Source organism: Sylvia atricapilla, chromosome 1, assembly GCF_009819655.1.
Source record: "Sylvia atricapilla isolate bSylAtr1 chromosome 1, bSylAtr1.pri, whole genome shotgun sequence".
NCBI lineage: Eukaryota > Metazoa > Chordata > Aves > Passeriformes > Sylviidae > Sylvia > Sylvia atricapilla.
This window is the reverse complement of record NC_089140.1, coordinates 103699805-103827045: the sequence shown is the minus strand read 5'-3', so window position 1 is coordinate 103827045 and position 127241 is coordinate 103699805. Positions and strand designations below refer to the sequence as shown.

Genomic DNA, 127241 nt, shown 5'->3' with positions numbered 1-127241 from the left:
ATACAGGAAAAAAAATCCATCCACCAAGAACAAGATCACCGTAGTAGGAGTGCAGCATTAGAGTAAGGTGGACACAGGAGAAACAATGCCAGCTCAGAAAAGTTATTGCAACAGATCCAATCCTTTGGCAACATAGGGCACACCACCCTTCTGTTGCTTGCACTGGCAGAGTCACTCACTGCAGAACCAAGGACGCAGTGGGACCCAGGTGTGAAAGATTGGCAGTGAGCAGACTGTGGTGTGAAGAATGAGTGCAGCATGTCAGCAGAGGCATGGGGGAAACCTGGCAGGAACACAGGAGGTGACAAAACACCAGCTGTAACCCCAGTGACACCACAGAAGGACCAAAAGGCATGGCATCACTGACCTTTTCATGCAGATCCATCATGATGTGATTGAACAGTCAGGTTTTCTATGTAGGCTGCTAGTTGGTTGTATGTACCAAGAGCAGCAAGAGACCAGGAAAATCAATTTCTACTGAAAGCTTGAGGCCCCTTTTCCAAGACAGTTTCACAATGTTTGCTTCAAACCATTTAACAACTGCTGTGGAAGACAATAGTCTTTGCCTTGAAAGGCAAAAGCTAACTTTGATGGAAATAGGATAAAACTCCAAATTAGGGCATATTTACAAGAGCTCAAACTGCAGTTACAGTATTTTCTTCATGGCAGCTTGTACATTCCCAAGTCACACCTCTGTTACCTGATATATTCCCAAGTGCATGTTTGCTTTTCATTACAGTTGTAACTTCATATTGGTACTGGCACAGAAGTTTGATGACAGCAATTTTTTATCAGCTGTATAAATACTCTGAAAAAAAGTAAATCAAGCCTGAAAGAAAGCAAATGTACTATAGTCCTGAGAAGACCAACTTGCATTCTATGTTAAACATAAATACAATTTTAATAGCCCCACGTTTAGTCATTCAGCAGTACAATAAAGGAATTACTAAACACAAAGTAAAGAGAAATTTCACTTTATGTCTGTTTTTATTGTGATAACATTGTTCTGAACACCAATAAACATTGCACTGAAGTGTGGGTTGCTGTACCCAAGACAGTCCAGTCTTAATAAAAACCACTGTATTGGTATGATCACAGATTTGACATTTTAAACACACTACCTTATTAGTGATTGGGTTGCTTAACAATCAAGTATTCCACATCTTCAAGATAAAAATGAAACAAATGACTGAAGAGAGTTTTCCCACCCTCAAAATAATCCAACATTTTAACTTTCATCTGGAAGTAATTAACACTGTAAAGAAGTTCCAAACAATTCCTTTCTATTTAGCAAATTTTAACTCTGGAAACTAAAATTTCTTCAGGCAAAAGTGACACTTTACAGGCATCTCAAATTCTCTATCTGTGATGTTCCATTAGGAATTTGCATTACAGTCATTTAAACAACTCATTCATATGACATCATTTTCTAGAAGACTTGCATGAAATATTAACATGAAATCTCATCTCTTTTGCATTTACCATAAATGGATTCAGAGTTTGCTTCAGAAGTTCCATAAAGGAGTTGACACAAGTGTTAAAACTTTTCCAGTTGAAAAGAAAAAAGAAGGGTTTTGGAAGGCATATACTGATGACAGAAAGTTAAGATGACATGAACCAGGATTGCACATGCACTTGTATACTGTTGGGAATGAAAGCCCAATCTTTTGAAGTACAAACATGCTTGGTACAGTAAATAATAATAATAAAAAAATTAATCCAGAAATGCATACCCTTTAAACTGGTGATCTTTAAATCATTATAGAAATGGGTAATGTCTAAGTCACTAACAAGTTTTGAATTGCAATGTTCCTTATTTACTCCCAGACAGGTGTCATTGACTCAGCCTTTGAGGGGTTCCAACGCTAAGAGGATCTGCATCTTCAACAACACAGTCTTAACAGGGGTGTGCGTGTGCCCACAGCCCGGCACACTTAGAAGTTCCTCTTTCACAGAAAGAATGATGTAGCTTGCGCTAATTTTACATCAGTATAGCACAACTTGTTCTCAAACATTAGTTTCAGGCCACTTCTCTCCACTAAGGTAACAAAGGACAGGCTAATGCATAATTATTTACCCCCCCTGCACATTAATATTGCGGCACAAGCCCACAGTTTGATAGCAAAGAGATGTCTGCTCTCGAGTCAGTAAAGTGCCCAGCAGCCCCAAGAACACAGGTACACAATGACAGGCCCCATATTCTGTCCCTAAGCGGGGTTCACAAACAATCTGAAGAGCTTCAAATACAAGCCAGAGCTAGAAAAACCAAGCCCCCTGCCCTACTCAGATCAGAAAGACTCAACATTTACATTTTATCAAAAAGAAATATCAAACTGTAGCTGTTACAGAGAAAAAAAAATCAGCTTTTTAAATTAAGCAACCTTTTGGACACTCCTGCAATGCAAAGTGACATGTTAGCAGAACGAGGAGATCTCAACACAACCCCCATTTTCATACCAGCTGGAAGTACATGTATTTGGAGATAAACCTGATACTATTTTTCCATGTTTCTCATTTACTCAAGTCCCCACCTTGAAATCCACAGCTTATCTTTATGACACTCTGAAAAGTTGAAGGGAATTGAAGAAAAAAAACCCCAAAAAACCAAAAAAAAAAAAACAAAACCAAGAGAAAAAAGAATATTAACCAAAGGTTTTAACACAGCCAAACCATGGTAATGATCTGTCCTGTTTGGAAACTCACCATGGTTTAATGAAGTGCTTTTATTTTTAGAAAAGCTGTGTAATACCAGGGCTACCAAGAGTAGACTTAAACATGGTAGAGCAAATTTTGACATCCACAAAAAGATTGTTTTAGGAAAGGCTGCTTCATTCCCTTTATGCAAAATAGAATCTTTAGATAGAATATTTAATCTTGTAAGTAAAATATGTTATTACGCTGGATTCGTATTTATTCATTTTAAAATATTTGCGTGACTTAAAAGCTCAAATCACATTGATATTCAAAGCACTTGGTGATCATGAAAATTTTAGTTTCTAATGAGATCTATGGGATAAAAGGTAAGAAAAGGGGAAAAAAATACATGGAATGATGTTTGCAAGCTTTTGACATTGAACAAATACAAGAAAAAAGCAATAAAATATCCTTTGAGTTGAATCCTGTGAAATCCACTTAAACACTGAGTAGACTGGTGACCAAGAACCACAGAAATTATTGTTCTCACAGTACAAAAATGAGGATGCCTTTCAATTCATTGACATGTACAACACACCATTACAGGTAAGTATGTTTTTATCCCACGCTCCTTCTCCTGCTCTGAAAGAGATTCCAGGTTGATTTTGCTTGCCTCCACTCTTGATCCAGTGTTTTATAAATACAGGAATACACAATTTTATAATGGGGGAAAAAAGTAATTTCATTTATATAGTGATTCCAAAATGCTCCCCCCTGAGCAGTTCACCAGCTGTCCAGAGTTACCTGGTGTTACATCAGAACTATGGGTTAAGACAGCCAGACAATGGAGAAAAAAAAAACTCCTGGAGGGGCATAAAATCCTCTAAATGTATGCTTTTGCAGGTAGTAAAACCGAGTGATCTAGTGTGTACATGATGTTTAAATGACTATAGTCCTTAAGCTCTTCGGGCTGGTGGAATGATACATTCTCACCATAGTTCTGTCGGAAAGAAGTTAACTGCACTAATTCAACTTAAAAGCAGCCACATTTGCCTTTAAGTACTTTAGGAGAAAGAACAATTAGCTGCTTTTATAGTTAATAAACACCAAAACTGGAATGTAATTTGTTCACAGGCTCTGACTGGAACCTGAGGAATGACCAGCATGATGTTTGTGAATAATCCAAAACTCAAAAAAAAAAAAAAAAAAAAAAAAAGGTTTTATTCTGCTCTGCAGCATTTAACCATTCTCACAGCTGGAATCTCACTACTGAGTTACATTTTCTTCCAGCTACAGAAAACCTGCAATACAGAACTCTGGAAAGACCTGCAGTAGACAATTAAAAAATTAAATACATAATTTTTTTTAGTATTACAATTCCCTGAATATAATCTATACATATATTTTACTGGCCTACACAGCATACACACACACACACGCATTATCTCTGTGCTGAAAAAGGAAATAAAAATGCCAGTTCCCCAGCTCTTACAGAAATGTTCCAAGATTTTTCTTGATGAAAATTTAACATGACACAGCAAAGCCTGAAAACAACAGAAGCCACACAAGTGTCTGAAGACAACTTTCATTTTAACAAGCTCATGAAATAAACATTGTGTGTAAAAAAAAAGTAATAAGCAGAGTTAGTCCGAGTGTGATTTGTACAAGCCCAGTCTTGTACGTGTAACAAAAGGCGTATTTACATTTAAAGAGGAGTTTTATGTCTTCAGAATCTGTCAGGCTAGTAAGGTCTGTACATTTTCTGTATTCTAGCTGAGAAAGAGCACAGTGGTCTTAGGCTCTGGCTGCTTTCAAAAATGGCCTAAATGCCCACCTTTAACCACGTTTTTCATTAATAGGTCTGACATTCTGTTTGGCAGTTTCCATACATTTTTTGGCTTCGTTTTAGAAAATATACTTAAGACAACTTAAAAAGAATAATCTATGTTTACAATAAGGTCTGTTTTGATGAAAATGCAAAGTCATAGTTCACCTCAGCATTTAGTTGCCCTGAAGCACTTGGGTACCATGACCATCAGTGACAGGCCAATCTCAAGTGCCTTAGAACAGGTATATAATAAGCAATAAACAGACAAACACAAAAATCCACACACCCTCCCACAAAAAATAGACAGTAGCTTTGCATTTTCTTTGTTTCAAACCAATGGAATTAAAGTGATTTCTTTAGTAAGACTTACGGTACCAATATATAAATTAGCATCCTCATTAAGAAAGTTCTTCACATTTAAACTGAAGCTGAGTAGCTCAATATGAAATCCCATCTCCTGCTGAGAAGTACTTTTCAGGCCAGGTCATCCATGTTAAGGTCAGGAAGAGGGTCTCTCCAGTAGCAAAAAGAGCTGAATTCTGGGCATGGAAATGCAGAACTCTGTTCTTTATTAATCAGTGGGAACACATACTCCACAAGCTCACTTAGTCTGTAATACCTGTATGAAATAAGAAGAAAGACCATTATTTAATAGTCCAACTACTGTTCAGCTGTAGCCAAAAGCAGCTTTAGAAATTTAGACCAGTAAGTTCTAGTCAAATAAGGCCCCACTACCACAAAAGTGATTTTCAACTTTATTTAGCCAATTTTCATTTTGAAAAGTTCTAGTCAAGTACTGAAAGCTTTAAGTCACTGGCAAATAAGGTTTTGCACATCATATGTAAAAGGAGATCACAGTCATAAATGCAATTATTTTATAATCCCACTTCTAAACACTTTCTTTAGCTGAAATAACAAAAATGGTCTTACGAAGATTTGTTTCCCTTAGTCTGTTCTTGGATCAGTTCACCCTTTGGATTCACAGTAAATATTCTGCACTCTGGAACTCCCACTTGCATGTAGGCATATACATCCTGCAAAAGCACCAACATAAGTACATGCTTCAACATTTCCTTATTGAATGTGGTAACAAGCAGTTTGTTAAAGGAATGAGAAAAGCTGATCCAAAAAGGCTACAATAAAAATGCCCCTTAAAAAAAAAATCCTCAAACAACAGTTAAAAAAAAACACCCCACCCCCTAAAGATACACATGTACACTATAACAAAATATTCCCCCTGTCCCTAAACACTTGATTCCTAAGCCCAAGCCTAGGACCACAAACATGCATGAAGTCTACACCACACAACATCACTCCCTGTGACAATATTCTTTTTACAATACCCCTTTTTCTCTCACTGAGCTGCAGAGAAAATGTACAACTGTACAGAGGAATTGTACAACTGGAAAAGCGATTCAAGTCTATAAAGCACTGAATTAATGCCCTTAGGTCACAAAGCAGACTAAAAGAATTTGGAAAGGTGGGCACATATTTAATAAAATTCTGAGAACAGTAATGCATCTTTGCACTTTTCTCAAATAAGCAGTTGTAGCAACTGTTATTTAAGGTATCTGCGTGTGTCTTTTCCCAATCAAACCCATAAAAGCAGCAGTGTCCTATTTCCATATTCAAATTTTCATAAACACAAAAAGAAAAGCCTGTTTGTTTTGCTTCTCAAGTACATGCATTTTAACCCTTCAGTTAGAATGGGGCACTTACATTGGGTCTGTTTCCAAAAGCAGCATAGAAAGGCTGTTTACTGGGAGCAAACAAATTCTTGATATCATTCAAACATTCGATTTTGAACTTTTCAGGCTTCTTTTCTATCACTTCCCTAAAATAAAATTTCAACAGACAAACTCTAAATCATGATTTAATAGAAGGTATCCTCCTCCTCCCATTTATCTGATATTTATATCCTCATTGCTTCCTGTTGCTAACACAGGTAGCTATATATACAGTGCTACATAGTTCTGCAGGAACAAGACAAGAAATAATCAAATATTCCCTCCTTTCCAACACAGTAAAAAAACCAGGTGAATACGGTGCATAGGCTAAGTATAAATGGGAATGGAATTCCCAGTTGTGAATTCAGCTGTGAGCTGCTTTTTTGTAGCTGAGTATCTCAATCAGAAGATCTAATCAAGTACACATAAGTGTACTTGTTACAACTCCTGTCTCTGACAAAAGTGCATAAGGCCCTTGGCATTAATGGAAGTTGCTGTCATTGTATCTGTGAAAAATAAAATCAAATGAACAAAAACACCAACAAAATCCCCTCCACAACCAACCAACCCCAAACACTTCTCCATTATTAGCTCCTCCCATCAAAAACAGGTAGACTGTGGCTGGTCCAAAAGACCAGCTGAGCTGAACCATACCTAACTCCATACTTTTTTTTAAAGTAGCTGTATATGGAGCAATCCCAGCATCACAAGATCATTTCACATGACAGTCTATACTCCCCAGATTTTTTTTTTCTTTTCTCTCTACCTTGTGTAGTAGCACTACACTGCAAACCTTGAAGATATGCTTGAAAAAGACAAAAATGTACTGATATAAACAGAACCTAAGAGTAACTGGTCATGGACTAGATGAATAAAAGGAGGGAAAATGAGTTCCTCTTGGACTGATACGTTGTGCTTTTTAGCCATTTCTAACATGCCCACAGGAACAGTAGTATATGAGTGAAATTCAGACAAAATAGAGTTTTTAAATGGTCACTAGAGGGACATCAAGTCTCAGTAGCACACAGTCCAGAGTGGAACAGCGTTTTGTTACAGCTGTAATGACAATTACTTTAATCTACTCTTTCTCTGAAATAGGAAGGAAACTGATACAAGAAATTCCACATGCTTACCTATGAAAGGCAGAAAACAAACTGCTGGGGGACAACATGAGAGGGCCCCTGGGGAGAATTGTTCCTTTATCGTTCACCCAGTGCAGGTATCCTCTGGTGATATCTGCCATCCCAATGGCACGGGCAGAACAGTACAGGAACTTGTAGCCATTTCTAGAAAATTAATTACGAACTTAGTTCATATTCCTGCTGAAGTTTCTTTGCAAAGATAAGTACACAATTACAGCAATGTCCAGATGCACCATTCTAGGTACTGAATTGCTGCAGAGCTCTGCATACACACAAGGAAAAGACTTTTCCATTGTTATAAAAATCTGCAAGGCATGCAGTAGTTTAAATACACAACTTAATCAAAACTGAGAAACAGGAAGTGCAAACAGAAAAGGGATGGTAAAACTCAGAGGACACAATTAGATGGACTAGATTGTGTGTAAGTATGTGCCACACTAGTTTTATTCAGCTTCTTTCAGGCCAGTTATAGGATGACAGCAATTATTTAAATTATCTGCATCACAAAATAATGGGTGCCAGACCTCCTGTCTTTTTCAGGTTGTTGGCAGAATTTGCAGTGCAGAGTGAACTATGGATAACAACAAGCATTCATTAAGCCCTTAAATTCTTCCTGCAGACTTTGTATGTTCATCTGTTACACAGATTTGTATACAGTTACTGCATGGACAAAAGCCTTGAGTGTTTATGTGCATTTTCAAAGACTTGATTCAAATAGCTTGGCAAATAACTCCAAAACTCCTCTTCTGTTATGCACTGAATAAACAAAAACCCACCCCAAGCCACCCAAACAAAACCCAACAAAACAGTAACACTCATGTTATCTCCCATGAATCAAAAGGGCCACCAACAGATTATAAGACCCCAAATATTTTTGTGCAAAGAAAGACTACCAAAAAGCAAAGATAAAAGTTGATTGTTTTAATTTAATTCTGAAGTTTCCAACAGTTGGTCATCCTCAGTTAGCAAGTATTATTTCTAGCAACACTATGTTTTTGAAAAAAGTTGGTCCAGAACATGAAATCTAACCTATGGAGCACTGACCTGGCTTTGGAAGCAAACCCATTAAACCAGAAAACACTTATGCACTGGAAGGACACTAGTTTTATATTCATGCCATATGGTATTTCTGAAAGGCTTAGTGACCAACCAGAGTTGGTGGAAAACAGACATGTTGAGTAATGATTTCTATTATGGTTCTCTTTTGTATTCATGAAAATATCACACAGTTTTTAAAAGCTAAAATGCTGAACAAAATGTCTGTGAAGGGAGCTAGTAAAAGTGGTAGCTTGCATTCCTGTAAAAGTATGTATCTGTGCAGAGAACTTAGTTTCATTTGTATATGACAAAAGTTGCTCACTTCCCAGCATTTCAACCAGTACATTTTAATAGACTGGGTAATTTTTTAACTTTCCAATTACCTATACATTAATTCCCATATTCCAGAAAATCCTAATTGTTTCATAGATTGTATACTCACTCATTTATGGAATGATAGAGTTTTGCAATGCCCTGATGAGTCCAGTCCTTGCCAAACTGAGGCAGTATATGTCCCAAAGCATCAGACCTAGGAGGAGAATCAAAGGTACCTAACACATGGTGTATGAGTTCTGTTGAAGACAACTACTAATGAACGTACGATTTAGAAAGAATATTTACAGAAATATTTCTGAAGAAGGTTCTAACTATTTACAAAGAGAATTAATAAATAGTCCAGACAGAGCAATTAGTGGGGTCATTCAATACAAGTCAGTTTCCAAGTTAACCTGTGACTGCTAAACCTGGAGAAGTCTAACCGAGAGAACAATCACATGGTAAATGTTATTATCTTGGCATTATTCTTTTAAAGAACATTTTCTAGTTTGCTTTAAAGGAAAGTACAAATTAAAACCAAAGCAACATTATTAATGAACATCCTTTAATAGTTGTCTTAAATAAAGTTTCTCTACCTTGTTTTGAAAAGCAGGATAGGATTAATAAAGCAAGATTAAAAAAAAAAAAAAAAAGAAGAAGAAGAAGAAAGAAAAACCCCTAAGAGACTTACTTGGTTATTGTTCCATCAATGTCTGATATTATGATTTTATCATTCCAGTTCCAGAGGTATATTGTTCCCGCACAACGACAAGTCCCTTGATACTGGGTTGTAATACTAAATACAACATCATTAGGGCCATCTCTGAGCTTCAACTTTGCCTGTAGAATAAAAATGATTGAAAATGTAAGTTACCCTCCCTCTAAATATTTTTATTATTTTAGAATCATTTATAAATGAGCTACACAAAATGGCTCATATACTCTTCCTTGTCTATTTTGATTAACTCATCAAAAAGTGAACCATGGTTTAACACTGGCACCATGGTTTTGCTGTCCAAGTCTGTTGCACCCTGGGTACACGTGTACATGCACAGTTCTTGTACTGACTACAGCCACAGATATTTCATTCTGCACCACTTTAATTCCTGCTACTATGGCAGACTTGCAGCACTACCAAACTGAACTCACAGTCTGCCATAGGATACAACTGTATTTTCTACTTAGTGGACGCTTTCCTCCAAATTCTTCCCTGATGAATATCATACATTTGGACAGTAGCAGAATTAACTTGTAAATTAGACCACAGTGAATAAATTGCACAGCAATTTAAATGTATGCTATAACAAAGATGCGCAGATGCCAGGATATCCAAACTGCAGAAGCAAACAATGCCACTTTTCTGGAAACATCTTAATACATAAGTTTGATTATGGAACTTCATAAAAAATTACTATTTTTTTTTAATCCAAATAGATTCTTAAAAAAACACAACAGAAAAAAAATTATCAGAAATTCCCTGCAGTTGCCTACCCTTGCACAGGAATACACTTTAAATTTCTTTTTAAAGTATTTTTATTAAGATTACGAAGCATCCTATGCACAAGACAGGCATGTCACTTACTATTTGGTCTGAAGACAGTCTAAGTGACTTCTTATAAGATGTAACATTCCCATGGGGTGGATGCTCTGCTGGGGCAGAATCCATTTTCAGGGATTCCTTCAACTCCTGGGATGCTTCATCACTAGAAGAATCATCCTCTGGAGGCCTAACGTGACATCAACCAGAATAAACGTAAGCAACACAAAATCCTCCTTTAGTGGAGTAAAATGCTTATGCCAGAGAAATTTCTGCTTATGCTGAGGATTTGCTGCTACCTGATAGCACACACTAAGGAAGTCCACAGTCTAGTGAATGCCCAGATAAAGCCAGTACATGCCAGTAAGCAAGACAGACTTGGAATGCCAACACTGGTGGAACTCTATAAACATGACTATTCCAGCTAGCTCCACATACAATGAGTTTAGTAAAGACACAGTGTCAGGTGGTCACTAATACTGTGTTGACAAATTAGGGAAACTGCAGATGAAAAGGGATACTGAATGGGTAACAGTGCTTTGTTTTTAAAAAAAGCTGCCTCAGTAACTATGGCATTTAAACTGTGGGTGTTAGTGGAGTAGCTCACCTTTTAAGGTTATTCACAGACTTATTTTCCTGCTCATTAGAGATTTCAAGATTAAAAGCAGCATTTAGTTTCTCTGAAGTATTAAATCACCAACAGTTACAAGTACCTTTGCAAAATCATGCAAGAATATGCATATGCATAATAAATACACTAGAATGGAAGAGTTTTGTGCTAAGCACTGATAGCTGTCTATCACAACTTGGGCAACATGTGCATTGTGATTAATACTATTTTATTGTTTCAATTATTTAATGTTACAAAGAAATCCATATGGTTTAAATTATTAATACAATATTAGGCCTTCACAAAAGAAAAAAGTATTACAAAGTGTATCCGAAACAATATCACTGTATTTACAGAGCAGTGGCCTATTGATAAAGGTTACCATGTATGTATTTGTTCTGTCAGTTCTGTTATTAATTAAGAAATAAACACAACAGCACTTAGGAAATAACTGTAGTGTATTTGTAGCTCCTACAATGTTTGCTGTCGCATTATTTTGCTGAATTGTTTGCTATACACATCTGGTTCCTCTTCAGTAGCTTGCAGGAAAATGTTTCTTCCCACAGTACATTACTACTAAACTCTCCATTCATAAAAAGAAAAATAAAAAGGAAAATAGGCACTATTCAGTCCACAGGTAAGTCTTCAGACAGGAACACACCTACTATTAACTTGCTCTTTTATAGTTGCTGGCAGTTCATTTGCTCTTTGCGTCTCAGTTTTCCCCTCTTTTGCCTCTGGTATCTAAAGCAACAAGATAATAAACAATATATTGATATTTTAAGCATTTTAAACAAATCCAAGTTAAAAACAGCTACCAAAATAGTGCATAAACTATATTAAGTCTCAGAATCACCATTCTACATAATAATTTCTAAAAAATTATTTGACAAAAGGATGCTTATGAAGGAATTCTCTATTAAAGCTTTTTCTTATTTCAGGAAACAAAACTCTGTGCCAGAAATTGGGAACTGCTAGTTTAACATGATGAGTTTAGCATTAAAAGGAGCTTTCAACCTTTAAGGTTATATATTGCTTTTTCGTGGGGAAGTAAGTTTAGGCCCCATACTCAAGGTTTAGAAAGCTTCATTTAGTCTTAGAGCATCTCAGTTTAACTATGATGCAGTACAGCATCTACTCATTTATTTGTGTGAACATTGCTAAAACATACTGCAGTGACTGAAGAGCAGCTCTGATAACTGCTTATGGCTTAGAAGAAAGAATGTTATAATGTGCAACAGGTGGGTACAGTAAGTTTTGTTGAAGCAACTAATAAAACCGGACAAGGATGCAGTATTTGAGGCTCAATACATTGATGCCGCTACAGCGACTGCAACATCAGCTAGCTGCCAGTGACACTGAACTATATAAGCAGTACTTTCTCTTTTAACAGCTGGGGGAGGAATCACAATAGGTCTCAGTCACCTGCTTAGTCATGCTTTCTTTCTTGCGCCAGAACCACCACCTTCCAGACTTCTTTGGCATCTTTTCTTTGACCCAAGACTCAACAGTAGCCTGAAATTAGATGTGGTTTTAATTAGTATAGAAAAACAAAGAGATAAAATCAGGCGTTACTACATACAAAATTTTCCAAGAAAGTATGCATTTATCTATTTACCTTAGGCAAACTCTTCTGAAACACCTGCAAACTCAGAATCATCGGTGCAGCCAATGCCCAGTTATAATACCTGTTTCAAAACATGTTATTGGTAAGATATTACAAAATCTGTCTGCAGATTGATAAATATCAGCAGGAAATCTTGCCCTTGTGTTGATGAAAATACATATTTGCTGCCAACCACTAACACTAACATTTTCTGCAAGCAATCATTTTAATATATAAAATTCGCCATCAGTGGGAATTACAGAAAATAAATCTCAATTAAGCTGAAGCTAAATTTAATGCAAATCTTTGGTTCAAACAGATTCACACACAAACTGCAATGGAAGCTCAGAAACGTGCTCACTGCAAAGACCAGATTTGAAATGGGATTTTCTATGACCTAATTTACATGACACAGAGAACTTACCTGTTATAAATCCGTATCACCAAATTAGGATTGTCTATGAGTCCAGGGTTTTCAGCAAATTCATGATAAGTAATAATATGCTCCATGAATTTTTCTGCAACAGAAAGAGACCTTAATTAAAAAGTAATAATATAAAATAAAAGTAATACCCCAAGATGTCTGATTAGTTTACATCTAGGAAAACCCTTTCTGTCATTTCAGAGTCTCTCCTGATCTTGCAGAATCACTTAAATTGTACTAATTGAGGCCCACCTGTCAAGGGTCATGTGACTGCCTCCTCCCTACAGAAAAAGCCTTGGACCACTTCAACAGTCACAGTAAAGAGCCTTCACAACTTAGAAGAGGAAGGATAAGAAGGAACTAATTCAGTTCAAAGGCTGGAAAAAGAAAGCCATGCTTGTCTAGACAAGTTTTTTCAAAAATTATGGCAGCAGGTAAGAGGCCTACATACTACACTAGAAGAAGAGGGGGAAGGGTGATGTCAGCTTTTCAGGTTTGAAATACTACTTACTATCTAAACTGAGAGTTATATATATATATAGTGAATATATATATACACATATATTTTATACATATATATATAGAAACTAATACTATCACTTACTAGCATTTTCACAACTAGTTTCTATATATGTTTGCAGAAATCCATGATTTAGTGGAAGACTCCTGCAATCAAGACATCCTCTTTTCCAATCAAATCCAGTATTACTACCATGTTGCCACAAGAACAGTCCTGAGTCTTTATTAATAAGCACCTAAATTTCACTTAATGTGTTAGAGACTGGATGACCATTTAAAAAGTAATATTAAAACTCTGCAGTACATGTCCATGGAGATTTTATGCTGCTAAAAGCTCCCTCAAAAATACATACAACTTAACAGTAAACAGACTAAAGCATTAAGAGAGAAAAATCAGATAGTAAAAATCTAGTGGTTAACAATCATTTAAGATAGAAGTAGAGCACAAAACATAGTCCAACACAAAGAGGGTTTTTTATCACTCGAAAAAAATGAAAAAGAAAAATTATCAGGCAATTGGAAAGAATATTAATTGTTAAGATTTACATAGGACTAAGCAAGGCCTGGCAACCAGAAATTGATGTAGTTGGTCAGACAAATATATAGTACAAAAAACAAAGACAGAAAGCTTCTCAAGACCTCAAGTGTTCTTGATTAATATGAAGTTCAATTCTGCTATTTCAGCTTGGCAAATGCTTGAGAATTTTAGAAAAATGAAAGATTTTCTATCCCCTTTTCTCAATGTGAGCATAGTAATTAACCAAAGTTTTGGAAGGAGGAAATCAGAGCATTCAAGCCACTTCATTTGTTTAGCCGCCTGAGCTCTATTCTTCTTTATGCTTTAGTCTTTCACATACCTTTAGAAATCTCTCCATTTTCATTGAGACCTCCACAAAGTGAAAGAGTAACATCAGGCAAATCCATAGCAGAATCAGACATGCACTCTGTACCACTATCAGCAGCAGCACTTCCCACTGACTGGGGTGACTGGGAACCAGAAAGGGTATCTGACTCTGCCCAGTGCCTGAAGCCAGGATCAGAATCACTAAAGAAAAGTGAAAAGCATGTTATTTGCAAAAAAATGCACAGATCTTAGGTTACTGAACACACTATACGATTAATCCCCCCCAAAAAATCTTGCTTTTGCATTTTTACATCATTTCACAATAAAAATTTAAAATGAACCTAACAAAAAACCCAGACATACACACCCACACCAACCTTTCATAATATTTGCAGACAGTTTCCAAATCTCCTAACACTTCCCTAAACTGGGCAATAATTACATTTCTTGCCTAAATTGGATTTAAATGAAGGAAACATCCCCTACATTCTACTGCAGAATAACACTGTGCTCCTCAATCTTTCCCAGAAAGTTGTAAAATGAGAAAAAGGAAATAAGGGGCACTGCTTTTAGTGTTTTTAGAACACTGTCTGTTGCAAGTAGTACAATAGAAAGGAAAACTGCCATTAAAAAAATCACATTGTGATTTAAGGCTGGAGTCAGTAGTCTGATGCACTGAAAAACTTACAACATAGCTGAACAAGCTGGTACAAAAGCAGTTTAAATGTACTCCCCTCTGTGTCTGCAGAACATACAGGCTCCACAAAAAAGAACACTCTCAGTTCTCAGCAGTTACCTCCTATGTGATCTTTCAACGTGTTACATGGCAAATTAGACTTTTCACAATTAGATAAGTACTAAATACTTCACAAAAGCCTAAAAACTTGAAATCCAATTCTTTTTATCGGAACTGAGACATAAATAATACATGTAATGACTTGGGTAATGCAACTGCAGAATTACCCCAGATTTACAGCATTTTACTTCAAAATTACCTTTTGGGAAAGTAAAGTGCTGCAACTTCAGGTTCCAAAGCCTTTAGGTCATCCAAGTAAATATCATCAGGACCTTGATGATGACTTCGCTTGTGCACCCCTGTTAATTTTAACAACTAAGATTACTAAGAAGTTACCCAGAGATTTTAAATACAAACATAGTCATGGAATATTCAGATTTATTTGTATGATTTTTAAGTTCCAGAGCTTCATTATAATTTTAGTCAGATAAAATTTTAAATAGGAAAAACTGAAAAAGCACATTTATACTTTTTCCACTATGACCTCAAATTGGTAGATCACACTGAGGGCAAGAATCAAGAGCTTTATTCCACACCTTTCTTTTTTGAAGGAGAGTCAGTTTTTGCTGTTGGTTTTGTTTCTGGTAAAGGATCCATCAATATTCTGGAATGATGATCACCATCCAGTGCCAACGGAACTTGCGGTTCTACGATTGCAGAAGCAAGAGAGTCTTTAACATCCATCTGCTTAAGGAGAGGATGAGTTCTTGGCTCAGGTTTCAGTACTGTACAGACAGAATCTTTCACATCATCATCATCTTCAACTTCATCAGAGCTGAGGATGACCCTAAAATGAGTCTTCTCTGATGGAGTAATGGTAGCTGTTCTGCAGTGTTCCAGTTTTTCTTTCTTACTTATCTGAAAAACAAAAGTCTAGTCAATATTTTCACTTCACCTGTTTGTTTTCTTCCATTCTAAACATTAAATTTGTACTCATGGTTCAAGTCCTCACCACACGAGGAAACCAAGACATGTATTGTAAACATATATTGTATAATATGTATTGTAGCAACATAAAACATGTCTCACCATATTAGCAAAGTTCTCTGCAAAAGAATTTTCACAGGAGCTTATTTACAAGTTTAGTAAAGAAACTGGCATAGAAGAAGTGCTGACTTGACCAAACCACAGCAAGGAAAAAGCATAAGTGTGGATTTATCAGGGCCTCTTCTATTCTTATCAAGACTACAGTTCCTCTGGAATGAAATAGAACTTACTCTACAATAAAGAAAATCAATTTCTTAAGTTAAAAGAAAAAACTAAAGAAAAAAAAAATTCTGAGGTTGTTTCCTTCAGGTTTTAACAAAAAAATTTAAAAATTTCAGACTTTCACTGCTAGGTTTCCTGGGATTATTACTTTGCTGAGAAGCTTTTGAACTCAAAAAAGCTGACTCTCTGCCTCCACAAGGGGTTGCTACTTCCCCATTTCAGCTCTATCTGACCAACAGCAGCAGATTTCCAGTCCTCTCCTAGGACAATCTTAAATATGCCAAAACTCTGTTACAAAGTTAGAAACAATAAAGATGTTTACCTTGGTTGACTCTGGGAATCCTCCCCATGTCCATTCCATGTGAGATTCAGATCTGAGCAAGCTCTCAGCAGGCTTAACTTCGAGTTCTGAATCACTTTTGGGGCAGACTTGCTCAGAGAAAGGGCTACCAAATCAGTAAGAAAAAAAAAAAAAAAGAAGAAAAAAAAAAAAAAAAAAAAAAAGAAAGAAAAGAAGAAAGCCAGTGTTTAAAATGCATTAATGCATTTTTGTGCAGCTACTGTTGGTAGAGTTTTCAACAGCTTAACAGAGCTTCAATTATTTGGCAACATGGCAAGAAGCCCAGCAGGGTTTTCAAACGGTGAGAAATTAGGTTAAAACCAAAATCACATTAAAGACATTAAAGGACTTACATAGTGATCACACTAAATAGATTCCTCCACTGCATCTGCAGTGCAGGAATAGCTCTCCCTTCAGCCCATGTTCCATTTTTCAAACAAAATGAGAACAAAACTAAAAAGTTTATAGAAAAGTAAGACAGAAAATAGTTTTAAGTTCCTTACCTCTGAAAAATACCACATTTCAGCATGCTATGCAGAGATTTGAGTAATAGAAGTCTTGCAAATGTAACTCACAAAACAACAACAATTCCCAGTGCAGGGAAAAAAAACATTCAGAAGATAACTTAGGAGGGAAAGGAGATTACTTGAAAACTTCCTTCAGATGTGTTTGAACTACATGACCTTTAAAATCTATCCTGTTTTTCTTACAGTGGTCATAATCCATAAATCAGAAATAGACTTCAGAAATTTACTTCAGTCAAGGTTACTTTTAAGCCAGAAGAACACCCTACAAAATGCTAGAAAGGATTTCAAAATCATTTTGCACTTTAAGATCTCAGAAATTTTAAAAGAAACACAAGATTTTGTCAATCCTTTCTTGAATAGGGCAATTATACTGCATATTATAGGAATGCTGCTCTTTTTATACTTTGACATTCATAACGTATTATGGTTTGAGTTTATATAAACAAACCTCAGTGTTTGAATTTAAATTGTAGGGATCAGAATTGGACACAGCCCTCCATGTGCGGCCTGATCAGACCTAAGAGGAGAGGGATAATCACATCTCTCTATCTGCCACTAATGCCCCGTGGATGGAGCCCAGGATCCAGCTTGCCTTTGTTGCTGCAGCCTCAGTTTCTGCTGCCTCAGACTCAGCTTGTTGTCCCCCCAGTGAGCAAGGCTGCTCCCAGCCACACAGATCCCAGCTTGTACTGGGCTCTTTTAGTTGTGTAATCTCAGTACAGGATTTCACACCTGCCTCTGCAATTGTTGCACTTGTAATTTCTGATGGGTCCAGGTGCTAGACAATGTCTTTGAGGCTCCTTCTCCCATGGAGGGTTCGGCCAAATGAACTTTTGAAGTCACTTCCAATTTAGGTTTTGATTTAATGATTTAATACTGAAAATTTTAAAGCAACTCCCTACAGGTATTTAATCTATGGATTTCCCCCCCCCATACAAAATTCCTGTAAGGATTAGTTACCTAATTTAGTATCATATGTCAAACTTTCTGAAGGTTTGAGGAACTCAGGTTTTGTAGTATCATACAGGAGTGAATTGTGATCATAATTCAGACTGCAAAAATAGACTTTACACAGATCACAAGCCAGACAGTAAGAACGCCTCATACTGCTCCAAGAGGACACCTCAAAAATCCAAGATCTCAGGACATTTAAACATCTCTACAATGGTGAGTTGTCATCTCAATTGACTTCCAGCCTTCATCACCCATAGACACAAAAAGAAAACCAGTGTTCTCCTCCTCAGCTCACCACTAACAATGTCATACAGGAATCACATTTTCTGTATTGTGAGAAGGGCTTGATTAAAGGAACACACTCATAAAAATACACGTACACCTTTGTTTTCAGGAAGAATAGGAACTAACTTTCCCTGAATGTCAAACAATTTATTCCATCCACACCACAGGTCAACTGGAAGCCATGCACAATATTAACCTGTTTCTCAGTCTAATTCTTAATATTCAGCTGTTCCTGCAAAAGATTTAATATTTCAGGGTTTTTGGACTAAGTCTATTCTATTACCCTCAAGGTATGCTTTTCACTGTCACTCTCAGGCATAAGTGTTTAGCCAAAAGGCCCATGCATGTAATAGTGACTTAGTTGTGCCAACATGGCCTGTTACAACAGGACGAATACTGATGGCATCAGGTATCAAATAGTTAATGGTTATGCTTTCCAGCTTATTATACTGAGTAGGACAAACAGAAGTGTCCTCATGGAAAGGACTTGTGCTATTTTCTTCCTTGAGCTCTCTGCAAGGGCTCTGAAGAACAAGACAATCAACTGAATTACAAGTTAGTTAGCTTTTTCAGATCTCAAAAAATGCGGTTATTAAACCCCCCCCCCTTTCTCTTCCTCTGTACAACAACTACGTGATAAAATCGCTATTTGATGGCTTAGGAGAAGCAATTTAAAGCAAAATTTCTCTTCTCCTAGATGGCACGCATCAGAGAATCCCTGACTCAATGTCCTCTCCAAAGACAAAAAAAGAAAATTGCTAATTTCTCTGCTGAACTGCAATCTGAACTGGGTAGCTTTTTGTTAAAAAAAAAAAAAAAAAAACCAAAAAAAAACAAAACAACAAACCAACCCAAAGCTCTGAAATGCCTAGATACCTCACACAAGGCACAAACAAGTTATTACAGTGGACTGGCTCCATAATACATAAATGAGAAGAGATGCAGGAATTATCTCTCCCAGATATAACCTGCTAGTCTGTGTTACCTCAGTTTTATAAACTGAAAATGAGTATCAGCCTCCATACCACTGTCATCTAGGTGATATAATCCATACAGCAACATGTCAGTCCTTAGGGTCAAACACTGTGACTGCATTTCAGTCACAAACCACAAATCTTTGGGGAACATTTGAAGTCTACATCTCATTAAGTGTAATTGAGGATGTGGTTGTCAGCCCAAAACATAAGAAGGAATGATGATGGGATTTCCTGTCCAACAGCTTCTGTTCATTTACAAGCTATGCACTGGGGGAATTAGCAGGCACCAAGCATGGTGTGGTACATTCTGACTCCACTGAGGCCACAGCTCTGCAAACACCTGAAGCAGAGAGATCACACAGACTTCAAAAAGTATTGGCTGAAGGTTGAACTGTTCCATTCTGCACCACCTATTGATGCAGAAGAACAGGTACCTGTGCAGTGAGCAGGTAACAAGCAACAACAGCCAGCATGGAAGGCTGACCAGTAATCCTCACTGACCTTGTCAGTATATCTGCTATGAGGCAGATTCCTCTATCAAACTGAAAAGCAGTAGAACTAGACACTTGCCATAGGGTTCAGATGAATCAAGGTACTACTTAGCATGCTGTGTGAGATATGTATGTCCTCTCCTGTATGTCCAAGGTTCAGGGAAAGTACAAAATTTACCTCAAATACTACACGTATGCACAAAATGCTTTCTTATGCATATAGAGATTGAGGTTAGAGTGGTGAAATCCAAAGTGTGAGCCTTGAAAAATCTACAAACCGAATGCAAGAGGAATAGCATGAACATCAGAAACTGAAGAACGTACTTGAACGTGCATACGGAAATGCCCTGGTCACTGAAAATTGGCTGGCAAACTGCATTTATGCCATTTTTAAGAATCCACAGTCAACTGATGATGATTTCAGTATCTCTGGACAAAGAAAGATACCAGAACTCCAGCAAATCCCCTGTTCTAAAGTGGAATATGATTCAGCTTTAGGATCTAGCTTTACCTTGAGCAATTTGGATTACTTCACACAGTAAAATGTACCTTAACATACTCATCACTTTTGCATTCTGGCAGATCAAGTATTGCTTATGCTAGGGTGAATCACAGGGAACATACTAGTTTTCCACACTCTTCTCAGCTTGAGGGAATCTTACTAACTGTATTTCCTCTCTTTAACAGTGAAATAATACATTTTGTAAAGTTCCCAACATTTCAAATTACTATCAAGTGTTGCATTCAATATCACAGAAGTTGGGCAAGTTTGATAGTTTTACAGAGCAGTGGGAAAACGAATAAAAAGGCACAGTAATTTTTGTTTTATAATTACTCATTATTATAGAAACGATGGCATTACAAAATTACTTACTTCTCCAGAGGGGACCAGTCTCCATCAGATAAGGGGTAATGGTCCTTCGAATGATAAATCAAAGATTCTTTTTGTTCTTCACCCTTTGGTGATGAATTTGAGGATCCTCTGTGGAGACACATAAGACATTAAGTCAGCAACAAGAAATCTGTGTTACTAATTCAGTAAAAAAAAAATTACATGGATGTTATTAAAAAAAAAATCTAAGAGCAAAAGCAAGGAGTGTATAGTTTAAAGCATTTGTTGTTTGCAAGACACCTTTATGTAACCTAAAAAGGATTTTAAAAGTATTATTAATACTTGAAAATATTGCAAATTTAAAAATCTACTGCTCTTGGAAGTTAATGCTGAAGAAATCACAATAGCATAAATGATACTACTCTCCATAAGTAACCCTTAGCCATTTTACTCTACACAGGCAGGTAATATTAACAAAACACAAAGATGAACATGAATTTTTACACAGTAAACTTTACTATGTGAATTTTACAATCATTGGAAAAGTTGAACTATAGTAAGGTTAGTTTTGACAATGTATATTCGACAAATTAAAACAGTAAAAAACCAGAGTTAGGTATTAGCATCACAATTTACCCAAGTGCTTACAGATTTACATCAACATTACAACAAGGAGATCAAATAATGCACTTTTCTGAACAGTGAGATTTGTTTTGCACTGGGAAGTCTACTCAACATCTACATCAAAGACCCAAACCCAACCAACGGTAAGACCCACTGAACAGGCATACACCCTATTTTACACAGAAGCCCCCTTGAAATATTACCATAAAGCCCTTCAAATCCTTCTACAGATTTCTGAACTTAACTGAATAAAATATCTATTTTCAGGATACAACTAAGTTGTTTGAGGTTAGATCACGGGCTTCATGGGTGTACAGTAGATAAGAACACAAGGAAGACATGCCTGGAATTTGAGAGCAAAATGCAACAGAAATTCTTTTAAGCCATTATTATGAGAGTAAAAAAGCTATTTTTATTCCAGTGCACAGTTGCACTGGATTTGTTTTGGAATCCTAATGCTCATTTCTCTTACAGATGGAGGAAAGAAATATTTTGCTATTATCAAATGTGCAAATATTTAGAATTTGCATGCCTACTCAATTAGACACTAAGTAGTTACAGTGATCTACCTCATTTACACAAGTCTCTCATTTGGAAGACAGGCTAGGTTATGGTAAATAACTTGAACTCTAAAAATGTCTTTTTAGCTCCACTTCTTATTCTGCAGTACCATTCTTATGAAACCTGATGATGCTGCCTGACTTAAAATGAGAACTGCAAAGACTGTACATCCTTTGTATTCATAAACTAAGTGTGACAAAAATATGTTTCATACTATTGTGGTTGGCAGTACTTAGTATCTCCAAAGGAGGAAAAAAGTACAATTGAACAACTAAGTAAACACACAAAAAAAAATATTAAAGAGGTCCTCAACATCTTTACTTCAGTGGGGAGGGAGGCAAGATGACACATGGGTGGTATTGAACAGATTTTATTTACTGGAGATTAGCAACAAAAAGGGTTCATATGAAGGATGCAAAAAATCAAATTTAACTAGTAAGTGGATAAGTTAAAAGTCCAAATGCAGTTGAAGACTATCGAAAATACAAGGGGAAATCAGTATGCATCAACTTGTAACTTTAAGGTGCACTACCAACTCTAAGCTATTTATTTTGCAATGCTTATAAACAGTACTGCCACTTCTCATTGTTGTCTACTTTACACATAGACTAAATAAATATGTAAGATTTCAGAGACAGATAATCACTTTAACCCTTTAACACCCTTAGCACTGGAGAAATAATGCCCTCTATTTGAGTTGTGCATACTGTAATCTCAGTCTTTCTGATATTATTTTATGTAAATCTAGCATTGCTAACATATCTAAATCATAGCTGGAAAAGACAAAGCACGTAATTTGAAAAAAGCTGATAAACACTTGGTAATATATTTTCCCAAGAAACAGGAAACAGATTGTTTTTCTGCTTTATAAAAAACCAAAGAGATAAGACATTACATACTGGCACCTGTGACTGAATTTTTGACCTTCCTGTTATAACATCAGCCTCCCTTTTCCGCTCCTAGTTTCACTTTGAAATCTGAAGCTATGCCTGAGAACAGTCAAGTTTCTAATTTCTTATCTTACTTCTTCCTTTTCAGAGACACACATTTATAACTAAAAAAAAAAACCAAACCCAAAACCAACCAACCAAAACACCACAATCTCAAACAAATGTACTGATTCCACCTTACATCCCCACAGGGTTTGAAAAGAAAACTTATGAACACTTTTTCACAACCCTATTTTTAGCTGGAAGAAAACAAGTGCATGCCTATTGCAAGGCACTTTATTTCTTGCCCTGATAGCCCACTGAAATGAGCGTATATAAACTCCACTAACTGATATAGAGCCACAAACCTAATGTATTTGGGACTTTACCATTACAATGGTTTTTTGTTTCAGTCCTGCATTTGCTTGCTGTTCACAAGAAAACACAGTTCTTTTACAAAATCAATCTTTTCACTTTATAACACCCTGTATGATAATGTATTTATACTGCTGTTTCTGCTTATACATGTTAAAAAAAAGTTTAGAAATAAAAAGCCTTGCCAAACTTTCATTCTAAGGAGTACAAAAAAAAAGGTAAACTTTATGAAAAAAACCATGGTCTGTTCAGCTATGAGTAAACATTCAACATTCTGATCAAACACACCATTTTTTATTCACCTCTAGTCAAAGTAAGATAATTGCTAGAACAGCCATTTGAATCCTAAACACTGCATGAAAGCAGCCATTATTAACATGACATGCCTAAATACTTCATACATTTGTAATGACATGTTAAATAAAGACTAAACCATTATTGGCTTATATTTTCTCTCTTCCTGTACCTAACAGTTGTTCTTATTTTTTGTTTTACTATGACAAGTTTATTGTTGTCTTAATAACTGCATGCTAAAGACTGAGCAAAGGTCTTCCTTTTCTTGAACTGAAAATAAGATAAAAATTTCAGGGAAAAAAAAAAAAAGCGCCTAGACTTGAACAGAGCAGGGAATACCTAAATGACAATTCATTGACATAAATACGATACTAATAAAATAAGGCAAATTAAATAAGAAAGCCACAGACACTAAAAAACACTTAAAAATCCAGATTTTGTTTGTTATATTTTACTAGTCATAGGTATAATAACAGATTCATGTTTTTCGGTTGCACTAACCATTTTGTCTGGTACTTACTAAATTTGAGACTCCTTTGAAGACCCATACTGAAGCAGTTTTTTCAGTTACATTTTATTCTCTTACACCAAAACACTTTTGTTCCCAGACCTGATCTTGAATTTATTCAGCCAGTATTGTATTTAACAACAACACTGTCCAGTGAAACATCTAGCTTTCTTTGAAAACCAAGTCCTGATGAGTAGGCTTTTCCTGGATTTGAGGCATATATATGCTTGATAGCTTTCATCTATAACCTGAATCTTTCCTGTTACCCTATAGACCTCTTCAGCTTATTAGTATGTGCTACCACTGTAGCACAAACTCCACTTTTTAGTAAAGAGTTTATCCACTTCAAAATACAGGATTGATTTTTTTCCTCCTTTTTTTTCCCCCCTCTCTTCTTCACACATGTATAAAGAATTCTCTTTACTAACATGAAGAGACATCAATTTATATAATTTTCAGTTGCTGAAGTAAACTTCAGGTTACAGAGAAGACAAATTCAGGTGTGCTACAGGCATTTCATGCTGCAGTCTATCTAGAGGTTATCAACCACCAGAAGATCACTGCCTCACCAGAGAAATTACACTGACACTTTCTCAGTCACACAACAGATCACAACACTTCATCACCAGAATGGGCTTAGCTGCATTCATGCTCATAAAAAAGTGGCCCAACTTTAAGGTGAATCAGTGAAGATTTGGAAGACACTTGTTTGGAGTTTTGTTTGTTTGCTTGAGGAAAGGCCTAGGCAGAGCCTACCAAAACTTGTGCAATACTTGCATGGAGGAAATGAACATGTCACCTTTTAAATGTTCAGTGATAACAGTGAAAACAGCAACTATGTAAGAGCTTACCTTAGGGGCTGTACAGTTTTCTCATCATCTGAGCTTATTTCCATTTCAAAAATCTCTTCAGTCCCAGCAGAAGAGATCTGATCTTCTTTCCTGCTATCTTGTTTGTATTTCTTCCTTCTTCTTTTTTTCTTTTTCACAGAACCTGGGGTGAATACAGTCTCTGTTTCTCCAGAGTGTGGAATTTCTGAGTTTGCACATGTCCTCTCATTTTCACCTGATTTCAAATGATTGTCAGTGTCTTTAAAAAACTGATCTTCAGTGGGTATTGGAGATGTTGCCAAATAAGCAGGAACTTTTTCCTAGGGGGAAAAAATTTTTAAAAAGAAAAAGCTATTTTTTTCTACTTTTTTTGTGCACACAGGGTAGTTGTCAGCTACAGATTAATCCTTGTACCTATATTTAGACACAAAGCCATAAAGATGGCCAGTGGTATGAAGCTGATATAGAAAGGAACCAAGTTCACCAACAATGATTACAAAAAAGTTCAGAAAAAATGCATGTCAGTATTCTTATGGTTTTCAGACACAAACAACTGATTTTGCCAGCAAAGCAAACACCCAGTCAGTGGAATGCTTTTGAAGTTATCTGCCCTGAGCACGCCAGTTCCATGCTTATTAAATGTGTTAATAAAAAAAGGCTAATTAAATCCACTGCTGTTTATTTTGAAACAGATTCATTGGAAGGTATAGGTTGAAAGGGACATCTGGATACCATCTGGTCCAATCTTCAGTCAAAAGCAGGGCCTTGGGTCAGGTTATCCAGGGCCTGGTCAAGCCAAAGGTTGAGTATTTCCATGAGGGAGTTTATCAGTTCTCTAGGCAACCTATTCCTGTGTTATACTGCTTTTGTACAGAAGGATTTTCTTTATATCCAGCTGAGATTTTCCCCATGCCCTTTGCCCCATCTTAAGACTAGACAGCCTTGTGAAGAGAGTGTCTCTGTCTGTTCTGTAACTACCCTGTAGGTACCCACAGGACTGTGGTTAGATTCCCCAGAATCCTCTCTAGGCTCAACAGAACAAGTTCCAGCAACTCTTTTTCCCATTTCAATTTCTCCAGCCCTCCACCGGGCTGTCTCAAATTTTCCATGTTTCTCCTGAACTGGGAAGGCTATAGCTGTGTTCCAGATTTCATCTAACACACACCAGGCTGAGCAGGACAGCCCCACACCCCTTCACCTGCTGGCTATGCTATTGCTGATGCTACCTGGGGCACATCTGCCATCACTGCAGCCAGGGCACGCTGCTGACTAGGTGATGCAGTTTCATCCAGTCACATCCCAGCTGCACTTCCAACCCTTATGTGAGACTGCACGTGCATCTTGGTTAAACCTTGGTGTGAATCTTGCTGGTCCAGTCTCCCAGCCTGCCAAGCTGGCTCTCTGTGGTGGCTCTTTTTCTGACCTGTCTACCTCTCAGTTCATGTTACCCACAAAATTGGTGAAGGTGCCTTCAGTCATGTCAGACATTATTTAGGTAAAGTATCTTTCAAAAAGAAGAAGTCAAGTCTAATTTACTCACCTTAAAACCAACATACAGACAATCAACTCTCAACTAATTACAACCCACTGCTCTTCGAAGGAAAAGGTTTAGCTATTTAGCCTGAGGTTTATTTACATTGTAACAAGAAATTGAAAAGACATTGACACCTAGTCTGAAAGAAACACACTGTGAAGAGACAAGGACAAGGTGGAACAAAAGCAGAAGAGAATAGAATAGTGAACAGAAAAAGTTATGGAACCCAGCTTCATGGTAGAGAATAGAAGCAATTACAAGATGTCTGTTGTTTTACTGGACTCTTGTGCAGACTGTTAGTCAGGAACACAGATGAGACACAGCCAGAGCACTGATACTACTTTTGATATGCTCAAAGCCTTAGCTCCTATTTAACAGTATATTCAAATTTTCATTGAATTAAGAGCTACAGAACGAATGGCTGTAAAGTAGAGTGAAGCAGAAAAAGGAGAACAACATACAGCCTTATACAACATCAATGACACACATTTTGCATTGTGAAAAACCTTGAAATTAAATGCTAGCACCTAAACTAAAGTTAATATTCTACACAATTAGTGACAAGTGAGAACAACGAAATAAATAAATAAATAAAGCACTCAGGAAAAGTTAAAAGAAAAATAGCTGGAAAATTGTCCTGATTTACATGGATTGAGGGGAGTGGTATTACTTCTGAATGTCAAGATGTGAAAAATGCAAAGACTGAGCCCTTAAAGAACCTTTCTGAATCCTCCCAAAATGGGGCAAGAAAATCACTGAGAGGTTTATGATTTATCCCTTAAGGACAGCTACAAGAGGCAAACAAAGATGTTGATCAGTTGCAGGGAAAAAAATGCTTAAAAGCAGTTTTAATAACTCAGTTTTGCTTTGTAGCAAACTTGATCTATATTTTCAGCGTGAATTACCAGCTTTCAAGAACACATTATACACAGATAGGACACTCTTGTTATAAATCAAAAGGTACAAGTGCAATATCTCCTTTAAAACACTGTACTGGGGACAAAGGTAGTGGTTATCACCCTTGCTTTCCAGAACTCATGAGACTGATCAGTCCCCATCAGTGTCTGACACAGCCTAGATCTGTAAAAAACTGCTTTCAGTTTTTATTTTAATCACGGTGTGTGCTGACACAGAACCCAACCTTCCTTCTGCTTAAGCGTTACGAATCCCAAGTTATCATTTGAGGTCTTAAAGTTTGTTTTCTCCTTACACTTGAAATTGTATTTAACTCCTTTCTGTATGAGAACTTCCTCTGCTCCCTCACAGTAAACAAGTAGCACCCTAAACTAAAAACTGGATCAGTCTCATTTCCTTGAAAGATTGATTTATAATAACTGAAGGAAATTAACACTTTACCATTTAATTCTCTGAGACAAATTTTTTTCCTCTCTCTTCTGACTATTTTTCATTAAACCTTTTGGACCCTTGTATTTAGAACTTCTTTCCTTCAGACCTGCTGAGCAATGCCAACAGACTCAAAAGCAATTAAAAGCCATGGTCAGGACTGACCAACACCACGATTACATAGCTCCCATATCCTTAGGAAACCAGAGTAAAAGTGAACCATTATTCCTGTTTTTCAGAGGCTCACTAGCTTCCAGTTGCAAAAGATTCTTTGGAAATAAATTCCCAAGTCAAAGAAGTTACTGTTACCTGGTGAAAGTTTCATAAATAAAATTGTGAAAAACTGGACTAAAATTTGTAAGGTAAATTAAAAACATGCCCAAAAAGTAGACTACCTTTATTAGTAAAGGCACAAGCTGTAATAACTTAAAGCAAAAATTATTGCAAGACACTGCAATTTAGTATAACTGCAGTCAACAAGAATGAATTAACTAAACCAACCAACCAAACAAAAATACTTCAGCACATCTTCCAAATAATGCTCTAATTAATGAAAATAATTAGTTACTTTATTATTACTGGCAGCAAAATGGTACAAAGTATCAAGCATCTTGGCAGCATACAAAAGAGACATTAAGATTCAGTTACAGAAAATGTAGCCTTCACAGAAGTGAAGATACTGACAACACTGTATGAAGCACTTTTAACCCATTATTGTGTTATTACTACACTGTAGCCACCAAGAAGCACAAAGTCCTTACATTTTCCTCCTCGGTTTCTTGCACAAAGAAAGCTTCTCCATTGTCACCCAATTTCATATGAAGATCAACAGCATCGCCATTAATTTCTATATCAATCTGTGGAAAGAGACAGTTTATTGTAAATAATTCATTGGGGTAAAGTGCTGATCTCATAGTTCACTTAGCTCTGAGAGTAAACTTTGTTTCACTGTATAATGGTGTCCCTTTCTCCTCTCTCTTTCTGACACAAGTCTGTCATAAAAGTCTTTCGTTTGTTCACCTGCAAAATACATCATGCTCCTGGCAGACAACCTAACACCCACAAGAAAAATAAGAAAAAAATAAACTTCATATTAAGACTGAATCTTGTTCAAACAATTACTGATATAGTTTATATTTTATGGAAGAATGGCTGAGACTGTTCAGATGTTTAAATCTCAATCTGAATTGGGGCCTGGTATGAATCTGAACTCTGAACACCAGAAGTTCCACCTGGAAGCCTCCTGGAGGCAGGCTTTGTCTGAAAGTGATGACACTTGCCACGATTATTTCTCAACTCAAGTTAGTGTTTCAGATTTTCCTGCTCATGAGTTTATGGGAGTATGACATGGGACCACAACCCTTCTGCAACCACAGTGTTTCTGTCAGAGAATAATGTTTTTATGGTGCTAAACAGGTACGTTTTAGCCAAGAAAACCCAGTTATAGGAAGTGATAAATTAGGTAAATAACCACACATGCATGGGGACTATACCCGGATCCTTAAGATAACCACTTTTCTTCTTCCCCACAACACCAGACTGATTTTGATCTGAAGATCATATATATTTCACTGCTGTTTATTTTTAAAATACTTTCTTGTATTTCCAATTGAGCAACATGAGTTTAAAAAAACTCAGCTTTGCTTTATGCTGGTTTAGACATACAAACATCTTTTTAGTGCCTACACCCCACACTGGTATGCCTGAAAACTTCAGTATATACCTGAATTTGAAGCACAGATAAGCATACTTCATGTTCCTACACCATCTTGGGACTACAAATTGATCTTGGCCTCATAACATGCCAGAGAAAAATGCATCCACAATGCAGCAACAACCACTCAAGTCATTATTGAGAGAACTGTGTGAACAGTAACTTCCAGGATGAAGGAAACAAGGAGCAGCAGTCTTCTACACAAGCAAAAGATGAGAATTACAGTAGCAGTCTAGTACAACAGGTACCAGGAGTAGTTCTTTCTACTATTTAACAGCTTTTTAGAGGCACCCAGAAGTTGAAAACCTCTCAAATTTGGTTCAGCTACTCAAAAGTGTATAAAGACATTTAACAAACTCCAATTTCAGACCACTCCTACTGTAGCATATCTTGCTTGCCTGGATGTCAGAAAAAAATACAGCTATTTACAGTAGAACACTCTTTTGTCTTCTGTTGAAAACCATATTGTAATCTGTTACAAAATTTTAAGGTAAATAAATTCTGTCATCAGCATGCTCGTTAAAATAAACACTAACAAGTGGGAAATCAAACAAAAATAAACACAAAACCTGCTACTCGCCTGTTACAATGACATACAACTTTAATGCATGTAACTCTAACTATTGACCTTTAACAAAGAAAATGCCCTGACCTAACTGCTCTTTCAGTTTCACTTTATTCTCTTTTTACAACCAAAATATAAAGATAGGGGTAGCTTCCTGCAATAACCATCTACTCCTTAAAAAAGCAGAATATAATCCTGAGGGTTTATGTCCTGTTTAAATCAATTTGTCTTTCAGTAGCACACCCACAATGCCATACACAGTATTCCTTACTAACAGCAAAGTCCCCCCACAACAGCTCCATTTTCCAGCCAGCCCAACTCACTCTCTTGGCATGACTAACAAAAGCCTATGGGAAGGAGATGGAAGGACAATCTGCTTGGGTAGCACCACTATCTCAGAATGGGTGGACTGGAAATTGTAACAGATTCTCTTTTTAACACGCCCACACAAGAATGAAGCTTCAGTCTCAGTTTTCACTTGCTCGTGGATGTCAGTAACTACATTTTCTACTGCAAATCAGCCTTGAACACAGCTAACAAAGCGCAATATTTATAATAGGTTACCAACACTTAACATACGCTCTGTTTGTCCTTCAGACATTCCAAAAAGAGTTGCTTACATCAGGAATCAGGTAAATAGCATTAAGCATTTTTTCCCAGCTTCCTTGGGTAAGTAAATAAATAACCAGATGTAAACATTTTAAAACTGTGAAGTCTATATATTGGTATTTGTCTTTTTGGATAGGATCAGCTCTGTCACAGTTTTTCTTTCACAGCATTTTTGTGGAGTCCTTAGATTACCACAAGAAGTCCTGTTTTGCATTCCAAAACTACTGTTGTACAGCATTTAGGAACAACTTTTCTGGACCAAACCGTCTTGCTAACTGGGAATGTGGGGAACTGGGGAAGGAAGGAAGGGGGGGAAAAAAGGAATGCACTGGCACTCAAAACCCTGTTTTGACTCACTTTCTGAACTTACCACTTTTTCTTTAGAGCGCAGTACACCAAGCTTCCCAAATCGGACATGGAAGGGAGAACACTGGAATGTCCCATCCTGCTGCCGGACCACAACGACATCGATGCACCCCGAAAGGGTTGCCTGATTAATGCCTTTGTACAGCTCCTTCACAGTAACCAGGACTTGTCCTGCAAGTTGCCCCACGTAGTTCATAGTCTGAGACTGCGGAAGTGAAAGAAAGACCAAAAAAAGTAAGTAAATTTAAAACACAATATGTTTTTTGAAACAAATTTTTTAAAAATATTTAAATAGACGTGCAATGTCATTTATCAATTACTCTATTGTAACAAGCTTTACACAAATGTTTCCAAGCATCAACAAACTTTGAGAAGATCCTTATATTACTAAAAGCATCCAGAGTTATAAAACCTATTCCTAATGCCTTATCAACATGAATCTATGACTAATTAAATACTTCAAAGGAAATTTTGAAGTATGTAATTTTTAGACCTCAAAGCCTAGATCTAAGTGATGCTTAATAACTCAGGGTAAGCTAAAAAGAAAAATTCACTCTGCAGAGGACTGCCTGTTTAATACAAGTGATCCTACATAAAAAATGGAGATAACTGTACATAAGGATGCAAAAAAACCAAAATCTTACAAGTCAGGAAAAGGTATGTAGAACATACTGCATGTAGCTCTTCCTTTACAGCCCTGTATTTCAAAAACAACTGAGTCATCTTAGAGAAATTATCAATGTATGTAACGGGAGAAAAAGAGATATACACATGAAGATTATGCTATAGTCAAACAGGATAAAGGGGAGAGAAACACTTACTGAAAATTCTGTGGAATTCATTAAAAATACTTAAACAAATGCATGAATTCTGAATGACTGCAAATCTTTCAGACTAAGAATGCAATCTGAACTATGACTGCTGATAAGAAATGGAAGTCCAAAGATTTCTCAGAACATCTGAGCGTTAACAGAAAGAGGAGGGAAAACTGTGAAACAGTTCTGATAGAAACCTAAGTGAACCCCTTCCTCATTCTACTGTCTCCTGCCTCCCACCCAAAAGTCTGCTACAAGCTCATTTCAAAAACATCCAAGCAACTGCAGCCTCTGAAGGTAAGGATATTTAGGAGAATGAAGAACCACTGCCAACAAGCAAAACTCACAACACTGAACACATGAAAGAGCCTAAATTATTAAAAAAAAAAAAAAAAAAAAAAAAAAAAAAAAAAAAAAAAAAAAAAAGAAAAAATCTGTTTTGGGATATTATTTCTGGAAAAAAATCTACTTTTTTTTTTCTATTTGCATTTTTTTTTATTATTTATTGAAAAGGTTTAGGATTTTTCTTAATACTTCTGAACAAAACTATACTGCTTTACAACAGTTCTTCCGACTGATACTGCTTTATTGTCTATATAATCAATCAGTTATTTCTCTTTTGAGCCTTCAAAGTCTTCCTTACAGCAAGACAGGTTATCTCAAGCTCACCCAAAAGTGACCACTTTTGTGGCATCTATATATTGATACAATTGTAAACAGGCAAGAAATCTAAAACTACTTTTATACTTATAGCAGCTATGGAAACATTTTCTGCATCTCAGGCTTCCCATACATTACTGAATCATATTAACTTTTTTATAAACTAATTCCTTCCTCTTCACAAGACTTACAAAGGAAGGTGGAAGGTTTCCAGTAGATTTTAAACTGTCTTGAAATTATCCACAGAATTACTATGCTAGGTAGCACACTAGAGATTTTTTTTTTTCTTTAGCCTGTTGATGATGACAGAAAGAACAGACTGTCATTGAGTGAATAACGAGATTAGAGGGATGGACTCCCTATCAACATTAGTCATTAATTCAATTTCATCTGTAAGTAGCTTCACACACAACTCTAAAACTGATTGCTCGATAGTGAAGTAACAGCTCACTCTTGCTAAAGACGGAAGGTCTCACTTCACCCTTTCCACATCTGACCCTCTTAATGAACTGATTTAGCTCCCTGGCACAGCTGGCAAAAGTCTACCCTTTGTTGTTGTTTGTTTCAGTGGGTTGTTAGTAAGTTAGATCAGCTCATTAAGCAGAACATGACAAACACCTGAGTCATGAGGTGCTGAGCAGCGCCAGAGAGCAGGGAAAAAAAAAAAAAAAAAAAAAAAAAAAAAAAAAAAAAAAAAAAAAAAAAAAAAAGGCAGGGAACCGAACATCTTTTTGACAAGTGAGACATTTGCTGCATCTCAAGGAACTAACTCAAGACAGAGAGGTGACAGTATCCCTGCTTTCCTATTGAAGCAATAGTCTTCACCTAATATGAAGGTCATGTTTAAACTCAATCTCACGAAAAAAAAAATCTTTAATGCATAATCATTATCATTCACGGCTCTACCTTGGCCACTTCCAAGAGCTGTCTACGGTATCAGCTTAGAAAGAAAAGTTAATTTTGTGTCACCAAGGAGACTGCATTTGTTAAAAGAAATGTTTGACACAACCAGGAATACAAATCTTTAATAGGGTCTCCATTCCACACATTTCATTTCAGTGAACAGGATTTGAGAAGTGGGCATTAGCAAGAAATTCTCTATGATTTAAGCAGTGACTTCTTAAAAGATCAAAATTTCACACCTTCTGCTAAGAATGGAGCTCAGATGATAAATAATCTAGCTCTTCTCACATGCTAACTTGACCATAGAAATTCACCACACAACCCACACAAGACCAAAGCACTCACCAATTTTACATACATTCTTGTTTTTCTGTAGCAAGAATATCCTGTAGCAGTTATCTCTTCTACAGGTATCAGTTTCACTTCTGTAGCTCACAGCACAGCCACTTTTATGAACATACATACACTGAATAACCTCTTACATTTGAAAGTTTATAGCTGGTTCACTCTTATATGTGAAAAAGTCATGAACTTTTGTACCTACTGAGTACTAAAAACATTGCTTACAAGGAAAGTAGCTTTTTATGATCCAAGTCTTAATGTAAACATTGTTTTGTACGTTGCAAGTAAACCAAACTAGATAAAGGTAATAAATTCAGGCACATTATTGCTTAACAGGCTGCAGTTCAGCTCTTAACATAATGGTTCACTTTGCAAGATAAACATGTTATATAAGAAGGTTCAAACTGTAGCAAGAAAATGATCAAATAGAAATGAAGTGTCCCTACATACCTGAGAAACACACCATTTTATCTCAAGTGCTCACAGAAGCCCAGATGGGAGATTTTAAAATTTGGGGGTTAGGATTTAGTTTAAGCTTTGCTTAGGTTTATTTGTTTTCCTTAAATGCTACTGTATATCGTTGGAAAACTTGTGGTGAACAGTACAGAATCAGACTACATTGAGAAAGGAACAGTGTAAAATGCTATCGTGTTAATTTTTGCAAATGCAATAGAAATATCCTGGTCAAAGCATAACCAGTAGGACAGAGTATTTCCTCGAGAACACTCTTTATTTCATGCTTAGTAAACACTTAAGAAATGTCACTGCCTTGAAAGCAGAGAGCAGTATGCCTTCCCAAGCTCCTATAAGAGCCTAAAAACCATGCTGATTTCCAGTTCTGAAATTCAGGAAAAAAGTCTGATGGAAAAGACAAACTAAGAAAGGTACAGCAGTAATACTTCACAATATAGTTTGGCTGTTAAGTTTTATTTCTTTTGATATCCAGAATGTATACACTGCCTGCTGCAGTGAAATTCCAGAACTCTGCATAAAAACTGGGGTTAATGCAGCTCACCACTACTTACTCTTCTCAGACAGCAAATTAAGAAGCTATGAGCACCTGAGGTACCAATGCAGAAATATTTTTTGAGACTTCTGAGGCTCCAGAGAGATGGATTTTTTAATATTTATACAATACTACCTAGTTTGCAAAAATTCTTACTGCTGAATATATCAACACCACTAAGCTAAGTGCAACTGTAATTGGAATGGGGGAAAGAATCTCTATGTAATATCATGAAAATATATTTTTTTCTGGCAAGAAGCCAGTGCACTGCCAAAAGCAGAAACTGAAACTGCTTTGGTTTTTTAACTTTCTTTCTCTGAGAGAGCACAAAAGTAAATACAAAATAAGAAAAAATAGCTACTTCAGAAGTTCAATAACTAAAATATTGTGCCTCCACTTATAAAATACTCAAATCAGTGCAACTAAAATTAACCCTGAATTTGTTGTTTGACTTCCTCATGTTAGAGCAATGGCTCTCAGAAATAATAATTAAACAGTTCTCCACCTCCGTTTCTGATATGCTCAATATGACAGACAAAACAAAATTTCAAAACTCATTACCAGGAAATGCTTACATTAGCATAACCTGAGTAGGAGGTTTTGTGGGTAGGAATTATATCTCTGTACCATTAACAAAGATGTTATTTTAGCTGCCACTAGACCAACATGTTTTCTTTAACAATTTTTAGTGCTGTTCAGTAATACCCATACAGAGGTGCAAGACATAATCAAAAGTCTGTCCACAAGTAGGTGCATTCTGTGCATGTGGAGAACCGCTTCAGTAATGATAAACTGATTTTTTTTTTGATTCTCAAAGCCATCACCTTTTACAGAAGTGCACCCATATGAACATGCAGACTTCAAGTGCCTAGTTCAAAAACTAGAGAAAAAGAAGAATGCAAGTTCCTCAAAGGCAAGATACCAGATTGCTCTAGAGAGCTACAACTTCAGAGGGCATGAATTTTAACTATCACTGTAAAAAAGTTACTTAGAAGCAGATCTTAGCTTCCAGGAGAGTAGGTATTCATACATTCCGTTTATTCTGAGATACATTTAGAGGGTTAAAATACATCTAATGCACATGATGTAAATAGCAGTTGTATTTGCTTTAAGAGATTTGGTAGAACTAAACAAAAAACATGCAGTGCAGTGGTTTTCCTCCATTAATCTTATTTTGCCTATATTTGCACACATATGAACTTATGAGGCAGAAGCTTTCCCTAAGCAGTGAAAATCCATAGCAAGTGTTTTACTAGTTTATATTTTGTACCTTAAAAAAACTGGGGGAAAAATGACCCTGTCAAACAGGACCACTGTAGCATGATATCTACTCAACAAAAACATCTTTGCTCCCAAGTAAAGATTTTAATTGGGGGTTTAGGATTGCTCCTAGAACTTCAGAGCAGTTCTGGAACAAAAACAGGAAACAAAGTAAGTCTGTTGAATGCCTAATAAAAGTTGTCCACATACTATTACATATAGGTGGTCAATTTTTATATATTTTAGCTGTGTTATAGGAAATTATATACCCATATGTAGCAATAAATCTGTCAAACTCACCAAGATTCCAGAAGGAACCTTTTCATGGGCAGCACCACCACTTCTATTTGAGTCATCTTCAAGAACATCCTTTTCTGAGTTACGCATCTCAGAAAACTAACTTTCCACAATACAGGTAAATGCAACAATTACAGCCATAAAAAAACGTTGTAGCAGCATTTCTTCCCTTCTCATAGAAGCAGAAGAAGTATGTAAACCTTCTGGTCTCTTAGAGGAAACTGTTTGGTGTACATTCCCACGCAGAATTACGAGTAAAAAGGAAGTGCTTCTTTAAGAAAGCTCACACAGAAACTCCCTCACCAATAGGCTTTGGCTGAAATGTCCCAGCCCCCTTGCGCTCTCTGAGATAAGTCACAACATGGGCTGACTTTGCCATATGTTTGCACTGATAGGTGATGATCTTGGTTTGCATCACGTCACGTGACACAGCTGAAGCTCCCACGAAAACAGGGATTTAGTTAATGATTCTTAAGCAAAGTCTACGTTAGCTGGCTCGGAGACTTTTCACCCACTGTTGCAACTCCAGCACTGGCAGCAACACCCAAAGTCCTGGTTCAGCAAAGCCAAGCCTGCCTGCTGACACTCCATGTGCTGCTCCCTCTGCTGATGGCGTCACTGGGGCAGCCAGCCGTGTGTGAGACAGCAAACTTCACTACATTTCAGGTCTGCTACTTGCACCTTTCTCCCTCCTTCCTGAAACTGAAATTACATAATAAGAGTAAAGAGACAACTGACCTGGTGTCAAGTTTACACTAAACCATGCAAAACTAATGCACACCAAGATGAACATTTGTTTTCCTGTGGAAATGTTCTTGCTTTCTTCAAACAGAATTGTAAAGCAGTATAATGTGAGTGTGTGGACAAAATATACAAGCTTTTTAAATAACTAGTTCCATGAGTCAGAATAAGAATTGATTTTTCATCTGAGGAATTCTGAAATGTCATTATTTATCTAAATAAAATATTGGATAGGTGAAATAACTTGAGGAAGAGAAGTAGTATAAGAAACCAATTCTGTCCCAGAATGCTAGAGACATTCTCTGAGGACCATCAATATTCCCTCAACACAGGCAAGTTCTCACCACCCTAAAACCCACACACCTCCTTCCCACCCTCATGGGGTTACTATGTGTCTGCCCAGAAGACTGTGGAGGATTGCTTCTTGAACTACAAGCTTAAAAAAAAAAAACAACAACAACAACACCACGATCATACTACTATTCCTCCTCTAAGTTTTGTAAACTCATGTAAAAGACTTGGATGCAAGGACAGTGAACCACATCATAGGATGCAGCCAAACAGCTTGTAAGTTTCCAAAATAATTCATGAACTACACTCAAGTCCAAAACTGCATCAGTGTTAATGACAAAATCCTAAATTGAGTGTTGGGATTGCTATGTCTGCAGTAAGGTTGTAATAAACTGCTACTATCTCTGAGCCCTTGCCTTCACACTGAATAAGTTCATATTTCATCTGGCTCTTACAGGAAAAACTAATGGGTTTTTTAGCAAACATGACAGGAATTTTCATAGAATATCACGAATTACTAGACACACTCAGTTTCTCCTTCCTGTTCATCATTCTTTATCCTATATGTTCCATTAAAATACAGACTAAAACACAGAGTTATGAGCAAAATGGAAGCCAAATTCATAAGCCAGTGCTTCTTTTCAAACACTATTGACTTCATTTTATGTTGGGGATTTTTTTCTGTGATATCTGTACTATTTCAATATCGTTCAGTATTTCAGATGGACATTATTTTCTTCAATGCTCATAAAAGCATTTAATGCAACAGCTTTTCTAGAATACAGGTAAAATTGTGTCACTGCAGTAAGGTAAGATTTAGACAGGTCATAAGCTTTGCACATTTTTAGCCCTCTTATCTTTTATTTCTCAACATTAATAAGACAAGTAAAACATAATCCCTGCTGAGTAAGTCTAAGCACTATGTTATGTACTTACAAATTGCACAGGAAAATTAGCTTTCATCCTGAAAAGCAAATGCCTCAAATTTGGAAGTCTTAGAAGCAATATTTTCCGTGCAACCTTAATGAAGCTCTTTGGTGTAGGTAGGTTTTCCTGTGCTGTAGTCTCAGAAAGCATTTATGAGCTTTTTCACTGGACTCACACAATTAATAATGCTGACAAAGATCATTCACCATCCTGTGTTCCTTCTTTGATCTGCTCTTTGTGGATCTACACATTTTATCCTGTTACTCATTAGTCAAAATCCCTGATGGGAAGTATGATTTCATCTTTAAAACATAGTTTTCTGCAGCAATCATCATAATACATTCAATTGCATTTCATTTAGTTTCACAGCATCTCAGAGATACAGTATTTTTTTCACCTATGCAATGAAAAATTCAGGACAGATTAGGAATTAAACATGCACAGGGGTTTAGCACATACAGAATTCAATTTTTCAGATTCTCCCGCTTTCTTTTACCTCTTTGCACATTGCCTCAATAAGCTACATTTGCAGTTGCAAATCAGATTTCTTTTTAATGACTATCTGGGATATGTAAAAGTCTGAATGACTGTGAAAATGACATTTAAGTGATTATTGGATTGTACTATACAGGAACTGTAGAACAAACTCCACCAGAAAAGAGCTACAGGACATTTCCCCAACTTTCATCAGCGCACACCATTCTGAGTTCTGGAAAGAAGGAAGCACAAATCCTAGACACAGCTTCTACCCGCACACTATCCCAATTCACTCAGATCAGAATAAACACACCAAGCCAAATGAATGGACCAAACCCTTCTCTAATTAATATACCCTAATAGACATGGCAAGTACAGGACAACCTTTGTTCATATTCTAATTGTATCCTTCACCCCACCTTGTCACACACAATTTTACTATCAACCAAGAATGAAACACCACAGTGCTCAGCGTCAGGATGTGTTGTGACAAATTCTTAGTCTCCCAGCCCCATTCTGACACTGGAAAAGGTCCTTTCTCCGCAAGGGTCGACTCCAGTTCCAAAATTCCAACACTTCTCTATTTTCACGCACTTTTACACTTTGCTTTTTAGGTGCAAAAAAAGGTAGAGGAGTTGCCAATTCTCCTACACAGATTACAAAAATCAGACTGGTGCTGAAAACACTCTTCTGTGCCCAAGTTTTTGCTTCCAGCCCTGGTCTAAAGCATCTGAGACTGGAAATAAAGCTCTGCTCATTCCAGCTTGTGCTAAAACACATTCAGCACAACATCAACATCTCTGATACTCTTAAGTATAAAAGTCTACCCATTCTCTATAATAATGTTTAAACTTAATTCAAAGGCAATTAACTTCACTAAAATAAAATAAACCGTAACATGGCTAACAGAAAACATACTGAATGAAGATTATCTGCTTCAAGGGCCTCCTGAAAGGGACACACAAATTTTTCTGAAAGAAAACAGCTGGAGTTTTTCCTCTAACAGTATGCAAAAATACCATCAAGTGCCACTTCTTATTAAAACGCATAATACACTTGCTAAGATTTTCCATACAAAAGCTTAAGGTACCTAAAATATAACATGTAATTTTTTTTTCATTTTAGCAAATTACATGTAACAAAAAAGAAATTCTGTTCAACAATGTTGAAAAATACTACTTGACAGTACTACCTGCTTTCACCTGCAATTCCCAGCTTTCCAAAGAGTAATTAAAAAAAAAAAAAAAAAAAAAAAAGAAAAAGCTCTAGCAGAAGTAATAACAGCATGTACAAGAATTCAAGCAATTAATAGATGTTAGAAAAACGCTGGTAATACAAAAGTAATGTACTGTTCACTGAACTGGTGCTTAAAAAATAAAATCAAATTAGTTTTGCACCTATGATGCAACATGGTAAATTCCATGCCTTCAAGATTTCCTGTCAGGTGGAATCAAGAGCCATTCAAGTCAAAACATTTTGCAGTGCAACTTAACTACTTTTTAATCACCTGAGGAAAAAAAATAGCAAGAAAGGAAATCCACAGTTTATCTTGAGTTAGTGTTTTTGTAATTGTGTCAACAGTTTTATCTGTATGATCTGCTATGAATCATCTGATTTCAGTGTTACAGTATCTGTCCTTATATAACTTTGAGTATTTTCTTTTTTAAAAAAACTTACCCTTTTTTTCTGTTTACAAAGAAATACCAGTGAGGACAGAGAACACTTTCAGAGTTCATAAATTGAGTTTCACTGGCAAAATGATCTGTCCAATCAAAAACTTACATTACACATAGACAAAATGCTCCTATGCACATGGAGACCTTACTTTTTCCAGTACCTTGAAAGAAGTTAAGTGGCTAACCCAATAGTGCAGCCCTCTGGGACCTGCATGGGCATGTCCCACACCAACCAGCCCCTGCCACATTCGACTTATTTCCAGTAACACAGACTCTTGTAAGGCCACATCATCCTTGGCTGAACTTATTTCCAGACACGTAGCACAGAAACCAAGATTTCTGAACAGAAATTCTATCAATGTCATTTTTGGATGAGATGAGAGAAAGCAGATGAAGCTTTTCCTGTATGTTTCTAGAAAGCACTAAGCATTTCCTTAATAAAGCAATCCAGCAATCCCTTATCTTTGTTTTCTCCTTTAAACAGCGTTTCTTTCCAGGAGCTGATCTGCCCCAGGTATATTAAAATATTTTTGCAACCTCCCAGAGTTTAGAAGTCAAAGCAAGAAAACAAAGTCATGTGTGCACGCATGGTATCTATTAATATCCAATCTATTTATTAGTGGTAAATAATTTGGTTACATTTAGAACAGATACACCAACATAAGATATGAGACTAGTACAAACCTTCAGGTTGACAAGATCAGAAATAATACTTATTCTGAGAAATATATATAGAATACTTTCAGAGCTCTAAATATTGCGTATATAAACAAGATACCTTTTTTCCCCACTTAATAAGACACTTGATAAAATATTCTCCATATTGCTGAACTCATGAACATATACCAAAATAAAGCAGTATCTCTAAATTTACTTTGCATCTAAGACTTGGCTATATTACTAACAAGTTGGGTAAAAATGCTAGCCTTACAGAGGTATTTACATGAGATGTTGTGAAGAGAAAAATTAGATACTGCTGAGCAAAGTGGCATATGCTTACTCTTTCAGCAAAGCCAATCCACTGCATTATTGAGTTGTAATGACCACAGAGGTCACATCTGGCTGAGGGATCTGCTCGCCCCGTGTCTGCACTGTCTATCCAGGACACAACACACCTGTGAAGTGGCCTCACAGATTTCTTGTTTGTGTTAACAGGGATACTTTTCCCTTCAGGGAATGAATGGCTTTAAGTCACCACGAAGTACTTTTCTTCTTCAAATCACTGTCTTTCAGTTTTCATCAAAAATGAAATTCTAGTTAGCCAAAGAAGAGTCAATTACTTCCATTTCTAGTGGGATCACAGCTGCAATTCACTATCCGAAGCTCTTATTTGAAAGAATTTTGCAAAGAATCCTTTACACATTTCCTTTAAAAGGCTTTTCATACCCATCAATTCAGAAGTGTATTTCCTGAGGAGACAGCTAAAAAAAGACAAGTAAACCTAGAGACACAGCCTAAGACGAGCTTAGCTGGCTTCAGCCACATACACCAACAGAAATATGTTACCAACTACACTGCAGACTTTTCTATTATTCCTTTGTGTGTTTACATTTCTGGTATTGAACTTCAGCACTTTGGATAAAGAAATGGGCCGATTCATCAGCTAAAAATCTCATCCGTTCACTCAGTACATAGAGAAGCAATGAGGAAGTGTCCCTCAGTCTTGGGAAAATGAGTAACTCAGGACAACTACTGACAACTAATGTCAAATTACGTTAGTGCAAAGGTGAAAGAAACTGATTAAAATATTTACCTAGGAAGGGGAAGCCAGCATCCTTTCTTTGATAATTCCCTTGAAATATAAATACAAGGAAAAAAAAAAACCTCCAAAAAGTGTGCTTAAGCTTTGTCCTCAAGCAGAAAGACAAACTGATTTGACTGAGAGGATGGCAGTTTGATATTAAATCAGTTTGCCTGCCCAAACTGAAATGCAAGCATTAATGTAACAACCAAGATGAGAGAGCAGCTAGGTAGATTAAATCCATTTTTAAGTGCCACATTCTTTGCAAAAGCACCAACATTTTTTACTATACTAAGAGTGGATAATTCTATTTATAATTTTAAAAACAACCCCTCTTTGCCTATGTAACAGTGAGATATGTCCAGAGATGACATCTTTGTACTACTGTAGAACCTTGAGCTGTAACTTCAACAAGATCATAAAGAATGTTCTCCAGACAGAAAAATCACTGGGATACAGTATGCTACTATGCTTTGTTCTCAGAATGTGCCCGTATGAGATGAAGGCATCTAATATATACACTTCAGCCTTGTATTTGATCACAAACGTATCATACACTTGTGTATAAGCCTGAAAGCTTCTTCACTGTGGATATCTCTAACATACAACACTGAATCTCACACCAGAAAGTATCCTTTCGTCCCTTTTCAGTTACATAGAATATATTGCTAAATCACGATCTAACCAATGATTAAAAGTTATTCCATATATCATTTAAAGCTATTGAAAAAAAACCCCAGTTTGTTAGAAATTCTAACTTAAGCACAGATTCTGTGTTCACACAGGGACTGTGAGAAACTGCTTTTCTGTGTGCTGTGATCTTGCACTTAAGATGCAAGACCAGAAAACAAGAAAATCATGATCTAGACTATTAACGATTTGACCAATTTCCAGGAAGAGAAGCAATAACTGCAACTAATTCAACCTCTGGCTTTGACAAAGGTTCCCAAAGTGGCTTTGAACAAAATCCTTTCACCTCTATCTGATCTAGGTTGCAAATTCTCTGAGGCAGACAGCAAGTCATAAAGCATGCAATGCAAAAAAGGGCTGCTCGGGGCCTCAAGGTACATAAGGAGGTGTCAAGTGCCCTAAGTGCAGTTCGGATTTCCCCCTGACTGATCAAGACTTTACACCAATGGAAGGAAACGCTAGAGGCAGAGAGGGCATAAAATTCACTATACTGCAAACCGGAAACATTTCGTGTGGGGATCTTCCAAATAAACAGTAGCAAGAATTACACTTACTTTTCCAACAATTCAAAATACTAAATACCAAGAAGAAAATGAAGTATTAAGTGCCAAGAATAAGTTCACACGCCATCTCGGTTACAGGCCACTAAAAAATTCAGACATTCTGATATGGCTAACTGAAAAGTTATAAACTTAAAAATCAATAACGTAATTGCTGACGAGAGCTATTCAGCACTATCCTAGTTATTCCTACTGCTACCAAGAAAAATACCAGATAATACAGCAATTCAGTCAAAGTTCCTGGCATCATGAGATCATCTAGAAACCTCTTAACTTTAGCATATCAGTTTAACAGTCTATTATACAACACTAATATATTTTTATGGAGCACCTCACTTTACAACACAAAGTAAAGAGATCTTCCTTGACTTCTGTAAGGGATGGTCAAACCCTTTACATTCCTGTATGTTGCGGGATGCAAAGGAACTCTAGTGGGGGCTAGGACAGAAGGCACAACTTTCGGCCCTGGCTGGAGCTAGCTGCCTAGTATGTATGCAAAAAAAACCTGGTTATGTATCCACAAAGTGATAGACATTCCCGCACTTAGAAAAAAAAAGAAAAAAAAATGGCATACAACCTTTCATTATAACTAATGAATACTTGCACATTCTTAAAATGTACATAACGCCACAATTTTTTTTTCTACTTTGCAAACATAAAGTGCTCAATATGCAAAATTGTCCCAAGAAATACTTGTGAAGTACAAAAAACCCCAACCAACCAAAGAAAACCAGGATAGATTCCAAGGAGTTGTACTTCAGTGATGCTCATAGGTTCTTTTCAACTTGGGATATTCTGTGACTCTAAAGAGTAAATTTCATAAGGCTGTCTGTCATCGTCAATGACAGTATCCCGAATAATAGCACATACCATACATACATACGGCTACAGATAATTTTTTGTAACAACAGTGGAATTTTGTTGGGGGAGAAAAAGATGATGGGCACGCATGAAGTGCAGCCACAACACAGGTATATTTATGACATCATTTTTCGGGACGGACGTGCACAGGTTTACACAGCATACTGTCCTGCTTTAACAAAAATCATCGATGCCTCCTACATGTACTCAGCAACCACTTCAGGAGAAGAAAATCGTAGTTCACCCAAATCAAACCAGACGCACACTTGGCAAAACCCCGGAGAGAAGCACACGAAAAAATGCGGGCAGTGTAGCTCCACTTCAGACTCCGCACAGCAGCGGGACAAACACGGGAGGCAGAGGCGGAGCGCGCTGCCGGAGCCAGAGTTCACTGCCCGAGTGGAGGGGCAGGCGCCGGGCAGCAATGCGAGGCGAGGCACGGCACGTATCCCGGTGTGCCAGAGCGGCACCGCCAGGCGCGCCGGGAACACCGGCGCTCCGCCACCCCCGTGTCGCGCTGGGGCGGCAGCGCCGGGCGCCGCCCCCACCCGCGGTCTGCCCGGCCGCTCTCCGGGGCACGGCAGGGCATGTTTCCCCTCCGCTCCGCCGGCCCGGGCTGCGGGGAACCGCGGGCAGCGCCGGCCCGGCGGCCCCGCTTCGCGGCGACGGGTCCGGGGAGGCTCTCACGGCTCCCTGCGGGGAGCGAGCCCGGCTGGCAGCCGGGGCAGGGCCTGCGCCGCGCTCCCTTCCTCCCGCTCGCCCTCCTTCCCTCCCTGCCCGGTGGCCGCCGCCGCTCGTCCCCCGCGGGCGGGCAGGGACACCTCGCGCCGAGCCGACCCGGGGACAGCGGCCCCTTCCCGCTTACCTCGAGCGAGGCCCGGCGGGAGCCGGCGCCAGCCGAGGAGGGACGGACGGCGGCTGGCTGGACGGAGGGATGGATGGAGGGAGGGACGGGAGCGGGAGCCGGGGGAGCCGCGCCCGGGCGGCTGCGAACTGCGCCAAGCGGCGGCCGTTGGTGCAGCGCGTGCACGCCCGCGCGCGCTCCCGCTGGCGGCGGGGACGCGCCCGGCCCGGGGCGCCACGTGACCTTGGAGCGGCGCCGGGAGGAGGGGGAGGAGGCGCGCGTGCGCGCGGCGGCGGCGCGGGAGCGGCGGGCGCGGCCCCGGCAGCACGTACCGCGCCCGGGGCCGCCCGCGGGGACGCGCCCGGGGCCTCGGGAGCCGACACCGGCGGCGGGGCCCCTCGGGAGCGGCTGATTATGGCCGGGGGCTCAGGGATCGCGCTGCCTTCGCGGCGTTTGCCACTCGAGCCGTCCGTCGCTGCATCCTTCTTCCGAAAGTTACCGGCCCACCCACAGGAGGAGGGAAAATAGTTTTTATTTATGCACATCTGTATACATACATACATACATATAAGTATTATGTAGTAGTCTTTCTATATCTATATACCATAGTCTCAAGCTATGCCGGGGGAGGTTTCAAATGGACGATAGAGGGATTTTTTTGGGTGGTTAGACATTGGAGTGGGACGCCCGGAGAAGTGGTGGAGTCACTGTCCCTGGAGGTGTTTAAGGAAAGAATGGACGGTGGCTCTCTCTGCCATCCATGGTGTGGCTGACACGATGGTGTTTGGTCATAGATCAAACTCGATGCTCTTGGAGGTCTTTTCCAACATAATTAATCCAGTGACTCGTATATATATATGTGTGTGTGTGTATATGTATACACACATATATATGTGTGTATATATACATATATTTATACATATATGTGTGTGTATATATGTATATATACACATACGTATTTTGTAATGAAAGCGTAGAATTGCAAAATCTAAACATGTCCAGCAGGATGTGTATGCATTTCAGGACAGCAGCTTCATTTGCCCATTGCTTTTATGATTCACACCACTGCTTGCTGAAGTTGGTTTGGTGATGTGTTATTATTTACCTGAGTCACACTATTGCCCGGAGGCCCCAGATGATACTGTGACATAATATGCACTGAACCACGATAATATTCCCCCTTCAAACAACTTGCACCATAAAAAAGGGAAAAGTAAACGAGAAACAGCATAATTGGAAATACAAGTTGGGTTTCATAAATGTGAATTAAGTGTTTTATCACTACCCGTGTTGTTTCTTTATTTTATTGTACTTTCATTTGTCTACCAACTACTTTTTCATCCACCAATCTATTGACAAGTTTTCTTTAAAGCTGGCTTTGCCCCACTTGGTGTTAGAGCAAATTTAAGTTTTCACATAGGTGTCGTGTAGTTGTCACATAATTTTGAAGTCAGGCTGGTCGGCAGAGTATTCAGGGCAACTGCCAAAAAGACATGCAAGCACGCAAAGTAATATATAGACAAAATTTATTGTGATAGTCCATGTATCTCTTAAAAGATGTTTGACAGTCTGTTTTTACCTGTCCTGCAAAGATATAGATCTGTTTATTCATCTGCACCTCCTGGGACAAGCTGCCTAAAAGATTATAGCCAGTGAGTTTGCTTATTTGCAGATAATATATTTAAATCCCTTTGAGGATGGAACTAAAACAAATCTATCCCTGCATAGCAGGCAAGCTGGGTTTTCAAGGAAAGTGGTTCATGGAAGAAGGCACAAATTACATGGATAGGGTGACTATATTATGGATATGTAAAAAGGAAGGTCAGATTTCACGCCTGCCCATTTTGATGATGTTATTGCCACGTCAGGAATTCTGAGTCAGTCCTGGAACACTTTCCAGGATACATGGAAGCAACAAAGAGTAATGGAGCAATTTGCCACCCTTCAGTGCAGCCATTTTTCAGCTGCAGCAGTTTTCTGAAGAGGCCTCCTGTTTGAGTATTACATTGCAATAATAATTACCTAGCCACATTAGCATAACATCTGTCACAAGCACACAGTCTGCAGATCATTTCCCTGCTTTGCCGTGTTCTTTATTTGGCATCTTAGTCTCTCAGTTTGTGAGGGTAACCTATTCAGCAATTGCTCTAATAGAGTATTTTCATTTGTGTGTCTGTGTTCCTTTCTTTGCTGGTTGCAACAAGAAGTTATTTTTTTTAGTGGAGGGGATTCTCCTTTCCAACACCAGACAGCCCTGCTCACAGGGAGATAAGAGGTAGGGGCTAAATCTGTCATATGTCCTCAAATATTGACATTAAGCTAAATCCTATTATAAAAATAAGCCAGAAAAATCTTTACTTGAAAAGGAGTAACAAATGGGTAGATCCTACTCTCATGTTTCAAACTTAGAAGAAGTGCTTCTGAGTTAACAGCATTTGTTTGAAAACACAGTGTCTTCCCTCTAGGTGACATTTACCATTCCCGAATTATCACCTCTACACAAATCAAGACTGCTGAAGTAGATGTCCCTCAGCATTCTCCTTTTGTATTCTTTACTCCTTTGCACTTACACACAGACGATTACAATCAAGCTGTAAAATGGCTTGCATTTTCCACAGCTGTGTCTATCAGACGGGATTGGTTTCTCTTGTGAGAGTGTGGAGTGGTGTGGACAGGAGCTCTCTACACTGATTCACCATTTGTGGTCCTTGCTGAACCCCAACTCACTGTTGGTTAATCCAGGGCCTCCAGGGCACAGGTAACCTGCTACCTCATTTATGTTCATTTTGCCTTTTCACCACAAATGTTGTTATTGTTTCCCCCATCAGGGAGAGGGGAGGGCGTGATGAGAGCAGCTGCTTGCTGGTGTGGTTATTTTGGTGGAGAGGAAGCAATTTGAAAGTATGTTACCCAGTGCCATATGTAAATCAGTGGCTCTCTGGCTTTTCAACTGAGGATCATGTCTGGCAGCAGCAGCCTGTGAGAGAGGTAGCCTGCTTAGGGCTACATAAAGCAGAAAAAGAGCTGACATTAGTGATGAGATATTGTATTGTCATGTTGCCTGTTTGTACACATACAGCACTCAGAAAGAAACCACTCTCTGGAGCAGTCATTTATTCCACACCCACCATCACCCCTGCTCATACTACAGCAGACAGGATTGTATCTTACCCTGTAACCCTATGAGACTCTTTATCTCTGCCTCTTAGTCATGACCAGCACATGGGCCTCAGAAGCATTTTCCATAACATCTCTCAGATCAGAATGACATTATGACAGGATGTTATGATTTAGTTTAGTTTATATTTTTATTTCCGTTTAAGAGTTAAAAAAACCCCAAAAAACAAAAAACAAGAGGGAAGTTAATAGCAAGGATTCAGGGCTGTAAGGAACTGTACGCTGATCCACCAAAACTTTTAAGCACACCAGTAGTCCCAAATCTGATGGACTTCTGTGTAGAGTTAACATATTTGGTTATGCCAGCACACTCAGATCATATGAGCAGTATAATTCAATTCTTTGTCAACCATTAGTAGGTGTTTCACAAACCATTTTCTGATAATAGATATGATAGGATTTCAGGTCTCCTGTTAAGAAGTTCCTTATCCTTGACAAAATCACAGCCTAATTAAGCAGGAGGTTATATTCTGGTCCTGTTAGGATGAGTGATGAAATAGTAAATGGAAATAACTGTGTCAAATAGGATGGTAGAAGATGTAAGTTTGGAAAAGAAGGAAGGAAAGGTGTTTCATTTGAAAATTTGCAGAAGGCAATTGCAGGAAAGAGTTCTCACATAATGAAATGGGAAGTGAGACAAGGGCAAAACTCAGTATAAGATTGCACCGAAATCTGGGGCCTTCCTTCCTTCCTCTCCATCAGCCCCTTACTGTCTCTCTCTCAGTACCTTTATCTCTAGAAGCCCTTGTGAAATGGAGATTTTTCCGACTTTAGTGGCACTTTTACCTGGGCAACATTTTGCTTCAATTCTTAAAACTTGATGTCCTTTTAGCAAGACGAAAACACAAACAAACAAAAGACTGTGGGGAAAGACTTGTGGGAGTCAGTTCCATATAAGTGCAGATTAAATGGGATGTCATTTATGCATTTACCTTATAGTTGTTGTTCAAGGGCAAGGAGCAGAAGTGCACTCTATGCTAGTTTAACGATGATCTCAGTTTACAAGTAGCTGCTTCAAAGATTATGGTTTAATGTATTACCAAATTATGTCTGTCAGTCTCAGAGCACAGGCATATCTTTCTCAATAATTGGCTAACAATTCCAGAAGAATTCAAGGACAGCTGGAATCACAGTGCCTTTGCTGCAGTGGAAGTCAAAGCCTATTTTTCTCACCCTTCTTCATCTTCAAAAATCATCCTTTGTGGTTTTAGAAGGTGACTGGATAATATAGTTTATTGCAACACTTTCTCTTGTTGTTAAATACAGTTATAACACAAGAACATGAATTTCTAGAAGAGTAATTGATTTGAATATAAAGAGTACTATGTGCTGAAAGGGTACATGTAGGTGAGAAATGAGAAAATAAAGAGAAGTGTGCTTCTGATAAACATTTTGCCTGAGTTTAAATGTAGTCAAATGATTGTGTGTTTGATAGATCTTGTTGCTACAGAAATAATTAGCATTCTATCGTTATGTAATGCACAGAGACTGAAACAATTTTTCATACTTATAATGGAGAAAAGAATTTAAATAATATATTTATAATGCAAGAAAGAAATTATTCAAACCACAGTAACATAATAAGCTTTAGTATACTCAGCAGTTCTGTTAATATTAATTTTGAACATTTTGTTATGTATCTGTGAACTGCAACAGCTTAAATAATCAAAATAAAAAAAAAAGGAGGGTTATCTTTGACATATTTTTCTCATTACTGTGCATAACTGCACTATTCTTCTGGATAGCAGATGTATTCCAATAGAACAACACTGATGTGGCTCCATTTCCAGGTTTATGAGGAACCATCCAAATTTAACAAAAAAATCCCCAAACTCTAGTACATTTTAGTTTAAAATGTTAAAGCTATTTCCAGTAGGTTTTATATCTGAAATATCAGGAAAACAGTGATTTTTCTTGCAGCAAAAAGCTAAGACCTGATTCTGCTACAATGACACAAAAGAGAGATCTGCTATTGGCTTCACAGTGAGGAAAATGGGCTTTGTAATCTGAGATTTGGGACATTTTTAGAACATTCTTCTGAGATCTAGCTTGATTTCTATTAAAGCTAATGAAAAGACCCCTGCGGCATTTTGCAGGAATTGGATCAGGCTCTCAGTGGTACAGTCTGTTCTATATATATATAACTTACTCTCTGCTGTTGGTGTCTGTGGCAGACAGGCTCCCAGCCCGAAGGAGCTGTGAGAGGTGAGGATCTTTACAGATGTAAGGCAGCTTGAAATCATTGCCATGGCAAGGGAGAGTTGTGTGAAACAACCTGCAGCTTTGTACTGCTTTTGAAGGGCCACTCTTTGTAACTCTGACGGAGTGATAGAATTGCACATCTCTAGATATTTATCATTTTCTGTAATAATTGCATGAGAAATTACATGCATTGGGGTGTCCTGCCATGGAAATGCTCCTTACTGCATTTCTCTGTGAGACCTATGCTTATGTCCTTCACTGATGGGATGTAACACATAGATTTAGAAAAAGATGTGATGGAGAACTGAGTCAAGCTCAATGTCAAACAGTACCTAATTGTTGGATGATTTTAGTTGCAGTTCAGTCTGCATTTAAGTTTCTCCCAACACCATTATGTGTAGAAGTCAGTATTTTGATTTCTACAGTTTTTTTCTCTGTTGCATCTTATGTCCTTCTGTCACTCACTATGGACCATCCAAATTATTTAAACCCTTTACATTGTTTACAGAAACATTATTACTCTACTTGCCTACATATAAGTGTTTTATCCAGTATTTCATCCAGCTAGAAAATTTCTGTTGGTTTTAAAAAGAGTTGAATAGAATCCTATTGGAATTCTACTAGAAGGAAATTAAGTTCTTCTCATCCAGGATATCATCGTCTTGATTTCTATGCATTTGCATGCTATTGAGACTCTTTGCTTTCTTATGCTAACAGTTCTGTAAGGATGGATTAGAAACTGGTAGTTCTTGTGTTTTCAATATTTCTACATTAGTTATAGATCCAGCACCTAAAAATACCAGTGGAATTCAATGACCTTTCATCAATAATCCATCTGGAAAAAGACAATAAAATATGATTGAGCCTTCTTAGAGTTGAAAACAATACAACTATTTTCCTAGTAATTAAAATATTTTATTTTAATTTCTTACGTTTTACAACTTCTGGTCACTTTAAAGTTCAACTCAGCTTGCATAGCAACAAAATAAATTCTGACCTTTATTGGTTTGTTTTTCAGCTTGAACTCTGCTTCTTCCATGGTATCTAAGCATTTGCAAGTGACTCATATTTTCCTATATCCTCAGTACATAAACATGTGAATGAACACAGTAATGAACGTGAATGAGCACAGCAATGATTTAATGCAGAGATTGTTGCCTCGCATTTTTTCCTTACTTACATGACCACGAAGCTACACTCTCTTACAGAGATATGATGATAGTGAGTGGAAGATGGGATAGTCTTGGGCTGAGCCACTGAGGAAGAAGAGCAGTGGGTTTATCAGAAATCTGAGTGCTGTGGCAAAAATTGTGGAGGAAAATGAGCATGTGGGGCAGTGGATGCTTCATGGGTTAATGCTATATCCACAGTAACTCATGAAGGCTTTAAGGAAATTAGTGAAGTGGAGAGGACTGGAAAGTAGTCATGTGAGTCTTGGTAATAAGAAATGGCCAGATGTGGTCCTGATCCACATGATGAAACATGTTTGCATGAAAGAAATTTGGATCAAAAGAAAGCTACTTATGCCCTCCCTGCATCCATAGGAAATGGTTCTGTTTCTGGAGATCTTCCACTGTGGCCAAACTGGTCACGGGGAAAAGTAGAGCCCACATGGTATGAAGAGAACTGTATATATAATTTCCTTGAAAAAGTAAGCAGCATCTCCCTCAAGCTGTGATGGCCTATAAATATAAATTAACACATCCATGTAACTGATACCAGCATTCCTTTACACTGTAGTAAATATGTCAGTTCTGGACAGGATTTGCTCTAGTGAACTCTGTCTATAGTGGATATTTTTTAGTAATTGAGTTCACATTGACAGTACATGTATCATTATTCAGATACTTAGAAATTCCTGCAATGCAGTTATCAGGTATTGAGACATAAGTGCCCATCTACTATGCAATTAAATTTAAAGTTAGGAAATATAATAAATGTTACAACCACCCCCCCACCCCCCATTAATAAACGTCTACGTTAAAGTATTATGGTTAAGATACCACTCATGAAATCTCAGGTTGAACTTTTTATCCTGTTTCTGAAAAGATCACTTTCTTCATTGAAGTTCAGTGGGGTTTAGCCAAGGCTGCTTTTTCTGGGGGTTTCTTTCCCTGCCTATCCAAGCTTTCTGTGGGCTGAGGAACTTTTTCTGCTACTCCTGCCTTTCCAGCAGTCTTCTTTTCTGCTTGCTGGTTGCTTTTAGTATCCTTTTCTGCTTCCACAGGGGGCATTTCATTTGGATCAGGTGTCTCCTCTGTAGCAGTAATTTCTTCTATGTGTGGCTTAATAACATCTGATTTAGGAGAAGTAATAAAATTTCTGAGTAATCCTAAGTAACAATATTTACTGTGCTCAGCAACATTTCTTTCACATTGGTTATGACCTTATCATGTTCTTTTCCTCTTTCCCTACCCATATAAAGAGATTCAGTATCACACATAACATTACTACTTCTTATGGAACCAAAACCAAGCCCAAGTCTTTATGGTCTCTAATTAAAATGATTAAGAGGTAGATACTAGAAAACATTCACAGGTACTGAAATAATTGCTTCCCACTTAATCACCTAATCAGAAAAGCCTACCATACCAGTAAGGCAAGAGAGGAGGGAAATGCTGTAAGATATTTGTTCTTGCCTTAGGAGCAAAGAGGTGGGGGGGAATAAATATCTAAAATGTTCTGTCAGAATTTGTATAACATGTGTACACCCTGTGACAAAGAAAAAATACTTAGGCAAAAATATGTAAAACAGGTGTTCTGATACTGTCAGAATTTAAGAGTGATTTGGAGCTAAAATGCTCTATATGAGAGAGATGTAATTGTGAAGAATAAATCATTGTCCAAATAGCAATTCTATAATAAGGGTCTAAAAGAACAGTAAAATAATATACAAGTAATACATTAGAATGCTGAATCACCAGAAAGCTTTTAATTTTCTACCCTTCCTCTAAATGAGACCAAAAATAGTCACTTATAACTCTAACATTACCATTCAATATGGACATAAAACTAGGAGAGAATAATTGATGAATCTCAAGTAGTGGCTAAAGTCAGAGATTTCTAAAAGACTTAGGCATTTAGGGTCCCTGAATCAGCCAGGCCTTATTTTTGGTGAAATATCAAACATCTAGCTGCTGAAATGAGTCTCACGTTGGAAAATAACACCATCTGTGTATATATACATGCTTCCAAAGTCTTTCCTCTGAATTCAGAAATTTAGAAGTATGTATAATGTCTTAAAATACTTCCATCGGCCAGATTAGTAAAGGTGACAACTTGCAGTGGAAATACAAAAGGTGGTATAAAAATATTGATTTAAGTCTCTTTCATTTAGGCCTAACATGGTAATTCGTACTTTGCATCTGTTCTTGATTAAGAGCATATGTACCATAAACTTGATTGGGACCTATGAAATATTGGTTGGCACAGATAATAAACTCCATAACAATTTAACAATTTTTTCATTGGACTAGAAGACTCTAACAGTGAAAGCACTCTTACCTTTCTTCCCCTCTTCCTTCTGTTTGCTTCCTGTCACTGTTTTTTTCTTTTTAGATACAGTTTTATTATTTTGATTGTGTCCTTGGACTGTGTCAGTCTGCCCTGACACAGGCATCACAATCACCTGAAGCAAAGCAAGAACAAAACATGCACAAACAAGACGCGTGGATGCCTCACAAATTCAGCCTGAAATCACCATAGCTGAATCCCTGGAAGCAACACCTTTCAAAGCAACTTACTATTCTAACTTTCAGGGACAGATACATCTGCCAAAGCAAAGGAGAATCCAGCCTGTTACCTGGGAGGTGACCCACTTGTATTCCCTGGCTGTTCTGCCAAGAGGAGGGAGGCAGGAGGACAGATTTTTGAAAATAGAGTAGTAGAAAATAAACTGTTGGCAAAATGCAATCGTTATTAAAAATAACGATAATTAAAAATAACTGAGTAATAAACATCAGTTTATTACTGATGTTTCTACAAAGAGCAGGTCATATTCTTGTTTGCACTCGGGAGGATGGAAGAGTTGTGGCTGTTATTTGTATGTTGTATGTCATGGGACAAAGATGGAGCAATCTGCAGATCATCATTGAACTGGCTTCGTGTCCTACTAAGTAAAATTATAAGATAATTTTGCATTAGTTCTTTAAACTTGGGAAGCTTGCTCCATCTCAAATTACAGATCTTCTCATGATTATATTTTGAAATTTAAAAATTAAGCCTTGTTACCTTGTCTGTTTTACTCAGCTGCTACGACTAGATCATCTGAGCTTTTTTTGGTAACAGATACTGATTCATTAAAGGACATAATTACACACACCTTAAAAATGCAATATTGTCATAAATTTTGATGCTTGAGTGTTAAATATTTTAGGAGATAAGTCTTTGTGAACACATACACTGTTTACGTGAAACACCAAAACCACATTGGTTTTGCATAATTTCACATTAAAAATCCCTGTGATGTGAAATCTGTTCTGGAAGAAAAAGAGATTTATACCAGATAAATTTAACATGTTCCTTGAAATTAGTAATACTATCAATGCAGGCACATGCACTAATGTTAGGCATGTGCTAACATGTTTCGGTAGTTCATAAAACTGCTCTAAGTAGGGGTTATTTTTATAAGATAATAATCGTTAGCCTTTTATAGAAACTGATTTAAAAGAAGAAAAAATTGCTAAAATCATCATTTTCACCATTGGTAGCTGTGTTGAATCTATTTTTACATGAACAATTAGGAATTCTTTCATGCTTATACTTCTCCTTTAACATTAGCTGAAGGTAAACCTCACATGGCAATGGTTTAAGTGAGTGTTAACTGTAAACACTTAGTAGTGGCATCCTCACAGAAATGCACCAAAGTGAGTGCCTGGGACTGCAGCATTATTTCTGCAGTCAGAGTAGCTAGAAAAGACAAGAGAGAGTATGTGAAAGGTGCACACAGATCATGCTTAGACTGAAAATATATATGTTAGTTCTTTAGATTTTGATGTGAAGAATTGTGCTATTGTGAGACTAGTAATGAGAACATTTGTTGACATGGGACATTGCTCTCCTAAGTAGCAACTGGGCTGACTTCTGCTTCTAATCCTATCCTATACATACAGTATCACACGAATATGTCATACATATGTCCAGCAGGTTCTGTTGCTTTTCCTCAGCTGATATAATCAGTGGCATTGTAAAATAGCAGACATGGAGTTTTCAATCTATGTTAAGTGCATTCAAAGATCTAGACAAATGTTTCTTTTTTTTCTCTGAAACATTTTTGTGTAACAAAAAACCAACACTTTTTTTTTTTTTTTTTTTTTTTTTTGGTGTTACAGTCAAGATTCTTTTTCTAGCTTTAAAAGATCTTTATAACATATGTTATCTCTGAATCTCCAGTGCTAAGTTTGGATGAAATTAACTGACTTTTCTATCTAACAAAATACTTACCTATCACCTTTAAATCACAATTCATGCCCAGGTGCATTGAAAACCATAGAACTATTCCTGTGACAGAATTTGCAAAAATACCTTGTTGACTTAAGATGTGAAGCAGTGAAGGTCTAGACAGAGAGATGCCATTGTGGTTTTGTTGCAAACAGCAAAGTGAAGATTAACAGGGATCTAAAGGGAAGCTGGAGGTAATTACAGTGGTGAAAGCATTAAGATACTACCATACTGTGCACAACTACACAAGCTGTGACTAATCAAACAAGACACAGTGAAACAAGCTTGTGATGAAAGGAAAGAAGTGAATTCAGTTTATTTGTGAACATAGAGCAGAGTTCATACACTTTTACAGACACACACACATATTATTATCCTGGCCTCCTAAGCCTTATTTTCATTTATGTTACAGTACTGTTACCCTGTTTGGGCAGATTAAACAATATTTAGGGCTGTAAATGACACCCATATTAAGGCCTCACTAAATTAACACAGCAATACAAAGGGGCCTTAACACAGACAAAAACCAGCAATTATTTCTCGGTGATCTAACACATTTAGTTTTTGCTGGAACAAATCCTAACTGCTGCTCAAATATGCCCCAATCTTTTTTGATCTTTCCATCCACTTCATTAGGTGCTTCTACTGAAACAATTCTTGACCCTTTCCTTCCAGATGCTGCAGGAAGAGGGTCAAATGGTGGGCGTGTGTTTACAGACAGCATGCACTTGGCCTTGCTTAAAATGTTCCAATTAGTTTCTGTGAAGTTAGCAGTAAGAAAACATTTAGGAACTGCCCTGTTTTCCCTGGCACAAATAAGTGTATTAGAAGCAAATGTGAAGTGAATGGAAAAATCCAAGGCTGCCTGCTAAAGCAGAAAGCCATTTGCACACATGGATTATATCAGCCTAACATCCAAAATCTCCTCTCTACTTCTGTCTTCTAGACTTAAATTCACGCTTTCATTTTATCCTACTGCTTTTTCTCTTGCTCAGACTCCCTCTCTTCCTCAGGTATGTACACACTTACAGTGACATCGCTGGTCTCTGTACCATACTTGTTCTTCACCACAATGCTGTATTTCCCAGAGTCTTGTGTGGACACAGTAGAAATGGAAAAGCTGACATTTTTTCCAGATTCAAACTTCAGGATGCAATTGGCATCTGATACAAATGATTTCTCATTCTTCAGCCATGATACCTCTGGGGTGGGATCTCCCCAGACAGTGCAAGAAAGATTAAGAGCCTATAGAAAAAGTACAAAGGAATTATGAGTCAGTAAATATTTGCTGTGTTTTTTGGTATGTGAGTCTCCAAATATTCCAACTTCTCATTTAGCTTCCTGCTTTTAGTAAAGGGATGCATACCATCATCAGTAATCAATAATTTATGTTACTCTTCTCTATCATAAAGGAAGAGAAGGAACTCAGTTAATTCAAAAATGCCATTAAAACCTTTCAATATTTTATGGACCTTCTCCTCTACTCTCAAAATCATTAGTAGAGGTTTCTCCATGCGTATTTTTTAATATAAAATTAGATATTATCTGCATTTGTGTGTTAGACCTGAAATGAGATTTTAATGAACTGTCAGATAGGTTTTTTCACATTAAACTCAGTATATATATATACGTATATATATATATCCCATAAGTAAAGAAAGTGTGCCTGCTTTTTTAGATAACTAAGAACAAAGTGGCCCTGGAATATTTTGTTTAATTTGGGATCCTTTTAATCCTTGACAGCTCTTCTAACAGACTTGAAGTGTTTTATGCACTTCTGTAAAACTATTTTTACCCAAAATCAATACAGTCTTTACTCATTCTTTGGTGTTCATGTAAGCATTTCCCTTTGATGTTACTACTGTTCCTAAGGACTAAATTCAGCCTCATCAGCCTGCAGGAAGTATCTTCACTGTTAGAGAATATTATTGTTGGAGAGGCCATTGGCAGCTTCTTCTATCTTCAGTGGGCTGGTGAGTCTCAGGCATACTTTATATAGGCCTTCTTTTTTTCTTGTCAGCTAAGAAATTAAATATTTGGGAGATATTGATACATGCAAATGATCCTTTCCTCCAGTCACGGTACTATGGCGGTCTTCTCAAAAATATTTGCAAAATATCATATAGTATCACATAGAGTATCATATAGAGACTCAAATATGAAAAAAGTTCACATGACAATTCAGTGGTACATAGGCCATTCTTTGGAGCTTTATTTAGGAAGGAATTTATTTATATATAAGTATTGGATAGTACACTGGTCTAAATTTAAAATACCCTTCAAAGGGGAATCTAACTGGACTGGAAATTGAAGAACTTTTACTGCAAAAATAAAAATGGTCTTCGGTGCTTCCTTAGGAATGGACTAAGTGAAAAATAAGGAGTAGACAAGATTTCACTTGACTGGAATCAAGTATCTCTTCCAACTTTCCCTGGTAGAGTGATAGTGGAAGATGGGACACAAGAGAGATGCCTGGAAGGCTGTTGAAATGAGCGGACAGAAGAACTGATACCTCTATCAAAGTGAAAGGTGTTGATATCTCTGAGAACAAAATAAAAATCCCCACATGCTCAACCTAAGGATCAAAATGAGAGCAAAAGGGATGGCGAAGTCTTTTGTCTATCAGCAACATGTAATTCTCGGTACTGAAGGAGGGCAGATTGCAAGTGAGAGGTGGTTAGGTTATGGCATGGTGGGAATGGCCTCTTTCTGATTTCCTGCAGCACCTACAGCTGGTGACCCTGTGGGGCTGTTGACCCCCTTGTCTCTTAGCCTACTGGTGTGAATGTGGTTTTGATTGCCACATCAGTCCATCGTTTTGAAAAACAAGTGGGAAACAAGAGGTTTTACATTTCCCCTCCTCCTTATCACTCTGGATATAAACTGGATATGCCCTCAGCCTCAGCCAGGCAATGCATATGGACCCCTTCAGGTGCTCAGTATCCCATTATTGTCTTCTGATTCTCAAGCAAGCAAGAGCTCAGCACCAAGTGATTGCAGCTGCCACTCCATCACAGTGCTAATCAGCTGATGCCCATGTCCACACAGCTCCATTAGTGGCATCATTCAAAGCTGGGGTGTTTGAAGTGGTGTCATACTCCGTAATTCAAAGAGATTCAAGCAGCAGTGATGATTCTTTTCTTCTAAATAATTCCTTAAAACAGCTAAATTTTCCTTAACCTTACATCACTAGCTCCTGTTTGATATGAGAGATTCTCTTGATGTTCCCAACTCTTTCTATTTATTTTCCAGCTACTAACATGCAGAGATGTGTCTTAAAACTCACTATGTAGATGGTGAGATCTTTGTTTTCTGGAAGGCAATTCCATAGCCAAGGAGAAACGATTATTCACTGTGACTGCACCTATCTGTTTCAGATTTCTGGTCTTTGGGCAAAAGATTGTCTTTGCTCATGTATATATTTATTACTCACTGAAACGCTTGATTATAGTACTGTGTTCAACCTGATACCATTATGGTAAAAAAAGTCTGCCCTATACTCCTGGGCCCAGGTCATTGAGGCATGTCCACCCGAAGCAACCAGCAGCTGCAAGTCCAGACCCTTTGTACCCCTCACTACCTCTTCTGCCTTTTACTGCAGATTATCATGAGTAGGGGAGTACAGGAGGCAGAGAAAAAAAGTGTCATTGTATTTCAAGTATTGCCATTCTTCTTTCATATTAGCACAGAGTCACAGTCGTGGATGGTTTGGTGAGTGGATTGAAGCAGTTGAGTCAAGGAAATTCTGCTCCCTTCTTCCAGCCTATCCATGAGGATCTACACCCCTGGCAGAAGGGTAGAATAGTGAGTTGGTGGGAAGAAGAATGTTACATGTTGCTTCTGTGTCTGAAAGTACCTGTCGGAATCCTAAGCCTCTTCACTGATTTGCAGGCCTTCATTACAACAGCCACTTAGGTTAAGTTGGCCAGCTGGACACAAAACTTATGCTAACATTCTCTGTCAGGTCAGATTCCTCTCTAATGTGAACTGACACTTAGCCTTTTCCAATTATACCACACTGCTGAGGAGCATTTATGTCTATCAGTGGAAGCCTCTTAGGCCATCTGGAATGCTATTTGATTAACACTTGGTAAACACTGGTTCATTCTTTCTCACCCATGCCCTTCAGCTCACATGTAAAAAGCTAATAAATAGCATCAGAGTCCCAATGTTAAATTTAAATTTGAGATATGTGTATGCTTGGAAGTTCAATCTCAGGATACCAATCTGTTCCTATAACTCTGTGGTTATGGTGGCACGAGAATTCACAATCAAAGCTTACCAGACCTCTGCTACCTCATTTGCTGTTTTACAAAATCCTCAATGATTGTGCAATTTGCATGAGTTACACAACAGAGAATTGCATTCTCCTCTCTCCAGCATATATGCAAACAACAGACAGATGAGCCAACACCACCCAAACCAGCTCTGTTTTCCCTGATCACTCTCTGTCCTGCTCAAAACGATCCTCTACTGAAGCAAGAAATGTAAAGTCAAGGATATTTGTCTCGAGTTCTGGGAGTAGTTCAGCCATGTATTCAAACATTATGAATGTCCTTGCTGTCAAGGACAACATGTGTCTGGGTAAGATTTTGCAACTCATTTTTTGCAAACTCGTTTTATAAACACGACACATTTTGCTTCAGTGAACTCATACACAAGTTCATATCAACTCTCTTTTGGCTGAAAGCTTAAAACTGGTAATCGCTTACACCCAAGTTTACACCCTGCCAAAGCATTATGAGGATCACACCTCCGAGTACTGATTAGCTGAGAATCTGCTAATTCATTCTGTTCCTTTGTGTCTTCTATCTACATACAGTTACAATGCTCACAGGAATGCTTCTTACTTTACAGCATTTCTCAAACTGCTAAGTCGGTTATAGAATTTTATTTTGAAATGTCAACATACTTGATTTTCCCAGAACTGCTGCAGTCTTCAATCTTGTTGGCTACATCTCATGTTGCTAAGCGTTTCAGAATAAGATTTTAGATTCTTAACACTTCTGCTGAGCTTATAATCAAATTCTTTTAACCCTGCTGACCTACTGACAGATAAAGCCAGAAGTACCAGGAAGCTGCCTTACTGTAGTTGTCACATTGCAGGTTTTCAGTGACAATTCACATGGCCTATTTCACTGTTCACATACACTGTGAAGAGGAACTGGCTTGTGACAGAGCAGCAGGAAGTGAAGAGCAGACACTTCTTGGCCTCAGCACTATTAAACAGCAAGTTGTAGGAGCAGCGTGCTGGGAAAAGGTTGTGAGATTGAGAACTCACTTTCTAGGTCATCTGTTCTGTGCTCAAGTATCAGTGTTCCTCTGGGAGTGCCTTACTATAATCTTTCAGCTAAACTCTCCTAATATAATACAGTGTAACGCCAGTGATTTATTTTGACTTCCTTCTCCTTTACCCTGATGAGATAGAGAATTTTTTCTCCTATTGGCTGGATGAGAATTGAGTTATTGTGGTTTACTAGTTTTACACCATTTAAAAGCCAGCCTCTACAGGTGTGATTACCATGCCACATTGCAAGGTAGTTAAGTGCAGAAGGCATAGAATGACTGGCTCCTATGTGAAAAAGAGTTAAACTTTCCTGATGCCCTGTTGCAAGAAAAAAAAATCTAAATGTGAAACCTGTGCATGAATTTTTAAAGAGTTGGTTATATAAGGAGTTTTAGTCCCAACTCACATTGTCATCTCACTTTTATCTAATTCTTAAGGAAAGACACTGCCCTGAATACATAAACCCATCTGTGCAAGTCCATTGAATTATGTACAGAAGGCAGGGGATGAATAAATAATGTAGCAGATTTTAAAAATGGCATCTTAAAAAAAAAAAAAAAAAAAAAAAAAAAAGGTGAATGTTTTCCCATCATCGAAAGGCATTCAAGCTGTTGAGATGTTGTGTAAAGCTTCAGTTAATTTACTGTACCTTGCCCTCCTGGATGGTGACAACATCGGGCAAACCTCCAAGTACCCGTGCACGATCTGGAAATAAAGAAGAGTAATTTTCTTTAGTGTCTCAAAATCAATTTTATGCTGGATTCTGTTTCTCTTCCAGTTCTTTCCTTTTGTCTTATTTATGTACAACTTGTCTCTGATATATGTGCTAGGAGAGAACTATCCAGCATTTTTAGCACACCATTTGGACTTTAAAAAATGTTGAATTCACAGCAAAAGATGTGTTAATAGTTGGTGTCAATCACTTACAGAGACGAATTAAACTACATGTGCTGTGTCCTGCAGACTTTGACATCAATTCAGTTTTAATTCTGAGTGCACAAAAAATATTTACATTTTGAGATCTGGTGCTCAAAATTTTTACTGTACTAAAAATTACCCTAAAAATATTGAGTGTCCCAAGGGAAATGAATGACAGCTTAAGGTAAAGTGCTGGAGATTGGCTTTTAATCCAGATACAAAAACAGACTACAGTCTCAGTGGCAACAGTGAAGTTCCACCACTTGTGTGTATCTATGTGTAAATGAGACTGACATCTGATTGATCTAGTTTTAAACTGAAGAGTCCCATAAAAATCTTAGAGAGATACAAATAAGCCAATCACATGCAGGCTTTAGTGCACTTCTCCTGGAATATGGATTTTGTTCGTTACATGTCTGGGTGGAGCCTGGCAGAGGAAGGAAATGACTGTACAGAATGTTCTCCTCTGGTGTGTTCTGTAAAAGATGTGCCCTGGAGCACAGAGATAACAGCCTTAGGAGACCAGGAAAGGGACTGTGTTCTGACAGTTAACATCCCTTACGGATAGTCCAGGGTCAGAAATTAAAGGTCAGGGCAATCCCTGACCTCTTTGAGCTGTCTCAGCCAGGACTTGTGGGTGTTACTGTTCATATCCCAGCCCTGCTCTATCTCTCTACACATTTTTCTCAAATAACTTTTCAAAAGCCAGTTCTGCCCTCATTTTTATGCAGGTCTGAAAGTCATTTGCAGTGGAACAGTTCATTTTTCCATGGCTGCTTCTGTAAGCAGGGAGGATAATGAGTTTAATAATTCAAATTGAAGTCTATTAACTTACTCCTTAAATACTTAATACATACTTTTGTTTTAGTTGCTCTCTTGGAATTGACATACAGGCAAAAGTGTGAGGAGATTCTAAGCAATTCAAAAGCTACTGTTGCTTTCTTACCCATTTCTGTAAGTAACACAGAGCCATTTGACATTTCAGAGCATTCAAAACTAGCCAAATTATTTTCTCCATCTTTGAAAACAAAGAGACTTTTGTGCAGAGAACATGCATGAGAGATTCCAGTAATAAAGTTAATTTTTAGAAAAGCCTAACTGATATTGAGAACAGGAGCTTAGATGAGAAAAATCAACTTAACCCATAAGAATAATATGATTAGCTGCAAAGTGCACCAATGTTAAATCAACAAAGGGTCACTCACTTCTCCTTGGTGTAAGGACAAACTCATTTTAGGATGAGCACATGCATATATACATGCCTACATGCCCTCTCTTTCCCAACACACAGCCTTCCTGGAGAAGAAGAAAAGCTTCATGAACAGTTTATTGCAACCATTGTCAAAGAAGGCCTACTTACTTTTCTCTGCAATCGCAGCTTGCCTGGAGTTGAAAGAAATGAAGAGAAAGTCCAGTTTCAGTTAAGGTTTACTTAGAGTGATTGAAAAACAGATTATCTTTTTAACTGCCTTTAATCCATTAAGGACAATCTCTCTCATTGCTTGGCAATACAGTTTTTCTTTGCTACCTGACTGTTATATAAGAGTTGCACCAAAGAAGTCACATGCAAAACTCCTACGGGCTTCTGTCTGACTAGGAATTGTTTCATAAGATAAGGTTATCTCCAGCACAAAACAAATGAATACTGTTATTATTTTATGGCTGCCATTACTGTATTTAGATGGCATAATACTTACTTTAGTCTCTGGAACTCAGCAAAGGCTTCATCAAATGCTTTGTAAGGAGGAAAAAAGTAGGTTTAGAGATAAATCATCACAGAAGTTTAAATTTAAAATTAATAAATAAATTTTAAGTGTAGATGTAATAAATTTAAAATGTAAAATTCAAAATGCATGCATGTGTATTGTACAAACTCTAAAATGCTGAATGGTTGAACTGAAAAAGACCATCTGGTATATGGCAGCTATTATATATATATATATGAATGCATGAACACACTTTTTTCTTCTAGAAGTCAAGCTTTAAGACAGAGGGCAAGAAAGCAGTAGGCTGAAGTAATTTCACAAAAGAGAGAAGAAATGCACACTATATCACCTAAATAAGAGATTATGGCAGCCACCTTCCAAACTTTTTATATTATACATCCCTATCTAAAATTATTTTGAGCATGCACTCCTCATCTGTATATTTGTTTATAGAGTATGTAGATGTAAACAAGTGAAGTTCTCGTATATTCTTTCTGCTGTCCCAGTGAAGCACACTGGGTCATCTTGCACACACCCACTTCAGAGACCACTGGTTTATGAAATACAAGACATATGATTTTCCAAGGATTTTTCACATCTGCTTGAAGCATCACACTGATGGCTACAAGCAAAGCAAACAAATTGTTGTTGCCTTTGTAAATTCAGGCTAAGCTTCCATCATGGGGGAGGTCAACCTCTCCTGCTTTGAAAGGGTAGAAAAAATGTCTTTTCCCAGAAAGTGAAGATAGAGTACAGAAGGAGCAGTGTGGAGATAATTAAAATGTTTAAAATGTTATCGCCCTTACACAGAGCTTGCAAACAAAAAGTGAAGCTTTAGGGGTGGGAACAGCTGGGAATGGAAAGAGCAGTTTGGAAGGAATTAATCTGTTCTCTAGGACCTGAGAGGTCTCTCAGAGTAAAAGCTTCCAACAGTCAATCCAAATTGTTCTCCTAACAGCCCTTCCTCATGCTGATGAGAGGTCTTGGCATCTCTGAAGCATAAGGAGTTTTATTACACCCATCAAAGAAATATGGTAGGAAAGTATTGGAACAAACTTGCACCTCACTCCTTCAAGTATTCCTTGGAAGAGAGACACACAGAAGGCATTCAGTGCTACAACTCATATTTAAAACTGCCAATCAATGCCAGAAGCACAAAGGGTTTTGTAAAATAGCTCAGAAACTGGGCTGGCATCTCAGTAGGCAGACTGTAAGTGGGTATTTGGAATAGGAGAAAGCAGTTTGTATTTTGTTATTTGAGAGCACAGGTTGGGGAAAACAAATGGCATGGGCTGGGGAGAACAAATCACAGAATCACAGAGTAAGCTGAGTTGGAAGGAACCCACAAAGACCATCAAGTCCAACTCCCAATCCCACACAGCACCATTCCCATTTTGTGCCTGAAAGTATTGTCCAAAAATGCTTCTTGACTCTGTCAGGCTTAGTTGACACAGTCCCTACAAAAAATGCCAGACTGGTGGGTGCACACACAGACACAAAGGGTGAGAGGTCTGTAGCAAGATCCTGCTGTAGATGCTCCCACACTACCACAGCACACTGCCCACATAGCAATGATGTTAGCAGAGGGAGTGGTCTACCTTGTCCAGAAAGATCCACTGTCTTCTTGTGCGTTGTGTTGCCATCAAAGAGTTCCATTATGTATCTGCCTTTGTCCTGTGGAGTTGGCTCATTGATCTGCAACCAGATCTGCTCCCCGGTGACACCAGTCCTCATTCGGTCTGTGAACTTAATCTGGGTATCACTGAAAAGTCCAAAACAATGTTACCTTTTCGTTTTACTGGAGTATAAAAAGGATTTGCTCATGTTGAGTCGCTGAGCATATCTGGAATTACTAAACCATTTCCAAGATGCTATGGTATATCACCATATTCTGAAAGCTTTGAAGTCAAATCTTTGCTAGAGCTGTGAGCCAGTTGGGCAGAATCAGTGTGACAGCCTTTCCCTGTTCAAGGTCCAGCTATCCTTAGAACTTGCAGAAAAATTATACATCTCAGTCTACAACCTGAGCCATAGAAAGCTGTACAAGTCTAAAGCCAGATTTCTGAACGGGCGCCCAGGCATCCACAAATGCTGCTGTTCTCTTTTGAGCACAGGTTTATTTCTGCTTGTGCTAAACAGAAGTATACAGGGCTGTAGCTACAAAAAAAAAACAAAAAACAAAAAACAAAAAAACAAAAAAAAAAAAAAAAAAAAAAAAACCAAAAAAAACCCCACCCACTTTTGTCAGAAATGGTGTTTGCCTTGTTGAAATTATTTCTGATGCTCTGCTATGTTTGGAATTTAAAGACACAAGCATATCTTCTTCCATTAGAAAACCAGAAAACAAACCAAAAAACCCCAAAACCCAACAGCCTCCTCCCTCAGCCCTCAAAGTCAATTTTTTAGCTTCCTTGCTAAGCAGTTAATTTCCCTAGGTGAGGCAAAAGATATTTGTCAAATAAGCTACTCATTTCCTTGTTGTCTTTAAACTGAAAACTTTGAATGCACTGGAGAGATTTTTTTTTCCTAGATTAATTTGACATACTTCAAGATGAAACAAGATTCTAAAAATGAAATGGAGAAAAGAGAGAAAGAGACAGGGGTGAAAAAAACCCAGAATACTTCATATTCTTTTGCACTTATTTGAAATAACTTGGGACTTTTGATGATACCAGGTCAAAATAGGTGCCAAGAAACAAGGCGGCTTCAAATTGCTTTCATTTCTCTGACAGGGTACTGGTTAACATCAGTGTCAATAATTACAGCAAGCCTTGTACAGGACATCCTTGGTCTTCTATGCCTCATTTACATGAGTTTTATTGAGAGATCAGTAATTCAGATTCCATCATACAGACTAACTACCATGTCCACAGGAAGTGAAACAGCAAGAATAGTAATAATGGATTTGAAGTGATCTAAGTTGTTTACTTCTCTTGTTTCCTTCTCTGGGTTTTCCAGTGCAAGCTGTTTGTGCTGGCTGAGAACACAAAGCTGTCTCATAGATTTGGATGTGCAACTCCCATTAATTTTATGGGGAGCTGGGCATTCAAATTCTTTTTTAAAATCTCAGTTCTTCTGTCTGTCTTGGTTAGGTTTGTAGTGCTTTCAGCAAGGGCTGTCTGGATTTTACTGCCCCAGGCACGTGCTGGAATTTGCTTTGCCTCCTAGAAATGAAGCCATGCATTAAGAGGATATGCCTGCTTGTCCCAGTTCCACTGAATTGTGGCTTCTAGACAAGCAGACCTCCAGGGCAGGTATCTCTGAACCCGTGGTGCTGGCCTCTTCTGAAGCCTGACGTCTCTTGGGTTATATTTGCATCACTCCTTAAAAGTGAGTCAGGGAAAGATGCGGCTCCCACTGTGGAGGTGGGAAGTGCTCTGAAGCAGCACTATCCTGCTGGCATCCTGTGGTGTGGGACTGTCTTTCATGAGAGAAACAACAGGAGGGCCTGGAACCACCACACCTGGCTCTCATACTGATTTCCTGTGAATGTAATTGACTGAAACAAACTCATATGAGATAAGGACTCATGAGACAGGAGAAGAAACCTGAGCATCATCTCTCTCGCACATCCAGGTTTTCTTGGAACCTGTGAAACCAAAATTGCACTGGGTTTTGCAAAGCTCTTGTGTACTTACTTGTGCACCCAGCCTACTCTCAAATCTTCCACATAGTAAGTAACATAGGAGTACAGTCTGATACCCTCAGCTGTGCTCTGGATTTTCAGGTCTGTTGCAGATAAAGCTGAAAGAAGAGCACATGGTTTTATGCAGCCATACAGCCATTCATTGAGTGCCACAATGAGTCATTCATTCGAAAAAAGAATTAAGTGCTTACCAATCCTTCTGCATACTTCATTCATCAGATCTGCAAAAGCTGTGGAAATAAAACCCAGAGACTAAGACTCTGTGTCTGCAGTTCAAGCACGGTCAACAGTAGGACAAGTACTGGCTCTGAAATATTCTCCCCGGAAGGTTTGAAAAACCAGTCTTTGAGAAAGCTACCTTTTCAAGCATATTAGAAATCTGAGTAATGCAGAAATCTAGCCTGTTATTTTACAGTTTTCAGACTTTCTTTAGGTGCAGCCTTGATGAATAGTGCTGCAGCTGAACAAGACAATGGTATTTATTTTTTTTTGTAAATTACACTCTTCAGCTGGAATGCTGACCCACCTATATACATTCTAATGGATAGGAGTGAAATGTTAAGAATATAGTAATCACAGTAAGTGGAAAGGCCTCTAAGTAATTGACAAAATATAATAAAAAATATTTTAAAATTATCTAGTTCTGTAATTTTTTTCTATGCTTGTATGCTTATTGATGGCCCCCTGAGGAAATCTGTTATCATTTTGCTTAGTATTAACCACCCTATGCTCCCCAAATTATACAGAATCTAGATGCAATAAGCTGTGTTCAAATGTTATTTGAACTGAAAAATCTCAGTTGTTTTAATCAGATGATCTTGTATGCATGAGGAACAAAGCCACAGGAAGGCAACATGTGCAGATGCCTGCATTACCCTGAACCCAATTCAGTCAGGGTATCTGCTGGTGTGGCTGACCACAGCCAGACTCTGACCTGTGTCCTTGAGCTTTAGCTCACTGGAGTCCTTTCCTCTGTCGTCCTTCAGTATGACTTCATAAGTGCCAGCATCTTTCTTAGAAAACTGCAAGATTGTAATGATAAAACCAGTTTTCAGAACAGGTACTGTAGAAAAATCTAGATTTTCCTTGTGAACCCAGCTGAAATCCCGTCCCTGTCCCCAGGCAGGTACCCGATGCCTGGGGCTGCCCCTGTGCCCCCCGCTGCCCTTCTCCTGGTGGGAGGTGGTGACATGGGCTTTGGTAGGAGGTCCTGATGTGCAGGACCTTGTCCTACCCCAAATCTGCTGCAAGGCTGGGCATGAACCAGACCCCTCTGAAAGCCTGAGTGACAAGCACTTTCCAAATGCTATTCAGAATGGAAATGTGGTCTCAATCTGTTGCTAAATTGACATGCAAAGGAAGTGACAAGCTTATTATCTCTTCTGTCATCATTTCCTGAAAATCTGAACAAGCAGTTACAGACAGACATTTGCTTTAGCGAAAACACAGACGCCTTGTGAGCTTTTCCATTTTTAAAACCCACTTCCTTTTTCAATTGTTCTGCTGGAGTACCAGATTAGATCTTGTAATTCATCTGAACTAATTTCAGCTGAGGGCAAATGAAGACAGTCACTCACCTCTGATATCAGCAGAGTACACACGCCATCCTTGAAGTCATGTTCTTCATCTACCATTATCTCCCTGTCATCTTTGTACCACACAATGTGTGTTTCCTTCTTAATATTAGCCACCTAAAATGGATGAAAACCACATTGCAATTATTCACTTCATCTGAGCAGGGGAGCTCAGGATTGTAATTTGGGTTAGCTCATTCCATGGGTTAGTGTGGTCAGGTCTCTAACAGAAGAACAGCAAGATTTACAACCTGATTGCAGTGGGTTACTGCAGGCCTCCATTTTAAAATGAGGGAGGCAAGAAGGAAAACAACAGGGATGCAAAATAAGAGAAAAGGAGACTAGGGAAGAGACTCAAAAAGTTGATCCTGCCCAGGGAATTTCTACATGCATAAGCAGGCTAAAGATGAGTAAACCCCTGGATTTACAAAGACTTGTCATTCCTTTTCAGGTGCCTTTCTCTGAGTCAGTGGCTGATAGACCAGAAGAAAGAAATTCAAGCTGTTTTTCAACATATTTTGTTACATGCAATGAGCTGTTGCCTCAGTAGGATTAACCTTCAGAGGCTCTGCACTGTCCAACATGCAGCTGGGAGTACAAAAGTAAAAGGGCATGTCTTTAGTCCCTTCACATCCTGACCATCTAGGCAGTGGTAGGCCAATGTGCTTTGAACATTTTATTCAGGGTTTTCCTTGCCCCTTACCTTACATTTCAACATCACATTACACTCATCGGTAACTTCCCATCCCAGTTTATCCACAAAATGAGGACCTGTTTGAAATTACAGGTACATTTTTAAAGGTCACATCAATGGTATTCATAATGCAAAATGAAAGATAGATGTATTTTACTTGACAAGAATGCAGTTATATTTTAATGTGGTTTTATTTTTCCTATTTCTGCTTAAGAAGTAACCACATGTATTTCAAATTACTATATGTAAATATAAAAAAACTCTTAGACTAACACATATGTGATTCTTGTAAGTAATCATATCACCTTGTTTCCTGTGCCATTCTTTTCTCTGGAAATCTGCTTCATCCCGTAGCTTCTTGAATACTAGGAATTAAAACCAGGAAGAAATACAAGGTCAGACTTTATGTGCCATTTGGACAATGCTGAATGTCACTGTAACAGTTCTGTCTAATTCTGTCCCTTGCATGTCACTGAGAATCTGGCCAAAGGATCAGGTTTTCACTGAACATTCCAGAGTGTCAGAAGCTGATTATGGCTAACTCAACTTTCCTGGCTGCTTACAGTCATCAGGAGTTTAATGTGTCCTGTCTGATGATGTGCAATCCCCAATCATACAGCTCCTGGCTGGAAGGCAAATGAGGGGCAGCAGAGTCAGCAGCTGCTTGAGCTCTGACAGGTGCAGCTACTTGCTCCCAGCTGAATGGGCTTTTTATCTGGGAGATTTTCATTCCACTCATAGGAAAGCAAACCACAACATGCTGCAGTATTTTACATAGCTGTAACATTTCTCCTTCCTCCCATCATTTTAAAAATTTCAGTTCACACACGTGCCCTGTCCTGTAGGAGGCAGGCAAAACTGTGACATGAAAAAACTGGAATGTCTGTTGGTGTCAAAAACAGTGAAAAGTGAAGATGACAACTGAGATAACCTTGGCATAATTTTTCCAGCCCACTGTATAATACAGATTAACCTACCATCACCAATGAGGACAAGACTAGATTGATTGGTTGCTTTTCCATCCTGCAGTTGGAACGTGTAAGTGCCTTCATCCTTTTCCTCAAGTTTATCCATAATCATTTCAACAAGGCCGGTATTGTGGTCCACCTTCATTTTATATTTCTGCAGGAGGGGAAAGTAAAGCAACAATTAATACATGTCAGAGACAGAAAATGTTTGTGGAGTCTTATAGCGGTCTCTTTAGGAGAAATTTTGTTTCCTTTATTTGGATTCCCACTTCTTCAAGTTCCCATTTGTTCAGATCCCTATCCTATTCTAACTCACTATCTCTAGCTCCAGCTCCAAATGTACAACCAAATAAAGAAATAAATGTGTATTTACTGACGCTGTATAAGCACATGACATGCCTGTTGCATAGTGAGTACTATATTCTTCTTCATTAGAAAGGTGTAGATTTGCATCGCTTCAGAATAATGCTTTCTTTGAGGGTAATTATATTTTACAAGGCTGTGTTTATGCTCCATCTCTGCCTTCTATCTGATACCAGTGTTGCAACAAAATCATGCCATGTCCTGTCTTTGGAGGTAACAAGTTCTGTAGCTGGAAACAACCACTTGGGAATTGTTCTGTGTTGCAATAAATTCCTTCAAACAAAGGAGAGGTGAGAATAAGGATATTCTAGTACCACGGATGAAGGAGGTAGGAGGAATTTGGGCAATTGCAGTGATTCCTTGAAGACCACAGTTAATAGAACACATGGTATTCACAAAAGTGGCAGGAAGGTGTTATATACCTTCTCTTTATAAAATGCATCCAGTAGAATTCATCTGGAGCTCAGAAGTATGAATAAAATCTTTCTAATCATGCTTTCCATGACACATGCTATTTCTCATGAAAATGCATCAAAGTAGAATACTAGTTGGAAGTATACTGAAGATAGAGACACTAATCCTCATTGATACTCATAAAAATGCAAACATGTGTAGGCAGAGAAAAGCCTTACCTCTCCATTGAAAATCTCCTTATCATTAAATACAAAGTTGGCCTTTGCATTGCCAGACAGTTTTTCAGCTTGCAGCCAGAATCTCACTTCTCCTTTTTCCAAGATTTCCACTGCCAACTCAGAGATAAGTGGGACAGCTACAAAGAAGAAAGAAAGGAATGATGGATTTACTTTGCCTGTGCCCCAACAACTATTGTCTGCTGCAACCTGAAAGCCACTTAATCCTTCCATACCTGAATTCTGTATGCAAGGTAACTAGCTCATAACAGCTCTTCATCTAGACAGAATGCCTCTCCACCCACATATACATAGAATGACAGATGAGATTTAGTCTTTTGATCCTTCAATCACAAGGTCTGTCCAAACTAAAAGTGTTCAAGATTTGAGGTCTGCTCCGTTCTAAAACAAGGCTATTTCAAATGCAAACTGCAAGTATCTGTGAAGCATTACATGGGTCTGTATGGTGCAAACCCAAGTTTAATAAGTTTTCTAATAATATTACTGTAAGACAGTGAACTGACTCAGAGGGGAAATAACAAAACAAAACACACACACACAAAAAAAAAAATCTACAAGCACAAAGCCAGAACAGAAAGTCAGCTGCTGAGCTGTAGGTTGAGAGATTTTGAAAACACTCTGATCCTCTGCAGAGTGGAACCTCCATCTCCAGAATTCACAAATATCCCAACACATCCTCAGTCTCCCCAGTACATTTTGTTTTCCTATAAAAAACCAAAACCCCCACATAGAAACCATTTCAGTGTGTCAACAGGGGGAAAAAAAAAGTAAAAATTGTGCAGTATACCATAGGTAACTCTTTTTTACCAAGTGGCTGTTAGTAACAGTGCTCAGCTTGCTTTCACTGTAACTTTTCTTTAAGATACCATAATCAGCAACATTAAGCATGAGTAGTTAGACTCTGATACTGGGGCATATTGCTCATCTCATTGACTTCTGTCATGTTATCTGTCTTGGTGGATGTGCAAGCTCACAGTAAAAGTCATACTCTTGGGACTATGTGTGCTGCTGTGTGTGAACTCTCCCCCAGGCTCTACTTTCTCAGTCTGCATTGCTTGGGTGTAGCATGGAACAGCTGAGAGCAGTGCACAAACACGTTGCAAAACACATGATGATGTAGTCTGGTGGCAGTGTAAAGACGCCTCCCAAGGCAGACTGGTTTCTTTAGCTGGGTGTATGCGAGGCTCAGCTGCAGCAGGAGAGGACTGGGACCAATGTAGTGTTTGGTGTCTCTCCTGTTATTTGCACCGTTCTAAATGACTGGGGTGCCTTCTGGAGCACAGCTGCCATCCCACCCCACTGCCAAACAGACTTAGGGGGTGAGGACCCTTCATGGCTCTTCCTTTGCCACACTCACCCCTTCTCCCTCCCACACCCCACAGCCACATATGTGCTTTTAGTGCCTGAGTGGCACAGGGTCTGCCTCTGATAAAAACAAAGCTCCTGGGAGGTGAGGCAACAGTCACAGGGAAACAAAGAGAATTATGGAAAAGGCACACGGTTAACCAGAGAGGGAAAAGCCTGGAGCTTGGAAAGGCAGCATTGCCATGAGGGAGTGGGGCAAAGACAACCCATGTAAGTGTGTTCCTGCTGTGCAGATAGTCCGTGTGAGCCTTCCTCACCCAGCACATCACTTTGTGTGTAAGAAACAGAAAGAATCTCAGGGCTTGCATAATTTCTTAAAACAAAGCAACTGAAACGCTACAGGAAGCAAGTGGGAGTGTGAATAGGCATCAGGCTGCACTGCTTTTGTCTCACTGTCAGCTCTACAGCAATTTTAAGCTCCCACTTGGCTTGCCTGTTATTAACTAAGAATATCTTAGTCTAACATGGAAGAGAGAAAAGTATCTCAGCAGCTGTTAAACAAATGGCTGAAAGGATGCAAAAAGATTCTTTTTTGGAGAAAAGTCTGATCACTTCTCAGCCTAAAGGAACTGGACGAATTTGCCTTACAGGCTGCCATGAGCAAAAGTCTTATTTAAAATATTTCCATGAGCACCAATAGCTATTTTAGGCATTTTCCAGTGGTTTTACATCCTATTTGTATAACATCACAAATTACTGGCAGGACTTGACAGGCAGTCCTCGGGCAGTTGCTAAATTGAGGAGCTGGAAGAGTTTCTTTTTACCTCATACCAACACATTGTCGTACCCATATGCAGTTGTGTTCTGTAAGGCTGTTATTCAAGCAAGCTGTTATTCCATTTTCCCAAGGAGTTACTGGCGACATATATTTCTAAACAGAAGTTCCAATTAATTGCTGCTCAGAAGTACAAACAGCTGAATCTCCACCCCTAGTTGTAATATATATTTTTCTTGAAGTGTTCACAAGGGCCCAGAGTGGCCAAAGCATGTAAAACAGTTTCCTCCTTAAGGATACTTTCTGCAGTGATCTCTCTTTTCTGTCTGTGCCTTCTGGAAGTTCATGTACAGCTATGTGTATGCTGTTACCTAATACAGTGCCAAAAGGATGATCTGTATCCTAAGGAGCTTATTTTGTGACATTTGTAGTGAACACAAAGCATAGAAGGGTCCTCAGAAGGGAAGGGTCAGGGCAGGTAAGGTCGTGTGACAGCAGCAAGATTTTGTGATGACTGACTTTTAGTGTGAAAATATAACTAGGAGAAGATAATTGGGAGGAGCAGGAGTGAACGAGGGTTTGTTTGGGTTGTCATTAAGCCATCAAAAGGTGATAGAGCATGTTGAGAAGAGTAGAGCCGATGAGAAAAAGATGAAGAAGGAAATGAGAGAGATGATGTAGACAAAAAGGCCATTTCTGTAGCCAAGGATTGGTTGGGCTGAGAGGTGCAATGTGGGCTGAGTTGGAAGAGCTGCCAGCAGTGCATGCACTAAACTGAAGATTTTAAAATGCAGGCAAGAGTTTTAGTGCCTGGAATGAAAAAGAAGAGAATATAGTGGGAGAAGATGAAACCAGGTTTAAATCTCATCTTATTGTGTGCATTAAGGTTCATTATGTAATCCAATATTATTTCCCCCCATTTATTCAAGTAATATTCCAATAAAAATAACCGAATCGTGCTACTACCAGGCTATCATAAATCTCTGTGGAACTGACAAAAAACACCACCCCAAGAGTAGAAAGCATGTTCAAATTTTGTCAAATGTTCCAGAAAAGAGGGAGAGAATGAATTTCAGCAGGAAAATTCTGTACATATAGATCATTATGGCTGAATTAACTACACTTGCCAAATCTGTTAACCCTAAATTTAACTTATGTTAACTTCTGTTGGAATAAAATTAGAGAATCTTTCAAATTCTGGTTTTCAAATCAGGTCAAGCATGCTGAGTAAGTATGAAAGCCTGTTCTGCCAAAGAAGCAAAGCCAATATGATACTTATTTTCCAGTTGTTATACAGACTTATTATGTAGACCAGTAGCCTGCAACAGTTTGGGAAGAACATCAGTAACATACAAATGCACTAAAGGAGGGAGGGGAAAAAAAGAATCTCAAATATTTAAATCCAAACCCATTTTCACTTGAAATTACTATAGTGACCTTACCTGATGGTGGCAGGAGCTTTGTGACCACAGACTCATAAAATTGTTTGGGTTGGAAGGGACCTTCAAAGGTCATCTAGTCCAAGCCCCCTGATACGAACAGGGACATCTTCAACTAGATCAGGTTTGAGATACCCACTGCATGCAAATCTCTCCCCTACAGACATGACTGATTCACTTACTTGGGAATTGGCGTTCATGGCTCAGAGCAAGCAGGCGTTTCATTTCTGCAAAAGATATAAAAGAAGTAATATGAGGTGTGTGCATTCCTTTTGGATCTCAGAGACACAGCAGCAGAGAAAAACAGATGTGAAAGGAAGTTAGGCATGCTTAGTAGGCATGTGTCTACCTTCCTCATCAATTGTGTAGCTTGATGAAACTCCATCAGTGTCTGTAACAATACAAGAGTAAATTCCCAAATCATCTTCTCCAAGATCCTTAAAGGAGAGTTTTGACCTATAAAGGAAAAAAAAAAGCATTGTGATGAATAGGTGAAATCCATCTGAACCAAATCCCTCCTTTCTGTCTATAAGAGTAAGTCCTACCATGTGTGGTAAAAATGGTGATGGCACCAAAAGAAAAAAAGCATGTTGTCAAGCCTTTGATGACCCTGGAAAGATACTGTAGGTATAGGCTGACTCAGTTTCCATATGGCACCACCATGACTATGTTTCTTTCAATATGGGTTATATCACTAGGAGAGCACATAGGCCCTTGATGGGCTGAACCTGGGCACTCACCTTGTCCTCCTCCAGGAAAGGCCTGAAGAAACAGAGTAGGCTTGGAGATGTTATATAAATTACTAAATCAGACCATGGTGATGCCATCATAAGAAAGCCTTGCCTACTGCAGCAGTTCCAAAGACTACAGCTGCATTACAAGACAAAAGCATTTTGTAAGAAGCCAGATAATTTTATTATTTGGAGATTTAAAATAATAGGAATAGTAGTAGTAGTAATAATAATAATAATAATCTGCCTTGACTGAGAGGTTATAAGGTGATAGGACAGATTTTCTCTCCCTATGCCTGAACATCACTAAAGTGCCTACAGAGGAGGTCTGACTCATTCTGTGAAAGCTGCAATTTCCAAATGGACTGGGTATGGATTTACTGGAGAACAGCATTCAGAGAACAGCATTCTCAGGAAGTAAACATCAAGTAACAGAGGCAGTTTTCACTCTTCATGCAGTCATACATTAAAAGGATGGATTTCTGTGACAGTCTAGATCTCTCAAACATGAGACTATTGCTACCCCTGAGGGTCTTACTTTCCGCCTTTGGTATCGATGTTCAGTCGAGGGTCATCCTCAATTGGTTCGTAATTCTTGGACCAAATGAACTTAGAGTCTGGAGACATCTGATCACATTCAAAGTTCAAGGAAATTACTCCATTGTCATCTACATCAACTACCACTTCCTTGGTTCCTTAAAGAGCAGAACAAGGCAAATCCAGTTTCTCAGAGAAGTCAGCAAACAAAATTCTACAGATGTCATTCATAGAGTGGATTAAGCAGATCATTGCCATTTTCTCAGCTGGAACATAAATTGCTACACTCATTGATATCCCTGGTCTTTGATTCAAAACAAGAGTTCTTTTTCTAATCCACAGGTTAAAACACATCATAAATCAACTGATTTATTTGCATGAATCTAAACATCAAAGTATGCATGAGAATTGCAGTGAAGGGGGGGAGAAAGCAAGACTCCAAATCTACTAAATGTCCGAGCTATTAAATAGCAATATTTTCCATGGTAAGGAGTAGTTAGAGCTTTCATTATACAGCATGGATTTCCTATTCTCTAGTAATGTAAGTGCTATACAGGGAATAACATGCAAATGTGAGCATTTGAAGAGGTGAAGAAAAAGAAGCAGTCGAGCTGCCCCAGCAGCACAGATTTGTGACTGAGGCACAAATTGGTGACACTGGCTTCTCTCATGGAGGTTGGTTTAATTGCTGTGCTTGGCATCCAGCCCTGCTGCCGTCTGCACCATTAATCCAGGGCCCACAAAGGAAGTGAATATTTGCAATTAGCTGCTTAAGTCACCCACCCAGTCTTGCCAGTGCCTTCAGCCATTGAGCTGGATAGAGTGACCCAGTTTGTCCTTTAAAAGGCCTTGGGGTGAATCCTGGGTCAGCAACCTGAAGGCACCTCTATTCTGCTCCCTCACACCCCACTGGAGCTGAGGGAATTTCATCTGGGATTTGGACAACCCAGTGAGCTTGTCATCTGTGGCATTAATGTTCATTTCAACAACTTGTCTGAGAATGTCAGGGAGAGCATGTGCACTGAGAGGTGCTGGAGAACATCCAGCCTTCTTTTCTGAACAGCTCTGAGCTGGACCTCACTTCTGAATAGGGCACTCAAGTCCTATTACTTGGGCTAAGACAATTCTGAGCTGTCCAGAATACTAATGACACACACTTTCTCTACAAAGTATTGTACTTTAAAGACAAGAGCCTTATTCCTGACACTGAGATTAAATGCTTTATTTTCAGCATAATTCTTAGTGACCCTCAAGCATAGTAGGAGATTTCTGTGTTTCATTTTCCTAATGCTATACACATCTTTTCCAGCACTGCAAGCAGCTCCTGTCATGACAATCTGTGTACAACAGCATTCTTAGTCTTCATACTTTGCCATAAGCGTTTAATGAAAAATGAGATTAATATTCCCATTTTGGTACTGTTATGTACCATCCCTTGCAGTACTGAGGCACAGTAAGTATCAAACTGATAAATGAAGTCTGAGATCTACAAATACTTTAGTAGGCAAGAATATATTAGCAATTTTTTGTTACAATTTAATTTATTATATGCAAAAATCATCACCTGAAATTTCATTAGTGTTTGGTTTTCTCTAGGTCATTAGCCCTAAGTCTTTTCATGGCACTTTATGTGACATGGAAAGAATTACAGCCATGAGGTTAATTTGAAGAATAGAATTGTTTACATTTGTTTTAAAGCATTCTCATTATCTTAGCAATGTATAGCATTTATTTCCAGAAGTGATGATGGAATTTATCTGTAATATTTATATTAGTAAAAAGAAATTGTCTAAATTGCTGACCACATTTGAAAACCACACTCCACCTATCCTGCAAAGTGGAGCCAAAGAAGCTGCCATAGTACTAGCAGTGTTAATTTTCCTCCCCTAGATAGCTTGGTGGTTTTAACATATTATCCAGAGCTTCTCTTAGAATCACAGCAAGAAATTAAACACTTAGATGTCATAGCACATCTCCATTTACCTGAGCATTTTATTGCATTGAAATTAAAGAAATAACAGAACTTAAAGCAGGCATCTTCCACCCACTAGAGGTAATGGCACCATTTTGAATACAGCCAGTCAGAAAAGTTGAATGGGACAGATTTTCCTCAATTTCTGAGGTCTGGGCCCTTCCCAAGTGGCTGATGCAAGCTCATAATCTAATTTTGCCTTGTATCAAGATAAGCAAGGACTAAGGGCAGCAATGTGGAAGAGTTACAATCTGCTCTTAGATTCCTCTTGTTTCCTTTGAGATCCACATATGCCAAAGTGTTTTTGTCAAAAGCCAAAGTTACAGATCAAAAGTAGCCTGAATTGGTATTTGTTTACATGGTTGGGATTTCTCATTAATTTTAGAAGATAACTGGGTTATCTTTCAAAGAAAAGAAAGCGGCTGCAAAGTATTGAATTTATATTTACATTATTTTTACATCATTATATTTACACATTCCTTTGGATAAAGACAACTGGCACCCTTTTTATAGAAGCAAGTACTTTCATTCATTATTTGCTTACATTCTTTGATTAGAAATCTCAGTTGTCTTGCGATTTTACACATTTGCCAAAAGTAGCATTCCAGCAGGAACTGTCTAGAGAGACCCAACAATATTTTGTCTCCATGCAAGATGGTAATAGAGGCATGACTCATTGGGCAGCACCAAAATATTTGTGGTAATTTTTTAAAAAATGGTATGATTGTTCTTGACATTTTTGTGGTTAGAGTGAGAAAGGTGGAAGCCTACTCAAGAGGCTGTTTTATGAAATAATTGTTTTTAATAAGTTTTTTTTTCTTAATACCTTTAAGAAGCTTAGTTTGGTGGATTCTGTATCAGCAGAGCTCAGCTCAAAATATGGGTCAAGTGGATTTGTACACGTAAGTGATTTTCAGTTTCCCCGAGTGTTCACTGGGCTAAATTCTCACTTTTTGGTGATCCCTCAGACGTCATATCTATGAACCCTCCTTCTCTAATGATGAGGTCTGTAAGCCAAATGCTCTGCTCAAGTTCGCCTCGTTTGAGTGAACATTGAAAGCAGTGTACAATTTGTTTTGGTCATGTTGGTCATCTTCACAAGAGTTTGTATTTTTTTTTCAACTATAGTAACACGGTCAATCCTTTATTTAGGATACTTGAAGAGTGTTATCATCATAACCTTTTATCAGAAGCATGATGCACAGATATTAACCCTCAATGAAAACAGATTAGCAAAGCCAAAAGTTTAGTACTAATAGTGGCTTAATTCTCTTTTTAGAAGTGGCTGCTGTATATAGCTGTTTTCAGGAATAAATTTTTATGGTTTGCCTTGCTCCACTTGCAGGTGATATAAATAGCCCTGGTGCTTCAGCAGCTTATAGATCTGAAATGGTTTCCTATGTTTTTCAAAGATCCTGTTTCAAACCCTTCTTGTTCACAAAATTACTTATTTTCCTTTTGCCCTCATATCCCAATCTTACATGCTTTCAACTGACCATCTACTCCTTCCACTCCCTTTTTCCCATCCCAGCTCAACAGCAGTCACCCCAGTCTCCCTACTCTGAGCTTTCCAGTTCTTTTACACCCCTGGTTTCAGACCTTTTTAAGGCTTTCTTGACTTACAGCCTCACTGAGGTCTAACTCAACACTTGCTAGAACTTTTGCAGCCCTGGTCATAGGGATTGGGCATCTATGAGAGCTGAGCAGGAGGATGTAAAAATTATTCTGGGAGTCAGAAACTGGGAAAGGATCACAGGGAAATGAAGTCTGTAGGTGCAGGAAGGAGATTCTCAGAGGAGAAGAGGGTGTATGATGAATCTAGGTTGAATTGTACCCCTGTACTTTCTTACCTCATACTAACCTTATATTAGATTTGTTTAAAATATCTGAGATTTCATTTTGGCACCTTGTAGGACCCTGCACTTCGAAAATAGTCAATAGATGAGTGAGCCACAAGTCCATGCTTGTGCTTTCTGTTGGCGGCTTGGTGACAAAAAGGTGGTGTTGCTGACCAGTCACCTATTTTACTGGTATAGCTAAATAAACCCCAGGGGTTTTGTGAAGTTCTAAAGTTCCAGGTATGAAGATGCTGCCTCTGCACTGGTTCCTGTGTTTCTTCCTGATCTTACAGACACACTGGACCCAGCCTTCAAGGATGACTCCAACAAGAGTTGCACTTGAATTCTTATTGAAAGTGGTCTCCAAATGACTTCACTGTGCTTTTAAAGCCCTTCTTTTAAAGACCAAGAGAAAAAAAATGTAGTTTCTGTTATGCTTTCCTGAGGCACATTATATAAGAAAAGGAGAATGATAAAGCATAATGGTTTAATACCAGGAAAGGCAAAATTTACATCTGTAATTTTATTTGATTGAGCTGATCTTACTCAGTCCTCTACTTATGCACCTACCTGTAGAGACATGCAAATCTTACAACTTTATTGTATCTTTATATTCCTGAACCAGTAGTTATGATAAGAAAATCTGTTCTGACCTGAAAATGTACCAGACACTGAACTTAAGATATGGCACTCAACTCATATCTTGCTTCATAAAAAAGGTTGACTTGAGAAGGATCAGAGTCTTGGCATGTAGCCTGCAGGTGAACACATTGCCCAAAGAGGAACCCATATAAATATGATGACAAAGAGGAAGTCTTTCCAACCAACCTGGTCGTGTTTCAGCTGTGACAGCGTCTGTGATATCTGACGGTTTTCCAACGCCCGCCTGGTTCATTGCCCGCACACGAAACACGTAGCTCACACCTTGTGTCAGGCCTCCAATCTGGAGGAACCAAATACATACAGGGGCGTGTTGCAAAACACTCATTTTAATTTCGCACTTATTAAGATCAGTCTGGGTATTTGACAATTCTGTTTCCTTTCTTGTTGTGTTTCTTTTCCAGTCCTCTTTTTTTTTATTCAATTCCAGAGTGATATGACTAATCTTTGTGACTGCTGTCATTGGTTTCTTAGAAAAAGGAGCATTGGTTTTGGAACATGATGTTTTTAACTCATGTACATTGACCTCTGAAACATCATAGTCTTTTACTGCAGATAAATACTGGCTTTAAAAAAATAAATTATAAGGGTAATAAGTGCCAGCCACACCTATTTAGAAACAAGAAGGAATTTAATAGTATAGATTTAATTGCAGTGACTTGAGGAATTATACTGACACTATATCACCTGGGGATACTCCTATAAAACATATATGAAAGGATCACATTTTAAAATTAGTTATCTTTCATATATTGTGAAAAGCATAAAAATAGCAAACCTACTTCAAACTTATCTCTAGAACTGCAATACTGCTGATGACTTATTTCAAAGTCATTACAAAAGATTATGTATCATATGGCCTACTGAGTATTCCTTTAAGTGGAGCCATGATCAGCGCAGGATATGCTATCAAAACTGACTTTCCCAAGGTTGTGCTGCTATGCCAGTATTTGAATCTTCAGTTATTTACCTTCAAGTATTTCTTTTGAAGTGGCTTCTCATTGACACTTCTCCAGTGTTCCTCCTTTGCTTTACTTTCCTTCATATCAACATAATAACCAACTATGGGACTACGACCAGAATAAACTGGTTCTTTCCACAGCAAAACCAGAGAGTCCTTCCTAACTTCTGTGCATTTGACATCATGGGGTGGCCCTGAAATGTAAAAGTTGGGGTTGTGATATCAAAATAAATCTCAAAGGGACCAATGCATAAAACTCTAGAACCAAAACCAGACAGAACCCAGAACTGTACACAGAGCTTATATAACATTTAGTTCCTCTGTATCATACCTAGACCAAATATAAACACAACCCACACCAATTAAAAAAGACGAACTCAAAACACAGTCTAATTACTTGAGATTGGTATCTTGATCAAATATTCATGAACTTACAAAATGGACAAATAACCCCCAAACTCAGGGAAATAAGTTAATTATTAAGCTAATGTGCTGCTTCAAGGACTGGTCTAAAGTCCACTGAAGTCAGTGGAGGTTGTTTTCATTCATTTCAATGAATGTTAAAAGGTCAGGGATCTGGCCTTGTGGTGATACATTTAGATAAGGGTTACAAGACCCCATTCTTCTCTGCCTTGTACCTTAGACAGGTATTTATGTCCAGTACTTAAACTAGAAAGCAAAGTGACAGACACAGTAAAGGAACAAAGAAGGAAAGGTAAAGTAACCTAAAGAAGCCGCTTGTAAAATCCTACTAATTAAATAGGGATTATGTAAGGCAGCACTGTGATGGTACTAAATCAAAGCGCTGATGATTCAAGCCTGGCCATGAACTTCAGCATCCTGTTGACTCCCCTGCAAAATGCCTGCATTAGGTAATCAGTCCAAGAGCAGCCCTGGGCTGTGTCCCACTCAGGATCCTACCAGGAACAGCAATGGTCCACTCTTCACATTTGAAGGGGTTGCTGGGTTTGGAGGGTGTCCCAACCCCTGCCAGGTTAGCAGCAGCCACCTGGAACTGGTACACCATGTTCTCCTTCAGGTTTTGGATCTGCAGGATCAATAAGATGGTACTTATTAACTTTGGATTAGGACTTCAGAGAAAAGTCACAATGATAATTGTTGAAAACATGGGCATGCTTTTAAGTGTGCCTGAAGATGGAAGCATTATTAATTATCTTAACATTATAATTATCTTGGCTTTTCCTCTGATCATTAATGTAGCACATATGTGTGATCTTAGCACACTCAAATTGCAACCCCCTTTTCCTATTGTTAGACACTTTGGTAGCCAGGGAGGAAGCAGGGTATTGCTCAACAATCATCTTAGTCTGTCTCATGGTATGGACCAAGTTCGCTTAAGGCTAGAGTTATCCTCACAGTGGGGTGAAACTCAGTCCTGGCATCACTTTTCATTTCTAAAGCAGTTCAACAAGGTTGGAGCTAGCACTGTCTCTAAACTGGGTCAAGAACCGATCACAAAAAGCAGCTGGCACAGAGTTGGTTTCAGCACCAGCAAGCACTGAGATATGGCCACCAAACCAGTAGGAATTCCATTTATGGTGAGGGCCTGACTTACAAAATGTTAGTGAATTTACAGATGTCAGTTGGTGCCAGACTAAAAAATAAGTATACAAACAAATTGGCAGAGAAATTTAATAAATAAATTTAAATAAATAAATATACCATCATGGAATTAAAACCCTCTGAACAGTTATCTATACACTGAATCATAATCCATCCCAACCCATCCTTGAGCTTTGATTTGAAAATACTGCCTGCTGCCCCAGCAAGAAGTGGAGTTAACCTCTTACCCTGTATGCCCTCTCAGTAACAGCCTTAATGTTGGCCTCCTTCCATTTCCCTGGAACTCCATCAACCACTTCCCTGTAGTTCACGTAGTAGCCAGTAATTTCAGTTCCACCAATGGCTTCAGGTTGTTTCCATCCCAGAACCATCGAGTCCCGGACGCTCTCGAGCACCACAATGTCATAAGGTGGGGATGGAGGAGCTGTTTCAATGTGAATAACTCGTAAGTGGGGGGCAATGCTTCAGCCTTGCTTTCACTTACCATGTTCAGGATGCTCCTGCCCTGTGTTTCCTAATTAGGACAATACTTATGTGCCCAAGGGAAGTTTCTGGAACTGCAATAAGAAATGTGTAACAGTATAAAAGCTTCCACAAACCAAACGCAAAGTCCAAACTGCATAGGAATTAGTTTTCAGGACCCCCTGTTTTTGAAAAGCAGGCTGATACACAGCAAAAGAATGTGTTGCAATCGCAGCTCTGATGCAAGTGATCAGGACTCACTTTACTCTGTGAAAAATGAGGAACTAAAATTAAAATTGCAGGAAAAGCAAAAAATTAGAGATGCAATGATTTGTTTTTTTTTGCAGAAAGTAAACACCTTTTTGCAATACAATATTCCTTGCAGTTTCCTTTTAAAAAAAATACTTTCACATTCTTTTCTCCCAAGAATTGCCTCCATCTGTTTCTTTTATTTCTTTTAAATTTATACAGTGTGCAGATTTTATCATTGCACCCATCATGTGATCTTACCTTAACGGAAGGCAGAGTGATCATAGGCACTGAAGTATGACCAGAAATGGAACATGACTGTTACTGGAACTTACATTAAAAAATACGTGGCATAATCCTCCTGTTTAGATTTTCTTTTTTAAACAATACAGAAATCATTCGCTTCATCCCAACCCACTTTCTTATATTTCTTCTGTATCTCATAGGAAAATGCTTGTCCACATCCAATATGTAACATACCAGTGAAAAGCCTTTCTTGTGCCCCTGAAGTCATATTTTGGATGGAAATTCCACATCATCTATGTTTCCTTTTGTGTGTAATATTTTATATTGGTGTCAGCTAGGCCCAGGTGCCCCTAATTTGTTTTCTGTTCAACATTTTGCATCTCACTTCAGAGGCCTAGGGAGGAGCTTAATTCCCTGGCCAGGTACCACAACTTACATGAAATTCAAGCCCCACATATCTTGGGCAAAATGGGTGTTTAGGCACTGAAATTTGGAACATGATTTTGTGCATGTGCCCATAACCTGATAGGTTTTCCTCCCTAATATCACTATTAGTCAGAGAAAGAACACAACATTAGCACAGTGTGTCAGCAGATAAGATGTAGCTTAGGCTAAAATCCACAAAGGATCTTCATATTTCTTTATAGAACACAGATTTTCATGCTTACCATCATAATCAGATTTTGTTTCCTTACCACATATATAACCCAGAGAACTAGGTAACCAGATTCCTAACAAATTACTGAACTGATTTAGAAATAATTTATCACCTTGGATACATTAATATGCAGTCAAACAAGCCATTAAATTACTAACCATATTAATATGTTTCACTTTCATTAACCACTAAGTTTGTAAAGTGATCTCCAGTACCATTACAAGCACAATGACCTTAATGGAGAGTTGAGCACATAATTAATGGGTTTGATAGAAGATGCATCACTGTAGAGCACGTTCACTTGGGGCACAGTTGAACAGAGAAGTTACAGCAGTCTGAAGTGGACCTATCAAAGCAGCAAAATCTATTTATTTCATTAATTCTCACCTGTATCTTTCTTCTTTGTAACTTTTTCCACTGTCAAAAGATCCCCGGGTCGAGACTTACTTGCCTGCTTAAGAGCAACTTTTTGTGGCGCAGGGTCCTTAACCATTTCTCTCGTGTTACTGTCTCCTGTACTCTCCAGTTTGCCACAGCTACTGGGCAGTGTCTTTCTATTAGATTTAGCACTGCATTTTAGCAAAGCATCTGTGTCAAAGATAGGCTGGGAGGCCTCATGCATGCCTTCCCAGCTGGTAGTGCGGTCTGTTAGTCCAGCAGCTTTACCACTCAGTTCAGGACACACACCATGAAGCAATCCTCCCCCTATAATTGCCAGAAAACAGCAAAGACATTTGGATTTAGAACATTTGTTTTTTTCTTCATTTTGGCAACAGAGTTGAGATATGCATGCAGTGAACAATACAAAGCCAAAATATGACAAGTCACTGTGTTTACATACAAAATGCTAAGCTTGAATTCAAGAAAATTTGAAATGCATAAGAATACCTCTCAGCCTGCTCACAAATAATGCTTTTTAAAGTCATGTCTAGTATTCAGAGCAGAAAAAATGATGCAAAGTTAATAGTATTCTTACTTTGCTACAATTATTTTAGTATTAGATCTTCCAGGTCACATTTCTGATCCTATCAAGATGATCTCACAAAATTGCCCTAGGCCACATGTCTCTGCTCTAAGGGTGAGAGGTATGCAGCTTCAATACAAATGAGAGTGAGGGTGTTGCAGACATACAATTTATTCTAGTCCAGTGATCTCATTAATCTTTATGGATTAGTTCAGGCAGTGGCAAAGAGAAACAATCCATCAGCAAAGGGAGAACACACAGGGTTATAGAAGGTTTACAGATGACACATGGCACTATTAGGTTTAGTCATGGAAACAAATTTCTTAGGAACTGACTGTACACAGGATGGTGTGCATTAGAGGTGATATACCAGATAACAGAAGCAGAATGACATTCCCATTTTCCAGGATACCTATTAAGTGAACTTGGCAGTGCTCTCATACAGTGGTTCACAAGAAACACCTGAAGAAAACTGGATGGTGAAGGTGAACAGTCTACAAGAGTGCAGTGAATGTGAAACTATGTCTGTGAGACTATAGGATCTATGGATAAATTATTTGTGGACAGTATTGTGAAACAAAGCAATTCCTTAGTTACTAATAATTGCTGAGAACACATTTACTTAACTAATTACCATTGAAAGAGGCAATGGAAAATAGCTTACCAATGGCTGCTTTCACCTCTATAGGCTCTGATTCCTGTGAAAATTCACTGAGCCCCGCTGCATTAACAGCTCTGACTCTGAAAATGTACTTCTCACCATTGCTGAGCCCATGGCAAATGAATCTAAAACAAAACAAACAAGAAATACTTAGAAAGTATTACAGAGGAAAAAAAAGTTTCAAGGGGGAAAAGAAAGCATTTCTTGCCATGATATTTATTCTGGTTTCTAAAAATCAAGGACAAACCATGACCCCAGGCACTTATATGAAGGTCAGAGAATGCAGAATCTGGGCACCTCATTCACACAACCATGTCTAAATTCATCTCCTATAGGACACACTCTTTCCTTCTTGAGACTACACAACTTTCTGTATTATCACAAGATCTACCTTACTTCTGTCAGTATATAAAATCCATACTTCCTAATAGAAAAATGTGAACATTTACTGCATAGGTAATAACTGCACAGAAACTTACTCTGCACAGCTAAGGTCTATATTTGCTTCTCATGGGATATTTTCATGACACAAGTAAAAGACACATGTAACACAGGTTCCCATAAATCCCTTCCAATTATAAATAAAAAATTGCAGAGTTCAAAAAATTACAGGGCATTGTATAGGACCTAAATTATTTTTGTACTTCACTTTCTTTCTTCAATACCTGACAAGAATCCAAGTCAGACAAATTCTTTTATTTGAAGACATTTACTTGATAATCTAATTGTCTCATGAGAAAGACGTTCATAAATTTTCTCTGGCATCCACCCTGAAAACACAAAATTTTCCAAAGACAGGAATAATTTATTTAGCAATAGATTATGGTATGGAAATTAAAGGTTTTTTGTTTAAAATCTCATTGATTTTTCAATAGGTTTTCAGAGTATTTTATTCCATGTTACTTTGATTTTGTTCTACTTCATAATGTAGTAATAATTGCACTACCAGTGCTAATGTCATGTGATGGCATATGAAGCAATCATATTCCAATGTGGAAAACAAAACCAAAGTTTTATTTTGGGGTAAGGAAAAAAAAAAACCTGAATCAAAATTTTCAAAGCAGAATTTCCCCTACCCATTCTATCAGAGTTTTCCAAGTCATTTGCTTTCACCAGGATGTGCGCAGAATTTCAAAAGATCAAAATGTACTGCATAAGGCAAATTATGAACTGCAGCTAATGCTTTAAGATTGACTCAACCAGAAAAAGCAAGAGTTAACAGACAGCCTGTGCATGACTGCATCATACATTATATCACAGTGACTAAAAATGCATAATAGAAACCTATGCAGTGCACTTGTATCACAATATATAGTAACTCAGAACAATATTTTTATTTCTATGGTGATTAAAGGTCACATTTCATATTTTAAAACAAGCAAAGAGCATGAAACTTCACCCACCTTCTATATAACTACAGTAGAACTCATAGAAATAGATATGAAAGGATGTAATAACGGCACAAATATAAATGCAATATAAAGGCACTAAAGAATACATAAAGGAAATTGTTGTGTCTGTGTTCAACCAAGTAAGGTTTTAGGTACTTCTGTTATACTAAGCATTTACAATGCCCTTCTAAACAGCAAAGCTGGTCCAGTAGTATTTAGCAGAGTCTTACTTATTATAATAAGGGTCATCACAGATAGCAAGTGCAAATAAGCAGAATCAGTCAAAACAAGCAGGGGCTACTTCTGTATTGACATCAGTCCACTTGAGGAAAAAGTTCTGCACTTACTCCTTCAGACTCTGAAGATTACATACTTATTCAAATGAAATCAAATTGGATTTATCTCAGGAAGTTTTAAATCTTGATTTTTTTTTTCTGACTAGAGACCAAACTTCATATTGGTAAGAAATGTGGGTTTGTACCCTATATTTAAGAGGGTTTATTAATTTCTTGATGATTACAAGAGAAAGAGCAGTCAGAAAGTAATATTTTTAGTGAGATATAGCCCACATATCCTCCTGACAGTCCAGATACATAATCCAGAAATGTTTAGAGCAGACTTGCAAAACAAAGCACTTTGCTTCCAAACGTTATGCAGTTTAGTTTTCCACATTTGTAACTTCAGTCATTCCTCAATGTCCTGTTTTTCATCAAACTGATAGACTGTACAATAGCTAGAAATAGCAAGCTGCTTCACTTTGTCTTCATTAGTAATGTTCATGTTTCTTCCCCCTTGACTAATTGTTTCTATTACAAGGTTGATTATAATTTCTCTTTGGACAAAACTCACAGTTTGAAATATGTTTTTATAACTTCTTATGAGCTTCAAATGCAAGAGGGATTCCAGCCTGCTGGCTACCACCAAGAGATTAGCTCTACTACTACTACTAATGGTTGGAAAGCATATATATCCAGTAAATCAGACATTGGTGACCTAATTTCCATGGTGTAAGATTAATTACCTTGTGCCTTTCACTGGATTGTTGTTGCATGGTTCCCAACGACCAGATCCTTCCACACTTGATTCAATGTAGTACCCAACCAGTTCCTTGGCATCTGGGGGCTCTGTCCAAGTTACAACAACTGAAGTATCTGTATTCCTGATTGGCATAATACGGCCAGGAGCTTTGGGAATATCTGTGGGAGAGAAGCAGAAATAAATTAGTGGCCTGCCAGTTAAAACTCACAGATAAAATAAGCATAAAATTCTATATTTGATTATACTAGCATGACTAGTACAGATTTAACTTTCAAAAGACTGTTCTGACTTAAATTAAGTAATCTGTCAGGGCAGGACAGGATCAGTAGGCTCAAGCCTTTGGTGGTGAGGTTCTTCACTTCTGTATTGCCTAGGATTCCGTGTCTTTTCTTAAAATCATGTTTAGTTTATCCCCTCATGCTGAATATCTGCCCCAGAGATGTGATTTGGAGCTTTCTAAAAGAGAAAATGCACTAGGTGCACATTGAAGATCTTGTGCAGCCCACAGGATAAGCCAGAAACCAAGACTCCTGTTAAGTAGCAAAGGGTATCTACAGTGTTTTTAAGAAGAGACATTTTAATCTTCTTTAAAAATGTATTCCATGCACATCCAAATGCTCTGAGAGTTCAATAAGAAGTGAACAGAGATAATTTGGGAATTGGATTGAAATCTGCATTGCTGTTTGGAAAAGTATTGGTAATGTAGGTGTAGCTACTGATGACTTACTGTATTGAACATCTTGGCTTCTCTTGCAGTGAAAATAATCTCTGCTTTCACGTAAGTATTAAATTCTTCACTTTTGTTTAATTTGGCAAACAAGGAAGGTTAGACTCTGCTGATGTCTGGGCTTATTTTCAATAAAGACTCTAAGTAAAACAAAACATTTTTGTACTTCCTCAAGTTTTCATTTTCTTTTGCTATTTGCAGTCTTTGCAGTTCTTGGCATCATTATTTGCAGCTTAATTCCCTTGGTTTGCACCTGTCATTTGACTGTACATTGAAGGCTGAACAACCCAAACAAAAATTATTTTAGCTGAAGAGAATAAATCACTGACTGCTTTTCACACTTCAATTATTTTCCAGGCAGCTACCTGCCTGCAGGAAAAACAATTAGATCACAAGCTGAAAAGTTACCATGGAGGTAATTTAATACACATGAGCTTACCAAGTTTGTCATCCACTACAGTGGCTTCAGTTGCTTCTGAGGGCTCACCAATTCCAGCTGAATTGCAGCAGCGAACTCGGAAGCAGTAGGACTTGCCTTCAGACAAATCAAAAACTGCAAAGCGAGGGGACTTCACAGGGATCTCAGTGTTCACCCTTTGCCAGTCCTCTGTGCCAGCAACACACTGCAGTCAAACCCAGAAACCACGTTTAGAACAGAAGTATCTGAGGGTTGAGCATCTCTCACAACAAGGCTTTGGACCATGAATTCACATCTGCTGTGGAGAATAGGGACACACATCCCTTCTTTGGGCCTTTCCACAGATGAGCGTATTTCAAAGATTATGAATCTGCCAGATGCTCACTTACTCCAGAAAACATACATAAAAGTTTACTGGTTTTAATATACCAGAGCTAAACCCTCTCCACAGAAAGGAAGTGATGTTATTAGCTTCACCCAGTCTGGACCACTTTCAAAATGAGTTTTGCAGATATTCAGCATTATGCTAAGAGCAAAACCCTAGCATTACCACTTTGCTTCTAGATGCTCTTGTGGCACTCTTAGTGGTTTTGGGGTGGCTTTCAAAATTAATCACGGTTTGATCCTCATTTTCCAGAAAAAAACTCCAAAACATTTGCAATTAATTTGTGAATTGTCTTTACTTCTGTGGCTAGAAATTCTATATACCATGATCACTTATACCACTAATACTAGTGATTAGTCTTTTGCTTTGATTTACATTAAGTATAATTTCAAGTAATGGTTCTGGTTTCTGAAGGATTCAAATTCCCATCTGACTATGTGAAATTAGTAATCAGTACTCAGCATGCAATCGGTTATTAAAAAGATTTCTCATATGGAAACTCAAAATTCATATATTCATCCTCTCTAAGGCTGTTGCTAAGTGAAACTCATTTATTTAGACCAGATTTTGTATGAGAGATGGAAAACACATAATGGGAAGATATTTATGTCTCCCTTGATGACACCTCTAGACTGATAGGAAAAAAAACTGATAAAAAAGTTTATGAGCCAAGAGATGCAAGTAGAAAGGCGATGGAGTGAAGAATTTTCTAGGCTAGCAGCCATGCAAAAACACCTCAGGAAAGCAGGACACTGACATTTAAACTGATTTTGTTCTAGGAGATCAGAAAAGAAATTTTGTGATCTTTGTTGAGTTGGTGGAGCAAATGGAAAGCTAATGCAGAGGATAAACATGAAAAGGCAGCTGGAGTAGAAAGTGCTGATAACAAGAAACACTTGCAAAATGCTTCCATCCAAAATGTTAACAATCTGTCCTGCCAGACAAGCTTCATTTATACAAATTTTATATCTATATGTCATATAGATATCATATAGATATATATGAGATGCATATACATAAAAATAAACACATTATAGATATATAAAAGCACGTGACCTTGCCCTGTGCTTTCACATTATAGAAAGAGTTTTGTTCTCTTTACTCGAGGTAGGTCAATGACAGAATTCAAGAAGAATATCACTCTGTGTGACACATTCTTCATTTACTTTCCTATTTCCCATCTTTCTTTTATTCCTAGTTTATCTTAATCTGCAGTTTGACAGTTATCTTGGTGAACTTCTAATCCTTGCCCTAATTTGCAAGTCTCAGACAGAAATGAAAGTTAACCAGAGGTCCAGAAGAGGTGACAAAACAAATGTAAAATATTGCCACATCATGATTCTGATTTTGTCTAATTTTACCTTCTCCACAAAGTACATGATACCCTCATGGCCCCGCTGTCCAGGAGGTTTCCAGCCAAGCACAACATAGTTCTTGGTGGCCTCAATAACTCGGAGGTCTGTGGGGGGACCAGGAACAACACCCTCTGAAGAGTAGGAAGAATAGGAAAGGAAACTTGGATTTAATTCTTCCATTTCTGGATCAGAATTAGCATCATAATTAAAAATTAGGAGTATCAATATATCTCAGCACTTAATCTTTTTTTTTTTTTAATGTAGTGTTAAAAGTCTTCCAAATATTGGGTTTAAATTTCCTTTTTTAAATTCTAAGCATGATTTTGTTAGGTCCTGAATAATGAAACTTCACTTCAAAAACCAAGTTGTTGAGTTATTCAAGGTCAAGTGACTCTCAGAAAAACAAACTTTGGGTGTTTGCCAAAGTTCACTGAACTCACTCAGAGTTTTCCTAATTACTCAACCAGCTTCACATTAGACATTTGTAGGCAAAAGGGCTGTGTTTACCTGCAGGTTCTTCCTCAGTTACAATAATCTGTCCAGTCCAAGGAGCAGAAGGGTGACCTGAAACAAATGTCAGAGATAACAGAGAAGTAGGAGACCAGGAAATTTTCGAACAATGAGAAAACTGACTCTTTTTTTGCTCAAAACTGACAATTGCAAGATCCCCATAAGCTTCATTTTTGGTTAATACTGTGGCTGTTGCTCATGCAGCAAGCTAGTTACCCAAGCTAGATTGAATAGAGAGCAGCTCAGCATTTAATATAGCTAGAAAACTTAATCCACTGAAACATCTATTCCTTCCTGAAATGTCACTGAAGTCTCCTAGGTGACAAGCAGAGGTATTTGGTTCACTCAGCTCATCATTTTCAGGGAATTAGTTTCAGCTTTATTTTCCATCCTCTATTCCTTTGGTTTAACGGCTCACTTATTAAAGGAACAGCCAAATTCCTGCAGGCTGCATCTTGTCTCTTTTTAACCACTTTCTGTCACATTACCAGCTTTTAAATCATGGGTCACAGCCACAAACAGTAACGGCTCAGCCTGACTCAACATGCCCACTTGATAAATTTGGGTGGCTCTCTGAGCAACCAATATGTTATCACACTATTGCAGTTATGCAGCTCTCAACCAGGTCAATGCACTTTCAGAGATAATTTTTGCAAACGCTGTTCTCTGCCTCCACATTGCTCACCTTGCATTGGCTGACCCGTTTTGGAGATGAAAGTAGAGAGGAAGCAGGTGGGGAGATAAATTATGAGGGATGAGAGGAGGAGGCACAACAGGAATAGGCCACCAAACCTGATCTTCATCTTCTGTTACAAATTCCTTGCTGCCCATCGAGAAGAGGACCCCTCCCTCCTCCTCAGGCTTAGGGTTTCACATGACTGAGTGCAATGTTTCTTGGCAGTGCCAAATCTCTTTCCTCTGGCTTTTTGTTTTGTCTTGAATGGAAACCTAGATCATCCGGCTGCAGCACTATACATGGTAGCTCATACAAGCTGGGACTGTGGGAGCATTGTAGCTTTGCGTACAATACCCCTTCACATTGGACCATTTTAAATTGTAAAACTTCAGAAACATGTAGAAATAGATTTTGGATAGAAAAACCTATTTTGCATAGAAGTAGAAAATTTTTTTAGGAGTATGATTATACCATATGTGCAGAGAGGTGGGTTTGGAAGCAAAATGTCTGAAACATTGTGAGGCCACAGGAGAAATATCCTTTACTTGTGAAATGCTAACCTTAAAGCAGAGAGCTTGGGATGTGTTGGGCTGTCCTGATGTTGTTCTGATGTCATTGCAAGACTTGGATTGTCACATGAAACAGAATCAGCCACTCTTGTCTGTGGCTCAAAGAGAGACTATTCACAGGATCTGTTCAGCTATTTTGTTGGCTGAACAAAAGCAAGTCTCTCTAGGCAATTAAACTCTCCTGTGCCTTTTTTTCCCCCCTTCCTGCAAGTTTGGAGCATAACACTGCAGTCAGCCAAAGAAATTTCAGCAGATAGAACACTTAGTGCAAAGAGCACTGAGATGATTTCTTCTTGGCAAAGCTATCTCCAAAGAATATTTTGGCTTTGCCTTGCTCCCTCTAGTGGGATTTTGAAGGCTTGTGAGTTGATAGTCATACTTTTTTTTTTTTTTTTTTTTTTTTTTTTTTTTTTTTTTTTTTGTCTTAAATGGGCGTGACGTCTCAAATCTCTCACGCAGCCTGTCAAAAGCACATCTTACTTTTAAGCCTGGCTCTGTCTGCAGGATCCAGAGCAGCCACAGGCTCTGACACCCGGGACGGAAGGCTGACACCAGCTTTGTTCACAGCTCGGACTCGGAAAATATAGGAACGGCCTTCAATCAGACCAGTGACAGGAAAACGAGCAAACTTCACGGGATTCTCATTGCACTGGGTCCAGTGGGAGGTACCAACCTCACACCTGAAAAATACAAACAGCAAGAGCAGTGCTGGGAAGGGAAAAACACGAACTCGGGGCACCCACACGCCTCTGCAGCTTCACCGTCTGTTTGTGTTCATTGGATAGTCTGTACCAGGTTCCTCAGCAGAATTACACACGGGTGACATCAAAGCAGCTGCACCAAGGCGTCAGGCTGAAGTACCAGCTGGGCATGCACTAAATCCCTCACAGCTGCACTCCTTCTTTGCTGAACTGAAAAGGGGATAAGAGCAGACTGACTTCACTGTTTAAACCCTCCAAAGTATGCTTAGGGAGTGTCAGCTTTAGCTTACTTGAAGAGACAGGAAATTTGCATCCCTTGCACTTGTCAGGAGGACGCTCCTTCATTGCTCCTGCACAATGTTGCGCTGTGCATCCCACAAGATGCTGGGCTTCCTGGGGTGCAGAGACCCCCGCTGTGAGTTCTGGGAGGAGCCCAGCACAGAGATGGCTGGGAATGGGGTTAAAATCAGGCACTCAGTCAGCCCTGCTTCAGAGACTAGACCACCGGGCTGCCAAGGGAGCCTGTGGTGCGCTGGCTGCGCTCCCTACGGTGACAGGACCCAGCGTGGTGCTGTTGGTCCCACAGCTGCGAAGCCTCACACGTATCAGGAGGCTGGTTTATGGCAGAAGGAAAATATGACCAGCAGCCACCTCAGCTCAGGGAAGCGGGAGAAGCCTGTGGTGATGGCTTCCCTGTATCCAGCACCATGGTCAACAGAAACATGACTCTTCAGCTTGGAAGAGACTATCTGGTGAGATATCTGCCAAAAAGAAGGTTACAGTTCCTACCCAGATTTCTTGGTACATGCAAGAATCTCTCCTGAGAATTGTTAGCATCCCACTTGGGGTAGTTTTGTGGTTCTTGTGTCTGCTTGGGGCGAGGGATGCCCAAGCTTTGCTTCTACCATTAGCACAGACCGGTCCTGCTGGCTCAAGTCACCCCCTCAACTCCACAAGGCAGTTATGGGCTACCCTGGCCGAAAATTTGGGTCCCTAAATACCTTTAGTGCAATCCAATACTGGAGAGCACAACACAGCTTTGAATTTGGGAACAAATGCAGAATAAACAAGGTGAACACAACAGAAAAAGCAAAATGCCATTTCTCTTGCAGTTGCTCTCAGTGCTAACATCTCTCAGTAGCCTAGTTTTAAAATGAGATATTATTGTTCAGAGTCTAGTCCTGTCTTTTGTTTAGGATTTTTCAATGAATGTTAAAGAACCATAGCTTAGATCTAGAAGAGCATTGTTACAGCAGTGACTGGCACTCAAAAGTTATTAAAACAGTTACGTTATATTTACTGTGTTAGATTTATTTCACAAAGCAATACCCTCTTTTTACAGATATACTTTCTGTATATTCAAAGACACACTATAATGGCATATTTCAGATATAGATATAGATATAAAAATAAAAATGTTTGGGTGTTTTTACATGCATTTGAATAAGCAAGCCCAGAGGAACCTCATATGATGGACTCAGTTACTGAAATTCAAACAAATATTACCAGCACTGAAAATTACTGCAAGTTTCAAAATACTGACCTAATTTCTTAAATCACAGGCTTCTAGGATCCTGCCACTGTGTATAAAACATGGAAGTGTCATATTTTTAAAAATCATTTCCATGAAGCTTGTGAATCTAAGAGCTGGAATAACAACAGTATTTGTCAGAGAAATCCAAGTCCATTAGAGATAATATTTTGCTTTCAGGTACATAGTAACTATTAGGAGAGAGGCAAGAGAGCCCTGGTACTGAAGGAGCCACAGCTGCCTGATGCAGAAGAACTACCAAACACTACAAAATCCTGAGGCCTCTCAAACCTCAAAGGAAGCAGTGAGGGCTGAGCTATGCAGGTCACACAGAATCCTTTCTGTGCAATTAAACGAAGCAAGATGTGATTATTTCCATGAAGATTAGATCCGGCCAAGCCAACACAAAACAAAACCAAACAAAACAAAACCAAAAAAATTTCTTCTGGCCAACAAGAAGAATGAAAATAATAAACTGCTCTTTTATCTCATGTTTTTCAACGTGTCTTTAGGTTTTTGAGTTGGAATGAGCAGCAATACGAATTCTCCAGTCCAGCACACTTACTGACCTGTCAATGAAATATCCAAGGATGGGGTTTCCTCCATCAACAGCAGGTTGCTTCCAGGAGACAATGACATAATCTTTGTTGGCATCTAAGCACTGCACATCCAGTGGTGCACCAGGGGCTCCAGGGATTTCAGCATCAGCATCTATGAGGATGGAGAAATATGTCTGCAAATGTGAATCACAGTTCTTTCACAGTTATTGGTCTTTAAGGACCAAATTGTGTTCCCAGAGGCTTAAAAGAAGTATTTGCTTTCATACTGCTAGTGTTTTTCTAGGGTTTGGCTTTCTTTTGTAACATTTACAAATGTTTTATATGTTACAGAATACTGTAAATGTAGATCACCTAGATATTTTAAATAGAATTAGTACCATGCATTCTGGTTAGAGAGCTGCAAGAGACTCTGTTGAAATAAAAACTTGGTGGCCAGGCAATATGAATCAAAAGTATTCACCCACTGGACATAACAATACTGAATTAAATATCTTATCTCCACTCATAGTCCTTCATTGTTTGATTTTGATTGGCTGTGAACTGCAAAGGTACCAAAACCATTTGAAGTATAATTATATTATACATATATTATCACTGTGTAACAGAACCTTCATAAGGATAAGCATATTGTTCCTTTCAAGTGTTTACCACAAATCTGGGACTTCTGGTGTCAAAGAGCCTTGACTCCTGCATCAGCTTTGGGACATGTCTTATCTAAAGCTTTGAAAAATAGAGCATAGTGCTGGGCACTGGGGAGTTTTTACTGTATACAAAGAATCTGCTTTGTGAGATGGTGCAATTTTCATGTAGAGAAAAATAACCTTTGCAGAAAGATTCTGTGAAAGACTTTCAAATAAGAGATGTTGTTTCTCTGAACAATAACATGAATTTGCACCATTGTGATCGACTTCAAAAGAAGACCTGAGATGTATAAACCTGAATTTAAAAAAATTGCTAATAAATACTATTCATACATTCCATATAAATCTGAGTTCTCAAAAACATTTAATGTTTTGAGGCATTACAGGTTTTTGTTTTAAAACATACAGTAATCCCTATTTTTTATGATTTTGACTTCCATGAAAAAATGCCTTATTAGAGTATTTAATACATTTCATTAAGTAAAACAGTAGTCTTCCTAAAAAAAAAAATATCCCAGCCACACTTTACAGAGTCTTCTCTTATGGGCAGAGTAGCATCATATGGAGCTTTTGAAGCTGTGCCAAAGTTGCTGAGTCCAGGTTCTAATTACAGGTAACTTGATGCATGTTTAAAAATGGTAATATACAGAGTAAACCATCCAGTTAACATCATAGAATCCTAGAACATTAACAGTAATAACAACGTGTCTTCAGTGATCTCTTTATGAAAGGTTTTAATTGCCCATATTTACCACTTGACAGAACATGAGACCACAGTTTCTCTCCAAGACAGACTGGGAAACAGCTGGGAGAACCAGCACAGCTGATCAGCCTCTAGGAGGGTAGGATTTCATCCCTGATGGCTTGCTGACAAATGATGACCTGTAGCCATGGCAGAGGAGTTACACACGCTCTCGAAGCCCATCTGAACACTATGAGCCTCCCTCCCATTGATACATTGATTTCTGTGCATGACACAAAAAGACAACTGCTCCAGCTTAAATACCAGAGCTGCAGTTTAAAAAAAAATTGGCTATAGTTTAGGGGGAGTGAGGAGGAATACAGTAGCCAACCTAGATTGTGGGGACCATTTAAATAGGAATATAGAATATGATTAATGTAATTAGAATTTGGTAAACACACCCATTGGCTAGAAAGATTCTCTACTGAAAGGGGTGGTGGGTTCAGTCAAGTCACGCCTGTGTTGCCAGAAGATGTAATAGGACTGAGTGATTATTTATTTATATGGTAGCACAACGTAAAACAAATAAAAACAAGTCTTATTTCTTGTCACAGAAGCTCATTTCAGTAGGCTCTTTCTTCACGTGGTGAAAACATCTTCTGCAGTTGTATTTTCTGGGCAGGTTGTTATCTCACACAGTTCTGCTGGACTTGGCAACAAGGAGCCATTCTGGGCATGGTCTCAGAGCCAAGAACTTCCAGAGCATTTTGAATTAGCATTACACACTTCAGCTGCTTTTAGCAGCTGGGACAGATATAGAATCAGCACACAACGTGATAGCCATTGCTCCTTTTAAAGAAAGAATTCTCAATGGATATACAATGAAGTTTTTGATGGTACAAGCAAACTGCATTCACAAAAATTACATTTTAATACTACTCTTCACTGCATTACTTCAGAGAATCATACAGTGGCTAAGATTGGCAGACAGCTCCAAATATTGCCTAGTTCATCCCCTGGCTCAAAGCAGAATCAGCCAGAGCTGGTTGCCCAGGGCCTTGTCAAATCAGGTTTTGGGTGTCTCCAAGGATCCGGACTCCACAGCCTGTCTGGGTAACCTGTTCCAGTGCCTTCTTTACTCCCCTCCATCAAGTACACATGGATAAACTCCTCCCATGATCTTTCTTTTCCAGGCTGAACAGCTGCAGCTTTCTCAGCCTTTCCTCATATGCTCCAAGCTGTAAATCACCTTCACTTTCCTTCAGTGGCCTCACTTCAGTGAGTTCACGTCTCTTTTGTATGGGGGATCTCAGGGCTGGATCTAGCATTCTGGATGAGCCCCACCAGTGCTGAGTAGATGGCAAAGATCACCTCCTCAGCCTGCTGACAATGCTTTTCCTAATGCAGCCTGGAATGCCACTGTCTTTGTGACAAGGGCACATGTTCACCTTGGTCCACCAGGATCCTTCCTGAAAAGCAGCTCTCCAGACAGACACCAGCCTATTCTGCTGCAAGAGATTACTCAGCAGGATCTCCAGGAGATCTCCAGGTCCAGATCTTTGCACTTCCATTCCACTGTCTTTTTTCCTGCAGTGTGCATTAGAGAGAATCCCTCAAACTGCACAGAAAAATCTTGAGAAAAATAGTGCAGTTCAGCTAGCAGTGGGATGGTTACAAAAAAGCATCTATAACCTATAATGTGTATTTTTCCTCCTTATGACTAATGTTCAGCACTCTGAACATAATACCCTAAATTTCCTCCTCAGAATGTCAATGGAGTTTAGAAGTCTTCGGGCCCATGACACCAAAGCCTGACACATGCAGGGATTTTTTTCCAGAGATAACAGCTGGAATGTACATTGCTAAAATCTATTAACAGAAAATTATTATTCTATTGTTATGGGGAGAAGCACCTCAAATATCTGAGACTGATTTTTCCAACATGTTTTCCTCAGCTCTGCAGCGAGTTTTGTGCATGAGACAGTATCCTACCTCTCACAAAGACATAACCACTGTACTCTTCATAGTACTCTCCCATGGACACTCTCAGTGTGTAAAGACCTTCATCTTCCTTGTTTGCATGAGGCAGTGTTAAAGTAGCTCTCTCCCCGCTCCACTGCATCTGCACCCACTTGGATGGTGTAATAAGAACACCTAGGAATTAGAGAATTTCATTATGAGAACCAGCAGGACCTACCGAGCATAGATTGGAAATAAAAAAGAGACCACTCTTATTAGACAACATTCTGTCTTTGAAAATAGTCATAAATAACATTTAATTCTGCTCTTACGAAAATCTTTCTTTGATTTCAAAGCATTTCTTCAGAAAACAATAGGCTTTTTGTCAGCTGTTACAGAGCAATGCAACTACTTAAAAAATTTCTTGGTGTATGAATAAATAGTAAAAACTATATGAGCTCTATAAATGGGCCACATAGATGTTTGCTCTGGTAAAAATGCTTCTAATTTAGATTTTTTAAGAAATAAAAAATGCCTAGAAGACATTTTTACGGTGCTTTGTCAGTTTTCTGTGGTTTCACATCAAAATGCTAAATTATGAAAAAACTCTAGTTGAAAAAGAAAATATTATCATTGGAAAACCTGAGAAAACAATGACCAAATTATAGCATTGACATAAGCTGAAATAAGTAAAAAATTACATGAAAGAAGTGTATATTTCTTCTTGTCAAACATTCTCACCATTTCTGTACCACTCAATGTCTGGTTTGAAGCGCTTGATATCAGGATTGATGACAACTGTGCAGCCCAGACTCATTGTTTCACCTTCTCTTCCAAAGGCTACATCAAACTTGTCGACAAAGCTGATTTCAAACCTGGAAGCATAGCCATGAGGGGTAACAGCAACTGTATAAGAGAAAAAAAATCTGCTTTTCTTTCCTTCTATGACAAGAGTAGGAAGAAAAAGGACTCAGTTGATTATGAAGACAGGTAAAGTTCAAGGTATAAATAGGAACAATATGTATATGAAGTCATTATCTTTAGAGGTAATTGTAATGTTGGATAATCCAAGTCCTTTCTATTGCAGAGAATTGACTATTCTTTCATTCATACAACTCTAGTTCTTACAGCTAGTTCATTTTAGCAGGGAGAGGCTTCTTCAGAATTTTCAATATTTCTAATCCAGTGTTTTATCATATGGCTTGTTTTATGACTTAAAAGGACTTCTATTTGTGATTAATTATTTGTTCAGGTCAAGTTGATCTTCAGCTTATATGATTCTTCTCTTTCCCCATTTAACCTCCTTGCTCTGTCTCAGCCTTTGTTTTTGTAAGCTAATAAGCCTTTATGGGGCTACTATTAACACAAAAGGGCAGCCTGTTTCTATTCTTGTTCCTGAATTTATCTTTTCAAATGCTGTGTGTCCCAAGTGGTGCAGTTCTCCAGACAGAACATCCTAAGTGCCTTTCACTTGTACTGTACATACAGGGCAGAGCTGTTTCCATGTTTGTTTTGAAAACAGCTCAGCTGATAAAAAACTAAGGTCACATTACTTTTACTCCACTAGCCTACACAGCTAACTGTCCCTCTTCCTGTGATCAATGAATACATGCAGATCATGACCTTTCTTTCCCATAAAGAAGTGAGAGAACCTAAATTCTATTGGAAATATATGGGAGTCTCATCTGTCAAACATTTCATGTGGTTCCTAGGGCACCTTCACCCACATGGCATATGTGGGTGGATTGTCTTATCCTCATGGAAGCATGGATGCCATTTTGTTAAAATGTGAGGTTCTCAGGTAAAATGAGCTACAATTTTTACTCTGATATATCCCAAAATAGTCTAATTTTGTTCTGGATATTTAATCTTTTTCTATGCATTTTCTGTGCATTTCCACAGCTTATGAAACCACATAAGCAGCAGACAATTAAGTCACCTACTCTATGTAGGCACAAGCTTCCCTATGTCATGATTTACACATTGCAAAAGAGGAAGTGGTTCTCTCTTTGACAGATTCTATTTCATAGTGAAGTGCAATATTAACAGGATGTTTCTTATATAAGCCAACAGACCGAGAAGGCAACACCATTTCCCCCTACTAGTGGGGCTAACACCAGCTGAAATTGTAGAGCTCCACAACCTTGTAAATCAGACCTGCTTCTTTTTAAAATAATGTTACTAAATATTCTTAGTCATGTGTCATGATGTCACAACTATTAATGGAAGTGTCAAAGAAACATACTGTAACTTACATGGAGAGAGGGAAAGATTTCTAGCATGCAACAGACTTTCGTCAATTTCTCCTTTGTACCCTACACAGAAAAAGACAAAACCAGTCACTGTCACCAAAAGGTAAAGGCTCTGTGAGCCACAAAACCAAAACTGGTAATGTGCATCTTTAAAAAATACTTGAAGGAAATATTTTGCAACCTACTCTTTACCACGAGGGAAGCATAAACTGAAACTTCTCCTTTAACATTCATAGCAGAGGCATGATACTGGGCAGTGTCGTCAAATTCGCATCTGAAATGACAGAAATGGTTAGGCAGAGCATCCATTTACTCCATTACACACCATTGGCGTAGCCTCTCTGGTGTTTTAGATTAAGAAAACCCTCAGAAATCTGGGTAAAATCTATAAAGTGAAAGCTTGGGAGACAGCCACACTGGACACTGGACTGATTGTAGCCATTAGGTTTTTCTCAGTGTTAAATCCCAGTGCTTGAAATAAATGTCTTTTTCCAAATATCACTTAGAGATTTGAAATTGGGAATACCGAATAAAAGGAAAAACTATCTGATGATATTCATCACTAATTCATTGTCTTCTACCAAGAGATGCCTAACATAGAACTTGTAGAAATGGTAGATTACATAATATATTTTAAAAGGGCACTTACCAGTATATAAATTGTCAAATCCAGGTTGTTGTTGATTAGGTCTTATGTTCTCAATGTTTTTAATGCAAAGGGAGTGCAAAAATTTTCCCACTTGGAAGATGAGTACTGTTAAAGATCTTTCTTGTATATAAGTGAGGACATCTCAATTCTGTTCCTCACTTCAGTAATAATTGTGAACTTTGCAACATTTGAAAAACAGTTAACTCACATATTTTTAGATGTTTAATTGTACTCATCAAGCAGACAGATGGAAAAAGTAATCATAAATGTCCCACTTTTCTGACACAGCCATAAAAAGAATACCCAGATAAATAACTCAGGTAAATTGCATGTCCTCTACTGAGGTAAACCACAACTGCTTCAACATTTAGAACACAGCATTCACCACAGCTGATATCTCTGACATCACCTGACTTGATATCTCTTACATCCCCAAGAAGTATGTTCACATTTTGCAGGTCTCATTCTAGAGCAACATTTCAGCTTAAGCTGTTTGTTAAATCATTTAATATTTCCTTACTCTGTAATCTCCAGGGAGTGCAGCCCATATCGACTTTGAATGATATACTTGCCAGGGTGAGCCTGTACATCAATGGGAACGTTGTTTTTGTACCTATGGAAAAGCAAAGCAGCGGTATGTCACAAAGAGAAGTCATTCTATACTTCAAAAGGTCAAGTGCTTGATATTTGAAGTAGAACATCAGCTTCTGCATGTTTCTCCCAGATAAACTGTAGTCTAACTCCCTGGGAAGACAGTACATTATCTTTGGAAGTGTAATCTTTCTCTCTTTGTCTTTGACCTGCCCCAGGTAGATTTTATTCTCAAATTAAAAGAAGAAAATTGTCTTGAGTGGGAAGAAAATCAGTTCATATTACCACGAACTTCATGTTGCTACACAGTAAAAAAAAGGAGAAGTCACATGAGCAATATCTCAGAGTTTTGTAAATGGCAAATAAAAATTTTGTAGACTCCTTACTAGGTATCATAAGCAATTTGTCTGGTTTGTATATCTGAGCAACTTCTAAAACCTTTATAGACAAAAAAATGTCAGGTAGAAAGCTAATTATTTGTTTACTTGCAACTTAATAACAGGGTTAGACTGGAATACACTAAGAGTGTTTGCTGGCACAGGTGTATTTTCAGGTAGGAAAGGTTTACTCTTCAAAATTCCCAGCTGTCCAAGTTTGAAGGGATGAAAGAACCAGTACTGACCAGTGGTGAGCTGGTACTACTAATTTCAGAATTTACACAAACAGCTTGAGACTCTCATAGTGGAAGAACAGTGGCACATGATAAATTCTTCCTCTTCAATTGTTGCATAAAATGTCACTAATTCTGGACTACACATGGTGTAACCAAGTAAATGTTTGACTGAATCCTGTTTTAAGCTGGCATTGGAAATATGGAAAAAAATTGGCAATAGAATCTAATAAATAAATTGCACCCTGAATTGTATTCAGTATATTTGGCATTGATTTGAGGTCCATAAAGAAAAAAAAATGTTTCCTAAGAGAGTGTCCTATTTTACCTAGCTTTCCCTGTTCTTCATAAGGTGTGTTATATATATATAGAAAGTGAAATGATAAAGAATGATAGATAAAAGTATCTTAAATAAATCTTTCTTCTCACAACAGATACCCAGACAAAGAAGTTTACTTCTTCATTTCAGATTTTATATTTTAAACCTTTCATGATTTTCAGTCAGGAAAGGGAGCTGGTCTGGTGTCAGTGGCTTGCCCCACTTCACCAAACAAATCAGCAAATAACAATTTTATTTTCACCAAGAATATTATCAGTTGAATATATGCCAAGATTAAGCCATATCCACAATAAATCTGAAAACTGTCTTTCAGCACCATCAGCGTTGTACAATAAAGAATATTTCCCTGATTACAAATATTTGGGCATAGTAATACACTGAAAATTTTCCAAGTGCTTAAGTGAGTAAGGACCATAAACTCTAATGCTTTTTATTCTCATTTTCCTCTCAGCAAAACGTCTATGAAAAGGGACTCAATGCAGGGCAGTACTCTCTATTCTGCACATCAATCATTTGCAGAGATGCCTGACCTCATTACCCTATTATCCTGGCTCAGGCAAAGAATAATACATGAGTCCAGCAAGAATAGTACTTTCACCACCACTCTTAGCCTCATCTGTGAGCTGGTGCCCCCCAGACTGAACTGTCTGGGAATATCAGGGCATCTTTATATTACATCTAGTCTGTCAAATATTTTAGAAAATAGAATGATGCCATCTGTTCTTAATATTTTCCAGGGAATATGATATCGTGTAAATGGGACTTGACTCTGCAGTATCTTTAAATTTTCTCCAAAGGGCTGGGCAACTCTTGGATCCTATGGCAGCAAAGTTGTTTGGTAGCATGGGGTGCTGTGCAGAAACAAGGTTTTACTGGGTCATGCCAGCAGTGAGAAGACTCTCACTTCTTTTGCCTTCATTATCAGATTAATAAAAAATAATTGATTCAATTTTTGCTTATTTATATTCATCTACAGAAAGAATAGGACTCATGTTAGAAGGACCATTTGTTATTTCTGGAAATGCAAATTCCAGAGCAGCCAAGTCATTAGCTAATGTGGGACTGCAACCTCCCACTGTCATTAGCCACTGATAGTTTATGCTTTCTGCTACTGGTTTCAAATGTCCTGGGTTTTCCATATGCTTTTTTTTTTCCAGGGGAGTCAGAACAGCTGCACTAGGCAGGTTTTCTTTAGAGAAAGTTAATAAAGCTTTATAGCTTGTCAGGCACAGCATGAAAAGGTCTTCATTGCTTATACAAAGAATGACTATTTGCAATATTCTACTGACATTTTGTTAGAAAGGCTGAATGAAAGCTGACAGATTCAGGTCAGCACTGTTCTGTATCTTAGAGCAAAGACACCTGCTGAAAAGGATGTGATATCTTTTTTTTTTTTTTTCCATTAGTAGCCTGTGGCAAACTGAAATCCCTTTGGAACTGAGATGTACAGTAAAATGATGTATTAATTTCCACCATCCACATTTAGCACTTAGATGAAAGGCTAGTTCACAGCAAGAGCAAAGACAGACAGCTGAAGGCTCAGTTTAACCATGTCAGGTTTTGTGGATAAGGTGAATCTCAACCAAAGTGAAAATGACCCAGCTCTTGAATTCTTGGGTAGGATTCAGGTTACAGAGCTGGATTACAGCCATGAGCATAGCTAACCATTGCTTCTATCCAGCTGAGACCAGATCTGAAAGGTTTGTCTGGAGTCCTCTCCAGGTGGAATGTGAACTCAGGGCACTTGTGACCCTTACAGCTTACAGGAGAGGAAAAAATTGTCCATGCAGAGCCTGACTGTCAGAGTCCCTGGAGAGAGATCAGTGACTTTGTGGACTCAGCTCTGGCCTATTGATATACCTCTTAATAGCAATTTTTGACAAACCCTGAGATTAAGGTTTAAGGTTTTAAGACCTAAATAAAAGCAGAGCCCCTTAAGCAATTCAGGCAGGAAATTGCAATATTTGATTATTAAATAACATTATGATAAAGTAGATGTTTCCCTTCCAACTCAGCATATTCTGTGATTCTGTAAAATTTTCCAATAATTCCAAAGCTTTCATCTTATTTGGATAGTTACAGATCTACCTGAAGTCACTGACTTCAAACACTGAATTGTATCTGCTATGAACACATCATCATAACTGAGATTTCACAGCATCATCAAGGGATTTCTATTTCATGAAGATTCAGCACTATAACTGCTCAGCTGCCAGAAGGTTTGCTCTTGACCAAAGCCTGCTTTAATGCTTCAGGGACATTAGTGTGTGTCATTTGTAGAACTAAACTCAATTATTTGGAAAACATTTTCAAAGACAGTATGATAAATTAAACTGCTATTTTTCCTTAATCATCAACAGAAGAAATAAATTTGATGTCTCTACCAAATTTTTTAAAAGTCTATGTATTCCTAAAGCTGTCACACAAATATTTTAAATGTTAATTCATTTACTATAATAATTATATAATTATTTGTGTTGTTATTATTATTACTTCATTTTAATATTTTGCTCTTTTTCTGTACAATGTGACTTGAGATGTGTTTGACAAGCCTGCCATCAGTACCTAATTTCTTTTTTTTTTTTTTTTTTTTTTTTTTTTTTTTTTTTTTTTTTTTAATTTTTGTTTTTGTAAATTTAACTTCTATCTTTCCAGAAAATGACTACATTTCCTAAGATAACTTCAGATTCTGGTTAAGTGGTGACTTTCAGTGCCAGAGATACAAACTTACCATGTAACACGGGGTTCAGGCCAACCAGCCACAGAACAATTAAATCTAACATTTTCCTTTTCCCAGATGGTGTGGGAACGAGGCTCGATGATAAACTCAGGAGCATGTAAGAGTTTATCTTGATTCAACTTCTTATGGAATGCCTGAGTCTCTTCTAGCTGGAAAAGAAACATTTTGTTATACACTTATAGCAGCAGTTAGAAGTGAAAATTATTAATACCGAACGAAACCAATAAATAAACAAACAAAGGAAAAACAAAGGGAAAAAAAAAGAAAAAAATAGGAAAACCCCCTGCAATTTTTATTTAAACATCCAGACAGGCTTACTTAATGTATTTATCTCACCTGAACACAGAAAACAAAGTTTTAATTTTCCAGAAGTTCTCCTTCCAAAATAACTGGGTTTCATTTTACAGGGCTTTTCCCCTCAAAACTATTCCAAGTAAAATAATATTCCACATTTAATTACTTATTAATTATTTTAAATACAGAGTGGAAGCTGAAATAGGCCCGAAACTCAGATGTCTTCTGTATTTGAGCTGTAATGCAAGGTTCTCTCTGCCTAGATCATCTCTGACAGAACCACTTTCAAACCTTTCCTCCTGATGGGATTTTTCATCTTCCCAAATTAAGTGGTTCAACTCCTTGACTATCCACAGAGCTGAAAAAAATGCCTAATATGGTATAAATCTTGCTTTCTGCTAACTAGAAGATTTATTTTCTGCCCTAAGTTTCAAATATATGGAGAATTACAGGTCCCTGTATTCAAATTATATAAAAAGAAGACTTTTATACTGGGCAATTCCAGTTTTCCTTACAAGGGTTTTTCAGTCCTGGACAGGTTCTATTTTCCTCAACATTCATCAAACAGTGACTGCTAATTATCATAGGCCCAACAGACTCCAACACAATTAAAAAACTGCCCCTTATGTGTTAGTGATAATACTCTAGATTGGTATTTGTTTTTATACAACTGTCATTAAATTGACTGATGTTAAATTCGTGATCTTTATAACTCTCAGATTCTGAGGTATTTCTACTTAGCCAGGCATTCCTCATTTACTTGATCTTTTCCTTCTGTGTGTAGTAATTTCCACCGGCTGTTATCGAATTTCACCTTTGCAGCTTCTCAATTTTTAGATTATATTGACTTTTTTACCTTGTCTTTGAAAGTTTTACACCCTTTCCAACCTTATGTCATAACAATATTTTATAAGCATGTTGCCAATTCTTCAGCTCAAAAAATCCCAGTAATAGTATAGTGTAGTATAGTAATACAAATACTATATTAATAGAAATAAAGTAATATATTTGCTAAATGAAACATATTTGCATTTACATTTCCCGCTGGTCTGGTCAGAACATATTTGTAACTGAATATGCTCTGAGTATTATTTTTTAAGCAGTTGGACAATACCACACACAATTAGAGATTCAGTTCCAGATTTCTTCCCTAATTTACCCTAATTCTGTCCTAATTTATACCCAATGATTAAAACTCTGGGGTGAACACTTTGGACAAGCTTGTTCTCAGGCCATAAAAGTCCAGAAATTACCCATTCACCTACTTATGAGCAAGATAGATATAGATATAGATATAGATATAGATATAGATATAGATAGAGATAGAGATATAGATATAGAGATATAGATATAGATATAGATATAGATATAGATATAGATATAGATATAGATATAGATATATATAGATATAGATATAGATATAGATATAGATATAGATATAGATATAGATATAGATAGCCACCTTTATTGTCTGCCCAGCAGCTGTCTCATCCTCCAGGTGAAGGATGCTGTGTGATTTAAATAGGTGTGAGCATGACCAAAGAGCCTTCCCTGGTCCTCTACTCTGTCCTTTTCTCTCAGCACAACAGAAGCATTCCTGGTGCCTGCCTCCTTATCCATTTGATAACAAGACTTTTTTATACATTTGATAACAAGACTTTTAAGTAATTCAAGAGATTTCCATTAAAATCTGATACAATACCATTATTGTGATTGCCCATGGAGTAAATCAGGGCACCAGTGTGCTAGGCACTTTACAAACACCAAACAAAAAAGAGACTAATTTTCTTTTCCGGCTTAATATTAATTTCTAATCTTTTACCGTTTTCCTCATGGCTACACGTTCAGCAGACTCCCGGATCGCCACTTTCCTTGATTTTTTTTCATGATGTTGCTCTTCAGAAGTTGTCTTGGCCACCTTGCTGACACTAACTCCTTCCCCTGTTGCAAAAAGGTTCCTCTTGGCAACATATGCAGCACTCTCTTTAATTCTCTCTTCTTCAGTGTCTGTGATACCACTGATATTCACTTCTCTGAAAGAATTTTTAAAAAGCAGAATCTCATTGGAATATGCTGAGAACATGTTCCATTTCTACTTGCTACCAAATTAACCACTACAGTGGCCAACACTCTTCTGCTACTACACTCTCATATGTATTCAAAGCAGAAACACAGAGGGGATTCTGCAGAAAGACTGAGTATTTCACTCTCCAAAGTCATGGCCATTTTCAGGGCCTCTCCCTCTAAATATGCTCTACAATTTTCAGTTTAAACATTATCCTTCTGCGGCTTTTTATCTCCATCAATATAAGGATGAGTGTGAGGCACATCCACATATTTTCAGGTATTCACTTACAGTGTTTGTAACAACACAGCCAAAGGGGCAGGAGGTAATCATAACTGTATAACAATGTCCTCATTCATGATTTATAAACCCCTCCCACCCCATATAATTGTAGATAACAAAAATTCTCTTCATTCATAGAAAATTCCATTCTATATTGCTTTCAGGAAGATAATTACGGATTTCCTTGAAGCCTCCTCTTCAGGCTTTATACAGAGGTGAGACACAGAGAACTGTCAGTGGTTGCAATCCTGTTCCCACACTCACATGTGGATGTACTTTTGAAAGCATACTCTTTTGGCACCATCAGGACACTACAGCTGCCGCAGTGGGGCACACACAATGAGAACTCATTGACTTAAGAAGCAGCATTTATATCCTCCTGCTGAATTGAGTTACTTTAAGGGAACATTAGATTGCACACTGAAGACAAATTCTGTTTAAGTCCCCATTAAGTGCCATCTTGCAAGCACTATATAAACATCACCTCTGTTTCTCCAGTGCACTCAAGCGCAGCCTGTCTTTTATCATAAAACACCTATTATTAATACTAAAAAGCAAAAAATAGAAGGAAGATTTTTTCTGTTTTCTTTAAGATTGCCAATATTATGCATTTGATAGCACATCTCAGTATTCAAAAAATTTGAATTTAAGCTCAGAATTGAGTGTCCAGCTCCTTATCTATGAAGTCAGTTGGGTGAGATGCAAGACAGTCAAGCAGTGGAATGTGCTATAAACTTAAATATATTTAACACCTAGTGAAAAGACTAAAAGTCTTACTTAACAGCATAGAGTTTTGACTACCCTCAACTTCCTGTGTTTCAGTCTGCTTTAAGAGGATGATCCTTAAGAAATCAATGGAACAATAGATTCCCTCCACTTAGGCACATCAGCTGTCCCCCCAAATATCAACTGAAGCTGCAGATATATGGAAAAGGTTTTCAAAAACAATTTTGAAAAATCAGTATAATGAATATGAATATAGCTATCTACATTCATTTTAAATGAATCCATCCAGTATCATGAACTGATACTATTTCGTCCTTAATTATAGTAGTTAAACTCTCAGCAACTTCACAGTATGGACTGGTTTCTCAAGGTATTAAGCATCTTTTGGGAGCTGATGAATACCTTCTGACTAAAATAGAACTCATTCTAGTCATCTGCAGTTGTAATCCCCAGATGCTTTTGATCAACAGTATTAAATATTTAGATTTTCTCATAATTTCTCCCTGTTATAATCTTCCCAGATCAAAGCAAAACGTTTTCTGAAATGCAAACCGTACCATTTAAGAGTTGATTTTACAGTCAAGTCTCAAGGGTTTCAGTAGAAAATAGTTTTCAAAGAGATACAACTAGATCCAATCAAATGGCACAGGCAAAATATAATTTTAAGGGTCTCTGCCATCTACAGTCCTTTGGCAGTGGCTTATTAGTGATTGCAAATAGTTCCATGAGCCACATTCAGCAGCTTCAGCATTATAGCATTACATCAATCTCCGGGTGCTTTACTCTCTAAAATACTGTCTGCCTGTCCACAATTTTCTCTTGCAAGGATTAGCTCAGGTGTTTAAAAGGATCAGTTGCAAAGTAAATAATCTGAGCAAAGTATTTTTTCTACAGCAGAACCTGAGGTTTCTGAAGTAGAACTAAATAATGGAAATGGTGACACATCGCTGAAGGTCACCCAGCTCCCACAAACCCACAGAGAGATGACCTTTATAAATACCTATTCCTTTTAACAGCTATCTGCCCATGGGAAACAACACATCAGTTTCACTGGGGAATTTGGGGGTGACATATAGCATGCACATGGTTCAATGGGCTTCAGCTGTTATCTTTCAAACAAAAATAAATATCTGACAGGAATGTGGCATGCAACTTCCACAGTCTTGGCATGCGGTCATGAGCATGACGCCAACAATGAAAAGCCTAAACCAGATACCATTTCATGCCATGTTGAGTTGAGCACTCAACCATCATCATATGCTCTTTTTAATTTTTTTTTTTAATTTAAAAAAATCCCAAAACAAAATTAAAACTTTCTGGATCATTTCAGTGGCAGAAAAGCATACACAGCTTTCTGAATTGCCATAAGCAAAAAGTAAGATTGACACACACACACAAAAAGAGTAACGACAACGTAAGTAAAAATCTGACAGTAGCTTTCAATGTAGGATCCCAAATAGGACCCCAAAATATTTAACAGACACAAATAGATAAAGCTACACACCATCACATTGAGTTAGATATTACTGTATGCATGAAAAAAGAAATTAATGAAATTATTTCTTAATATTTGTTAAGATGTAACATGATGTGCTAAGATCACAGAGGTCTGTAAAAAGGCTAAGTACTAATCAACAGTTGTGGTTTTCAACTGTTGTCCAATACTATAAATTTTACTTGTATAGACTCAAGACACAATAAAAAGGGAGGATATTTGTGCTTGAGGGCATGGGAGACACATGATGATGAGCTGCAAATCTGCTATAGAAGTATAAACACTGCCCGAGATGCAAAAGTAGTGAGAAGCCTTGGGAATATGTTATCTGAAGTTTTGCATGAGACTGTCACATTTTTATGTGTTTCTATCACAGAAGATACAGATGAAACTCCAAAGCAATTTTCAAAAAAGGCAGCAGTGTGTTTCTTAATGTTGGTTGCATCAAAGAGCAGTGAAACCAACACAGGAATATGTACAAGGTGTCAGAAAAAAATTACTCTGAGATAGTGGAAGGGAGTTAATAAAAAACAAAACTACTGTTCTCATCACAAAAATATCACAAATGCTCAAAAGGCTAGAGCAATAACATCCTCCACTGCCAAGCTGGAGCTAAGTTCACGTGAAACCACAAGTTTGGATCTAAAGCAGAAGTGCCACTGGGTGTTGATTAAAAGGTAGACAGGAAAGCACTGGCTCCTAGAAACAACTTGGAAGTCTCCCGTGAAAAATGCTGTGCTGCAGAGGAATGACAAGTTGAAGGGAGGTTTCTGTTCAGCTGCAGGTGGGCAAGAAATTTTTTTCCTATCCTTTAGCCAGGAACTACCTTTCCACACTACACCCCAGTATGCATTAATCTGAACAAGTGACTATGCTGGAACTGCTGGAGACTCCTACTGAAATCACTATGCCACATCCCAAAAAGGACAGAGGAGCCTCTTTGCTGGCATTGGTTCTGGCTTCCACATAAAGTTCACATTCAGCTTTACTGAGAACACTGTCGCAGTAAGAAGTCAGTAGTAACCATGCAATAAATACCACCAACACGTGAGATCAGTATGAACCATTACAATGGATTTGTGAAAGCATTTGGTTTTATTCCAGGTTTTCTCTGTGCCAGGACAGGACATCAGCACGTTGTTTCATTGTTTCTATGTTTAATACTTGGCAAAGGATATTTGATTACAGAACAAGTCCTCAAACCAAAAGAATAAGCTAAATAATGTGGACAACATGCTTGTCAGGTTCCCAATAGGCAGGATTCTAATTATATTCTCATTTCATAGAAAGTGCCCGACAATGTGTTCAAAACAAAGTCCAGACACGTAGGTTCATTTGTCCTGGCTCTGAATGAACAATATCCAACTTTCTACCAGTCAGTTGATTTCTCTTTGTCTTTTTATCACTCATGTGAAGTGCAAACTATCACCATAAGATCCACGAGTGTAAAGATAGATTAATGGATTTGCTATTTTATAATTTGTTAATAAAATGTTAGAAATAAGACACTAAACAGAATGAAAATGAACATACCGTCCTGTGAATATGGGCACTGAGTAGTCTAAGGCTTCATTCTCTTTGTCCTCTGATATCAAACTCTGTTTTGCTCTCTTTGCTTTGGGACTCATCTTATAGGATTGATCTTCTATCATTAAGTTGGAATTTTTCAGTCTGAAATAAAAATTTTATTGTTAAAATCAGGGAAAAAAAAGCTGTTAAGAAGCACTCAAAACTACAATTAAAGTACTAAAATTTTTTTGTTGTCCTGTTTTGTAATCAAGAATTTATATTTTTAATAGCCATAGTTTCAAAGTTATTAAACACATAACTAAGTGTACTTTTGACAATCTCATCATTTCAAACATATCACTTATGCCCCTTGATATTAAATCTAAATAGTTTAAACAATATAGCTGGTAGCAATGTACTTTTAATAGCTTCTGGTATAGAACTTGGGGAGATCATTTAAGTCTCTCTACAGAAATTGTAGGGCACTGCATTGTTCAGAAACCAATGTTGCCATTCCCACTGCTCTCCCATACCACTCCAATTCATTGGAAGAGAAGAGCTGAGTAAAGTAGTACCATTTAACATAGCACAGATAAATGGAGGGTGAGTGAAAAGGAGGAAGAGTTTCCTCTCATCCTCACCAGCCTGGGAAGAGCATGAAGCATATTTGATGCAATCACTTTAGGTTAGTTTTTAAAATAGTTACAGATAGTGTCAACAAAGCTTGAAATGCCTAGTCCTCCTTTGCCAAAGCAACACATCTCTAATTCCCATATCTATGGAATACGCCAATTGTTTGTCGGCCTTTTATAAATTCCCAAAGTGTCTGTTCACCTTTCTTGCAACATCACCACACAAAATCACATGTGAGCTTCTGGTCTGGGGACTTGTCTACACAGCATGAGCTTCCTACTCACGTGTGCATATACAGGAGCAGAATGATGGTTTCTCAGCAAGGCTTGTTAGCCCTGACATGTGCTCTGGGTAACCTGCTTCCCACACCCTGGATATCTTACACTGGTGTCTCTAGACAGCATGCAGCACACATATATCAAACCCCATGCTAACACTGGGCCCCTGGGAATGTTACACATGCATAATGTAATATAATATTATATCCTTGGGCTAATGTTTTCCTTAGGCTGTATCCCTGCAAAAGTACCACCACCAACACACAAAGAGTGCTTAGTTTCCAAAATATGTGCTAGTAGTCTATCCACTGAGACTTTGTGTGAGATGACACAGGTCCACTTTCATTCTCCCATCTTTCCTTCCTTCCTTCATTTCTTTGTGTCCATCCCTTTGCCCAGGCTGCCTTCTCTCCCTACCCAGTTCCTGTTAAATCAGTCTCCCATTCTTTATCTCTCTTACTGTCTTTCTTAATGTAATTCCTCTATGCTCCCCAGGTGCTACCATAACCAAGCCTAGAGCATTGCTGCCAAGAGACACTCTTTTTTTACAAGGGGGTAAAAGCAAGCATTCCTTCCTTCCTTCCTTCCTTCCTTCCTTCCTTCCTTCCTTCCTTCCTTCCTTCCTTCCTTCCTTCCTTCCTTCCTTCCTTCCTTCCTTCCTTCCTTCCTTCCTTCCTTCCTTCCTTCCTTCCTTCCTTCCTTCCTTCCTTCCTTCCTTCCTTCCTTCCTTCCTTCCTTCCTTCCTTCTCTCTCTGTAACCTGGTTTCCAAGCAAAAGAAGGCACAGCCAGTGAGGGACTGTGGCACACACCACAAGGGCTTTCCATGTCAGTGACCACTGGGTGAGCCAAGGCACAGACCACATCTACAGGAGAGAGCTGCTGTGGGCCCTGGGGTTTTGACACCAGGCACTGACCAGGACAGCCAGGGATGGAGTGCAAGCAAGGCAGATCAACCTTTAGGGACAGAAGTCCAAGCAGAAAACACTCATTAACAGTTCAGGCAGAGTAAAACAAAATGAAAGAGACACACTGAAATGGGATGTGCAACGGCCTTACTCCTGGGCTGGACAATGATGTGGTGCAATCACTATGGCAAACCACAAATGCACTGGGACAACTCATCAAGTAAGTGATGAGAAACATCAAAGGCAAACTATTTTCATTATTTTTCTTAATTGAACTAGAGTCTGTAAGGAGCTGCAGATCTTTACTTAGCAGGTGACTTTCATTCCTGTCCTATTTAAAAATGGGTCAAACCTGGAATTTTGGCTCTGAGATTTCCTCAGAGCTTTAGGCTGAACCTGTTAGGAGGCCACTTGATTTCTCATTGTTTCTAGATCAAGAAGGATCACAGTACCAATTGAACTTAAGTTAAAATGTCTAGAAGTTTCTATTTTCATAAATGTAGTTGTAGTGAAAATTTCAGCTCAGGCTGAAATTATAGCACTATTAAATCCAGACCAACACAGTATCCCTAAAGGAGAGTTTGACATTGCAGTCAGTTTAGTTTTCATTTAAGGTCCAGATTACACACTCATGCAGGGAATTAATGGGAAGCATATATAGCAGTTATCATTACTCCCTGCTAGGCATTTTGGTGATATCTTTCTTGTATGGTAGTGGGGATTTCCTATCTTTCACTTATATCTCTCTAAAATTATTTGAAAAGGCAAGAATAAATTGCTATAGGTTCTGTTTGTTTGGAGGCTGTTTTATTACTCAAATACTCCAAGTGTTTGAAGTTGAATATCTCACCTTCATGACCATACCAGAGCACCCAACTGGTGTTTTCAGAGGGATACCTGGAGTCACTCCAAAATGTTCTTTAAAATTGCACTGCATAAACCAAGAGATTACATTAATAAATTTGAAGCAGCAGAAAATGTTTCTCCTTTCTAAATTCCACCATTTGCTTCTGTTCTGGCAAAGCTAGATGGAGGCTAATAGAAACACATATTCAAATGGAACACTTTGCTTGAGAAAATAGGTTAAGCACTGTTCTATCAGGTGGGTTATTTCCCTGTTTTCCTGTGTTCTTACTATTTCTTCCTATGCAACACAAACACAAAATCCTGCCTAAACCCATTATTTAGGTGGCCCAAAGGAGGACTCTGTTTCTTGAACCAGATTCTAAAATCTTGCCCTTTATTTTAAAACATTCCAACCTTTTACCTGATATGTGGAACAGAATCTCCCCAGAGGAGCAAGAGCAGGGTATCAGTGCTCTCTAGTTTCATAGGGAGGAACAGTACCATGACCTTTTAACATCCTTCAGCCTCATTTGATATGCCCAGCCAGCATATGTATATTTTTTTCCACGTCAGATATTATCTGTAGTGGCTTATCAAGGTTGGTGACCTAAGCCTACTGTCCTTACTTCAGGGTGGTTAATGTTAAAATATCAACGCCAGCGTATTTCTAGTTTTTCATTAGAGAGACTGAGCTGTAAAAGGCACAGGCATTGCTCTGTAGAGATGTAAAAAACAGGTGCTATTAACTGTTCCCTCTAGCCTAACAGAAGAACTAAAGAAAACGCTGTGCAGAGCACCTGCAACTACCCAAACAGATTCTTTGTTCTGTTTCCATGTCTTATTCTCAGACAGAGAATATGTTTGCATGGCCCTTGTTTCTCTGCTGGAAGGGACAGGTTTCCCACACTGCTCAAAGAGAGCCTGCACCCAGTGGATGTAGAAATGTTCTGGAAGCAGACCACAACACCCTACTCTTTAGTTATTTCACTCTTGCATGAAAAGGCACATATAAGCCCTTTTACACCTCTTCAAAGTCATGTATCTTGTCCTAAGCAGAAAGAGATTATGGTACACACGATGGTTGCACCAGCTGTACCTGCTGGAGAAGCTCTGTTAGCCACAAGGCCTTGTCCAGGCTCTTTTTAGCAGCTGCTTCTTTCCTAATATGCAGTATTTTAACCTACTGTAAATAGGAGATAGTGGATTGGCAAACCCAGCTACAAGAAAGGAAAAAAAAATATTTTCAGAAAAGAAGTCTTTAAATTCAGCCTCTAAAAATGAGAAATGCTCTCTGGTGACTATATTAATTTTAAGTTGCTGACAGGCTTGTCACAAGCTGAAAGCAATATTGCTGGCAATATTCCCTAACACAGCTTCCACAACAATTTTATTTGAAGGGGAATTGTTTCCACAGAGCAGGTCTCATTAAAACAATTTCCATGCTTGGGTATGACATCTGGAAGCCAGCTTCTTCACCCTCACCTATAATAAACCAAAGGATGAGCAGTGCCAAGATCATGGTCTTCTCGTGTTTCTGGTAGTTCATTATTTACTCCACCTTGTCCTGATCCTGGTTACAATGTTGCTCAGAAGACCATTGGCTCTCACTGGCTGCCTAATTAATTGCAAGTTACAAAGGCATCTCTCCTCTCTTTGCTTGGTACACCTGAACTACACCTCGTCTTCTTTGCTGTTTTTCCTGACCTGCAAAACACACACTAATGCCTGTGCCACACCAGCAACTTCTGTTTTCCCTCTAAGCAGGTGAATGGCCCTTTTGGTGGTAGATAATCTGTAACACAATGGGATTATCTGATACTGCTGGACAGGAGAAAAACACATGGAAAGGCGGTGAAAGTTTGAGCAAAGGCAAATCGCTGCGCTTCCACAAAAAAAGAGTTAAACAAGTCTAATCCAGCAGTCCTGTTTGACAGCCCTTTGGCAGATCTGACTCAAAGCTTCTCAGAAGGATGGAGTGCTGCCGTGGAAGAAGGTTTTCCCACAGGAGCCAACCTGCCCATGCTGGCAGCCCCCAAAGATTGGATGGAGAAAGAGGATGGGTGGCCACAACATCAGCTTGTGGGAGACACATCCCTCACTGTACAGAGCCTCAAGAGAAGTAGCACGCATCACTTTTCCTGCCTCTGCTGAAGCCAAAGAAGAGGTGCCTGGCTAGAGACCGCACCACGAGCTGGTGGGGAGGGCTGGGTGTGAATAGGCAATGTCTACATAGTGAGATGCCCTTTCTTTTGGGAGCTCAGAGGTTTGCACCTTTTGCCAACTGCAACCAGCAGAGCTGCAAGCTTCCATACTTGCTCTTGATTTTGCCAGTTCTCATTTCTTTCCTTGTACTTCCTCGAGCTGTTGTGGTGTGAAGAAAACTTGAAATGTGGGGGACAGGCCACTTGCACATGGAAAATTTTTCATCCTCCTGAAAAATCAAGTTGTGGCTCCTTCAAACTGCCTGTGTTCATGCTCTGGGAATGTTTTCCACTCAAGGGAGGCTTCAGTGTTTGAGAACTGGGTCTGGGTCAAGGTCTTGCAGGTTACCTAGTCCTTCTCCACTGCTTTCCCCGTGATAAATTCCTCACATAGCACTAACTGCATGTCAACACAGTTGCCTCATTAACACTTTTCTGTACTGTGACTACAGAAAAGGAGGAGACTTAAATTTTGCAAGAGCAATAAATTAAACAGAAGCTACTTCAGATGAAAAGAAGTGGCCAGAATAAAAACTTAGTATTTGAGTTTTTCTGCTGGGCTTAATGGTGTTTTTCTGCAAAATATCCATTATGCATAAATGTATATTTGATGGTAATATTAATCGCATTCAATTAATGCAATCATTAATTGCTAGCTGAAAAATTTTGTCTGGATTTAGATTTGTGTGTCCATTCTGGTTTCAAGCAAACACTACTGTTGAGGTCACTTGAATACAGCATTTTAATTCAAGGCCTTTTCTACTTCCAGAAAATTGGAAGACTTGGAAGATTTTTTTCTTTTTTTCCTACGCCATTCTTTTTATATGGATGAAAACAGAAAGTCTTTGATTTTCCTGATTTGGGTAATGCTTGTTTTCTCCACATTACTCCTTGAAGTATTTTGGGTTATATTCCTTGAAGTATTTTGGGTTATCTGGGAAAGATAGTACAAATTTGGCAAGAATTCCTTCAAATTTGAACTACATTTAACTGTAGAACTGCATTATTTTTTCCACTTTGCCTCTTGCAAATTGCAGAAATATGGGCTGCAAAAAAGAAATAAATACCAACATAGAGGCTGTATTAACCATAAACCAAGTTAAGTACTGAGATTTTCATTCAGAAATGTTGTATCCTGTGTTAATTAAGTTTTGTGTAAGAGAGCTTGGAATGACGTGTATCTAATCTCCAGAGTCCTTGTCTTAGGTAACAGCAATGAATTTCTCAGACCTCCAGTACAATGACAGGATCACAGAAATAAAGAAGTTGCAGGTGAGACATTCTTATCTCTGAACAACCTATTGGCAAGTCTTGTACTACAGAGTATTATATGTGCAAATATGCTACTTTAAACCAAAAACTTTTATCTTGAGCAAAACCTCAGGAAACCTGGAAATGTTTTAAGTTCTCTCTCAACTAAGCAATTTAAGTTCCTTCAATATTACACTGTTGACATTAGAGTTCTTCTTAATGAGAACAAACAGGTTTCAAAACAAACTCGTGTGACAGCTGAAATGCTTATAAGCAGGACTCAGAAACAGGTGTTTTAACAATCATTTTTTACAACTTGAAGTTCTTTTTTTATGGAAACCTTTTCTTCAAGAAAAAGGAAGCTTTGGGTTAGGGTCAGCAACAGAGCGCAGGCACAGCTGCATTGCTGCAGAAATTTGGCATATCTTCCCCTACCCAGCTCTACTTGGAAGCATAACCCTCAGTCCCACCACCTCCAGTTTTCTCCCCTTCATCAGCAGATTATAAATTAAATTCTCACTGCTTTACTCAGTGGTTAATTATCTGCACAAATAAAATTGTTTCAACAGCAAAGCCTGGATACAACACAGCCTAAGACACTCAGCTATAGCATCACAGAATTACTAAGGCCTCCAGGATCCCTAAGTTCAACCAGTAACCCAGCACTGCCAAGCCCGTCCTTATATCATGTCCTTAAGTGCCACATCCACACATTTTTTGAAAACTTCCAAAATGATGATTCCACCATTTCCCTGCTCAGCCTATTCCAGTACCTGACCACCCTTTCAGTGAAGAAATGTTTCCTAATATCCAACCTAAACATCCCCTAGTGCAACTTGAGGACATTTCTTCTCATCCTGTCTGGTTACCTATAAGAAGAGACCAACACCTGCCTGGTTACACTCTCACATAGTTGGAGAGAGTGATAAAGCCTCCACCAAGCATCCTTTTCTCCAGGCTAAACAACTGTAGTTCCCTCAGCTGCTCCTCGTAAGACTTGTGCTCCAGAACCTTCCTCAGCTTTGTTGCCCCTCTTTGAACGTGTTCCAGCAACTCAGTGTTTTTCTTGTAGTGAGGAGTTAAGTAAAGCCATTCACCTGGGCTGTAATAGCCTGACGTTCAGATTCCTGAACAAACTCTGGCACTAGAGATTGGACCCTGAGCTTCCTGAAAGCCAAGTGAAGGCTGAAATCACAAGGTATTGTTTACTGTAGTAGATGTAGTCTTTCTCTCATGGTTTTGGCCAAGATTTCACTGTTATACACAATCCTGGGAGGATATTCAGTTTTCAAAATTTAAATTTTCTGGTAGACAAGTTTTGATCAGTTCTGCAAATGATACTCTTAATTTTACATTAATGTAACAGAGAGCAGATGTTTTCAGCTATAATTTGTTGATTGTTTCCTCTATTGCTAACAGCTGCTCTAATCTTACTTTAATACTTCCCTAATTTCTGTAAATCTCTGAGATATATGCATACAAATAGTATGAGGCTAATATTGCTAATGTAATTGCTTGAGCAATATTTATTATCTTAAATTTAAAAAGAAAAGTGAGAGCTAAGCCTCTCTATAGCTAATGTTCTAGTGCAAGATGCACACTTCAGGTAATTTCTGCTTTGGAAATAGTATGCCTCAACCAAAATACACTGTGAAAACTTCAGTTCCTTGAATCACTCAGCACAAAAGTGAAACTATTAGGCCAAAGAATTAATCATATATGGACACATAAACTCAAATTTGCATGAAGAACTTTGAGTTCTTTTACTACTCCGACCTTGCCAGAGACAAGAGACAGCCTCAATCCAAAGTTATCTCAACTCTTCATACTAGAATCTGCTGTATTAATGTGGCTAAACAACTTGGAAGGAGAGGTAGCTCATGCCTAACCAGTCTGGAGTGTGACTATGTCATCATTCAGCCACATCAGCATTGCCAGTGCTATTCTTATGACAGTCCAAGCATTGCACATGGATTAGTCCAAAAAACTAAGCTGACCACAGTCCTTCCCATTGCCAAAGCCAAGGGAAAACACCAGACCAGGATATATTAATTAATTAATACATTAACGCCAAGTTATACAGAAACTTTACGTGGACAAGGAGGAGAGTTTTGCCATTGTTTTCAATGGGAAGTGGTCGGACATTTTTGTACCAGAATGCTGTTTCAAAGACGGATTTACTTACCCAAAACTCTAGCTTTAGGCTGTAGGATTTACTTACCCCAAACTGTAGGCTTCAGATCCCAGCCTGTAGGCAGCAGCCAGCTTGTTGATGGATTCAGAAGCATGGCTGTAGGCAGCTGAGCTGGTGCTGAGGGACTCTGAGTCGAGGCTGTAGGCAGCAGATCTCTTGCTCTGTGCGGCAGAGTGGTCGTAGGCAGCAGAGCCATAGCTGTAGGCAGCCGACTCGAGGTCGTAGGCTGAGGAGCTGTGGCTGTAAGCTGCTGAGGAGTCAAGGCTGAAGCCTGCTGCAGAGGAGTGGCGATAGCCTGTGGAGCCCCTGGCGTAGGCTGCAGACCCTTGGGCATAGAGGGCGGATTTGCTCTTTGTCTCCTTTTGGTACTGGCTCACGGTGGAGGAGAGCGCTTTGTGGCGGTACGCACGGTCATAGTGCTCGTGGTGTCTCTGGTAGAATGGTAAAGACATCATGGGTGCCTTCGAATTTTGGGGGTCACTGCACTTCTCTGAGTGTAAATAAGCAGGATAATGTCTGAAAAAGGACAGGTCAAACATAAGGACTATTGTCAAGGTAACTCCCAAATTAGCATACAAATAATACCCAACTTCACACAAACTGACACTGAACTTGAAAAATGCAATGCAATGAATTTAGAGATATCATCTTATGATGTGATTTAGAGTTTCAGACAGGTTCATATTCAGGTTTCAGGATGCTCACATGTCACCTGTCACGACCAGAAACCTTTGCACCGTTGTGTCTGTTCATTTGTAGTTGGCTCCCTGCTATTGCAAACTATTCAAGTTTTATGTGCTCACTTATTACTACAAACTAATGAAACTCTGGCTTCTTCAGAGGTAGTATAAATAATTTTGTTCAATTACAGTAGAGATAATAAAGTAATAAATTATTTTTAAAGTCATGAGCAAATCCAACAAGGCTATAAAAGCTGCAACAAAAATATATGAACATTTCATTTATTTCTGTAATCCAATTTTCAGATTGAATTTAATGTTCCATTTATAATTACAACACTAAGATTGAGAAGGATGTCAGCTTTTCTCTAAATGTGCACTACAGTGATTGTTTTGTAGGTGATACGAGGGTTCAATTTAAAAGGGCCTATTGTGCATTATACTTTTACTGTTTAATCAGGGATCCAGTCTGCATGAAATGGGTAAAATAATATTATGCTCCTCAATCAAAATCCTTTTCTTTTACCCTAAGATATCATGTTCAAGATTGCCAAGACCCATCCTCCAGATGATAGGCTCATTTGAGTTTTAGTTTGCATGTCATTTGTTGATTGTCTTGTAGTCATTTGTAGTGCAAATTTTGATCAGGTGAAAGGTAGATCCCCTCTCCAAATGGGATTCAAGTTGAGTGCAGAAATAATTTCCCTTGTTGTTAGTTTTAAAACCAGCAGTTCAGTCATTATTTTTCTTTTTTATTTTACTGTAGTTACAACTGACTTTTTCTACTTTGACATGCAAGCTCGCCTCAAGTAATCCATATGATAACCTTTGTTCTAGGCTTATGTGGCTACTAGGATTATCCCTGAAAGGTGCCTGATTAGTAATAGAAATGAGCTACAATAAGGAAACCTTAAGAAGGGTTTAAAGAATATCCAAAAACAAAGGTGAGAGGTGTTTGCTGTTGTTTTGGGGTTTTTTTAATATCAATCACAACAGTAGGAAATTTGTTCTGCTTTGTGTTTTCTTCATATTGATGAAAAACGATTTAATGTTTGGACATAAAATACACTTACGAACTGGAAGGCAATCATGACTTCATGAGAGTCTAGATACTCAGTTTGGGTTGTCCTGCAAAGGGTCAGGAGTTGGTCTTTGATGATCCTTTTGGGTCTCTTCCATCTCAGAATATTCTGTGATTTTTCCCTGGTCTTTATGCTCCCTAGTTTTCAGTCCTTGGCTTTTCCTTTAGTATTTGTTTCTGATAGCAAGTCAACGAATTTCCAACTTTTCTCATTGAAAACTGCTGAGGTATTCACCCTAACCAAGGGAAATTATGAACACCCCCCCCCCAAACAAACAAACAAAACCCAACAAACCAAACCTAAACCAAACAAAAACCAAAAATAAAGAGAAAAACTTCCTTCAATTTTAGGGATCTCATAAGGGAGATGCTCTTGTGGGATAACTGAATTGATCATTTAGTTGCAGGAAGAAACTTATTCAAAAACATTTTATGTAAAAGAAATTGCTGATATCCTGACCACAGTGAATCCGTGACTTCAAGTAGATGAGATTACGCATTTACTTTATTTTTATCTGAGGAAGAAGGAGAAATGGGAAAGAGTGTTATCCAATTGGTCTCTATGGCAAAAAACTGATGTTCTTTTTAAACTCCCATATTCCTAATGCTGGTTATTTTTTTTCATGTTAGTCTAAAAGAATGCAATTATTCTGTCTAGCACCCTTGTCAGTATTTCGTGTTGTTACTTATTTCACTTTGTCAGCTACCAGTAGTATGTAGCTTCTCTTAATTTCCCTAGTTCTATAAGATATTTTTTTCTTCATTTTTCTTCATTGCCTTCCTCTTCCAGCTCTTCAGAGCTGGATTTAGGACTTGTAAGTCATTGTGATCACTGCCTAGGAAGGTTAAGGCATACAGAAGAATATTGTCTTACACACTAAAAGGGAAGGAACATGAGAATATCCTGTTTTCCTTCTGCAGAGTACTGTGGTTTGTCTTCACCAGCTTTATTTGAAGGGTTGGCTAGCTCCATCATTCATACAACAGCCACAGTGCTAACAGGCATTCAGCTCAGGCATTCCCACAGCTTTCCAGGCTTCAAAGTACAGAAGGTGATCCACAAGAAGGAAGCACTGCATGTGTTGCCCATTAAGAAGTTAAACGAGGCATTTCATTTACATTTCATCAGACCAAAAGAATTAGTTAAAATGTACAGAGGAAAGATTTTTCTTCCAAAGATGAAAGGTCTGGATCTCACTGTCCTCAGGAGTCAAAGTCTGTGATAGGAGTAAGGACTATGATAGCAAGGCAGGCACTGAGGACAGTCAGCTCTCCTGGTTCAAATCAAAGACCAACACTGACTCACACCATGTAAAAGGAAACTCCTTTCATAGGTGTTTTATCACACTATGAGTTATGTTTTGTATTTCCTCTGAGACATCATGGATTGCTCACAGGCCAGGGTAAGTTGGTTACATGAGTCTGATCAGATACAGTAGTGTGATGCTATCAGAGATGACAAGAAACTCAGAAACTTCCAAGGACTTTGCTCCTACCTGGAGCACTGCCTGATTATCAGATTGACTCCCATTTCAGAAGTTTTTTCTGTGCTACCTGCACCCACTTAAGTCTGTGTGCCCTAACCAGCCCCCTTCAGTGTGAGGGCAACACTCCCTCTCAAGATCAGTGTAACACTTCAGAGCTTGGCTAAAAATATTAGTGGCCATTGTTAGATGAATTTGCAGTTTTTAGAGCTGCTTTTTAGCAGCTGTTGAACTGAGTATTTAAAATTACTACTGAGCTGACAGACATTTCTGTCCATAGTTCATAGCTACAAATTAAAGGAAATGATTTTGCTGGCATTACCTCTTGTGCTGTTTATCAGTCTGTGAAATTCTTTAAGGATTTACTCCATCAATCGATGAAAATAGTGAAATAAATTTTAAAAACAGAAACTCTTGCAAGCAGAGAAAAGATAACATCCTATGCAACACGAAAATATTTATGCTACTTAAACATTCTCAACGCCCACAGGAGATTACATGACAAACTCAACGTCTATCTCAGTAACCCATGCTTCATTTGGGAGTACTATGACAATATGCAAAGATAGCTGAGTGAAAATGAAAGAACCTCTGCATTACTTTCTTTTATTTCACAGCTGAACCTTCAGATGTCTTCAATTCATGTCCACAAATCCCTCAACTGCTGAGCTAAGAAGAATAAAGGCAGCTACTATCAACTTGGCATTACAGATTCAGATTAAAAATAATTGAACACGTAAAACCTTCCGGCATAAAAAAAAAACTTACCAGAATCCAAATGAATGGCAGCAAATGGAAGAGCGCCCAAGTGGACGAATAGCACAGAAATACAGCAACAATGAAGCCAGCAAAGAAAGAGGTAGTTAGGACGAGGGGTAAGGACTGGACTTCAAGGTCCAGAACAAAAATAATGCCTGCAGTCAGTGGAATGTCAGAGCCCCAGTCCAGACCTTTTATGGCCAGGGGGATGCTATAAATATAGCATGGAAGAGGGAGAGAGACAGAGACAGATACCGATACCCTGTACTATCTCTGTGCAAAGACATGGTGACGGCAGCCTCAAACTAAAGGAGATACACAGTTCTCCCTTTAAAATATCCTCACTAAATTCTGCATAAAATCAGCATTCCACTTCAAAATTATTTCTAGGATTTTTTTCCCTTAGTTAAATCAGATTTAGGAGGAGAGAAAAAAAAAATGTGTCATGAACCAGAAACTAGGAATGACCAATCCCTGTATTGACCCTTGCTATGGTACAAGAATATGAACATTTTATTGGTTCCTTTTTTTTTAATGCCAAGCCATAGTACCTGTAATTTAAATATTTCAGCTTAATGACAATCTATCAGGACTCTCTAAAGTCATATGAGTTACATTTCTATAGAAATTATTTTCTTTGTTCTGTTGACAGTGTTACATTTTTTATCATCTTCTTTAAGATAAAATACTAAATTAAGAACATGACCTCATGACCTCATGTTTATTTACTTCATTAAGTAGATAAACAATGCAGCTCTAAAATCCAATTTTTTGCTTCTAAATTAAACAGTATTACCTTTAATAATTAGAATAAATTTTAAATTAAATGGGCTTGTCTTCTTTCCTTTTGGTCATAGCATTCTGGCACAAAAATGAGTAATCAGTGTGGCTGGATATTACATCAGAACAAGTTCTGTCATCTGAGACCTAATAGGTGGAATGTAGTGTGACTTCATTGTAAATAGAGTTTTCCTCTGCATTGTAAATTTAGCTTTCAATAAAAGAGATTAATGCATATTATTTTGCGCATTGCATTGACAGAAATATTAACCCTCTCAGTTCTGCTGTAGCTTCTTTTCACACTTGCCACCCAACACAACCAAGAAGTTTCCAGATCCCTCTGCTCTGCTAACACTGTCCCCATTATGGGTGTAACCACCAGAAGAAGGTCTGGACAAGGCTAGATGATGCCAGGCTTTTCTCTATAGTAGCACATCAGTATCACTTCTTTCTTCACCTCACTGCCTTGATCCTGCATGAAATCTCTTCACTGTCCCACCAGCTGCTTGGTCCCTGGGACGCCACTGCCTCCTGCCTGATGCTCCACCATGCAGTAAGTTCAGAAACCTCTTCACCTCCCACACCAGGAGCTGCTCAGGGGCACCAAATGTATGGGCTTTTGATTTTGCTCATGAGGACAGAAACTATGGCCAGCAAAAAGTTGTGCAGTCATAGAAACTGTACTGTGGCTCAGGAAACTGCCCAAATCTGCAACAGGCAGAATGAAAAAAGGGAACCCTAATAAAAGCTTTTCTTCCCCCAGAATACTATACCAGTGACCATGCCACTGAACTATAGGTTCTGGGC

The 127241-nt window shown here is 38.3% G+C and overlaps 2 protein-coding genes across 7 annotated transcripts; both read right to left on the bottom strand.

Moving 5' to 3' along the window:
• Window positions 1-968: 968 nt before the first annotated feature.
• LPIN2 (lipin 2) lies at window positions 969-45144 on the bottom strand. 6 transcript variants are annotated; one of them, XM_066329529.1, is made up of 20 exons: window positions 45001-45144; window positions 30893-31093; window positions 28396-28491; window positions 24778-25076; window positions 20678-20785; window positions 16552-16684; window positions 15557-15878; window positions 15220-15319; window positions 14238-14425; window positions 12862-12955; window positions 12450-12519; window positions 12257-12346; window positions 11493-11575; window positions 10267-10411; window positions 9376-9524; window positions 8812-8898; window positions 7323-7475; window positions 6182-6296; window positions 5393-5496; window positions 969-5081 (listed from the first exon to the last, which is right to left on the bottom strand). In XM_066329529.1, exons 2-20 carry the CDS (start codon window positions 31082-31084, stop codon window positions 4937-4939), a joined length of 2673 nt encoding a protein of 890 aa, XP_066185626.1. In that variant the 5' UTR covers window positions 31085-31093; window positions 45001-45144; the 3' UTR covers window positions 969-4936. The 6 variants fall into 6 exon arrangements, with proteins under 6 accessions (XP_066185626.1, XP_066185592.1, XP_066185598.1 ...); XM_066329495.1 differs by lacking the exon at window positions 45001-45144 and adding an exon at window positions 36175-36436; XM_066329501.1 differs by lacking the exon at window positions 45001-45144 and adding an exon at window positions 36175-36436 and having other exon boundaries at window positions 16552-16675.
• A 2957-nt stretch (window positions 45145-48101) lies between these two features.
• Window positions 48102-125798, bottom strand: MYOM1 (myomesin 1). The gene is made up of 40 exons (XM_066329443.1): window positions 125664-125798; window positions 121678-122166; window positions 113366-113503; window positions 109087-109297; window positions 106962-107119; window positions 103210-103302; window positions 102226-102314; window positions 102044-102103; window positions 100530-100694; window positions 99822-99983; window positions 96516-96657; window positions 94195-94394; window positions 92467-92523; window positions 91966-92090; window positions 90241-90424; window positions 89058-89232; window positions 86649-86770; window positions 85408-85725; window positions 83633-83829; window positions 82743-82869; window positions 81831-82015; window positions 81029-81143; window positions 76392-76548; window positions 75472-75578; window positions 75305-75349; window positions 71586-71722; window positions 70600-70744; window positions 69928-69987; window positions 69632-69699; window positions 68932-69045; window positions 68289-68376; window positions 67546-67584; window positions 67347-67452; window positions 65307-65470; window positions 63700-63736; window positions 63363-63385; window positions 61734-61789; window positions 56827-57042; window positions 53863-53986; window positions 48102-52654 (listed from the first exon to the last, which is right to left on the bottom strand). Exons 2-40 carry the CDS (start codon window positions 122103-122105, stop codon window positions 52428-52430), a joined length of 5364 nt encoding a protein of 1787 aa, XP_066185540.1. The 5' UTR covers window positions 122106-122166; window positions 125664-125798; the 3' UTR covers window positions 48102-52427.
• Window positions 125799-127241: the final 1443 nt, after the last annotated feature.

Coding starts and splice junctions, on each gene's coding strand:
- MYOM1 (XM_066329443.1), bottom strand. CDS start 122,105: ATGATGTCTTTACCATTCTACCAGAGACACCACGAGCACTATGACCGT. Junction 102,104..102,225: donor TGCTTCCCTCGTGGTAAAGA/GTAGGTTGCAAA, acceptor TTTTCTGTGTAG/GGTACAAAGGAGAAATTGAC. Junction 96,658..99,821: donor TGGTTATGTCTTTGTGAGAG/GTAGGATACTGT, acceptor CCATCCTCATAG/ATGCTGATGCTGAAATCCCT.
- LPIN2 (XM_066329495.1), bottom strand. CDS start 36,261: ATGCGTAACTCAGAAAAGGATGTTCTTGAAGATGACTCAAATAGAAGT. Junction 14,426..15,219: donor GCACTTTACTTTCCCAAAAG/GTAATTTTGAAG, acceptor ACTTTTCTTTAG/TGATTCTGATCCTGGCTTCA. Junction 6,297..7,322: donor TTGTTTTCTGCCTTTCATAG/GTAAGCATGTGG, acceptor ATTTTATTTTAG/GGAAGTGATAGAAAAGAAGC.